Source organism: Rhinoderma darwinii, chromosome 11 (genome assembly GCF_050947455.1).
Source record: "Rhinoderma darwinii isolate aRhiDar2 chromosome 11, aRhiDar2.hap1, whole genome shotgun sequence".
Taxonomy (NCBI): Eukaryota; Metazoa; Chordata; class Amphibia; order Anura; family Rhinodermatidae; genus Rhinoderma; species Rhinoderma darwinii.
In genome coordinates, this window is record NC_134697.1 from 48,974,808 (window position 1) to 49,118,986 (window position 144,179).

The 144,179-nt window shown below is 42.6% G+C and overlaps 2 protein-coding genes across 5 annotated transcripts; one reads left to right on the top strand and one right to left on the bottom strand.

Moving 5' to 3' along the window:
- Positions 1 to 547: 547 nt before the first annotated feature.
- Positions 548 to 63,588, top strand: RPP30 (ribonuclease P/MRP subunit p30). Of its 4 annotated transcripts, none has more exons than XM_075841219.1 (12): positions 548 to 619; positions 41,398 to 41,480; positions 45,710 to 45,765; positions 45,877 to 45,933; positions 46,937 to 47,011; positions 49,928 to 49,999; positions 51,454 to 51,543; positions 56,480 to 56,596; positions 58,326 to 58,355; positions 58,728 to 58,765; positions 61,606 to 61,685; positions 62,916 to 63,588. In XM_075841219.1, the coding sequence occupies exons 2-12, from the start codon at positions 41,399 to 41,401 to the stop codon at positions 63,023 to 63,025; spliced, it is 807 nt and encodes a 268-aa protein (XP_075697334.1). In that variant the 5' UTR covers positions 548 to 619; position 41,398; the 3' UTR covers positions 63,026 to 63,588. The 4 variants fall into 4 exon arrangements, with proteins under 4 accessions (XP_075697334.1, XP_075697332.1, XP_075697331.1 ...); XM_075841217.1 differs by lacking the exon at positions 548 to 619 and adding an exon at positions 38,557 to 38,882 and having other exon boundaries at positions 62,916 to 63,586; XM_075841216.1 differs by lacking the exon at positions 548 to 619 and adding an exon at positions 38,905 to 39,598.
- Positions 63,589 to 65,049: 1,461 nt separating this feature from the next.
- ANKRD1 (ankyrin repeat domain 1) lies at positions 65,050 to 79,401 on the bottom strand. Its single transcript, XM_075841215.1, has 9 exons — positions 79,321 to 79,401; positions 78,329 to 78,502; positions 77,645 to 77,782; positions 77,454 to 77,561; positions 74,072 to 74,170; positions 69,939 to 70,037; positions 67,371 to 67,469; positions 66,264 to 66,362; positions 65,050 to 65,417 (listed from the first exon to the last, which is right to left on the bottom strand). The coding sequence occupies exons 1-9, from the start codon at positions 79,342 to 79,344 to the stop codon at positions 65,307 to 65,309; spliced, it is 951 nt and encodes a 316-aa protein (XP_075697330.1). The 5' UTR covers positions 79,345 to 79,401; the 3' UTR covers positions 65,050 to 65,306.
- Positions 79,402 to 144,179: the final 64,778 nt, after the last annotated feature.

Genomic DNA, 144,179 nt, shown 5'->3' on the forward strand with positions numbered 1-144,179 from the left:
CCTACTCTTCCATAATATTCAATTGTATCTGTCTCCTGAAGATGCAAATACAATTGCATAAGGCAGGTGCCGGGACACGTCCGGGACAGTAATTTTCCGGGACTGTCTCTGTGAATTCGGGACAGTCCCAGTAAATTCTGGACTGTTGGTAACTATCCCAAAACCAGGTCAACCTGAGGTGGAGTGGTTTGTTCACAATATGTTTTTACCACCGAATAACTTCCAGAAGCTATAGACAGCGATAAATCATGCCATTCATGACATATTGGAAACACTCTGAAGGTTTAACGGGACCGAACCCAGTGCTGCCTCATACTTACAACTAATAAATTTACTAAGTATAAAGTAAATATTATTATATATCTCTAATATATGTTTTATACTTGAAAACTTTTTGTGATGAGGCATCAGGGGGATTACCAGAATAAATACAGTAAAGACCCTAAATAAATAAAGCCTCCAGATCTGACTTTGCATACTTTCTTTTCCTTGTACCTGCAGGTTGCAGTCCTTTTAATTCCTAGGCGACGGCACAGGCAAAATCCTAACACCGGACATCGATAGATATATCCTCTAGAACTGGACAAATCTTAGCCAGGTCTAGGAGTCAGTTCAAAAAGTAAGGATCCAGCAGAATCACATTGTAGGTCTGGGTCAACAAATCCAGTTTGAAGTGAGATTAATGGGCTCTTTGAAGAAAAAAAAATGTCCGGCTAATGCACGGTGACAACATGCAGTTGGTGCTGGGGAGAAATCACCTGGCTGCCAAAGCATCTAGTACAGGGAGCAAAAACATGGTCTTAATTCATGGTGAACCGGGATATGTCCAGCCATAATATGGGCTAATCAAGTGGTAAAATATCCTTTTTTTATGTCGGTGTTTATTTGAATTACAATTACTTTGATTTTCTTGTGTTTTCTAAAAATAAATCTAAAACTTTTACCAGCTTCATGTGAAAGTTAGTGTGATAGAAAAAAGTAAAACTTCCAGGATGGGCTGACAATTGATCAACATCAGCCTAATGTGTGCCAGAGGTATACTGTGCCACATATTTGCCCTCAGTGATATACTGTGCCTTAAAATATACCTGCAGAGATATACTCTTCATAATATATAAATTCAGAACTGATTCCAGACCCTTAAAAATATTCAGACCCCAGACTAGATGCCAAAATTAATGCAGATGCTAGACCAGACAACAAAATAAATTCAGAGCCCAGATGCCAGAGTTATTCCAGATCCCAGACCTTAAAAAAATCAACTCAGACCCCAGATCAGATCTCTCCATTAATTTAACACACTTTGCTCACAGAGAAAACTGGAATTCAATAGATAACGGCCGGTGCTGGGTCTCCTTGGGTCCTCTAAGCAGCCACTATGGCTGGTATAGTTGTAGTCAGGGCCGGTTTTAGACAAAGTGTGGCCCTGGGCAAAGAGGGGCCCCAAATGCTGAATTACTGTATCAATAATGCAGTCAATTGAGAAGGCGGTGTGCAGAGAACTGCATTGCTGATTTCTAGCGCATCCAGGAGTGTTACAATCCCCAAAACATATCACCCCCTCACTCACAAAAATTATCCATATGCACTACCGTTCAAAAGTTTGGGGTCACCCAGACAATTTTGTGTTTTCCATGAAAACTCACACTTATATTTATCAAATGAGTTGCAAAATGACTAGAAAATATAGTCAAGACATTGACAAGGTTAGAAATAATGATTTCTATTTCAAATAATAATTTTCTCCTTCAAACTTTGCTTTCGTCAAAGAATGCTCCATTTGCAGCAATTACAGCATTGCAGACCTTTGGCATTCTAGCTGTTAATTTGCTGAGGTAATCGGGAGAAATTTCACCCCATGCTTCCTGAAGCCCCTCCCACAATTTGGATTGGCTTCATGGTCACTTCTTGCGTACCATACGGTCAAGCTGCTCCCACAACAGCTCTATGGGCTTGAGATCTGGTTTAATCGAACCCACAAATGTAATGCTCCAGATTCTCAACTAGCTCAAAGGAAGGTCAGTTTCATAGCTCCTCTAAGGAGCAAAACGGTTTACAGCGGTGATAACATAATTGCACAAGGGTTTTCAAGTGTTTTCTAATCATCCATTAGCCTTCTAACACAGTTAGCAAACACAATGTACCATTAGAACACTGGAGTGATGGTTGCTGGAAATGGGCCTCTATACACCTATGTAGATATTGCATTAAAAACCAGACGTTTGCAGCTAGAATAGTCATTTAGCACATTAACAATGTATAGAGTGTATTTCTGATTATTTTAATGTTATCTTCATTGAAAAAAACTGTGCTTTTCTTTCAAAAATAAGGAAATTTCTAAGTGACCCTAAACTTTTGAATGGTAGTGTACATATAGTTATTAAATCATACCACTATACCAGATGAAATATTACCTGCATACTGTTACTGAACACAACTCACTATTGTAAGACAAATATAATCAATAATAACAACACAATAAAATAATACTGCCACTCCATAACCACTTAGTGAATGAATAATACTCCCTTACTGTTACTGAATAATACTGCCACACTATAACCACATTGTGAGTGAATAATACTCCCTAACTGTTACTGAATAATACCGTCACACCATAACCACATAGTGACTGAATAATACCCACACACTGTTACTGAATAATACGGCCATACCATAACCACATTGTGACTGAATAATACTCCCTTACTGTTACTGAATAATACTGCCACACTATAACCACCGTAGTAAATAGTGCCACACAGCCACCCTAGTAGATAGCGCCACACAGCCCCCAGTAGATAGCGCCATACAGCTGTAATGACGGGGGTGGGGAGACAGACAAGTGAGCCCTAATCTAACCGCCATTCAGTCCCTGCCTACTTGCAATGACCCGCCCTGGGCGACGGGGTACAACTGGGTGACGGTCCCTACGCTCAATAAGTGCACGCCAGACAAACAGACAAGGGTACACAGAGCTAGGGGGAGAAAGGGGCAGTTGCCCACGGCAACACCGTGAGCAACAAGAGAAGTGAACAAGCCGAGTCAAACCAGGAGAGTACGAGGTGCCAAACGCAGAGCAGAAGAGTAGTAAACAAGCCGAGTCAAACCAGGAGTGTACGAGGTACCAAACGCAGAGCAGGAGAGTAGTCAGCAAGCCGGGGTCAATATGAAGCAAGGACAATAGTACAAGAAGCTGCAGAAGGGCCAGGAAACCAAACGAGAAGAATCACAAGCAAAGGAGGAACAGGAAAGGCAGGTATAAATAGACAGAGGGCGGGAGCTAGCTCCGTCTGGCCAGGCTGTGATAGGTTCTCCCACTCCTAAGCCTGCCACCCTGAGTGGTGGAAGATGGAGTCAGTCTCACAGACCTAGAAGCAGGTGCAGACTGATTATCTATGGGCGTTAACCTCGAAGCTGTGCCTGGCAGATCCTTTACAACAGCCCCCCCCCCCCTAGTAAATAGCGCCACACAGTCCCCTTCCCCCCCTAGTAAATAGCGCTACACAGCCGCCCTAGTAGATAGCGCCACACAGCCCCCAGTAGATAGCACCATATAGCCCCCCAGTAAATAGTGCCACACAGCCCCCCTAGTAAATAGCGCCACACAGCCATCCCCCGCTTCTAGATAGTGCCACACAGCCCACCCTATGTATAGTACTACACAGTCCTCCCCCCTATATATTGCCACATAGCCCTCCCCCTGCAGATAGTCACACAGCCCCCCTGTATAGTGCCACATAGCCCCCTAGTAGATAGTTCCACAATGCCCCCTCCCTGTATACTGCCAGACAGCTCACCCACCACTAGTAGATAGCACCACACAGCCCCCCTAGTAGTTAACGGCACACAGCCTCCCCCCTTGTAGATAGCGCCACACAGGAAGGCACCCCACCCCCAAAAAATATAAATAAATAATTGTACTTAGCCAGGTCTGTTCCCGCGACGGACGGAGCGATCCACCGTCTCCAGACAGGAACTTCACGTAGGCCAGCGTGATGCAGTGAAGTCATCACGCTGGCCTGCGCAGGGACTCCGTCCCAACATCTTATAGGCTGCAGGCCTAACGTGACCTGCAGACTATATTATTTCATTGAATATGCATCCTGAGGACGATGGCAAATAATGGCCACAGCAGCCTATCTATTAAATAATTAACATAGAAAATATATACAACTTTTATTAGTATCAAAATAATACATAAGCATCAAATACAATACATGACAAATCTGTCTAGGTATTGCCTCCAGGTTCTTTTAGAACCTGTTCCCCTGCCCTGGGACTGCCCCAGTGGGAACAACACAGCCATCCACATACCACTATATTGAAAAGGGGTTCCGATACCTCCGATGGGCCCCAAACTACCTCAATAAGTGCCAACCCTGACCTCCTCTGCCGCGACTGGTGATCAGCCGGAAGAAAAAGCGAAACCCTTACACCAATTGTCTAAAATGACTTAAAGGGTGGGCGCTACATCACTGCTCTGGGATCGATGGCAGCAATAAGAAGCTCCACCCACCCTCCTACCAGGTACTGCTGTTAACCTCCCTGCTAGCCCTCTTCAGCCAATCCCAGCCCCACTTATAATTTTGCTCCCCACTTATAGCCCCCTCTTGCTCCTTCATTGGCCCGCTTGCCCCAATCCAAACCCAGTCATGTTGGAACTGTCCTGAGCTGCACCCATTTGCCCCCCTCTTGCTATATCCTGGTCAAACTGCTTTACAAAAAAACACTGCCTTTAGCGACTCTCTAATAGGAGAGGCACTTTCTACTATGACTTTGCAAAGGGAAGGACTCTTAGAAAGAAAAGAAGAAAAATGTAAAGATCAGCAAACTTTATTAACTGTTGCCAATGTGATTAGCAACTTTTGGATATGGATAGTGACACCTCAGAAGTGCTGTCCAAAGAAAACATCTGGATAGGGAAAGAAAGGTCAAGGAAGATGCAATCCTCACCGAGAAGAAGACAATGGAAGACCTCAAAGAGTCTAACTCTGCAAATCCTTCTGAACTACTGTAGAAAACCATTCTCAATACCAAAAAGAATATCGGAGAACAGGTCCCATCAAGATGGAGGATCAACAAAGACACACAGTGCAGAAAAACTAACAGTGTATAGTTAGAGCTAGAAGTTTTCACCAAGAAACACCAAATTACATAGTTTGATCGCCATACCTTCCAACCTACCCAGATTCAGTGGACAGTCCCACATTACAGGCGGTGTCCCGCTTTCCCGGGCGGCCAGGGGTATGTCCCGATGTCAACTGTATCTGCGTCCTCAGGATTTTGCTCCTAGAAGAAACCTCTGAGGTCACTGTCCACATATGGTCATTGACGTCAGAGGCTCCTCCTGGAGTGGAATCCCATGCCAGAGTTGGTAACGGGGATTCCGCTCAAGGAGTAGCCACCGACGTGACTGTCCATATATGGATAGTGGCATCAGGGCTTCCCTCTAGGAGCGGAATCCCCGGCTTATGCTCTGACTGGGGATTCCACTCCTAGAGGTAGTCTCTACAGGGGGGGTGGTGCTATCTTCAAGGGGGTGTGGCACTATCAACATGAACACTGTGGCACTATGTAGGGGAACTATATACATGGGCACTATCTACAAGGGCACTGGCACTTTATATGTGGGCACTGACACTAGGGGCAGCTTTGGGGGCATTATACTGTATGGTGGCAGCTATGGGTCTTTATGCTGTATGTGGACATTAAGCTGTATGGGGGAAGCTATTGGGCATTATACCGTATGGGGCAGCTATGGGGGCATTATACAGTATGGGGGCATCTGTTTGGGCATTATACTGTATGGGGCATTATGCTGTATGGGGCAGTTATGAGGGCATTATACTGCATGGGAGCAGATATGGGCATGTTGTATGGGGGAATTTGTTTGGCCATTATACTGCATGGGGGCATCTGTGTGGGGATTATACTGCATGGGGGCATCTGTGTTGGCTTTATACTGTATGGGTGCATCTATGGAGGCATTATACTGTATGGTGACAGCTATTTGGCATTATAATGTGTGGGAGGCACTTTGGGAACATGATACTGTGTGGGCTGAACCGCGTGTGTCTGAGTCGTGGATTAACTCCTTAACGCCGAAGGACGGATATATCCGTCCTCAGCAGCTGCTAGTTCGCGCAGGAGGACGGATATATCCGTCCTGTGATGGCGCGGGTACTGAGACTGTACCCACGCGATCAGCGGCAGGAGCACGGCTGTTATACACAGCCTGGCTCCTGCTGCAACTGCCGGAATCGAAGCGCGCGCCGATTCCGGCAGTTTAACCCATTAAATGCCGCTGTCAATAGTGACAGCGGCATTTAATGTGTTTGACAGAGGGGGGAGCTCCCTCTGTCACCCGATCGGCGCCCCCGCAAACAAATCGCGGGTCGCCGTCAGGTTTCCATTACAGCCGGGGGTCTAACAAAGACCCCCAGGTCTGCCTTCAGCATCTGCCTGTTAGGCGATGCCGGAGGCATGACCTAACAGATTGCCTGTCAGTTTTACACTGACAGGCAATAATGCTTTGGTATACGAAGTATACCAAAGCATTATATATGCGATCGGCACATCGCATAGTGAAGTCCCCTGGTGGGACTAAAAAAAAAAAATGTAAAACAGTTAAATAAAGTTTGTGAAAAAAATAAATAAATAATTACAGTCAAAGTCAAATAAAACGTGTCAAAACAAATCACACATACACATATATGGTATCCCCGCGATCGTAACAACTTGACCAATAAAATGAACATATTAATTAAACCGCCGGATGAACGGCGTCCAAAGAAAACGCAAAAAACAACGTCAAAATTCTCTCTTTTCTCCCATTCCCCCCATAAAAAATAAAATAAAAGTTAATCTATAAGTCCTATGTACCCCAAAATAGTACTAATGAAAACGACACATTGTCCCGCAAAAATCAAGCCCACATACGACCACATCGACGGAAAAATAAAAACGTTACGGCTCTTGGAATGCGGCGATGCAAAAACAAGTAATTTTTTTCTAAAAGGCTTTTTATTGTGCAAACGTAGGAAAACCTATAAAACCTTTACATATTTGGTATCCCCGTAATCGTGCCGACCCATAGAATAAAGTTAACATGTTATTTACGCTGCATAGTAAACGGCGTAAATTTACAACGTGAAAATTAATGCTGGAATAGCTGCTTATTTTCAATTCTCTCCTAAAATAAAGTTAATAAAAGTTAATCAATATATTATAAGCATCTAAAAATGGTGCAATTACAAAATACAACTCGTCCCGCAAAAAAACAAGCCCTTATACGGCTATGTAGACGGAATAAAAAAAGAGTTACGACTCTTGGAATGCGACCGTGAAAAAACAAAAAATAATCCTTGGTCATTAACGTGCAAAATGGCCCGGTCATTAAGGGGTTAAAAGAAAAAAAATTGCAGCTACGCGCGACACATCGGTTGTCCCTCTTTGTGATACTTGAAAGTTGGGCGGTATGGTGACCACTGCTGCAGCGGTCAATGGGATGAAACGTCATCCCAGCAGGCCGCCCTGGAGGAAGAACATGGACTTCTGGGTAAGTATATATATATATATATATATATATTTATTTTTATTTTTTTCTGAGTTGCATTTTTGCGATAAAAACAAAAACTGCTATTTGTTGTGGGTTTTACCTCCCATTGAGTTCAATAGGGAAAACCCGCAAAATATAAGCAGCATTTACGCAAATACAATTGACATGCTGCAGAATAAAACTCTGCACCGTAGGTCAATTTCTTAGCTATTCTTCTGCTTGCTATTTACGCAGCGTGTGGATGACATTTGTTTTATCTCATCCACTTTGTCGCTACTGTATTATGCTGTGGATTTTCCTAGATTAATTCTGTTGCTGAAAATCTGCGGTATTTACGCAATGTGTGAACTGACCCTAACCCGCTGCAACCGCACAATATATTTTGTATATATATATATATATATATATGTAAATATTATTAGTTATCCATCCGAATGTATGCCTATGTCAATAATACAATTTACTGTAAGGGTATGTTCACACGATGAGAGGCATTTACGTGTGAAAAGACAGACTGTTAACAGCTGCCTCGTTTCACACGTAAATGCTCCTCCTCGCATTATGCGAGGCGTCTGTGACGCTCGTAAATCTTGAGCTGTGCTTCATTGAGTTCAATGAAGAACAGCTCAAATTACGTGGCAAAGAAGTGCCCTGCACTTCTTTGCCGAGGCAGTCCATTTACGCGTCGTCGTTTGACAGCTGTCAAACGACGACGCGTAAATGACAGGTCGTCTGCACAATACGTTGGCAAACCCATTCAAATGAATGGGCAGATGTTTGCCGACGTATTGTAACCCTATTTTCAGGCGTAAAACGAGGCATAATACGCCTCGTTTACGCCTGAAAATAGGTCGTGTGAACCCAGCCTCACATAACTTTCAATGAATGAGGTAGGGAACATGGATGAATGTTTTTTTTTTTATATACTTAAAGTTGTAACATTTTCCAATATACATTTTATATTAATTCCTCATGGTTTTCAAGCTCTCTGCTTGTTGTTATTCCGGTGGATAAACTTGCCATCAGAAAAAAAAATAATAGCTGTATCATTTAGAAAAAAAACATACACATTTCTCCTCTAATACTTAAATCTAATTCATGAAGCTAGAACTGAATACATGAGACCTTCCCTTTAATATCAGATTATAGATACTAATGCTTAACCATGTTATTCATGCAATATACAGTACAATAAATTAGGTAAGGACTCTAAATATATAACATAAAGATAAGGCTGACTTAATAAATATGTTCTCTTTCCGTGTTTATAAAGGAGACCAGATAGCATGCACCTTTGAGTCGTAAATGTTTAGTTAGAGAAAACAATACTGCGCACATTCTGAGAAACAGGATCAGAGATCTTCTCTCACTATACTCATAGGCGGATCTTGCAGTCATTAAATGTGACTATTTTTTGGGGGGAAGGGTAAAAGAGAAGGGGTGAAAAAAAGAAATTGAAACCCAATAAGGGCCTTTTCACATCAACTTCCGTTGATGGGTTCCGTCAAACCTTTCTCTTCTGACATACAGATGTGTCCACCCTTGTTTGAATTTGTTTTTTTAATTTATCATATAACAAATTAAATACAATATCGCAACATGCTAGCAAAACCCTTGACAGGCTGCAACTCACATCACAACCATTTGGGTGGTAACACAGACACATAAATCATAGCCATTTTGTGACAGTTTGTTGCAAAATCATGGTTTGTTTTTTTTCAAAGCTGGTTATGTAGCTCCACACATCTCAGGATATGTTGAGATATAATGAAAGGTAAGGAAAGACACGTCTGTACATGCTTGTTTATTTTTATGGAGGGAGAAGGGTTGCCCACCAACACTACTGATCTTGGAAGGGAGCAAATCCTGTTTTCAACCTGAGAATGTTCTTCAAGATCTTAGTCAGTGCCAATAAATATTTCCATGAGGTTTTTGTAAGATTCTGCTATTTTTAAAAAAATGTTTTAATAATCTTATGCTTTAAGGCACCAGCAGAAAACTGGACAGATCCGATGAAATACATGATAAATAGTTAGCATTAGCAATATCTGAAATTTTTTTACACATGTGAATGAGGGTTTAAACACTTGCAGCTATAATTTAGTTCGTTTATAGGGAAGAATGTTTCACTTACTTTCTTGCAGAATTAGAAAAAGAGTTTGGTTAGAGCATATGCCTATGTGGATTTTGGATAGCACCAATTTCATTTGCAGAGGATTAAGATAACTTTTTTTTTTTTCATAAAAAATCTCCCCTAAATGCTTTTTTTTCTTAGTCTCTAATTTTCGGACCATCATAGATGCTGCAAGGTGCCACATACAAACTCTTAACATTGGAGCCTAGGACTACTATGTATCTTTTCTTAACCAGTCCAGGATCGGGCTATTTTGAGCCTTCAGGACCAGACACCGTTTAACCATTTTTAGCACGCGTTCGTTAAACTGCTATAACTTTTTTATTTGTTGGGCTAGCGACATGATTTTTGCGATGTTTTTTCGGTAGACAATGCAGGTTTCTTTTTTCTATCATTTTTATACACATCCTTTTTTGCTATATTAGAATTTTAAGGCTTAAAGGGGTTTTCCCACGAGAGACATTTATGACACATCCACAGGATATGTCATAAATGTCAGATAGATGCAGGTCTCAGCTCTTGTTTTTTACATTCTTCCACTGTAACTGCACAGCATTACTCTCACTCTCATAGTGACTATTGTCACGAATAGGGCTGTGCTGGGTTTAGTAAGACCCAGCAGCATGCTGCCACTAACGGCACCCGGCGATCATGTGACCAGTCACATGATCACTGGGACCAATAGAGGAAGTGGCACTGCCGCTGCCTCCATTCATATACACAGCGCTCATTGAGTGCTGCGTAGAAGAGATCAGAGAAGATAGAAGCAGCGAAAGCTATCTTCTCCTATCTTCTCCTCAGGGTCCCCGGGAGTCACTGACTGCCGGAGACCCGACATTCAGCTGCCCGATCGCTCGAGCAGCAAGCTAAAATCTGTGCGGTAAATAGTCTATGGCACGGGTTTTAAGGCCCCTGACTGCCGGCCGTAAATACACAGCCAGCGGTCGGGAACCGGTTAAAATGTGTTATGGGTAAAGCTAAGTGTCATCTTTTCTAAGCACCGTTTTGATCAAGCCAAATTGTGTCCATAAGCCCATTTAGAAGTCCCCCTTATCACCTTAATACAGAAGGTATTTTAAACCTCAAAGGGGTTTTCCCACGATGGACATTTATGACATATCCACAGGATATGTCATAAATGTCAGATAGATGTGGGTCCTACCTCTGGGACTCACACCTATCTCTAGAACGGGGCCCCTAAACCCCGTTCTACCTCTTTGTGTGTCGGCTGATTTCCGACCATGAAGTTGAAAACAGCGTAGCTCGCTGAGCTACGCTGTTTTTCTCGTAAGCCCCATAGAACTGAATGGTTGTTACGGAAACCGCGTAGCTTGCATGCTATGCTGCTTCCATAACTGCTATTCACTAGTATGGGAGTTACGGAAACAGCGTAGCTCAGTGGGCTACGCTGTTTTCGGAACTCCCGACCATAAAGTCGGAAAGTGGCCGGGAGTCGGTGATAGCAGACAAAGCTAGAACGGGGTTTAGGGGCCCCATTCTAGAGATAGGTGTGGGTCCCAGAGGTGGAACCCGCATCTATCTGACATTTATGACATATTCTGTGGATATGTCATAAATGGCCCTCGTGGGAAAACCCCTTTAATGACCAAGCAATTTTTTTACGTTTTTCCATCGTCGCATTCAAAGAGCTATAACTTTTTTATTTTTACGTCTACATAGCTATATAAGAATTTTTATTTTTTTTGCGTGACAAGTTGTATTTTTTAATAGCACCATTTTGCAATACATATATTTATTGATTAACTTTTATTAACTTTTTTGGTGGGGTAATGGGAAAAAAACGCAGAAATTGTCGCCATACTTTTTTGCGTTTTAAATTTACGCCGTTTACCATGTGAAATAAATAACAATAACTTTATTCAGCAGGTCGTTATGATTGCGGCGATACCAAATTTATATAGTTTTTTTATGTTCTACTACTTTTACACAGTAAAAATACTTTTTATTTCAAAATGATTTGTTTTTGTGTCGCCATATTTTAAGAGCCATAACTTTTTATTTTGTCTACTGATGCAGCTGTATGATGGCTTTTTTTGCAGGACGACTTGTAGTTTCTATCGGTACCATTTTGGAGTAACTGCGACTTTTTAATCACTTTCTATCAAATTTTTTGAAGGCAGGATGAACAGAAAACAGCAAATCTGGAATTGGTTTTTATTTTATTTTTTACGGCGTTCACCATGCTGGTTAAATAATGTAAACATTTATAGTTGGGGTCATTACGGACTCAACAATGCCTAATATGTGTAACTTCTTTACAATTTTTTTTTTCACAATAAAGTATTTTGTAAGGGGAAAAAGTGGGTTATTCATTTTTTTTTTTACTTGGAATTTTATTTATTTATTATAAACTTTATTTAACTTTTTTTTTAGTCCCACTGAGGGACTTCACACTATGCGGTCTGCTGATCGCTTTTATAATACACTGCAATACTTCTGCAGTGGCATCTGTGACAGACATTCAATAAAGGCAGACCTGGGGACCTTTGTTATGCCCCCAGCTGCTGTAAAAACTATCGGCACCCCGCAATCAAATCACAGGGTGCTGATGGGTTGGCTCTAAAACCACTCAGATGTGGTGGTTGCTATTGACCACCGCATCTGAGGGGATAAACACGACTGGAGACCGCTGCTATTGGTCTCCAATCGTTGGCCTGAAGCCCGAGGCTGTTAACAACAGCCTGGGCTTGAGGAGCAGAGCGCCCGATTCGGGTTTAACAACTTCTGAACGGCCGCCGTAAAAAGGTGGCGCTTCAGAAGAACTACCCTGAGCGGCCACCGTAAAAACACTATACGGCGGTTGTTAAGGGGTTAATTAACCAAAGAGGAAAGATTCTGAAAACATGTTCTATATGGTAGCCTGTAAGGGGGCTCTCACACGTGATGTACTCACATTGTATGACTATGGGTAAAATATTCTGCAATGCAGACAGATTTCTCCAGTTCTTGTGTTGCTGAATGTTTTTTCCATAGGCATACATTGTAAAGCTTTCCGCAGCCTAAATACAATGCAAGTACGTCACGTGTGAGCGCACCCTAATACTACAAATGTGGAAAGACCGGCACTTCCCCTGGAGTTAACAGTTAATCAATGGGGGACAAGCATTCAATTAATTATTTTTATGTTTGAAAATATTGGGCTAATTATGCAGTCTACATACTTGCCACACTTATAAAAATCATTTTAAAGTTGTTAACCTGTCTCTGTCTGAGGATAGGGGCCACTTGTATTCTCAAAATTGGAGCTCCAGTAAATACAAATTTGGGTAAATATGAAGCTATCATTTTGTCTATCAAAGTCAAATGCCAATGCTTTTATATTAGCTGTTCAGTATTATAAGGAAGAATTATCTTTAATTCTGGATCTTTCTAGATATGATGTTCATTTTCCAAAAAGAAAGATAATCAACTTGATACTTTAACCTTGGTCAATGAAGCTTAGTCAATAACGTATTGTTCACATGTATTTGGACAGTGACACAACTTTCATTATTACGCCATTGTACACCACCACACTGGGCAGATTTACTAATACAGGCCTGAATTCAGACAGCTTAGAATTAAACTAAATGTACCCAATTTGTCACAGTGGCTCATGATGGATGATAAATGTGATGCTTCTTTAGACACTCCTGTCTAATTTTCTACCACTACTTGGCTGGCTTACTTAAGACCACTTTTTACAAAACAAAATGTTGGCACAATTTTGGTGCATCTTATGTCACGCCCCCTTTTCCACTAAGCCATGAGCCATGAACAAACATCTGTTCTTTTTGACGCATTTCATTGATAAATTATTCTAAAATTATTTGTGCCAAAAAAAGGTGTAGCTTTTCCTAGAATTCTGGCGCAACACCAATAGTGAATCTGCCCCAATGAATTTAAAATAAAGCAATCAAGATGTGATTGAAATTGAGACTTGTTAGCTTTAATTCAAGGGGTTTAACAAAAATATTGCATTAACCATTTAGGAATTGCAGCCATTTTTTACATAGTGCCTCCATTTTCAGAGACTGAGTTTTGCAATGACTGAATCTGAGCAGAGAGTCTAGCTCTATACACTTCAGAATTCATTCTGCTACTTCTATCCACAGTCACATCATCAGAAAACCATGGGCATTGACTCAGTTAAATTAGCAGAAATACATGCTTATGCCATAATACACCCTCCACCATGTGTGACATATGATGCGGTATGCTTTGGACCATGAGCCCTTCCTTTTCTTCTCCATTCTGTTCTCTTCCCATCATTCTGGCTCAAGTTAATCTTAGTTTCATCTATCCAATGAATCTTGTTCCAGAACTGGTCCTTATCTGGCCTTTCTGTTTTTGAGTGCTACCAGTAGTTTGTATCTTGAGATAAACCCTCTGTATTTACCTTCATGAAGAAGTCTCTTAATTAAAGACTTTGACAATAATATGTCAACCTACTCAAAAGTATTCTTGACTTGGCTAGATGTTGTGAATGTACCAAGGAAAGAATTCTGCGATCATCCACTTTAGTTGTTTTTCGTGTTTTTCCAGGCCTTTTGGCGTTGCGGAGATCGCCAGTGCATTATAAAAATACACATCTTTTATCTCTTTAATCTGTCATGAAATAATGAGAGAACAGGCCTCACAGCCATGAAACTGCTTATTAGTCAATTGTCCAATTACTTTTGAGCCCGGTGAAAATAGCGGGATTATGTAAAAAATGGCTGTTATCTTTGCACAGTGTGACACGACCAGGGGAAAAGTAGTGGACGGAGTATACATCTCACCCAGGTTCCTGTCATATACATTTTAAAACAACCAGGGAATTGAGCTAGAAGGAAAATGTGTTTTCCTTGCTCAAGGCTTTTCTGGAAAACTGGTGTAAAAGGGCCTGGTTGTTGGAATAGGGAGAGTTGCACTAGCCACTTCAGGTATTGCATTGTGGCTAATTACCTGCACAGCTGAGGTGTGCTTTAAACAGAGGAAGAGTTCACATTCACTCTCTCGGCTCCTGGGAAAGCTGGATGTGAGTAAAGCAACTGTGGTTGTGTGTTTGGGAGTTTGAGCTCTAGGCTCAGCTCTTTGTAGTTAGGAACTGCATGTTTATTTAGTGGCCAGACGGCCTAGGATTTACTTTATGTATTCATCTGTTTTCTGCTACGGCTTTTCTACCTAATAAAACTGGCTGAGGCCAGTAGTACCACACTGTGACTGGACTGTAGTCTGTTCTTACTGTGCCAAAAGTGCCTGTCTACCCCAGGAGACAGCGATCCAGTGGGCTGCCCCCTTAGGCTGGGTTCACACAACCTATTTTCAGACTTAAACGAGGTATATTATGCCTCGTTTTACGTCTGAAAATAGGGCTACAATACATCGGCAAACATCTGCCCATTCATTTGAATGGGTTTGCCGACGTATTGTGCCGACGACCTGTAATTTACGCGTCGTCGTTTGACAGCTGTCAAACGACGATGCGTAAATTGACTGCCTCGGCAAAGAAGTGCAGGGCACTTCTTTGCAACGTAATTTGAGCCGTTCTTCATTGAACTCAATGAAGAGCAGCTCAAGATATACGAGCGTCACAGACGCCTCGTATATTACGAGGAGGAGCATTTACGGCTGAAACGACGCAGCTGTTTTCTTCTGAAAACAGGCTGTCATTTCAGCCGTAAAAGCCAGCTAAGCGTGTGAACATACCCTTACAACAGTTAATGCAATATTTCTGCAAAACCCCTTGAAATAAAGCTGAATGTCTACACTACAGTCACATCATTAATGTCATTTAATGAATGAGTTTTGTTTTCTTTGACCAGGAAATGTATTATAATGCACGTTTAGAATCCATCTTGGAAGATGGCTACTCTCAAACAATATATAATTTTTTTTAGATACAGATTTATGATAATTTTTGCACTTCAGCTTTTGTGGGATACTTAATATGGATATGTCCCGAAATCAATATTCCTCTGACTAAATGCTGTAGATATGTATATGTATTAGATGACTGTACAAAGCGATAAAGTTCAGATTCCGTGCCCTTTCAGACAAAATGAGGTCATGTATTTATCTTTACTATAACACCAGGTCCGCACCCAGTTTTGGATTGGTGTTTATACTCTTCTAAAAGACCATAAAAGATCAGTATCGCTGGGTGCGAACCTAGTGCCTGTTAGGGCATGGCCACACATGGCGGATTTCCTCCGCAACTGTCCGCATCAATGCCGCACCTAATCCGGGTTGCGGATTACGGCTGCGGATCTGCCCAAAATGTGCAGAAAATTGATGCGGACTAGCTGCTGCGGACTGCGGGAAAAGTGCTTCCCTTCTCCCTATCAGTGCAGGATAGAGAGAAGGGACAGCACTTTCCCTAGTGAAAGTAAACGAATTTCATACTTACCGGCCGTTGTCTTGGTGACGCGTCCCTCTTTCGGCATCCAGCCCGACCTCCCTGGATGACGCGCCAGTCCATGTGACCGCTGCAGCCTGTGCTTGGCCTGTGATTGGCTGCAGCCGTCACTTAGACTGAAACGTCAACCTGGGAGGCCGGACTGGAGACAGAAGCAGGGAGTTCTCGGTAAGTATGAACTTATATTTTTTTACAGGTTGCTGTATATTGGGATCGGTAGTCACTGTCCCGGGTGCAGAAACAGTTACTGCCGATCGCTTAACTCTTTCAGCACCCTGGACAGTGACTATTTACTGACGTCTCCTAGCAACGCTCCCGTCATTACGGGAGCCCCATTGACTTCCTCAGTCTGGCTGTAGACCTAGAAATACATAGGTCCAGCCAGAATGAAGAAATGTCAAGTTAAAAAAGCAAGACGCATCCGCAGCACACATAACATGTGCATGACAGCTGCGGACTTCATTGCGGAAATTAGAATCTCCATTGAAGTCAATGGAGAAATTCCGCCATGAGTCCGCCACTGCTCCGCAACAGACAGAGCATGCTGCGGACACCAAATTCCGCTCCGCAGCCTATGCTCCGCAGCGGAATTTTACGCCTCGTCTAAACTAACACTTCTAAATAGAAGTGGAAGGCAATGGAGAAACGGCTCCGCTGCGGATTAACGCTGCGGAGTGTCCGCAGCGGAATTTAAGTGAAATTCCGCCATGTGTGAACCCAGCCTTACAGTGCACTGTCAGAAGCAATCTTTGACTATTTAGGTCTGTTGACAAGTGTTCATATGGACCATTTCACACAATTGCATTTTGGCCAATATTTTTCTTCAGAATTTGTAAGCCAAAATCAGGAGTGGAACCTACACAGAGAAAAAGTAGAATGGAAAGATTTGCACCTCTTTCGTGTTTTGAAGTGTGTGCTCCCCCACCTCCTTCCCCCCGAAGACTGCTCGCATCCCTATCTACACTCTCTGATGTGTACAACTGCCTCCACTCCGTACTGGTAATGTGCTACTGTCACGGACACAGGGTTTGTGGACCCACTAGGCCGCTCCGCCGTAGCGGGGAGGCAGCTGACCAGGTCACAGTCTAAGCGGAAGTAAATGGCAGACAGTAATGCTTGGGTACCTGAAATAGTCCGGGCGGTTGCTGTGGCTTCAGCACGGATGGAGGCAGGTGCGGCAAGTGGCGCCAGACATGGCGGGCAGTATCCGATGAAGCGGTAGACACTTGACGTGGCAGATGACACTTGACGTGGCAGATGGCACTTGACGTGGCAGATGGCACTTGACGTGGCAGAAGACACTTGACGTGGCAGATGGCACTTGATGTGGCAGATGGCACTTGACGTGGCAGATGACACTTGGACGCTGGTAGGCACAGGAACAATACAGAATACAGGAACGGTAACAGGGCACGGGTAACAGCTGGAACGGGAGACACTAAGGGACCATTTGCGAGACAGACTGGGAAAGACTAACAACGCTCAGGCAAAGATTAGAAGGCCAGGTGCCTTCTTATAGACCAGGAAATCGTGGCAGTTGATGGTGATGACGATTTCCTAATTGCACGCGCTGGCCCTTTAAGGCCGGGCACGAGTGTGCGCGCGCACCCTACGGGACCCAGCCGAACGGAGCGGAAGTGAGCGCTGGCATCTCCTAGGAGGGAGACGGAGGCCAGCGCTCACAGATCCATGGCTACGGGCGTCGGGAGGTGAGTAAACCCGACGGCCCGCGGCCATGGACGCTAGAGTATCCCCCCTCTTACGCCCCCTCTTCTTGGGGCCAGAGTGAGAGAGGAACTTTTTAATAAGAGTAGGGGCGCTGAGGTTCTCTTCTGGCTCCCAGGACCTCTCCTCAGGACCAAACCCTTTCCAGTCCACCAAATAGAAAGTCCTTCCTCCTACCCTCTTGTGGTCCAGGATCTCCTTTACCTCGAATACATCAGAAGGACCGCTGGGAGCAACTGTGGAACTAGAAGTCTTGCTGTAGCGGTAAGTATCCGCCTTACTCTTCATGCGATCTACCGCCAGCAAAATAGAGGACCGGGTCTGTTGCCAGATTTGCAGGAAGTCCCCATATGCAGAGTCAGCAGCGGGTACCTGAGATTAAGTCGACACAGGAAGAGGGACTCTGGGATGTTGACTTACACGATGTGAAACGGACTGGAAGTGGTGGACTCACTTGTGTGGTTATTATATGAAAACTCAGCCCATGGAAGAAGCTGTACCCAGTTATCGTGCTGAGAAGAGATGAAGTGGCGGAGATAATTTTCCATGATCGGGTTGATCCTCTCAACTTGTCCATTGGACTGGGGGTGATAGGCAGAGGAAAAGTCCAAACTCACATCCAGGAGCTTACAGAGTGCTCTCCAGAACTTAGAGGTAAACTGAACCCCCCGGTCGGACACAATGTGAAGAGGCAAGCCATGCAAGCGAAATATGTGCTGAATGAAGAGACTCGCCAGTCGGGGAGCAGAGGGTAGGCCGGTCAGCGGAATAAAATGCGCCATCTTAGAGAACCGATCCACCACCACCCAGATGGTGTTGCATCCTGCTGAGGGAGGAAGGTCTGTGACTAAGTCCATTGCGATGTGCTGCCAGAGGGCACTGGGTACAGGCAGGGGTTGAAGCAGGCCGGCAGGCTTGGACTGAGTCACTTTATTAGAGGCACAGACCGTGCAAGCAGAGACAAAGTCCAGAACATCCTTAGGTAGCGTGGGCCACCAAAAGTGACGAGCAATCAGGTCTTGGGTTTTACGGACACCGGCGTGCCCAGCTAGTTTAGAACTGTGTCCCCAGCGGAGAATTCTTCTCCTGTCTGCCAACCGAACAAAAGCTCTCCCTGGAGGGATGTCTCTAATCTGCAGAGGATTGGCGGTGACAACGCAGGATGGGTCTATGATCGTCTGAAGGGACTCCACCGTGTCTTCCGTCTCAAATGATCTGGACAGGGCATCGGCCCTCACATTCTTGTCAGCAGGATGGTAGTGGAGCAGAAATTGGAAACGGGTGAAGAACAGTGACCACCTGGCTTGACGAGGATTCAGTCTTTGAGCGGACTGAAGGTAAGTGAGGTTCTTGTGGTCGGTGAAGATCAGGATGGGGTGGGCAGCACCCTCCAGAAGATGTCTCCACTCCTCCAGGGCCAATTTGATGGCCAGTAGCTCCCGATCTCCAATGGAGTAATTGCGCTCAGCTGAAGAAAACAGTCTTGAGTAGTAGCCACATACTACTGCCTTTCCTTTGGAGCTCCTCTGGAACAGAAGTGCGCCTGCACCAACAGAGGAAGCATCCACTTCTAGTGAGAACTGCCAAGATACGTCAGGGTGATGGAGGATCGAAGCTGAAGTGAAGGCTCTCTTGAGGCTAATGAATGCGGACTCTGCCTCTGGAGTCCACACCTTGGCGTTCACACCCTTCTTGGTAAGGGTAGAGATGGGGGCCGTCAGAGAAGAGAAGTTAGGAATAAACTGCGGGTAGAAATTGGCGAATCCCAGGAACCGCTGTATGGCCCTTAGGCCTTGAGGACGTGGCCATTCCAGGACAGACTTTAACTTCTCAGGGTCCATCTTAAGGCCTTGATCCGAGATGATGTAGCCCAGGAAGGGCAAAGACCTCTTTTCAAAGGTGCATTTTTCTAACTTGGCATACAAGCGATTCTCTCTTAGTCGCAGGAGAACTTGACGAACATGCCTCCGATGGGTCATCAGATCTGGGGAGAAAATTAGAATATCATCGAGATAAACTACAACACACATATAGAGGAGATCTCGGAAGATATCATTAACAAACTCCTGAAATACTGCGGGAGCGTTACACAGTCCGAAGGGCATCACTAGGTATTCGTAGTGCCCATCGCGGGTGTTAAATGCCGTCTTCCATTCGTCACCCCGGCGAATCCGGATTAGATTATAGGCCCCCCGCAGATCTAGCTTGGAAAAATTTTTGGCTCCTCGTATGCGATCAAACAGCTCGGAAATAAGTGGCAACGGGTATTTGTTCTTGACCGTGATCTGATTGAGACCACGGTAGTCAATGCAGGGTCGGAGAGATCCATCTCTCTTTTTAACGAAGAAGCCTGCCCCGGCTGGGGAGGAAGATTTTCGAATAAAACCCCTCTCCAAGTTCTCCTTGATATAGGCTGACATCGATAAAGTCTCTGGCAAGGAGAGAGGATATACTCGTCCACGGGGAAGAGAAACATTGGGAACCAGTTCAATGGGACAGTCATAATTCCGATGTGGAGGCAACGTCTCAGCCTCTCGTTTACAAAAGACATCCGCAAAACTGGCATACTGAGAAGGTAGATCAGAGAGTGACTGAGGCAGAGGGGGCACAACAGGACGGACTTGTGACAGGCAATGGCTATGGCATCTGGAACCCCATTGAAGAACTTCTCCAGAACTCCAGTCGAGTGTCGGGGCGTGTAGACGGAGCCATGGCAGACCCAGCAGGATAGGATTGATAGCCTTGGGTAGTACCAGGAAGGAGATCTGTTCTGAGTGAAGAGCTCCGACCTGTAGTGTCAACGGCTCAGTGATGAGCATGATCGGATCAGGCAACGGTAGACCATTCACAGAAGCAACTGCCAGGGGTCTCTCCAGACGGACTGTGGGTAGTTGAAACTGATCCACTAGATCCTGGTGGATAAAATTAGCAGCCGCTCCAGAGTCAAGATAGGCGGAGGAAGGATGAGATGTCTGTCCGGTGACGATGGCCACAGGTATCGATAATTTGGAAGAGGTTTTAACGTTTGGAGACGTTCCACCTAGAGTTGCCTCTCCAACCAACCCTAGGTACTGGAGTTTCCTGGTTTCTGTGGGCATTGGCGCACAAAATGACCCTTGAGGCCACAATACATACAAAGTCCAGAGGAGCGTCTGCGCTGCTTCTCCTGTTCAGATAACCGGACTCTGTCTACCTGCATGGGTTCCTCAGGTAGCGCACTAGGAGTGGACAATAGTGGTCTCTGGACTGATGGTGCTGGTCTGTGGACCCGGCTCTCCTGACGAACCTCTAGAGAGCGCTCCCGGATTCTCATATCAACCCGGGTGGCTAACAGGATGAGGGCATCCAAGGTAGAAGGAAGGTCGCGGGCTGCCAGTTCATCCTTGATGTGAGAGGACAGTCCCTGCCAGAAGGTCGCCACCAGTGCCTCATTGTTCCATGCCAGCTCGGCTGCTAGGGTATGGAAGGAGATAGAATACTCCCCTACTGTGGAGCCTTCTTGCTTGAGGGTCAACAGAGTGGCTGCGGCAGAGGATGTTCGACCCGGCTCCTCGAACACGGCACGAAAGGACTGCAGGAACAAGGCTAGGTCCGAGGATACAGGTCCTTGTTGCTCCAAGATTGGGTTCGCCCATGCGAGGGCCTTGCCAGCGAGGAGGGAGATAATAAACGCCACTTTGGCCTCCTCGGAGGGGAAGAGATGAGGCCGTAGCCTAAAATGCACTGTGCATTGATTGAGAAATCCTCTACATGCTCTGGGGTCACCGTCGTAGCGAGGAGGAAGAGGCAGAGGAACTGTGGATCCGGAACAAACAGGGGGAGCAACAGGCAGTGGCACAGCAACAGCTTCAAGGGGAAGAACCGGAGGTGGAACAGCGAGTAGATCCAGGCGGACCAGGATAGAATTCACCGCCTCAAGGAGTTGATCCTGACGTGTGCGTAGGTCCTGCATCTCTGTCTGAATCTTCTGGACTGGGGTCTTGGGCTGGCCAGCGGGTTCCATGGCCTGAGCGTACTGTCACAGACACAGGGTTTGTGGACCCACTAGGCCGCTCCGCCGTAGCGGGGAGGCAGCTGACCAGGTCACAGTCTAAGTAAATGGCAGACAGTAATGCTTGGGTACCTGAAATAGTCCGGGCGGTGGCTGTGGCTTCAGCACGGATGGAGGCAGGTGCGGCAAGTGGCGCCAGATGTGGCGAGCAGTATCCGATGAAGCGGTAGACACTTGACGTGGCAGATGACACTTGACGTGGCAGATGGCACTTGATGTGGCAGATGGCACTTACGTGGCAAAAGACACTTGACGTGGCAGATGACACTTGGACGCTGGTAGGCACAGGAATAATACGGAATACAGGAACGGTAACAGGGCACGGGTAACAGCTGGAACGGGAGACACTAAGGGACCATTTGCGAGACAGACTGGGAAAGACTAACAACGCTCAGGCAAGGATTAGAAGGCCAGGGGCCTTCTTATAGACCAGGAAATCGTGGCAGTTGATGGTGATGACGATTTCCTAATTGCGTGCGCTGGCCCTTTAAGGCCGGGCGCGAGCGTGCGCGCGCACCCTACGGGACCCAGCCGAACGGAGCGGAAGCGAACGCTGGCATCTCCTAGGAGGGAAACGGAGGCCAGTACTTACAGATCCATGGCTGCGGGCGTCGGGAGGTGAGTACACCCGACGGCCCGCGGCCATGGACGCTACAGCTACTCTGAGAGAAGGAAGGAATTTAACAGAGAGAGAAGGCTCTCTGTAAAGAGGATAGGTGACATCAGCCCTGAGCCGACAGGAGCCGGGAGCTGTGTGCTGTCAGCAACTATAGAAGTGTTCACCCTTACCATTGCTTGAATTTGGTTAAAGCGTAGTTAAACGTTCGACAAACTTCTGACATGTCATAGTGACATGTCAGAAGTTTGAATTGGTGGGGGTCCGAGCACGGAGACCCCCACCAATCCCTAGAACGAAGCAGCTGAAGTGCTTGTGTGAGCGGTCAGCTGCTTAGTGTCTATTTCGGCTTTTTCCGGAAATAAATGTATCAGTGTACGGACTCAATACAAAGTCTATGAGCCCGTACTCCGATACATCGGCTTTCCGGAAAAAGCCGAACAGAAACGAAGCAGCTGAGCGCTCACACGAGTGCTTTAGCTGCTTCATTCTAGCGATTGGTGGGGGTCTCCGTGCTCCCTGAAGGATACGGTCAGCGTCCTCTTTGGTATAGATAAATAGATAGATAGATTCTTTGAAGAGAATGCAGAGTAGTCAGTTTGTTCAAAGAAATTTGACGCGTGCTGAAAATTTGGCACTTAAAGAATTAATGGATAACAGTGATCTGACTATCAAACCGGCAGATAAGGCGGGTGCCATAGTTGTTATGGACACCTCCCTATATCTGCAGGAAATGGCCAATCAGCTTAATGATATCAATATATATGCGGTGTTATCGGGTGATCCCAAGTTTACATATTTACGTGAGCTGGATACCGATTACCAATGCATTGAAGAGGAATATTATTGATAGAAATCTTTGTCAATTTTTACAGGTAAAATTTCCTGTCCCCCTCCCTGTACTTTCTCTCCTGCCAAAAATCCACAAGGATCTCACCTGACCCCCTGGACGTCCTATTGTGTCAGGGAGTGATTCTTTATTTGTCCCTGCAGCTATGTTTATTGATAAAATTCTCAGGCAATTTGCCATTGGTGCGGACTCCTACATCAGGGACACCTCAGACTTCCTGGTCAGGATTCAGGATCTTACGATCCCTGACCAGTCGGTCCTGGTTACCCTTGATGTGGGTAGTCTTTATACCTCAATTGCCCATCAGGAGGGCATTGATGCCTCATTTTCCTATCTAGAAAGGTCAGGCTTCTCTGAGGACAAGATTGATTTTCTTAGATCACTACTGGAGTTTATCCTTACGAAAAATTATTTTTGGGTAGGAGACAAATTCTATTTGCAGAAGAGAGGGACGGCAATGGGGTCGAATATGTCCCCTACCTATGCAAACATCTTTATGTGATGAATGGAGGAGGACCTTGTTTATGTGTCCCACCACTTCAGTCAAGTACTGCCGTGGTGGCGATACATAGACGATGTCTACCTCATCTGGACTGGCTCAGTCAGTCAATTACAGGATTTTGTAAGATTTCTTAATGGTTTAAACTCAACAATTCTATTTACTATATCTTATTCCACTGTTGCCATTGACTTTTTGGACACTCGGATTTCAATTATTGGTAACAAGCTAATCTCTGATCTGTTTTCTAAAAAAATGGACATTATACCAGTGGACATCTGAGGACAATGTTGAAATCACTGCCCTATAGCCAATTGATCAGAGTAAAGAGGGTGGTAAGTCAGGAAGACAGGCTATCCTCACGAGTTGATCAAATGTGCAAAAAAAATTCTGATCGGGGCTACCCAAATCACATTTTGGAGTTAAATAGATGGAAGGTTGATCTATTGGACAGGCAGGATCTCCTAGGCGGGAAGCTAATTAAAGAAAATAAGGTTCGGTTACCTTTTATTTCCACTTTCTCCTCACTAAGCTCACAAATTGGTGAAATCCTGAGGAAAGACTGGGAGGTTTTGAGCAGAGCCTTTCCAAAGATAATTGAATTTCAGGAGAGACCTATGATGGCCTATAGAAGAGGTAAAACGATAAAAAATAGTGTTGTCAAAGCTGATATCGGGTCTAATCGAAAGAGTCAAATGTTTCTGGCACCCCCCAAAAATGGCTGTTACCCGTGCTTGGGATGTAATATCGGTGACAATATGATCAAGGGTGGCTCTTTCAACCATCCACAAACTGGTAGAGTAATAAACATCAAGGGCTTTTTTACATGTCAATAATCCTTTGTCATTTACCTTCTGAGCTGCCCTTGTGGTTTACATTACGTTGGTGAGACCACAACTATATTTTTTTGTGTGTGCATATATATCTATATATATATATATATATATATATATATATATATATGCACACACAAAAAAATATAGCCTAGTTTTGTGTTTTTGGTGTTTGTGGACCACCACATGTGCGCTCGAGGCCAAGCACATCTTGATGGAACCTATCCCTCAGTTATATATATACATATATATATATATATATATATGTGTGTGTGTGTGTATATATATATATATATATGTATATATATATATATATATATATATATATATACAGTAAACAAGAATATGGCAACAGCCCTATGCGAACACCGTTGGCATTGTGTGAGCCCACCCGCCACGACAAAGTGACCTCTATGAGGTGGGTCCCTACACTGCTCATACACCCAGAACTGGGACTAAGCCTACATATATATCTGGGGATGGTAGGAACCAGCATTAAACTAATTAAAATCACCCAGGGCAGAATGGGAGAAGTGCAAGATCAAAAAATGGAGGCATGTAGGAGGAACTACCGCGGTAGAAATGAAATGCACAAGACACACCTCCTGTTGGGAAACTTCTTTACTGTAACGAGCAAATAACAACAAATTCTTCTCTATGGAGCAGACAGGAATTCTGAGGTTGAGGACTTCGATCCCGCTGGAAGTCCCCCGGAGAGAGGTTGTGCCTGACCCCACGTTGCCGGCTTGGCTAAGGATACGCCGCTGTCAGTCACGGCGGGAGCTACCCACTACTGACAGCCTATCCTAGGGTAAGAGTCACACTCTCGGCCCACGGATCGCGTCGTGGGAATCAGCGACTAACGTACCTACTAGCACCGTCACGGGTCCTTGCGGAGCTATCCGCTACCTTTCATGACAACCCTCTCTCTCCTCAGTCGGTAGTCCAACGGTGGACCCCTGGGACGCAACTGAACTGGCGGGCTGACACTAAGGGTTTCACGAAGTCCAGCTAATAGTCCATCAAAGTCCCGTCAACCCGACCGTTCCTTCTGTCTGCTCCTATTCCACCAAGATTCATAAACAACAGTCCATGCAAGGATTACATGCGGTGCTTTATCTATAACAGTTCCATGCAAGGGTTACATGCAGTGCTTTATCTATAACAGTTCCATGCAAGGGTTACATGCGGTGCTTTATCTATAACAGTTCCATGCAAGGGTTACATGCGGTGCTTTATCTATAACAGTTCCATGCCAGGGTTGTTTGTCCCTTTTGAGACTATTCTCTTGGGAGTAAAGTGGCGGTAGTTAGTGAGGGACGTCACGGCGGAAACGGTCACGGACTAGGACACGGGCCCTTTGGTTATGGCGGGAATCTAGTTCTTGGTCAGGGGTCTTAAGGTCTGGGCACGGTACCTGTGGCTGTTGGCACACTCCTTGTGCTTGGCCGGTCCTCTATCCTCCTCCAGGATTTCCTCTGAAACCCCCGTGCTGTCCTTCTTCCTCCTATCCTCAGGCTGCAGCTGCTAGCCCACGTTTTGTCAGGCTCCTGCCTTCCTTATTCTGGTGCCTTTCCTGCACCTCTCACTTTCCACTTTCTTGTCTTCCCTCTTCCTCTCTGTCCTGCTCCTTCTTCACCCACTCTCTCTCTGCTCTCCTCCTCCCCCTTTCTTCGCGCCACTCTCAGCTCCGCCCCCCTTCCTTGCCGCACTTCCCCCTCCTCCTTCTAGTCTCGCCGCGCGAGCATTTTCCCGGCTCTTTGTTCGGCGCAGGCGTCATGGCTGTCGGCAGTGCGGCCGTTGCCATGACGCCCAAGACACTCCTTCGTCCGGAGCTGCAGCCTCTTCAGCCGCCCGACAGCCCGTGTTCCTGTACTGTCCTCCTGAGAGAGGTAAGCAGGGATGCACCCCTTACAGGCAGTCACTAACCCCACATATAAGCAACACATAAGAGACAAGAAACTTTGATCAGCACATTACAGCACATTACAGCAAAATGAACACCAATGGCACATAAACACTATAAATAAATAAATAAACATGCATTGCTGCTGAATCTACTTATAATAGTGAGGTTCTTAGCGCACATTTTGATCAAATTGCTCTTTAAAGAGGCTCTGTCACCAAATTATAAGTGCCCTATCTTGTATTTTAAGGAACGAAAGCATTTCCAGTATGTGCGTGATACTACAGATTTTAAAGAAGGTAGGGTATTTGAATTCGGTCCCAAGCACAATGGTTATCAGGAGATAGATACAGAGTTATCCTCCTCTGAGCCAGATATATCAGACTCTGATACTCAGAGGTATCCGTTGAGGACAGTTCGGAATAGCAGGGCTCAGGGTAAAACCTCTTCACGTACCACACAAAGAGGGAGAACCAGAGGAAGAGCCTCCAACAGAGATCTTTTTTTAGGCAGGAGCCATCCAATCTCGGATTATCTTCTCAAGGATCAAAGGGAGGTGTAACTTTTAGTACTTCCTGTCGCAATGACGAAATGCAGATTATTAATCTGTCCTCTAGAAATCTATCTGATCATGAGACTTTAGTCCTTAGAAAAGGTTTGTCCTTTGTCCCCACCAATAGGTTTGATCTCTTTTCTTGGGTCAAAGACCTGAATCTATTCATCAGAAAATTAAAATGGAAAAAGTTCTTCAGTACACATGACAAGAGACAATGTGCTGAACTGGGGATTCAGGAAGATCTTCCTCATGTCAGGGTACTTCAGGAATTATGGGATGAGGGGCAGAGAGGATTGGGTGAGGGCCCCTTCACTGATCTGAGGGCTCCCTCAACCACTAATCCACCCCTCAATGACAATACATTATTGGACGTCTTTTTGAAAGTTGTTACTAATCAACTGAAGAAATTGGAGGTTGATAAACATTTGCACTACAATTTGTCCCGGGAGGAATTGCTGGCGCTCAAGGCACTGGAGAATGACTCTGATATCATAATTAAACCCTCTGACAAGGGGGGGGAACGTGGTCATTATGGATCGCATACAATATGTCACCATGTGTATGAGCATTCTGAAGGATAAACTTTGTTATCGCTTTATGGCAGATAATCCCACACAAAATTATTTGACCGAGCTTAAAGGTATTTTGGTGGAAGCCAAGCGTGACAGGATTATTGATGCAAGAGAACTGGCATTTATTTTGGGAAACTGTCCACAGGTGGTAACTTTTTACAGTCTACCTAAAATCCACAAGGGACTTAGCCCATTGAAGAGCCAACCAATTGTTTCTGGGATTGGCAGTGTTTCACAGAATTCCAGTATCTATGTGGACTGGATCCTTAGACCATTCGTCACGGCGCTTCCATCCTATTTGAGAGATACGATGGTGTTGAGAAAGTTGGAAGGTATTCGAGTCGAATCCAATGTTCTCTTAGCGAGCCTTGATGTTGAGGCTCTCTACAGCTCCATTCCTCATTCCCTTGGGTGTGGAGCTGTGGAGTACTTTCTCAGGGGGAGAAGGACTCATTTTAGTGCACATAACCAGTTTGTACTAACATTGCTCCGATTTGTACTGGAGCATAATTTCTTTGTCTTCGATCACAAGTTCTTTCACCAGCTCAGGGGGATGGCCATGGGCAGCCCATGTGCCCCTACCTATGCCAGCCTCTACCTGGGCTGGTGGGAGAAAAAAATTGTGTTCTGTGAGAAAATGGAGAAGTACACTTCTTCCATTTTAATGTGGCTAAGATTCATTGATGATGTTTTCATCCTGTGGTCAGGCACATCAATTAAATTCAAGGAATTTGTATCTATTTTGAGCATCAATGATCTGGGTCTCTACTTTACTTCTGAAATCAAGGATAAAGTGATAACATTCCTTGACATTAAAATAGAAAAAACCGACCAGGGCCACATTCAGACAGAAATGTTTAGGAAGAACACTGCCACTAATAGCCTACTAAATTGGGATAGTTGGCCCCCTAAACCCCTGAAAATGGGCATACCGAAGGGCCAATACATCAGAGCCACGCGAAACTGCACTACCATGTCAGACTTCAAGACGTCATCCAGAGGTCTGACAGAGAGATTTGAACGTAGGGGATAACCAAGTGGTGTTTTAAAATCAGCATATCAGAACGATGTGCAGCCACATACACAAGTGTCCTGATAATGAATACACATGACCACCAGCCTGGACGTCATGTGTATTCAGAATCCTGACACTTCTCAATCTTTTCTGTGAGATTTCCAGCAAGGGAAACGAAATCTTGTTTACCTCGTAATATCACGACATTACGTGTGGCTTGCTGGAATCTCACAGAAAAGATTCAGAAGTGTCAGGATTCTGAATACACATGACGTCCAGGCTGGAGGTCATGTGTATTCATTATCAGGACACTTGTGTATGTGGCTGCACATCGTTCTAGTAAGAACACTATGTGCTGTGTAAATGAATGGAGAGGAGTGCATGATGCTGATTGGTCACTGATTCGTCAGCATCATACACTTCTATTCACAACACCCAGTTAAAAACACAATACACGCCCAGTTGGACATACGAAAAAAAAAACACGCCCAGTTGTCCATTTCAAAGCTCATTTGCATAAATATAAAATAGCTCATAACTTGGCCAAAAACGTTACTGTTATCTACACTACTGTTCAAAAGTTTGGGGTCACCCAGACAATTTTGTGTTTTCCATGAAAACTCACACTTATATTTATCAAATGAGTTGCAAAATGACTAGAAAATATAGTCAAGACATTGACAAGGTTAGAAATAATGATTTTTATTTGAAATAATAATTTTCTCCTTCAAACTTTGCTTTCGTCAAAGAATGCTCCATTTGCAGCAATTACAGAATTGCAGACCTTTGGCATTCTAGCTGTTAATTTGCTGAGGTAATCGGGAGAAATTTCACCCCATGCTTCCAGAAGCCCCTCCCACAAGTTGGATTGGCTTGATGGGCACTTCTTGCGTACCATACGGTCAAGCTGCTCCCACAACAGCTCTATGGGGTTGAGATCTGGTGACTGCGCTGGCCACTCCATTACAGATAGAATACCAGCTGCCTGCTTCTTCCCTAAATAGTTCTTGCATAATTTGGAGATGTGCTTTGAGTCATTGTCCTGTTGTAGGATGAAATTTGCTCCAATCAAGCGCTGTCCACAGGGTATGGCATGGCGTTGCAAGATGGAGTGATAGCCTTCCTTATTCAAAATCCCTTTTACCCTGTACAAATCTCCCACTTTACCAGCACCAAAGCAACCCCAGACCATCACATTACCTCCACCATGCTTGACAGATGGCGTCAGGCACTCTTCCAGCATCTTTTCAGTTGTTCTGCGTCTCACAAATGTTCTTCTGTGTGATCCAAACAGCTCAAACTTCGATTCGTCTGTCCATAACACTTTTTTCCAATCTTCCTCTGTCCAATGTCTGTGTGCTTTTGCCCATATTAATCTTTTCCTTTTATTAGCCAGTCTTAGATATGGATTTTTCTTTGCCACTGAAGGCACTGGCGTAGCTATAGGGGTCGCAACGGTCGCAATTGCGACCGGGCCCCGAAGCCAGGGGGCCCACGGCCCCCCGCACCACATCAATAAAAAGTTACTATAGTAACTCGGGCCACGGGCCCCCGTTACTATAATAACATACTTTACTTACCTTCCTGGTTCCGGATGGCAGCGGAGGTCCTGATGTCAAGCGCTGTGCGCAGCGCATGACGTCACAGCATCGAAACCACAGAACTCCCGCCGCGGCCGAAGAGGAAGGTAAGGTTAGCCCTGACTGGCGGGGTCCGACTCCCGGAAACCGCCAATCAGCTGTTTTGAAGGGGCCACAGTACTCGTACGAGCTGCTCCCCTTCATTCCTGTCACTTCATTCCGGTCACACTGTGAATCGGTGTCGGCGATTCACAGTGTGAGCAAGTAGTGAAATGAAGGGGAAGCAGCTCTCGTACGAGTGCTGTGGCCCCTTCAAAACAGCTGATTTGCGGGTCCCGGGCGACACATCAGCTATTGATGGCCTATCCTGTGGATAGGCCATCAATGTTTAGGGACTGCACAACCCCTAAGCCTACGATGTATCAGGCTTAGGGGGCCCATGAGACAGGATCACAGATTGTGTGATCCTGTCTGCTGGGCCCTGTATCTAAGCCAATCACATGGTAGGCTTAGATACATGGCCCATGTGTGATCCTGTCTGCTGGGCCCTGTATCTAAGCCTACCACACTGTAGGTTTAGATACAGGGCCCCAGCACACAGTAATCTTATACTGTATAAGATTACTGTCTGCTGGACCCTGTATCTAAGCCTACCTTGTGGTAGGCTTAGATACAGGGTCCCACAGACAGTATCACACATGGGCCCTGTATCTAAGCCTTAGAGTATGTGCACACACACTAATTAAGTCCGTAATTGAAGGACGTATTTCGGCCGCAAGTACCGGACCGAACACAGTGCAGGGAGCCGGGCTCCTAGCATCATAGTTATGTACGATGCTAGGAGTCCCTGCCTCGCTGCAGGACAACTGTCCCATACTGTAAACATGTTTTCAGTACGGGACAGTTGTCCTGCAGCGAGGCAGGGACTCCTAGCGTCGTATATAAGTGCGACGCTAGGAGCCCGGCTCCCTGCACTGTGTTCGGTCCGGTACTTGCGGCCGAAATACGTCCGTTAATTACGGACGTAATTAGTGTGTGTGCACATACCCTAACACATGTGTTACTAATCATTTTTTGTGTGTTTTCTTACAGGTTCGGTCGTTGGACTACGGCGGATTCCAGGACTACTTCGATGACAGCTTTTTTTTTATTATCAATAAAATGGTTAATGAGGGTTGTGTGGGGTTTTTTTTATTTCAATAAAATATTTTTTCAATGTCCTTGTGTTTTTTTTAAAAACTATATTACTACCGCCTTAGTAATGGCCGCCGGCTGATTGACAGCATCCATTGCTAAGGCGGGGCTTAGTGTTAGCCGATGCAGAGGCTAACACTAAGCCCCTTTATTACCCCGGTACCCACCGCCACCAGGGGTGCTGGGAAGAGCCGGGTACGATCCAGTACCCGACCATCTGTAGTGATGGTCGGCCACTGGGGTGGCCGCAGGCTGGTATTATCATGAGGGGAAAGACTAAAAACAGTGGCCCTTCCCTCCCTGGTGATGCTAGGCTGCTGCTGCTTTATTGTATCTGGCTGGTTATGAAAAATGGGGGGGACCCCACGTCATTTAAAAAAAAAAAAATATATAAATAATTGGAAAGAACGATGTCGGGTCCCCCCCAATTTTCATAACCAGCCAGATACAACACAACAGCAGCAGGCAGCATTACAAGGGTGGGAAGGGCCACTGTTTTTGGCCTTCCCCAGCCTAATACTACCAGCCTGCGGCCACCCCGATGCCTACCCGTCACTACAGATGGTCGGGTACTGGTTCGTACCCGGCTCTTCCCAGTACTCCTGGTGGCGGTGGGTACCGGGGTAATAATGGGGGTTAGTGTTGGCTTCTGCACCTGCTAACATTAAGCCCCGCCTTAGTAATGGAGGTTGTAAATCAGCCAACGGCCATTACTAAGGCGGTGATAATAAAGTTTAAAAAGATACAAGCACATAGAAAAATATTTTATTGAAATAAAAAAACACAACCCTCATTAACCATTTTATTGAGAATAAAAAAAACGCCGTCATTGAAGTCCTCGAATCCGAAGTCCAACAACCGAACCTGTAAAAAAACACAAACACACAAAAATAATCAGTAACATATAAAGAAGCAAAATTATTATTCTTACCTATCCTGGGTCCAGCGCTGGAGCCGCAATGTCAGCGAGCTGGGCCCTGTATCTAATCCTATCATGTGTGATATAGTCTGCTGAGCTGTGTATCTAATCCAATCATGTGTGATACTGTCTGCTGGGCCCTGTATCTAATCGTATCTTGTGTGATACTGTCTGCTGGGCCCTATATCTAATCCGATCATGTGTGATACCGTCTGCTGAGCCACTGTATCTAATGCTATCATGTGTGATACTGCCTTCTGAGCCACTGTATCTAATCCTATCATGTGTGGTACTGTCTGCTGAGCCACTGTATCTAATCCTATCATGTGTGGTACTGTCTGCTGAGCCACTGTATCTAATCCTATCATGTGTGATACTGCCTTCTGAGCCACTGTATCTAATCCTATCATGTGTGATACTGTCTGCTCAGCCACTTTATCTAATCCTATCCATAGTTTATAGGGTCATAGTGCTATAGATATGCTATGCTGTCTCATATACACACTTTTTTTTGGGGCGGACACATATGTATTGGGGCTATTTCCCGGACATTTTAAGCCCTGAGGGTATGTTCACACGGCAGCGTCTGTTACGGCTGAAATTACGGTGCTGTTTTCAGGAGAAAACAGACGTAATTTCAGCCGTAATGGCATGTGCAGGCGTCTTTCGCTGCGTCCATTACGGACGTAATTGGAGCTGTTTTTCCATGGAGTTCATGGAAAACGGCTCCATTTACGTCTGAAGAAGTGACAGGCACTTTTTTGACGCGGGCGTCTTTTTTACGCGCCGCCTTTTGACAGCGGCGCTTAAAAAAAAATGACCGTCGGCACAGAACATCATAAGACCCATTCTAATGAATGGGCAGATGTTTGCCGACGCTTTTGAGCCGCATTTTCGGACGTAATTCAATGCTAAAACGCCCGAATTACGTCCGTAAACAGTGTGTGTGAACCCAGCCTTAGTGACGTCCCCGGCTGCTAGTGCTGCATTGTTGGGTCACTTAGGAGACACAGCGATGCAGCTGAAAGCTGCGGACCGTCGGCCATGAGAAGTTTGCGGGGGGGGGGGGCCAGTAAGAATTTTTGCATCGGGGCCCAGGAGCCTCTAGCTACGCCCCTGCCTGAAGGCCAGCATCCCGGAGTCGCCTCTTCACTGTAAACGTTGACACTGGCGTTTTGCGGGTACTATTTAATGAAGCTGCCAGTTGAGGACTTGTGAGGCGTCTATTTCTCAAACTAGAGACTCTAATGTACTTGTCTTGTTGCTCAGTTGTGCAGCGGGGCCTCCCACTTCTCTTTCTACTCTGGTTAGAGCCTGTGTGTGCTGTCCTCTGAAGGGAGTAGTACACACCTTTGTAGGAAATCTTAAGTTTCTTGGCAATCTCTCGCATGGAATAGCCTTCATTTCTAAGAACAAGAATAGACTGTCGAGTTTCACATGAAAGCTCTCTTTTTCTAGCCATTTTGAGAGTTTAATCGAACCCACAAATGTAATGCTCCAGATTCTCAACTAGCTCAAAGGAAGGTCAGTTTTATAGCTCCTCTAAACAGCAAAACTGTTTACAGCAGTGCTAACATAATTGCACAAGGGTTTTCAAGTGTTTTCTAATCATCCATTAGCCTTCAAACACAGTTAGCAAACACAATGTACCATTAGAACACTGGAGTGATGGTTGCTGGAAATGGGCCTCTATACACCTATGTAGATATTGCATTAAAAACCAGACGTTTGGAGCTACAATAGTCATTTAGCACATTAACAACGTATAGAGTGCATTTCTGATTAATTTAATGTTATCTTCATTGAAAAAAACTGTGCTTTTCTTGCAAAAATAAGGAAATTTCTAAGTGACCCTAAACTTTTGAACGGTAGTGTACATTGCAGCGCCGATCACATGCAATAGGCGATAGGGATTTGAGAATCTGGTGACAGAGCCTCTTTAACCTGATGCAACAGGTAATATTCCATTATGTTTGAAAAGTGAGAAGCTGGAGACATCTGAGTTGCAAACTGCAGAAATGGGCTGCGGCCCCGGAGACGTCGTCATAGAGGTCTGGACCGGATGGAGAAGAAAAGAGAAAAGGAACAACTAGAATCTGACGTCACCTGTGAGTCATTTAATGTAAATGTTTATTTTGCCCCTAATCTGTACTGTAGTCACTGTATGATCTACAGCGATATGATGGGTGGTATGATTTTTAATTTTTTTTTGTGAAACAGCATCTCCCATCATATCCTTACCATTCATCGGGTCATGCTGGGAGCTGTACACAATTTAGTGCAAACCTATACGGTAGGGGTTGCACTAAATTGACCTGTATTTGTGCTGGTGTTGTATTTATGTACTGTGTTTGTATCTAGCACTGTATATATGTAGTGAGCTTGGTTCTGGTGCTGTATAGATGTAATGAGCTTTGTTCTGGTGTTGTATATATGTAACGAGCTTGGTTCTGGTGCTGTATATATTATAATCTCACTATACAGCTATATTACTGGTATTATAATCTCACTATACAGCTATATTACTGGTATTATAATCTCACTATACTGCTATATTACCGGTATTATAATGTCACTATACTGCTATATTACCGGTATTATAATCTCACTATGCTGCTATATTACCGGTATTATAATCTCACTATACAGCTATATTACTGGTATTATAATCTCACTATACAGCTATATTACTGGTATTATAATCTCACTATACAGCTATATTACTGGTATTATAATCTCACTATACTGCTATATTACCGATATTATAATCTCACTATACTGCTATATTACCGGTATTATAATCTCACTATGCTGCTATATTACCGGTATTATAATCTCACTATACAGCTATATTACTGGTATTATAATCTCACTATACAGCTATATTACTGGTATTATAATCTCACTATACAGCTATATTACTGGTATTATAATCTCACTATACAGCTATATTACTGGTATTATAATCTCACTATACAGCTATATTACTGGTATTATAATCTCACTATACTGCTATATTACCGATATTATAATCTCACTATACTGCTATATTACCGGTATTATAATCTCACTATGCTGCTATATTACCGGTATTATAATCTCACTATACAGCTATATTACTGGTATTATAATCTCACTATACAGCTATATTACTGGTATTATAATCTCACTATGCTGCTATATTACTGGTATTATAATCTCACTATGCTGCTATATTACCGGTATTATAATCTCACTATACAGCTATATTACTGGTATTATAATCTCACTATACAGCTTTTTTTTCACGCACAACATCAATTGTTCACTTATTTATTTATTTATTTATTTTTCGTTCACTATTTATATTATTTATGTATTCCAACAATATCACATCACATCTCATTATATTTATTATTTATTAATATATGCACATATGGTTTTTCCTTTCTTTTTGCAGTGTCTGTATTGATGCGCTTTTTTATAACATTATTATATTTTTAAATATATATATATATATGTAGATGCAATACACACTATATACTAGATATAGTCTTGGTCTTTGTTATACTTCTGTAGATCGATATTCCATTTGCAAATAAAATCTTTATATGCAATGTGCTGGTATCATCTCGGTTTTCTCCCCGTGCATCAGTCCAGTCGAGTGTTTTGTTTACATATACAAACTACCTTTGTAGTCTGTGGAGACTGCTCCTGTGCGCTTGTGTCAGGGGGAGGTGTTTCGCTTCCTTCTGTGGGCGCGTCTATATCGGAGTGGGCACGGCTCATCGGCGTCAGTCGCCGACGACCCGGCCCCCCTCTGATGACGCGTGGCCGGAAGTTCCTTAGCGACCATCTTCATGCCTGGCACATGACGCCGTCGTTACCGTCTCCTGTAACACACCTGTGTTACATACACACGATTGGACAGATGACGTCTTAAAAGGGTGACCCTGGCTGGAGAGACGCCACCCCCGCACGAAGGCATCCCGCCGAAACGCGCGTCGGGTCTGACGATCTCTCCTGCCTGAGACATCACCATGGGTATGTGACCAGCCACATTTATCTTTCTTTGCTGTTTTATTTATAGACCTGATCTGTACTGACACAGAGACTTCACCAATGTATTTATCTATTTTTTCACTTGTGTTTTACAATCTCTGTCCTGTCTGATTAACTCCTAATCAAACTTGTATGGTCTATTTATTTAACACAGCTGCTATTACCATATATATGTGTCCATTCACCCATGGTGCACTTGTATCTCTGGCATCAGACGAACGTTTTACTTTCATGCTGTGCATGACTCATCTTTTTAATCCTGTGACTTTTTCAATAAAGATTGTTATTCTCTTTTCTGCTACATTGTTGTGTTAATTGTACCCCACACCTATAGGCTTTATATCAGATGTTGAGGGTCAGTGCACCAAGATATACTTGGTTCTACAGAGGATCTCGTTCTTTACTCAATTCATGTATTTACATTTAATTTGACGAGATCGCTTCCTGTTTGTACCAATAGGTTTTTGTTGCTATATTACCGGTATTATAATCTCACTATACAGCTATATTACTGGTATTATAATCTCACTATACAGCTATATTACTGGTATTATAATCTCACTATACTGCTATATTACCGATATTATAATCTCACTATACTGCTATATTACCGGTATTATAATCTCACTATGCTGCTATATTACTGGTAGTATAATCTCACTATGCTGCTATATTACCGGTATTATAATCTCACTATGCTGCTATATTACTGGTATTATAATCTCACTATGCTGCTATATTACTGGTAGTATAATCTCACTATGCTGCTATATTACTGGTAGTATAATCTCACTATGCTGCTATATTACTGGTATTATAATCTCACTATGCTGCTATATTACTGGTATTATAATCTCACTATGCTTCTATATTACCGGTATTATAATCTCACTATGCTTCTATATTACCGGTATTATAATCTCACTATACAGCTATATTACTGGTATTATAATCTCACTATGCTTCTATATTATCGGTATTATAATCTCACTATGCTGCTATATTACTGGTATTATAATCTCACTATGCTGCTATATTACTGGTATTATAATCTCACTATGCTGCTATATTACTGGTAGTATAATCTCACTATGCTGCTATATTACCGGTATTATAATGTCACTATACTGCTATATTAATTGTATTATAATCTCACTATGCTGCTATATTACTGGTATTATATTCTCACTATACTGTTATAGTACTGATATAATCTCACTATACTGCTATAATACTTATATAATCTCACTATACTGCTATAATACCTACCTCTATAGCAGGGGTCTATTGATCTACTATAATAATACTACATTACGTATAATAATACATTACTATAATAATAATAATAATACTACTACATTACTATAATAATAGCGCTAGGTTTAAAATTTGAGATATTTCTCCACATGCTTATTTCAACAATCCAGTTTTCCAGTTTAAGTGTCGCTGAATGCAGTCCAGCGGCTCAGTTAGCAGCGTTTGGCATACACACATGTCAAGATTGGGCAGCCCCTTTTTAGATAGCGCCACAGTGCCCTCTGTGGATGCTGTGGCAGTGCCCTCTGTGGAAGCTGCCGCAGTGCCCCCTGTAGATGCTGCCACAGTGCCCTCTGTAGATGCTGCCACAGTGCCCTCTGTAGATGCTGCCACAGTCCCCTCTGTAGATGCTGCCACAGTCCCCTCTGTAGATGCTGCCACAGAGCACTCTGTAGATGCTGCCGCAGTGCCCTCTGTAGATAATGCCACAGTGTCCTCTGCACATGATGCCACAGTGCCCTCCGCAGATGCTGCCACAGTGATGTCAGGGGCTTGCTCAGAGCTGGAGTCGCTTCCAGCTTCCAGCTCTGCTCCTGACATCACTGTCCATATATGGACAGAGATGTCAGGGGCAACGCCAGAGCTGGAGTCCCGGGCAGAGCGCTAGTAGGCTCTTCCTGGGACTCCAGCTGTGCTCCTGACATCACTGGGACTCCTGCTCTGGGGAAGCCCCTGACATCATTGTCGATGTATGGACAGCGATGTCAGAGGGTTCGGCAGAGTCCCGGAGCAGAGCCGATACTAGCGCTCTGCCCGGGACTCCGGCTCTGGGGAAGCCCCAGACATCGCTGTTCATATGTGGACAGCGATGTCAGAGAATTCCAGAGTCTCGGGAGCAGAGCCGATACTAACGGCTCTGTGTCCCGCAGATGACAGCCCCAGGGGCCGCATGCGGTCTTGAGACCCCTGCTCTATAGTATGAGCAGCTGCCTCTTCCTGTATCTTAATTTCCCCCCATAGAGACGCATTAGGAGTAGGCCCCTCCCCTTCCTGCCCGATCACGTGACCTCCCCAGTCTAGGAATTACCCTGGGAACACATGGACGCTGCTGAGTTTCGTGCTGGGAGATAGTTGCTCATCATTCTCCGCATCATTATAATCATCATCGGAGAGGTAACGTGCAGTGTACGGAGGATTGCAGCCGGATTATCTGTGATTACCGGCAGGTCTGTTGTGTTATACAACGATTACGCTGATATCCTGTCATCCAGGTCCCTGACTTGTGTGTCTTGACAACTTATTAAACTTTTAGTTGATTCTGTTTCTAGGGAATCATGGTGACCACCAATATACACCATTTTAGCTCCTACGTGGATTGTTACCCAGCTTTCCCAGGATCCTGAATGGAAGATTTGTTGTAATGGTGCTGTAGTCGTGGTTATATTGGAAGTCATGCAACTTTCCCATAATCTCCCATTGCTAAGTGCCTAGACGGTGTACATCTTCGTATTATGGACGTGTATATACGCTGCATGCCGCTGGACGGTGCATGAAGCAGAGCTAGGAGAGGAAAACATCCTAATACTACATCCCTTAAGCCTTCAGCTGTCATAAGGATCCATAATGTGTTGAATAAAGGGCATTGTTACCTTTTTTTTTTGCCTTGAAGTGGTTGTCCCAAGGTCAACATTGACCACCCATGCACAGGATAGCTGATAAATGTCTGATCGCTGGGTGCCCCATGATTACTAGAATTGGGGTCCCGAATTTAAATGGAGTAGCGGTTGAGAATTTGCGCTTCCGCTCTATTCAAAGTCTATGGGACTAACGGAGAAAGCTGAAAGAACGATCTTTTGCCGTACATTTACCCCATAAGAACCTATGATAAGGTGACAGTAAATGTTTATATCTGTCCTTTACCTTTATTATACTTTTTTGACTGTAGAAAGGCTTCATGTAGCACTGGATTTACATCTATGGAGTTTGTAGATACAAAAAGTCCTCTCCCTCGTTTGACAATCTATTGTGTATGGGGATAATCTGACATTCCCTGGACATCTTCCATTGGAGGATGAGAAATATTGGCCATTTTGGATTTCATTGTCTCATTGACCTTTTGGAAAACCAGCTGTATCACAGACACTAAAGAAAATGTTCCTTCTCTTTTAGCATTCAGTTCTGTCTTAAATTGACACAAAGCCAATGACGATTGCTTGATCCCTCTACTACACCGTAGCCATCTGTACATAAAGGTAACATGTCAGCATGTTCATGCCGCCCTTACCATGGGCAGCATGATATAGCGACAGGTTCCCTGATCACAATAAACTATGGTTTACTCTAAGGTGCTTCAGCTGGGTCGGAAATATATTAGATATAATTTGTTTAGCAGATTTCTCTTCTAATTAGTAGCACAGAGCGGCTGCGGTTCATGCTGCTGGCCTGTGCAGAAGGGGACAGATCATCCAGCTCTTCTCCTAGGCTCCTGTCTGCAGTACGGCAGCCAGCGGGTGTAAGTTCACATGAGTTTATTCAGCACTGGCTCCTGTACTGGAGACGGGAGCCTAGAAGAAGATCTGTGTCCTACTATAAAAGTCCACGGCACTCAGTATCAATTCTTAATCGTGCAATGAAGTATACCGTTTATACAAGTCCCGGACATTTCTCTCCATCCCGGACCTTTTATCAACCATCAATGTGATCTTTATGACACCAAGAGAAACTACTCGGCTGTTCGGCAGGACAGTCGACCCGTTTCTCTTGCGCTTTTTGTGCCACACACGCGGACGAGATTCTCTTGGATTTACAAAAGATACCGTTAATGGTGGATAAAGGTCCGGGAGGCCAAAATCATCCAGTTCTTGTATGAACGGTTCACTTAAAGAGGACCTGTCACTAGGTGCTAATAAGTGAACCGTCAGTATCACCTTACTACTTCTGTCTCCTGGTGCTTTTGTTTTATTCCAGGCACCCCATGTTCCTGAGAGATATGTCCCCTGGTTGTTGAGGCGCCAAATATGCTAATGAATCGCTGGCAATCCTAGAGGATCATCGTGAGGCTGCTTTACACGCGCTGTCTTGGCGCAGCTTGATCTTGCGAGATCACGCTGAGCTAAGACTGTGTGCAGTAACGCACGATCAAGCATTGATTCTGAGTACCATGGACTTTTTTCAGTAGGACACACATCTATCGGCTCTTGTCTCTAGAATGTAACGTGAACCTGCACCCGCTGGTCACTCAGCAGGTAACGCATGATTGAGCATTGATACCGAGTGTCGTGGACTTTTTTCAGTAGGACACACATCATCCGGCTCCTGTCTAGAATGTAACGTGAAGCTGCACCCGCTGGTCACTCAGCAGGTAACGCATGATTGAGCATTGATACCGAGTGCCGTGGACTTTTTTTTTATTTTTTTTAGTGTTATTTGGACCTATGTCTGTCCTTTTCACTGGCACCTACTTCTTTTGACCGGAGTTCTCTAACACTGTTGGATCTGTCGCCTACTGCAGTAATAAGCAGCCTGTAGCGTGGGCCGTGGCCGCTCCGTGCTGCTATTTAGAAGCAGAACCTGCTAGATAAGTTTTGTAGAAAAACTATTATTTTGCTAAATAGCTTTTCTATATAATTGGAGGTAGACTTAAAATTCTGTCACTCTTTATCTTCATGTGCGCCTATTCTCATTTCAGAATGGCAGTATTTGTAGACTTGAATATTACAAACTGTACGGAAAAAAGGAAGTTGCAAAGCATTATAGAAATGGCGGCACATCGTAAGTAGAACGTGTTTGTGTATCTGGGTTGTCTGGGATATAGCTTTTTTATTTTTTTGAACAGTAGGAGGGTTTTGCAATTGAATGTTTGTTAAAAACTGACATCCTTTCTTTCAGCACCCACTGTACTGAGCGCCGCTGAATGTAAACATTGTAGGGCTGAGTTCACACGTGGCGGATATGCTGCGTAAAGTTACATTGCGTATCCGCCCTGGTGGCCGCAGGGAATTCCGGGTGAAAAACCGCACCAAACTGTGGTGCAGTTTTTTCCCGTAAGGTCCGCCTCGAAAACTGCAGCACTTAGCCGGCATGCTAGCATGATGACGTTTCATCCCAGGAGACCGCTGTAGCCTGTGATTGGCTGCAGTGGTCACATGGGATGAAACGTCACCCCAGGAGGCTGGTCTGGAGGAAGAAACGCAGACTTCTGGGTAAGTATAAGGCCTCATGCACACGACCGTGCTCGGTCCGTGATCTCAGGACCGCATGTCGGCCGCATTTCCCGAACCGAACACAGTTCAGGGAGCTGGGATCATAGTTATGTATGACGCTAGGTTTCCTGCGTCCCCGCGGGAGTACTGTCCCGTACTGAAACATGTTTGTAGTATGGGACCATAGACCCTCGGGGAGGCAGTTGCTCACCGAATCATACATAACTATGATGACGTTGCGTTTTTCCCGGTGGAATCGCTACTATTCCGCCACAAAAAAAACAACTGCTATTTGTTGCGTGTTTTACCTCCGCATTGAATTCAATGGAGAAAACCTGCAACAAGTAAGCAGGGTTTACGCAAATACAATTGACATGCTGCTGAATAACATTCCGCACCGCAGTTCAACTTCTGAGTGTTTTTTCCGCTCCGTGTTTTCGCAGCCTGTGGAGGAGACTTGTTCTATCTCATCCACTCTGCTATTGTATTATACTGCGGATTTTTCACAAAGAAAATCTGCAGTATTTGCGCAACGTTTCAATGGACCCTAGCAGTTCTCATGTCCGTACGTGGGCTCCCACATCACATACGGGTGATCCATACATTGCACAGAGATGCTTTGTGCTGCAGCCGAGTCTTTCCTTTCTGCAGCTGAGCCACATATAGGAGGCTCCCATGGCACGTATGTGACACTGCTGCTGGGGGGGGGGGAAGCTTCTCTGTACATGTACGGGCGTCCTTCAAATTGCACAGACTGAGAGGGCCTTCAGGAATTTTGAGGCAGATTTTGAACTATTTTCATTGTTTTCTCTTTTTTTTTTTTCTGCGTTATTTGCCTGCGGTTGTTGAAGCTGATGCAAGGACAAAAAAAAACGCTCAAACGGGGGCCGCAGGTTTTTTATGCCTCCCATTGATTTTAATGGGAGGTCTGAGGCGGAAACCGCGACATGAAAGAACATTCCACTTTATTTTCCCGCCAGCGACCGAAAGGCAGTTTTTTTGACACTGGTTCCGATGCAGTTTCAGCATCAAAATTGGCACCAAAAAAACTGTGTGAACGGACCCTAATGCCTTATGCAGACCGGAAATAACGTTCGTCTACTGTCCATTGAAATAACTTGCAGCACACGGACCCATGCAAATCATTGGGGCTATTCACACATGCGTGACTTTTCACGCAGCGTTTCTGCGTGGCGTGAAACTCACTGCATGTCCTATTTTGGTCCGTTTTTGCGGACCACAGTGCCCATTGACGTCAATGGGTGTGTGGAAAAACACAGATGACATCTGTGTTTTTCACGCACAAGTTGCTAAAGAAATTATTTTAAAAAAACAGGAACACTAATCGAAAATGCATGAAATACGGTCCGCAAAACTGACACGTTCGTCTGAATAATTCCTTAAAGGGGGTTTACACTGGGCAATTATCGGGGCAAACGATTGTTCATAGAACGTCTTGTCTAAATTCTCCTGTGTAAACAAGACTGTGAACAGCAGATGAACAAGCAAACGCCAGATCATCTGCTGGTCGTATCGATTTAAAAAAGTTAAATATTATCGTTGTCGGCAGCACCTCTCCCTGTGTAAACCGGGAGACGCGCTGCTGACATAATAATGTATGAGGACGAGCGATCGGAGTAACGACTGCTCGTCCCCATCCATAGCTCCTTGTGCAGGAGCAGGCGAGCGCCAATCAACGATGTCTTGTTGATACTGACTTTAGAAGCCAGTTAGAAAATGTAACTGGTTCCTGTGATCTATTAGTAGCCAGGCAAAAATAATTGTCAAAGTACTAAAAAGCTATCCAAAAAGTTAGGGTCTAGCTGCAAATTTCTAGGCACATTGTAGAGATGCAACTTTTTTTTTTTTTTTTTCATAAATGTGGGTTTTACACAGGACGATTATCGGGCAGACAATTGCCGATAATTGCCCTGTGTAAACAGGGCAGCGATCAGCAGATAAACAAGCAACGCTCATTCATCTGCTGGTCGTAATCGTTTTAAAAAAGTAAAATATTATTGTCGGCAGCACATCTCCCTGTGTAAACAGTGAGACGCGCTGCCGACATGATGATAATGTATGGGGACGAACGATCGGAGTAACGACCGCTCGTCTTCATTCATTGCTCCGTGTGACAGGAGCAAACGAGCACCGATCAGCGATGTCTCATTGATCGGCACTCGCTGCATCGGCCGCTTAACAGTGTAAAAGGCCCTTAATATCCTAAACGAGTCGTATGCGACACCCACTTTTGGATTTATTATTACACACGGACGTGCATGTTGCAGGTGGCACTCATTGCTGGTGCAAATGATTACTAAATATGTTGCACAGGACACCATTTTTTAGAGCCACTGCAGGGGAAATGCCCGGCTGGCTGCAGCACCCCTGTCAAAATCAGCTGCTGGCTGGGAGCCGACTTCTCTCTGAAAGGAGACGTCTCTGATGAAACACCTTTTAGTCAAGCTGCAACTTTGATCATCGTTGGCTTTGTAGTCAGCAATAGTAAATCTGGCATCTTTGGAACATATTTATTACCCTTTTTGCTGTTTTTACTTCACTTTGACTCTGTTTCATGTTGATAAAAAGGAACATGTTGTAAACTGTAAACAGTCATCACGCTACTATTTAGTCGACTATGCTATTGGTTCCGGCAAAACGACGGGTCCGGTGCACAATAGAGACAAACGGAAACCATGGGCACCGGATCCATCACCATTGAAATCAATGGTGATGGAAACAGAAACCTCTGGTTTCCGTCGGTGTCAGTGTGTGTCTATTCAGGGTCCCGTTCTGATGGAATGGTCCGACGGAACGTGCGAACGGGACCCCAACGCAGATGTGAACGAGGCCTTACAGATATGTACTTAATGTTTATTTAGAGCTGTGGATCTATAGTGGTGTCCTGCTGTGAATGGATTGCAGCCTGATTGGCTGATTAATCAGATAATTCAGATCTATTTGGTAATGAAAATCACAGGAAAAGGCCATACCCGCTGATACAAACACCAATTCCCTGCAGACAAGCCACACTATTACATAGACTTTGGTCGCACAGGTGCAAAATACTGCTGAACAGCCACTCTCATATTCATGAGGGGGTGGCTGCTTAGTATTATCAATGCACACAGATACGACTTTTATAAAAAGTGCCAGTCGCACGGTTACGTGTAGTGCACCATCCTGGCTAGCAGCCTATTAGTTACACCCAGTCTATTAGATCAGGCGGGCTGCCCAGCACCTTCTAAATGCACCACACGAAGTACTGACATCCTACAAAATATACATGAGGTATTAGTTGATATTTTGTCCAAAATACGCAAGCTCACAACCTGCGTCTAGGGTCCTCATTGCCTTGCGAGAATCGGCCATAAGCTTGAGAAAAAAAATGTAGATTTTCATTTTAGCCCAGATTTCCTGGCCCCAGGTAGAGCTTCAATTTGAATATTCGTCAAACGTGGAAAAACTAAAATCCAAACTGAAGTGCTCCACCCTAGCATCACCTTTTAGGCCTCTTTCCCATGGCAGTATTTTGCTTTAGTATTTGTAAGCCAAAACCAGGAGTGGAAAAAAACTGAAAGGTATAATGGAAATTTACCCAAAAAAATACAAATATTGACGTGTGAAAGTGGCCTTAGACTGGTTTTACAGAACATCGTATTTTACCATCTGTATTATGGCCGCAACATACAGACGCTATAGGGGTCTACGGTGATATAGGTTCAGTTCAGTAGAACTACGAGGGTCTGGACGTTGTGAAGACAGTCTTTTTCCTAACCGTTTTCTTTACCCTTTTAGTTGGCTATTCAGCTGTTGCCATCAACCATGTAGCAGAGTTTGAAAAAAAGAAAGCGGTAAGATTTAAGAAATGATTTCTGTTTTTATTTATGTGACCATTGCAAATATGAGCCCTTTTTCTGTATAACGCTATTATGTTTTCTATTTTGACACTCGTTTTCTTCTAGGAAATTGTGAAGCCTATTTCTACTACAGATCTGTTTCCATCTCCACCTACTGTACAGGTATTCCATTACAATGTTATTATATGCCACACGATTATCAGCCCTACCTAATGAAATATATGGATTTGCACTTTCAAAGCTTATTTTTTTTTCTTTGTTTAGTAGATGTATGCTATCTATCTCCACCACTAATAACTCCTCTAATCCAGTGTCCCCATGACAACACTTACTGCCTGTGCTCTGGCTTTGTTCAGTCTTGTCATAGAGACATTAAAGGGGTTGTCCAGTCCCAAAACATTAAAGGGCTATCCTTGGGATAGGCCATCAATATCTGATTGGTCGGGGTCCAACCCCCGGCACCCCCGCCGATCTGCTTTTTTTTTTTAAGGGGCTGCATCACTTCTACGAGCGCTGTTTCCTTTACTTCTCACGCTGCAAATCACTTATAGCAGCGGTTCACAGTCTTACAGACTTCCCCCATTTAGTATTACAGTCTTCTGTAATACTGTGAACCTTCGCTAGAAGTGTTCGGCGATTCACAGTGTGAGCAGTAAAGGAAATGAAGGGAAGCAGCGCTCGTACAGAACAGCTGATTGGCGGTGGTGCCGGGAGTCAGACCCCAACCAATCCGATGTTAACGGTGTATTCTGAGGATCGGCCATCAATTTTTTTTGGGGACTGGATAACCCCTTTAAGGTAAATACTTGCCACTACTCAAGCCAGATAGGATGTTGACATTGATTTGAGTTACAAATCGACTCTACATTTGCTAAAAAATAACTGAGAATGGCAACACCAATGGCTTTACCATGCACACACTAGATTAATGTCTTCTGATCACGCCAAGAATGGAATGTGTGTGAAGACCTCCTGGTTATCCCCCAACCGCGGATGTCAGGAGAAACTAGTATCAGGATTGTTGCATTTCATCATTCCCCATCCTACGTTCTGCCAGGAGATAATGCGCTGCCAGGGGTGTCGGGCAGGGGCTTGCCTTCCTCTCCCAATAGAAATGATCATTCACGCTCATCGTAATCCTAACTTGACTTTGTTTTACCTACAGGGTAAATCGACACCAATCAGAATTCTTACTCGGCTAACAATTATAGCAACAGATCCATCCCATTGCAACGTATTGGTATGTATTGTATCTTTTTTTCATTTTTTGTTTTTATCGCATGTTTAAAGCGTATCTTCTATTGAGAAAAAAGTAGCAGTCAGTGGATTTTCCTTGTGTTTGAATATATTGCAGCTAAAAATCTGATGATTGTAAAATCTTTTCAGAGCAGCACCCCCACTCCTAGACCCCCACATTCAGTGTGTGCTGCTTTGCTGTACAGATCCCATTAGAATGAATACATTACAGCAAACCAGCACATTTTGGGACAAATGAGGTTCTCCCATCTCAGACATTTATGGCATATCCATAAAATATGTCATAAATGTCTGAAAGGTGCGGGCCGCAGTTCTGGAACCCGCATCTATTTCAAGATCACTGCTGGCTGCCATACCCAGGCAGGTAATCGGTGGGGAGGTGGTTGGGGGTCCAGAAGCAGCCGAGTTCAATGAGCTCTGCTGTTACTCCCATAGAAGTGACTGAGCGTTACGGAAACAGCTCAGCTGTTTCTGATACCGCGACCTTCTTCGCCAGGATGTGGCATCCAACTCATCAGGGACCCTCAATCTCAAGATATATGCGGGTCTCAGAGCTGGGACACACCTCTATCAGACATTTAGGGCATATCCTATGGATATGCCCAAAATGTCTGAGATGGGAATTCGCCTTTTATGTGTTTTCCAGATAATCTCTGTAATATAAACGTCTCAAATAGTAACTTGTAGTAATTTCAAATGTTTAAAATCCCACCATAGAGCGTCTACCTCAGATCAGTCCAGCCTTGGTAAGCACCCACATGGTTATATATGCCATACACAGTGTGTACTGACTTGGTCTCTGAGCGCAGATTCTACAGAACCTCGCTAATGGTGTTCATTTGTTTACATGACTGGGTTACATTGGTGGAGATTTATCAAAATTGATGCAAAAGAAAAGAGTAGCTGTTACCACCTAGCAGCCAATTCGCTTCAAAAACTGTAATGTTTTGTAAAAATTGCATAAAATGTATGTCTGTGGCTAAAAGTCAGACCAAACATAGCCTGAGACAAAAAAAAAAACATTTATTGCCGCGACTCTCACAGCGTTTTTCGGCAGCGGCCATCGAGCACCATGGGTAAAAAACGCAGAGCAACGCTTTCTCTGCCTTCCATTTATTTCAATGGGAGGTCAAAAGCGGAATCGTGGCAAAAAAAGAGCATGCCAATTTATTTTTTACCGCGGGCGGCTAAAAGCCGCCTCGGAAAAAAACTCCTCCGCCTCCAATTGAAACCAATAAGAGTCTGTTTCGGACCTTTTTTTCTGTTGATTCCGATGCGGCTTAAGATGTGCAAAGTTAAAACATGGCACCTCTGCCTCTGTCTACAAACGCGTATCACAGAACTGAAGAGACCAAAAATCTCTGCAATCCAGATGCCGGTAAACATCCAAGACAGTCTACCAATGTTCTGATTAGGTGCAGGGGGGGATCATATGTGCATCTGCTCATCCCTGTAGTTAAAAAAAAAACAAAAAAAACATAAAGACCCCCCCCCCCCTATAACATGTAGAAAAGTTCCTGTATCAACCCCTTGAGGTCACAGGAGGGCTGTACAGTGGGAGCGATCACAGTATATGATTGCCTCTTTTCTAACTGCGGTCACTTGCAGTCCCCACCCCGATTTTTCATACTGCTCCTGACTTCAAACGTCTTGAATATTGCACCTAGAGCTTTGACAGTGGTCTCATTTGGAAGCTAAAATGGTCTTTAGCATAATACCCATCATGGAGATCTAGTCCTTATATTCTAGTTACGTCAAGTGTAATATTAAATACGTCATTGGCAGCGAAAGGGATCAATTAAAACTGCAACATGATTGGTTGCTTTGGGCAACTGCTCCATGTTTCTTTTTCACCAGTTTTTATAAACCTCCCCCCGCACAGTTCATTGTCCAATCGTTTAAACAAATAAATGCTATCCACAGCGGTCATCTTATTGAGATTTAATTCTTTAAGGGGGTTTTCCCACGAGGATCAATTATCACCTATCCACAGGATAGGTGATGTACGATCGCTGGGGCCCCACCACTGGAACCGCCGCGATCTCTAGAACGGGGCTCCCGACCCCTATTCCTCCTCACTGCACAATCACACAGAGGAGGCTTTTGAATGAAGTGGGGATTGCACATGTGCGCTGCCGATCCATTCAAAGTCTATGGGAATGACGTAAACAGACGAGATCTGTACTGGACTGTCCCCGTCAGCCCCATAGACGTTAAATGCAGAGGCAGCGCACACCGCTCCATTCATATTCCTCCTCACTGCGATCGTGCAATGAGGAGGAACAGGGGTTCAAGACCCCCGTTTTAGAGATCGGTAGGGGGGTCCCAGTGATGGGTTTCCCAGCGATCATACACTTATCGTTTGGGGATAGGTGATAATTGTCCTTTGTGGGAAAACCCCTTTATTTGTGAGTTTCTTTAAAGGTTTCCATATTTATTAAAGACTTTAATTGGTTATTAAAAAAAATAATAATGATTAACATTTTGAGATACATCTTCTATGTATCCTGAACACGCAGGATCCACCTATTATCGATCACATCTAAGTCATGAACTTAGATGTGAGGTTGATAACCGGTGGATCCTTCGTGTCAGAGACACACAGGACCCGCAGTCACCGGAGCCATCAGTCGCGCTGACCTGACTGATTCGAGTTTCAGCACAAGATACAGCTTCTATGTATCCGGGATACACAAATGCTGTAGCTCAAAAAGTAACAACATTTTTTTAAAGAAAAAAAATAAACTATTAAAAAGTTGCTTAAAAGATTTGTTTTATTAACAAAAAGTCTGCAAAGGTTTCCATATCCTTTAATCTGTAGAAACCTTAAAGTTTGCAAATCTGTAGGTTTGTATTATTCTATTAAACATTTATTCTCGTTGTGAACGTTCTTTGACAGAGATCCACCTCCCCTGTAACCAGACTGTATGATATTGTGGCCATCTATCCTAAAACAGAAAAATTGTTCCACGTAAGTACTTTAGCTGGAAGGTCTTCATACGCTGTTTTAACAGATCTGCAACTAAATCACAATCAAATGGTTTTAGATTGTATTTGTATTTACTGTATATTCAATTCCCTAATAAACAATTCCTTAAAGGGGTATATCCTCAGGACGTGCCACAAATGTCTGATCTCCATTCTGCGCATATTCAGGATTCACATCACATGGATCCCACATACTGCGTTAAACCATTTCAGTGGGGACATGTATACCGCTGTTTGGCAGTATATGTATGTTCATTTTTTTATGATGTCTACATAGGATGCGGTTTCTCCTGGATTCTCGCCTAAAAGAATTGAAAATGATACCCAATATAGAATGTTTTGCATAATTCAGTGCTCACTATTAAACTGGATCAAAATGCAGACGGTCTCTATACATGAGATCTAAGGAACACTTATTTTATTTACATGGGTGTTGATAATTTTGTTCCTAAATGACCTTTTATTTAAGGATTTCCTCTCAAAATATACAATAAGGGAAATTTTGAAATAGGTAAATATTTTTTAATTTCACTGTAGAATTATTAAGGGTAAACCTGTACTTTATAGGCACTCTTTATTATTACACTTTTTTAGATTACACATTTAGGGGGGACTCCGGCGTACAAAAGTAGCAAAAGGCCCAAGAAACTTGTGAATTATACGCCACCCTTGCCAGTTTTGAAAAGGGGGTTTTGGCTTAACAAGAGGCAGGCCACCTGCAGCCTGACAGACTTACTATAATTCACGCCAGAAAGTGGCATAAATTATAGACAAAAATATGTATGCCTCCTCCTAATATATATATTTCACTCTGTGGGGTGTAGTAAGGCAAAGGCCCATGTTGGGCCATTTCCTTTCCCCCTCCTCAGATCAGACTACTCCCCCCATCTGACTACCCTCCCTCATTCCCCATCTGACAATAAAATAAATATGTACTCACTGCTGCGCTTCTCCCTGGCCGGGCAGCGTCGGGACATTGTATGTGACACATCACTCAGAACGTTGAGTGCTGTGTCGCATGTAAGGCTGGCCGGCGTCAGTACATTGTATGGGCCACAGCCGGCAGTCAGAGACTGAGGGTAGAAGCGGTGAGGGGAGCTGTTGGGTTTTGTTTTATGTGGATTGGGCGCAGCCAAAAGATGCAACACATTTATTAACAGCCGTTCGCCTCTTATTACATGTGTCGTATTTTAAGACTGCAAACTGTTTATTAGGACGGTCGTATGAAATGCCAGTCTTAATAAATCTTCCCTGTAATGTTTGATTAAACTGTTTAGACTATTAAAAAGAATTGGTTGATTTACTTATTTACAAGAAAACCATGCAAGATATATATATATTGTTATTTATTGATGTATATTGGAGAGCAGCCGTATTCTGTATTTCACAAATGTGTTTTGTTTGCCAGCACTAAAGTCTTCTGTCTTCTTGTGTCAGGCCGCATGCACCAATATCGATGTGGATATGATTTGCATCAATGTAACAGAAAAGTATCCATTCTTCTTCCGGAGGCCACCTATAAATGCTGTAAGAATTGTGTTCCCTTGTATAAATCTGTTATCTCCCTCTGTTGGGTTACGAAGTCCATGCGGGTCCCACCTCTGGGACCAGCACCCATCTTCAGAACATGGGTCACCCAACCCCCATAATGTCTGGTGAGGTGGCTGCCGCATCCAGGCGGAAGATGAATGGAAATGTGGTAACGCAGGTTCACCGCTCTCTTCAGTCATTTCTATCGGAGTTGCGGAATAAGCTGAGCCAGCTTGCTCGCCTTTTTTCCGTAACTCCCATAGGAATGAATGGAGAGTTGGGTATATCCCTTTAACGTCTGTAAAGCTATATACATCCTCAAATTATGCTTGCCTAGAGTCCATAGAAGACGAGGTCTAAGTACTGTATGAGTGTACAGAAGTATGAACCAGACGGCTTTCTATATATTTAACCGAGCAATAACACTGCTGTAGGATTGTAGTTTACTTCATGTCAATATTTGGTACATTATCTTAAAGTGTCAGTCCTGGTATACTCTCCCGCCCGAACTAACATCAGGAGTGGAGAGACGCTCCTGCACACTGGGCGGTACTGTGACCATGGCAACCGTAGGACGCCTGCAGAGTATCGTGCACGGGTCCAATTAAATTGAGGTCAAATAACTCACAAGAGCTTTGTTTTTGTCCTGAATCAACCAAAAGAATAATAAGTTAAACATCGAAAACAATATGAAACAAATCACACCTACTATGTCTCTGCTCTATCGTTCCCACTTTTGTTCTCCTTCCACCCTTCTGCTTTTTCTCCCCTGACCTCCCTCTCTGCTCTCGATCACCCCTCTATAATTGCTCTTTTTTTGCTGTAATTTTTTTCCCCCCTTTTTCTAAATGGAAAATGCATGCCGCAGCGTGTGAACCCAGCCTAACTCTCTAGTTAATAATAGGATCTGAAGGGGTTTTCCAACAAAACACATGCATCCCCTTTCTACAGGACTCTCAGGACACCAAGCGATGAGGACCGAAAGTCCCCCGAAGTGATTTATGAGAATGCAGTTCTGGTGCGCGTGCTCGGCCAGCGCTCCATTCATTTCTATGGGACTTCTGGGACTGCTGTCGGACCCCCAGCGATCACACCTGTATTCCCTAGTCTGGGATACATGTGTTTGTTGGAAAACCCCTTTAATTCTATACCTGAATGTTATATATCTCATGATTGTAATAACTTTCATATTAACCGCTTCCCGACCGCCCACTGTATATTCACGTCGGCATTTGCTGGGCTCTGTGCAGTGCCGACGTGAATTCACGGTGGGTGTTAAAAGCGCGATCCGGGTGTCTCAGAGTAGCGCTGACACCCAGATCGCGCTGTTATCACCTGCCTCTGGTCCCGGAGATATGATCGGGACCTGATTAGTTCAGGTCCCGGTCATGTGATCGCAGGGAAAGTGTGTTGTAGCAACGAACTAGAAAGTTTGTTGCTACAACAAACTTTCCCGGGGACCGATTGCTGGTGCTGCAGTCGGTTACAAGGCAGAACCGGGGGCCATATAACGGCCCCCGGGTCTGCCATGCAAGGCAGCCTATGAGAACCAGCCGGAGGCCGGTCCTCATAAGCTTCCTGTCAGTGTGACTCTCAGCGTCACACTGACCGTTTATAATACGTTACACTACCTAGGTAGTGTAATGTATTATAGCAGCGATTAGTGCTGCCAGTCTTCAAGTAAAAAGTAAAAAATAAAGTAATAAAAATGTTTTATAAAAGTGTAAAAACAAGTTATAAAAGTTACAAAAAAAAAGAATGCTTTTTTTCCTATAATAAGTCTTTTATTATAGGAAAAAAATGAAAATGTTAAAAAAGTACACATATTTGGTATCACCGCGTTCGTAACGACCCAAACTATAAAACTATAATATTATTTTTCCTGCAAGGTGAACACCGCAAAAAAAATAATTAAAAAACAGTCAGAATCACTTTTTTTTTCGTCATCAACCCTCCCAAAATATAGAATAAAAAGTGATCAAAAAGTCGCATGTACCCCAAAATAGTACCAATAAAAACTACAACCCGTCCCGGAAAAAACAAGCCCTTACACTGCTTTTTTGACGGCAAAATAAAACGTTATGGCTCTCAGAATATGGGGACACAGAAAATAAATTATTTTATCAAAGTAATTTTATTGCGCAATCGCCACAAAACATAAAAAACCTATATACATATGGTATCGCCGTAATCGTACCGACCCACAGAATAAAGTAAAATGTCATTTATACCGCACGGTGAATACTATAAAAAAAAAAATACAAAAAACATTGTCAGAATTTATGTTTCTTTGTGACTTTGCTTCCAAAAAAAATCTAATAAAAAGTGATTAAAAAAAATCGCATGTACCAATGAAAAGTACAGATTGTCCCGCAACAAATAAGCCCTCACACAGCTCCGTTGGAGAAAAAATAAAAAAGTTCTGGCTCTCAGAATATGGCGATGCAAAATGTGCAGAGTGTCCAAAAGCGGATAAGATCGGGCGCCATTTATCAGTGCGACACTGGCCACATATCTGCGGATTATTATTTATTTACACCATTATTATACCCTCTTATTATGTCCTGATGTACCCCGCACAGCTCACATATGCCCCCACATTATAAACTGAAATACCAGCAAAACCCCAAACAGAACAGTTACCAAGCAAACTCTGCGCTCCAAAAGCCAAATGGCGTTCCCTTCCTTCTGAGCCCCACAGCGTGCCCAAGCACCAGCTTACGTCCACATATATGACATTTTATATCCGGGAGAACCCGCTCAACATTGTATGAGGTATTTGTCTTCAGTGGCACAAACTGGGCACAATATATTGTGCATTAAAATGGCACATCAGTGGAAAATTTTTATTTTCACTTTGCACCATCCGCTGCGCATTAACGCCTTGGCGCACCACGACTTAATAGCATGTCGTGGTGCTTGGGGTTATTTATGGAGCGGGCTCATGCGCTGTGCACGCTCCATATTCTGCAGGTGTCCGCTGTGTATTACAGCTGACACCCGGGACTAACGGACAGGAACAGCGATCGCGCTGTTACAGGAGCCTGTAAAATGACATTATACTGCAATACATTAGTATTGCAGTGTATTGTACCAGCAACCTAATGATCGCTCGTTCCAGTCCCCTAAAGGGACTTTTGGGAGGTTTCCACTGTTTTGGTACCTCAGGGGCTTTGCATATGCGACATGACACCCGAAAACCATTCCAGCTAAATTTGAGCTCCAAAAGCCAAATATTGTTCCTTCCCTCCTGAGTCCAAACAGCAGTTTATTACCACATATGGCGTATTGCTGTAATCAGGACAAATTGCTTTACAAATTTTGGGGTCATTTTTCTCCTTTATTCATTGTAAAAATTAAACATTTCTATGTTTTTTCAGAAAAAAGTAGATTTTCATTTTCACGGCCTAATTCCACTAAATTCAGCAAAAAAACTGTGGGGTCAAAATGCTAACTATACCCCTAGAACAATTCCTTGAGGGGTGTAGTCTTCAAAATGGGGTCAGTTTTGGGGGGATTCCACGGTTTTGCTTACTCCAGGGCGTTGCAAACGCGACATGGAACTGAAAACCAATCCAGCAAAATCTGCGCTTCAAAATCCAAATGGCGCTTCTTCACTTCTGAGCTCTGCCGTGGGTCCAAACAGCAGTTTAGTACCACATATGGGGTATTGGCGTAATCGGGAGAAGTAGCTTTACAAGTTCTGGTGTGCTTTTTAATCTTTATTCCTTGCAAATATATATTTTTTTTATATTTTTTCAGAAAAAAAGTAGATTTTCACTTTCACAGACAAACTCCAATAAATATAGCAAAATACCTGTGGGGTCAAGATGCTAACTATACCCCTAGATAAATTCCTTGAGGGGTGCAGTTTCCAAAACTGTCTCACTTTTGGGGGATTTCCACTGTTTTGGCACCACAAGACCTCTTCAAACCTGACATGGTGCCTAAAATATATTCTAAAAAAAGGAGGCCCCAAAATCCACTAGGTTCTCCTTTGCTTCTGAGGCCGGTATTTCAGTCCATTATCACACTAGAGCCACATGTGGGATATTTATAAATACTGCAGAATCTGGGCAATAAATATTGAGTTGCATTTCTCGGGTAAAACCTTCTGTGTTACAGAAAAAAATGTATTACAAATTAATTTCAGCAAAAAAAATAAAATTTGTAAATTTCACCTCTACATTGCTTTAATTCCTGTGAAGCGCCTAATGGGTTAAGAAACTTTCTGAATGCTATTTTGAATACTTTGAGGGGTGCAGTTTTTAATATGGGGTGATTTATGGGGTCTGTCTAGTACATAAGGCCCTCAAAGCCACTTCAGAACTGAACTGGTCCCTGTAAAAATGGCCTTTTGAAATTTTCTTGAAAATGTGAGAAATTGCTGCTAAAGTTCTAAACGTTGTAACGTCCTAGAAAAATAAAATAATGTTCAAAAAACTATGCAAATATAAAGTAGACATATGGAATATATAAAATAGTAACTATTTTGTGTGGTATTGCTATCTGTTTTACAAGCAGATACATTTAAAATGAGAAAAATCATAATTTTTGCAAATTTTCTCTACATTTTGGTGTTTTTCACAAATAAGCAATGAATTTATTGACCAAATTTTTCCACTAACATAAAGTACAATATGTCACGAGAAAACAATCTCAGAATCGCTTGGATAGGCAAAAGCATTCCGGAGTTATTACCACATAAAGAGACACATGTCAGATTTGAGAAAATGGGGCTGGTCATGAAGGTCAAAATGAGCTCGGTCTTGAAAGGGTTAAAAGTCTTGTAAGTCGTTCAGTGTACTGCAACCTGCTGCTTCTAAAATACTATTCTAGTTATTATATAAAAATTCAGAAATGTTTTATTATAGGAGAACCTTTATTCCCAAATTGATATATATATATTTATTTTGGTACCCCTGTATTCTAGGCAATCGAGAGGGGCATCTTTTTTGAGCTGATTTATACACCGGCAATCAAGGATTCCACTTTAAGACGATATACCATTTCTAATGCTCTCAGTTTAATGCAAATCTGCAAAGGGAAAGTAAGTATTGGTCTAGTGTTGCAGCCTACGTAGATCACTATGGTTTATAAAGCAACTGAAGTTTTTTTGTGCTTTTAGGTGCTAAAATGAGAATTGAAGTTACACAATAGATGCTTTAAATAATAATAATAATTAGCGGATGAAACGCTGTTAGATGCTATTAAAATGCATTTCAGTCTTAAGCACTTCTGCTCATGCAAGCGTGCTGATCTTTCCAGCAACAGGTGAAGCCACAGGCTTACAATAATAGAAGTAATAACGTTCAACTGCGGGATCCAATTAGAGGTTTAGAGACCCCCTGATGGACATTTTTGGTAACAACCTGTACACCTGCACTGCTGATTTTATCTGTTCATGCCAAAAAACCTTTCAGACGCATTTGTAGGTTTCTGCTTGTGGCGATTAAACTTTGGCACGACAGCCTTTATGTGCAGAACTTTGTAAAGGAATCGCATTCACCACCATTTAACCTAAGGGGTCTACAATCTGGATATCAAGCAGCATGTAAACCATACTGCCTATGAATGCCAGTTTAAGTGGGCATGTAATAATGACTGCATCACGGTCAAATATACTATACATGGATATATAGAATATCTTCACAGCCCATTTATGGTGGATTAAGCTGCCCATACACATGACCTGCAAAATGGCTCTCCTCCTGGAGGAAGAAAGCGATAGGTTGCACTAGAGAGACCGTTTTCTTCCTTCTAGAGGAGAGCACTTTTGCTTACTTTTTTACCCAGAGAGCATTGCCACCAGGTGCATTAGTACCTTCCAAGAGCTACGTACACATTACAATAATGTTGGTGGATTCCGCCAATAATCTAATATGTATCTGACTGTGCCTCCGACTGCAGGAGAAAATGAGATTGTGGCATGTCGGATTTCTTTTCTTCTGCAGGGGAGATAAGTCGCAGCCAGAATTGTCAGCTGAGCATGCATGTGTATAGGTAGGTCAGGATAATAGCTGCTTATCTGTATAGCTTTGGTGTGGACAGTGCTGTAAGTAACAGTGAGAATAAGACAGGTGAGAAGCCATGGGTAGATAGGGGAAGGAGCATAATACCCTGGCCAAACCTAGTAGCTGAGTATAATATTTGATCAAGGAAGAAAGTCTATAATGTTAAAGGGATATTCCGGTTAGAGATTGTATTTCCAGCGCCTCTCCCGATGTTTTGTGGGGTGTGTAATAAATTATACCTGATAGGTTTCACTTTCTCATTTGTCCCCTGTATTTTTTTAATATTTCGTTTATTTCCCGTTTGTTCCTGGTACGTGCAAACAGACGGGCGTGCCCTTCATCTGTCTTGTGACCTGTCTTACATCTCTTCAGACTCCAAATCCCACAATTCCCTGCTGCACTGTGCAGTTTGTGCATGTTTACAAGAAGCTCTGCTCACTGATTGGTGCACAGCAGAGCCTTGTAACGCGCACACCTCCAGGATCTCTGCTTGTCAACATGGTAAGATCATGTTGACAGCATTCTACACGCTATAATACATGCACTGAATGAGAATAGAGACCATTTGCGCATGCTCGACTTCTGAAAGCTAAGCGCCTACGGGTCGTAACCAAGGAAAAGTAATGAGAGGGATGGGAGAGTCTGACAATAGTGAAAATGTAATTCCTTTCAATTATTGCGTTTTTAAAAATTTACATTGAGACAAAATAAACACTTTCTGTGACCAGAATACCCCTTTAAGTATGAACTTGTTTTTTCTTTTAGAATATTATTCTATCGAGTGGCGCAGAAAAGGTGAGTTCAGTTTTTCTTCACTCATTTTATTTCACATACAGGACATGTGTGAAGTTCAAAAAGTAGCTTTTATGTGTCTTTAAAGAAACATTAAACTTACAAATGAATAAAAAGTAAATTACATTTAAAAAAAAAAATATTTTAACCATTGTAGTCACTTACTGATAACATGGTCGGAAGTTACAGAAACCGCGTAAATCGCTGAGCTACGCTGTTTCCGTAACTCCCATGGTAGTGAATGGCAGTCACGGAAGTAGCGTAAACTTTCAGCCATTTAGAAACGTTTTTGAAAAATAGCAGATGTTTACCTTCTATCAAAATCCTGTGAACGTAAAGTCATTTTTTTTAATTTTTTTTTTGCTTGACTTACAGCCGTTGGAACTGAGAGGTCCATATGATGTTGCCACATTGTATCCTTATAAAGCAATTCTACGTGAACGTTATTCTTTTTCAGCATACCTTTATGCATGTTAAAACAGTGTATGCCTAGGTATCAGGAACTCCCATGGGACTTGCTGTGACCTCTTGCAGAAATTTGTGCGTCTAAAAAAAAAAAGCATCTACCTCGTGTATCTGAATGGGGCTTGTCAAAATCCATTCCCTTGCTGGAGAAACAGCCCTAGTCAGATTAATGGAGCAGTTTTTACAGCATGTGTGAACATATCCTTATCGTGCATCTCACCAGTGTTCATCTCTGAAAACAGCCTCTATTTTTTTAGTAGGGATGGCCGCACCAAGGAGCGTGCAAAAAAATCAATAGCCCTCATAGCAAATGGGCCCCACCCCCACTGAGAGCTTCCGACAAATGTAGGTTAATGTGGCGTGGGCTATAAAGAAAGCCAGGTTGCACTTTCGAAAAATTAAGTGGCAGAGATTGTAAAGAAATTACTCTAAAACCCAACACGCTTTGCACAGGGGCTTCATAAGTATGGCTTTCTGCCCAAACGCCATTTGTTTCAGTGTGTTAATGCCAGAAATCTGGCATTGACATGCACAGTTTGTGTCAGGAAGCAGTTCAGCACTCGGCCCCATTCCACAAAAGGGCCCATAGTAGTCCGGTGGTATTCCTCCATGGAAGGCTACACCAGAGGTCCTTGCAGCTTTTTCTAACTACAGTTCATGCTGAATTAAAGGGGTTGTCCATGATTAGAAAAAGATTCCTTTTTTTTTCACTGACACATGCAAATCTATGTGATATTGCATCTCGTTCTCATTCAAATGAATGGAGCTGAGCTGCAATACCAGACACAGTATGATGGTTACCAACTTATGATGGTTTTTAAAGAGGCTCTGTCACCAGATTATAAGTGCCCTATCTCCTACATAATGTGATCGGCGCTGTAATGTAGATAACAGTGGTTTTTATATTGAAAAACTATCATTTTTTTAGGAAGTTATGAAAATTTTAGCTTTATGCTAATGAGTTTCTTAATGCCCAACTGGGCGTTTTTTAACTTTTGACCAAGTGGGTGTTGTAAAGAGAAGTGTATGACGCTGACCAATCAGCGTCATACACTTCTCTCCATTCATGGCCATTTGTATTCACAGCACAGCATGATCTCGCAAGATCACGCTGTGCTGCCACATTCACCCACATTAACTTTACTGAAGTGTCTTGAGAGCGACTAGCAATTGCCTCCAGTCAGGGCGCGATGTCTATTCACACTCCCGACACTTCGGTAAAGTTTCTGTGGGACTTACTCACACTGCACAGTGTGATCTCGCGTTTGGCAGACACACATGTCAAGACTGGGCAGCCCATTTTTAGATGCTGCCGCAGGGTCCCCTGTGGCTGCTGCCGCAGGGTCCCCTGTGGCTGCTGCTGCAGAGCTGGAGTCCCGGAGCGCTTCTGGCACTCTGCCTGGGATTCCATCTCTGCTCCTGACATCACTGTCCATATATGGACAGAGATGTCAGGGGCAACCCCAGAGCTAGAGTCCCGGGCAGAGCGCTAGTAGGCTCTTCCTGGGACTCCAGCTGTGCTCCTGACATCACTGGGACTCCTGCTCTGGGGAAGCCCCTGACATCATTGTCGATGTATGGACAGCGATGTCAGAGGCTTCCCCAGAGTCCCGGAGCTGTCCACACTGTCCTTATGTTGACAGCGATGTCAGGGAATTCCACAGAGTCCCGGAGCAGAGCCGATACTAGCGCTCTGCCCGGGACGCCGGCTCTGGGGAAGCCCCAGACATCGCTGTTCATATGTGGACAGCGATGTCAGGGAATTCCAGAGTCTTGGAGCAGAGCCGATACTAGCGGCTCTGTGTCCCACGGGCCGCAGATGACAGCCCCAGGGGCGGCCCGCGGGCTGCGTGCTTGAGACCCCTGATGTAGGAGATAGGGCACTTATAATCTGGTCTTAGAGCCTCTTTAACACATTCTCTTTGGAGTATTTAATTATGTCTAATACTCTTTCAGTGTGCCATGGCACAGTTTATCAGGAAATATAAAATGTGTGAATGAGTCTAAGAGGTCTTCAGCTAGCTTTGAATAAGTCTAGGCGGTAGAGCTTGAAGACTTATTCAGAGAGGGCTTTGACAGTGAATTTGAGGTTACACAACAGACTTTGCGACTATCCGCATGTGGATGATTATGCTAATTTATGGGGACTGTTCAATGGTTAAGTTCGTGAGCAGTCATTATTGCAGCACACAAATGAAATTCAGGAAAATTACAATTTAAGAAAGTTAAAGAAAATTACCTCCTAGTGCTTAATAAATTAGCATTCGACAGTTGAACAATTAATAATGCATTTTTAGTGACGTACTTTAATGAAAGATGCCCTTAAAGAATTAAAAGGGTGTACTCATGACTACCCTTTTTTGTTCTTTTATGACCAGTCAGTCTTCTGGGGTCTCCACAGTTTTTGAGAACGAGGGACCCCAAGTTCCTATTCCCGGCCTCAGGGATGGCCGCGCTTGCTTCCGCTTACATTTGGTCAGCTGGGCAGTGCAGTGTGATGGAGTGTACCTTTTTATATCTCCATGCTCTTGGCAAATCTTGATACATGTCAGCCCTCTGACATGACCACCTAGTTAGCCAAATCGGCATGTAGCCCTCTAAATAACTGAATAGGTGGCAGAAAAGTGGGTACTATCGGCCCTGATTAGTTTCACGGCATCTAGATGCACGTTAATGATACTGGAATATAAAGACAGAGTATCGTGACTTCATAGCTTATTCTTCTTTTGCTTCTTATTACTGGTTTCCTTTTTGAAGTATTCCGTAATTATTCTGAACCGAATATTAGAGGGTTGCTGTTTGGATTGTCTGAGAGATCTGCCAAGGCTGCGCTGTCTACCAACTGTCGAGCTGCCCTTCTACATGGTGGTAAGTTGGTTGCATGCATTGTGCTGTTTCCGCGATTGTGCATGGAAAAGAAGGTTATCAGAGAAGTCCACCTGTTTCTATAACCTAGCCAAAGAACAGGACATTGGTGACCGCCACTTATTTCCAGAGCGAAACCGGCTTATAGAGCACTCGGCCCCTTTGGCACTACCCTGAGATTTCTGCTACTATAAATTATATATACTTCATTTTGCGAAAGGAACTGATGGAAAATGTCAAATGAATAATAGAAAAAAAATAGAAATACAAATGTTTTACAATAAATAAACTTTAATACATTATACACCTATTTGAAAATGTGACAACCGTAACAATCTGCACAGTATCTATAGCATCATTTATGATGATTATGTATTCTGTAAGAAAAAAAACGGCCTTTTTTTATGCATGTTTGGCAAAATAAAAATCAATATAAAATAAACACTAATGTGTGTATACCAAAAAATGGCACCTACATAAAGTACAACTCGTCCCACAAAAAACAAAGCTTTATACAGCTATGTGCAACGGAATATAAAAAAAATCTTATTCAAAGGAGTGTAGTGAGCTCTGATTGGTGGGGTTCCTGGAGGACAGACTACAATCATTAAAACCATCAATGTTTTTTTTTTCTGAGAATATAAATGAAAAAAGAAAGCTATACTATAGAAATAGCATGTCATTGACATTTCTAACTTTATTAGTAAATCAGCTGAATACCTTCTAATCCTAAAATAATTTATGATGGATGACAGATTTCACGTTTGGGAGAAGCTTTCTTCTGGTTTTACTGTTGCCCTCTAATAAATGAAGCATTTTGTATACGCGTGTCGGAAGAAAACTGACTCCTGCATTGACCACGTTTGAGTTCTTGTTCAAGCCCATTCAAGTATTGCCTGAAAGCTATCTTTAATACTCTTGAATCGAATATGGAAGCTAGATATGTAAGAAATAGTTCTGGTCTACCTGGCTTTACTTATTTATGTTTATAGCTGGGGCCAGCAGGGGGCGACATGGTCACGCATTACAGCTGCTGCACTAATAACGCCATATCTCCAGACTGCTCTTTCCTATGCTCTGTGCACATTTAATCATTTTGATATCCTTAGGCTGCGGTATATTTTCCTTTTGTGCTTTTACCTTTACCCTAATCCTGCTATGAAAAATTTCCATGAAGATGGTCCAAGTTGGTAGGCAGAAGGCAAAGCCTATTTAATGTATTTTCAACTTCAGAAACAAGAAAGACTGCATTTGGCATCGCTTATACCGTGAAGAAACCGCAAGCTAAAGAAGATGAAGGGGAAGCAGCGGAACCGGCCTTCAAGAAAGCTAAGAAGGCGTAAAGTTAGTCTATATCCTTCAGCGTGTAAATTGAATCCTCCCGAATGTAATGAGAGAAGACAGAATCCATGAGATGTGATCTACGCGCCAATAACATTGCATTATTTGGCAAAAATAAATTCAAAAACTTTCCAAATCAAGCCATTATACTTTGTGGACTGGCAGAAGAGATGAATCCGTTTTCTCATCTGTGTCTGTAATGTGTGCTGTGCTGGACAGAAAAAGACTCCCACCCAGAAAAGTTTAACACGTTTATTGCTAAACAGAATTTTTTTAATTTTTTTGACCAAACCATAAAACATAAATGGAATTGTTGAGATTTTTTTATTCCAGATTAAATACTTTGCTCAAGATCCCATTTGTGTAGTGGTTTAGTTCTGTGCCTTCACGCTGTCAAGACACTTCATTAAGGATAGAGAATCCAGCAGTTCTTCCACATCTCCGTGTTTGCACTTTTATTACAAATGCACAAAGAACTTAGACCTTTGCTGCTTTCTTGTGAATATTCGCTGCCGTAGCTGGCAGGCACCAAGTGCACTTAGCTCTATGATAGCTTTGCACAAGTTTAATATCGTTTTTAAGCACGTAGTTCAATAGTCTTGTATAGTACAGGAGAGCAATGTATTTCAAAGTAGTCACCACTAGGTGGCGCACATTAATCACCCTTGATCATACTGCTCATCCACCATACTAGTATACACAATATAGTTTTGGTCGAAATGATCTCTACTATTCAGGATCATTCCAAGATCACAGGATTACTGAGTGCAATGCAAATCACGCACGTGTCAAGCACCAGAGGCTCGCCGTGATACCTGTAGATCCTTTCTAGTTTGATTCATTATAAGACCAAGTAAAGTCATTTATATAAGTTATTCTGCATTCGAAAGGATCATTACTTGTCAATATTTGGCACACTAGGCCAAGTCCTTAGTCATCCATTATCTCGTAAATACAAGAAAATACAAAATGTACAGAAAATACAATACAAATATACAAAAGAACCTTCAAAAGTACAAACTTTTTCATTTATTTCTAGTCTCATAAAGTGTCTCAACCAACAATACTGTGACCTTCATTACTTATGGCTTATAACCCTGACGTCACTAAGGACTTTCTGGGGTTATAGACTAGTTCATTGCCACAATAGCTTGCAGAACATTCTACATGTGTTCACTATAGTTATCGGTGTCCCTTATACTTTGTATACCTTCTATCATTGTGTGATATTCTCTTCCCATGATTCAATTTTAGACGGAAATGTAGACGAAGGCGAGTACTGTTAAAGGAACACTCTAGGCAAAACGTATACACTTTTATTCATTGTCCCAGGGGCTGAGGGGCGGTGCATGACACAGGCATTCAAAGAAAACCAAAGAGAGAATCCCTGTGTTATGCTTTGCCCCCTCCGGTCCTGCACTAGACCTAACAGTGTATTGCTAGAGTTCTCCTTTAAAGAATGTATACATAACTTATTAAGGCTACACTGGTGGGGTCTATCCAATGTGCTTCTTGGAAACTGGAGAAAAAGTATTGTGTATGTTTTTTGCTACACTGTCTCCAAAATGAGAAAGCACAATAATAACTACTCCAGTGACACAAATTCCTTCCTTGCAAGCTACATATAGGGGTTTTAAGGCAACAAAATATCTCTTGTTTTGTCTTATTCCAGCTCGGTGTTCCCCTGGACACATCTGGTGCTCATGTTCAAACTCTAAAATATATTGGGTCCGAAGCCACGCAAATATGTTGTCCATTTCTTAATCACCGGCTTAATAGATAAAACCCCTCTGCTTACTGACGTTTCATTTGTCTCCGTTATAGGTTAAGTAACTTCGCTGGGTAGGATGACAAATAAATTGGGCCTAACCCATTCCAGAAGCTTCAGATTTCCAAACATGCACCCAGGAGTACTTCCTGGCGTTACCCACTGTAAGTCATATCTTTATAGTCCAACATAATGGTAAAATTCCATAGTGTGGAGCATTTGCTCATACACCTGACATATAAATATGTGCGTCCTCTATATAGGTTAATAGAACTGTATCAATCAGGCAAAAAATCTTTGGGTTTGTTATTGCTAATTTTTTGCCTTCATGGATTTAGTATAAAGCACAATAGTTATACCAGGCCTACAAGATAAATACATTGAAAAATACAATAAAACATTAAAAAGTGCAAGAAGTTTCAAATAAATATGGAATAGTCCTATCTTAAAGCATGTAGCAAAAAGTTGAGTGCCTGGCCAATGCCTTCTCCGAGGGATACTGTCTGGCAGCTCTGTCAGAAATTCTGTATGGGAGAGCCCTTGTATGACTTGTCCTGAAGGCTGTTGAATATCTCTTTTGCTCCATTCTGCCAATTTAGGACAAGTTCCATTGGCGTCTTTCCCGCCTGTTGGAGCAATATAAAAGTATTGCAGTTAGATGTAAAAATGGAAAAGTCCTTGTAGTGTTTCAAATCATGTATAATAGGGCATATGGAAAGTGGTTTTTGATATGAGCAACCCCTTTTAACTTCCCACTTCGCGCCGTGCATGAGCTGTGCCATGGATTATGGAAGCAAACAAACAATCGCATGTTTAAGTCCTGTAGTGAGACTTTAAATTTGTTTTACAAAATAGTTTACATGAAATAAAAAATCCAATGTGAAAAAAAAACTTTTTTTTTCCATTAGAAAATGTTTCATTATAGGATTTATCCTGCATTGGGAAGGCTGTGAAAATAAATACATCTAAAAAGCAATGCCAGAATTGCTGTTTTTTGTTCATCTGCTTTCCCAAAAACAGCAATAAAAGTTGATCAATTAATTAGAGGTATGTACCCCAAAATAGTACCAATAAAAACTACAGCTCATCCCACTAATAAGCCCACATAAAGCTTTGCCAATGGAAAAATGAAAAAAGTTGCGGCTCTTGGAATGTGACAACAAAAAAAATGTGTTTTCATTGTGCAAAAGTAGTAAAAAGAAACCTACAGTATATAAATTTGGTACCGCCGTAACAACCCATAGAATAAAGGTAACATGCCATTTATACCGTACGATGAACGCCGGGGGGAAAAAACACCAGAAAACAATGGTGGAATTGCTGTTTTTTTCCATAGCCCCTTCAAAAATAAGTTATTCAGTACATTATATGTACCCCAAAATGGTGCCATTAAATTTCGTATGGACATACCCCAGGTCTATGTAAGGGAAAATAATAATGATGTACAAAAAACATTTATAAGTAGAACTTACACAGTTTTTAACAGATAAGTTGACTCCATACAGGATCAAGAGTCTCATCATTTTGTAGCGATTTAATCTCACGCCGTCGTGCATCGGTGTGTCTCCTTCCTGCAGAATCCATAATAAAGGTGTTACACGAGGTTTCAAAATATGTCATCATTTGTTGCCAATATCTTGTGTTTTAAAGGGTCACACTGAACAAAACTGATGCACTGTGTAATGCCTTGTGCAAAGTTAGAGGGAGCGGTTCATGATAAACAAAAAACCCAGAGAGAATCCCTTTGTCATGCACCGCCCCCTCAGATCCTGCAGTATACAGAACACCGTGTATAGCTTTTGCCTGTAGTGACCTTTCAGTTCATTCAGCTGCACAGAGTGAAACGATCTCATTATATATCGAGGTACACTAAATATCATAGATGTGTGAACTGAGAGGGAGGCAGCAGAATGAATACAAAGAGAGCTGGACACCATGGTGGAATGGGAATTGTGTCATTATTGTTACTCTGAAGTGGAAGATGGTTCTTGCCTTCAAACATGGTGCAGTAAATAATTTAAAGGGATTCTCCAGTTTCACTATTTTCTGACATTTTAAACTTTTGAGAAAATGTCATTGGTTTGTGAGCTATAAACCTCACGCATCCGCTAAAAAAGTGTAAACAAGTGATCAGTGGAGAACCAAACCTATTGGGCTCTGATTCGTAGATTCCCATATCTCCTATAGAAATCTAAAGTTAAAGGGATGGTATGAGATTAGAAAAGAAAAAAGTTACTATTGCCTATGGTTGAGCCTTGATCAAGTGAATGGGCTGAACTGCAATACCAGACACAGACCATGGACAAGAGTGGCGCTGTTTTTGGAAAAAACGATGATGAGCCCAAAATGGGTCTAGCCATTTACCCCATTATTCAGGGTATCTAAATGTGACATTAGATAGGGGAAAGCTTCTTTATGTGGAGAGGCAGAGTTATACAGAGCAATAGAGTAAAGCATTCCGCTCAGTGTCTAACATACTGTTACAATGTAATAGTTTTATATGAGTCACTGCAGGTAAGTTTTTCGTGAATAAACTCCCAGTCTACAATCATGAGATTAGAAAATGAGAATCTTCTCACCCGGTCTTTGGCATTTATGTCTGCTTCACATGCAATGAGATGTTCTGCGCACTCATACTGTCCTGTTCTGACTGCGACGTGTAGGGGAGAACTTAACAACTGCAGAGACGGAAAGAGCAGAAAGTCGCATGACCAAATTGTACCTGGGTCGTTGGACCGTTAGATGCTGTGACATATCCATAGCACATGAGTTTGCACATGTATAAATAACTAGGTATGAAAACCCATGAGCATTTATTTTCAGAGTTCTACGTTTTGAACTGTAACACCATCTGGCTGAGTAAGGGAAAGCATTATAGAAGTATAAAACCGTATTCTATAGCACTATCCCAAATGGCCTGGAGTCGTATCAGAGGCACATATGTAGTAATGGACAAGATCAAGTTATGAAATATTACAATTCAAAGAGGAACTGTCAACAATCCTGACATGTCTGTTGTAGTAAATACTCGTATTCCCCATGAAATAACAAGGCCGGAGCATCTTTTCTTAGAACTCTCCCCCGTAACGTTCATCTGTTATTCCTCCTAGAAATGTATGACTAAATTGACAACTGGGTGTTACCATTCCTGTTGTTAAAGGGGCGTCTCCCTACACAGTGTGAGAGTGAGCACTGATTGGACAGACTGTAAGGACACACCCCCAACTGATAACACCCAGTTGTCAATTTATTCATACATTTCAAGGAAGAATCGCAGTGGAACGGCAAAATGCTGAGTTCTTAGAAAAGATGTTCCGGAATCATAATATATGGGGAATACAAGTCTTTACTAAATCAGACCTGTCCGGAGAGGTGACAGGTAATCTTTAAGGGTATGTTCACACGATAGCAGGCATTTACGTCTGAAATGACAGACTGTTTTCAGGAGAAAACAGCTGCCTCGTTTCAGCCGCAAATACTCCTCCTTGTAATATATGAGGCGTCTGTGACGCTCATAAATCTTGAGCTGCTCTTCATTGAGTTCAATGAAGAACGGCTCAAATTACGTTGCAAAGAAGTGCCCTGCACTTCTTTGCCGAGGCAGTCATTTTATGTGTCAGCGTTCGACAGCTATCAAACGACGACGCGTAAATGACAGGTCGTCTGCACAGTACGTCTGCAAACCCATTCAAATGAATGGGCAGATGTTTGCCGACGTATTGCAGCCCTATTTTCAGGCGTAAAACGAGGCATAATACGCCTCGTTTACGCCTGAAAATAGGTTGTGTGAACCCAGCCTAAAAGATATATCCACCGAAATACAGTGTCTGATGCATTGAAGAAACCAGAAGATGTCAGAAGCTTGGAAGACGTACATTTCCAAACCTGGGGCCATAGCATTTGCAAATTACCTGAGCCCCTAGTTGTTCTACCACACAACTGATCCTCACTTTCACTAATGTAATTTTCAAGATCAAAAGTCAGGATTGGAAAAAAAGAGAACAATTTTGGTTCCCATCATCCTGGTTTGGAAATATGGAACTTCTGTAAAGAAGCAAAATGTTACCAGGAAAGGCCCCTTAGTCCCTGTTCACACTGAGTTTTTTGACATGGCAAAAAATGGGCAAAATCGCTTCCCATTCATTTCAATGGGAGGCGGAAGTGTTTTTTTTCCCCGCGGGTGGAAAAAACGCTTTCAGGATAAGGAAGAGACATTCCCTTTCTTCTGGCGTTTCCGTCTCTGACCTCCCATTGACATCAATGGGAGGCAGAGAAAGCTTTTTTTGCAGTGTTTTTTTTGCCTGCGACCGAAAAACCCCGCCAAAAACACGGCAAAGGGCGTGCAGGTAGGTAAAAATCTGCCTCAAAATTCCAGACGGAATTTTGAGGCAGATTTTCTGCCTGCAAAATACTCAGTGTGAACAGGGCCTTAGGCTGGGTTCACACGAGCATGTTACGTCCGTAATGGACGGAACGTATTTCGGCCGCAAGTCCCGGACCGAACACACTGCAGGGAGCCGGGCTACTAGCATCATAGTTATGTACAACGCTAGGAGTCCCTGCCTCTCCTTGGAACTACTGTCCCGTACTGAAAACATGATTACAGTACGGGACAGTTGTCCTGCAGCGATGCAGGGGACTCCTAGCGTCGTACATAACTATGATGCTAGGAGCCCGGCTCCCTGCAGTGTGTTCGGTCCGGGACTTGCGGCCGAAATACGTTCCGTCCATTACGGACGTAACATGCTCGTGTGAACCCAGCCTTAGGATACGTTCACACGGTTATCAAAATACGGCTGAAAATATGGAGCTGTTTTCAAGGGAAACCTGCTCCTGATTTTTAGCCGTTTTTTAATCAAACTAGCGTTTTTCACGGCCGTTTTTGGAGATGTTTTTTCATTGCCTCTGAGAGCCCTCAAAGCTGCCAAAGTAGGGTATCATGGCATACATCCCTGCAACTATCACAGTGGGTTCCTATGATGGTCTTAGTCCGGTTCAGGAGAATCGCGGGAGGTCCAGGTATTGTGGCCATAATATGGATGCTAAAATGCACCCGCGTTCCGGCCCTGTGACAGCAGCTTAGTGTGCAGCCAATGAATGTTTATACGCCTGGCATATATGGGTTTTCATGCCACTCTGTTGCCTACCTTGTCTTTTGCATTGATTTTTGCTCCTTTGTTAAGTAGTAATTTTAAAACATCAACACTTCCACCACGACAGGTCCAATGGATTGCGGTGGATTCAAGCTGAGAAGAAACGAGATTATATTAAATGAGATGCTTAAATTTATATCTACCCATGTGATTCATAGATCGAAACAAAAAGCTGGGATGTCGCTTTATCTTGTGTGTGTATTATATCGCCCTTAGGGCTTATACAGACGAACGTTAAATACGTCCGTGCAACGCGCATGATTTTCACACGCCTCACACAGACCTAGATGTGTCTATGGGGCCGTGCAGACAGTCCGTGATTTTTACGCAGCCTGAGTCCGCTGCGTAAAACTCACGACATGTCCGTTCTTTGGGCGTATTTCACGCATCATGCACCCATTGAAGTCAATGGGTGCGTGAAAACCACGCATGGCACACGGAAGCACTTCTGTGGGACGCGCGTGATTCGCGCAACAGCAGTGAAAAGGATGAATTAAAACAGAAAAGCACCACGTGCTTTTCTGTTTGCAAACATCCAAACGGAGTGTTATAATAATGGCGGCTGCGCGAAAAGCACGCAGCTGCGCATCATATGATCATGACACACGGAGCTGCTAAGTGCCTTTTGCGCACGCAAAACGCACACGCTCGTGTGAATCCGGCCTTAGGACGCAGTCAATGTGCACCTTCAAGATGCAGGAATTTTTTTCTTTTTGCCTCACTTTTTATTTTCTATTTCCATACATGTTTTTTGGAACATGAGTTGTATTTATCAATAGCACCATTTTTGGGTACATATATTTATATTACCATTTAACTTTTATGCATTTTGAGGGGGTAATCCAAAAGAAAAGCAACTCCGTCATTCAGTTTTTTTATCTTTTATTACTTTTTGTTCAATAAATGCTATTTTTATTGAAAAACCGTGTTCATTCTTAATTTTGTAAATTTTTTTTAACAATTTTATCAATTTTTTTTTCCCACTAGCGGAATTTTACTTTTAGCAAATAATGCATTGGAATACCAATTCCAATTCATTAGTGCCTTGTCAGTGAAAAACCAACAGGTAACTATTAGGGTATGTTCACACGGCCTATTTACGGACGTAATTCGGGCGTTTTTGCCCCGAATTACGTCTGAAAATAGCGCCTCAATAGCGCTGACAAACATCTGCCCATTGAAAGCAATGGGCAGACGTTTGTCTGTTCACACGAGGCGTATATTTACGCGCCGCTGTCAAATGACGGCGCGTAAATAGACGCCCGCGTAGAAGAAGTGACCTGTCACTTCTTTGGCCGTAATTGGAGCCGCTATTCATTGACTCCAATGAATAGCAGCGCTAATTACGGCCGTAATTGACGCGGCGTTCAAGCGCCTGCACATGCCGGTACGGCTGAAATTACGGGGATGTTTTCAGGCTGAAACATCCCCGTAATTTCAGCCGTTACGGACCCCCGCCGTGTGAACATACCCTTAGGGTATGTTCACACGGCCTATTTATGGACGTAAATCGGGCGTTTTTGCCCCGAATTACGCCCGAAAATAGCGCCTCAATAGCGCTGACAAACATCTGCCCATTGAAAGCAATGGGCAGACGTTTGTCTGTTCACACGAGGCGTATATTTACGCGCCGCTGTCAAATGACGGCGCGTAAATAGACGCCCGCGTCAAAGAAGTGACCTGTCACTTCTTTGGCCGTAATTGGAGCCGTTATTCATTGACTCCAATGAATAGCAGCGCCAATTACGGCCTTAATTGACGCGGCGTTCAAGCGCCTGCACATGCCGTTACGGCTGAAATTACGGGGATGTTTTCAGGCTGAAACATCCCCGTAATTTCAGCCGTAACGGACGCCCTCGTGTGAACATACCCTTAGGGTATGTGCACACACAAAATAAAAAACGTCTGAAAACACAGAACTGTTTTCAAGGGAAAATTGCTCCTGATTTTCAGGCATTTTTTAATCAAATTCGCGTTTTTGACGGCCATTTTTGGAGCTGTTTTTCTATAGAGTCAATGAAAAATAGCTCCAAAAACGGCTGAAGAAGCAACATGCACTTCTTTTCCACGGCCGTAGAAAATGCCCCGTCGGAACAGAACGCCATTTTTCCAATTGAAATCAATGGGCAGATGTTTGGAGGCACTCTGCTTCCTATTTATCAACCATTTTTTGGGACGTTTACGGCTCGAAAAACGGCTGAAAACACTCTGTGTGAACATACCCTTAGGGTATGTGCACACACAAAATCAAAAACATCTGAAAATACGGAGCTGTTTTCAAGGGAAAACAGCTCCTGATTTTCAGCTGTTTTTTAAACCGCTCGCGTTTTTCACTCCAAAAACTCGGCTCCAGAAACAGCTCAAGAAGTGACATGCACACTTTTACACAGGAATTTTTTTTTTACGCGTTTATCAAAACGGCTGCATAAAAAAACACCCTTTCGGAAACACAACGCCATTTTTCCAATTGAAATCAATGTACAGATGTTTGGAGGCGTTCTGCTTCTGATTTTTTGGCCATTTATTCCCTTAGGGTATGTGCACACGGGCTATTTTCAGCCGTTTTTTGTGCCGTAAACGTCCCAAAAAACGGCGGAAAAATCGGAAGCAGAACGCCTACAAACATCTGACCACTGATTTCAATGGGAAATACGCCATTCTGTTCCGACGGGGCGTTTTTTTATGCATCAATGTCCAAAAACGGCATGTAAAATGACGCCCGCGAAAAAGAAGTGCATGTCACTTCTTGGGACGTTTTTGGAGCCGTTTTTCATTGACTCTATAGAAAAACAGCTCCAAGAACGGCCGTGAAAAACACTAGTTTGATTAAAAAACGGCTGAAAATCAGGAGCTGTTTTCCCTTGAAAACAGCTCTGTATTTTCAGACGTTTTTTGGTTAAGCGCGTGAACGTACCCTTAGGCCATGCCTAAAAGACATCTACACATGGCAGTCAGTCATGGGGACCTCTATTGGCTACCTGGCTGCCATATTTAACCGTCGGCCCCCGCAATAGGCAATATTACCACTGACCACGCGTCCTTTATGCTCTATATATCAATAAACAGGAAAGGTAAATAAAATGATCTATCAGATATTGGAAGGATTATGTAAAACGATCAATGGATATCGATTTTACCCTCGTTTCTGTATGATCAGGTCTCTATTATTATTTATGGGAAATATATTGCTGTTTGCCCCGTTATAAAATCCCCTGTACATTTCCTGCAAACTTCCTGTATGTACATATTAAATTTAGAGCGCAAGAGATAAGTCACATGTTTTACTTCATGCGTGTGTAAAAAATAACCGTAATAATGAAAGTGATAGAGTCTCCTTGTGGTTTGCATTTCTTATTCTATTGCTCACTGGTTGAACATAAAAAAAAAACTGATTTTACCCTGATTGGATGTGAACTCAGTGCTGATTACTAAGCCAATATCGCTGATACATTTGACACAGATTTCACCATAGGGCAAGTACAACATTATTAAAGGGAATGTCTGGGATTGGAAAAAAAAAAAAGTGATTCTTTTTTCCCCCCCAGAAACAGCACCACTCTTGCCCATGGGCTGTGTCTAGTATTGCAGCTCAGCCAACTTAAATGGGTACGAACTGCAATAATAGGCATAGCCTTTCGACAAGAGTGGCACTGTTTTTGAGGGAAAAGCAGACCCTTTTTTCAAATCGCAAATCTTTAGGTGGCGCTGTTGCTGTTTTTGTATTTTCTTTTTTGACAGCTACATTCTTAGAATTACCTAAAACATTAGGCATTGTTCTCCAGTATTAGAAACGAATTGCTACCCAGGTTATATTTCCCTTGATGAAAAAGCATTAAATGCATTTCTAATTTGATCTTTTTGTGACTAAATGGTGTCAGAATTTAGTTCTTTCTGTATATAATTGCAGGGGAAAGGAAGTGGCATTCAGTGCACTTTACTAGCAGGAGGTCACTGAAGAGCTTGTCCATTATCTGTTATTTTCTCATTTCAGAGCATTGTAAAATTCAGCTTTGTTTCAATAGATTATTGTTTGTAATCTAGCGACATTTTCCAGTGAAATCTCCATCTTTACTCTAGCCGCTCTGTTGTGGCGGTTTTCATTGTGTGTGTTGGAAAAATTCACATACCATGTCGCGGAATTCAAGAACAGCTCCAGCTTCAATTAACCTCTCGACAATGGCAAGGTGTCCTTCTGAGCATGCTCTGTGCAGCGCGGTACGTCTGTACTGTTGAGATGATGATAAAAACATTACAACGATGGACATAGGCACATAAATTAGATGAATTTTGTCATACAGTATTAACCAGTTCAGGACCGGGCTATTTTGCGCCTTCAGGACCAGACACCGTTTAGCCATTTTTAGCACGTGTTAGTTAAATGGCTATAACTTTTTTATTTGTCGGGCTAACGACGTGATTTTTGCGACGTTTTTTCAGTAGACAATGCAGGTTTCTTTTTTTATCGTTTTTATACACACCTTTTTTGTTATTTTAGAATTTTTATTCATAAAGTTTGAAAATAATAGTAAAAAAATAAGCTTTTTTACGTTTCAGCTATTTTTTTTGGTAATAACACAGTTTTACCCTAAAATAGACCTTTTATTTGTGATCGTCATTGTCTACCATAAATTTTAATATATTACATGTCTATATTAGAGTAATTGGGTCAGCGTAAGCGTTACAAAAATGATTGGCGGGGGGGAACGTTTTTTTTTTTTTGGGGGGTGGGTATTTTATGTGTATTTATTATTAAAAACATTTTTCCACTTTACGTTACTATTTTTTTATTACTATGGTCTGTCCCTCAAAGGTCAAAAAAGACCTTTGGGGAACTTTATATATTTTTTTTCTTTCTTTTACACCATGTTTTTCCACTGTAACTGGAGCTGCACAGCAGCCCCAGTTACAGGGGAAATCAGCCCTCTCATAGTGACGATTGTCACTAATAGGGCTGTGCTGGGTCTTGTAAGACCCAGCAGCAGTCTGTCACTAACGGCACCCGGCGATCATGTGACCTGTCACATGATCACCTGGAGGAATAGAGACAGAGGCGCAGCCACTATTCCTATACACAGCGTTCATTGAGCGCTGTGTACAAGTGATCAGAGAAGACAGAAGCAGCGAAAGCTGCTCCTATCTTCTCCTCAGGGTCCCCGGCAGTCACTGACAGCCGGAGATCCAACATTCAGCTGCCCAATCGCGCGGGCAGCAAGTTAAAACCCGAGTCTATGGCTCGGGTTTTAAGGACCCTGACCGCTGGCCGTAAAAATACAGCCAGCGGTCGGGAACCAGTTAATATGTCAATTCCATATTTGAGAAACAATTGCCATTTAGCACCTCTTTATATTTGTAATATTATAATACAATGGTACTTGTAAAATTCTGTATAGTAAAGGGCCTTTTACACCGGCCGATATTTGGCCGGTGCAGCGAGCGCCGATCAACAAGACATTGTTGATCGGCGCTCATTTGCTCCTGTCACACGGAGCTATGGATGGGGACGAGCGGTCGTTACTCCGATCGCTAATCCCCATATATTATTATTAGTTTATTCAGGGAAATGTGCTGCCGACAACGATAATATTTGACTTTTTTAAAACTATACAATCAGCAGATGATCGAGCGTTTGCTCATCCATCTGCTTATCGTTCCCCTGTTTACACAGGGCAATTATTGGCAACGAGCGTTCTATGAACAGCTCTGTGCAATGTCTGAGTTGTACTATGGCACCTATAGGGTCAATATAGCTATACTATACCTCCGTATGCCTCAAATTTCATACGGTTTCAGGCTTAGTTTTGTCTGTCCATTTCATATTGGAATCAACAGAAATAAAATGAAGGTAGCATACAATGGCATGGGACCACAGCTCGGAAGTATAGAGCCGTAGGGACTCCCATGTGCTGCCATGCAGGCTCTGCCATGTACATGAGGCCTTAAAGAAACATTGTGATCACTATGACCGGTCTGGCTACAGCCAACTGTAGGTCGGTAGTTGGAGTTCAATATCTATTTGTAAAATATGCTAGAACATTGATCTGTCAAGGTGGGTTTTTCCGCTGGCAGTCGTATGAAACTTTAAGCCAAAAAGAGTCTGACTGCATGTTCAACAGAGGAGTATTTCCTCTCCATATCCGTCCATTATCGGTAGCTTGTCAGCACATGTTAGAACATATTCTGATTACATTTGCATGATAGTTAATTTAGCTTAAAATTCTCTAATGTGATCTCTAGAGTTTATGTTGCCAACGTTGTTCATACCTTTTTAAAAAGGACCAATAGGCATGGATAATCCAATATTTAGTCAATGTCAAAAAGTTTGCCCGAAAACTTTATGCCAAAAATGGCTCTTAGCAATCCAATCTTTGCAAAATATATAATTTTTGCATTGTCCCATATGGGAAATACTTTGTATTATGACTATAGAGACGATAGCTATTGAACTAGAATACATTTCAAGCACATCCTATACATTTTTGGATCGTTGAACAGGTTTCCATTGGGCTAAAACATCATATTCTTACCATAAATCGAAGTTTATACGGAGTCATAGCTAGTCTTTTTTTTTGGAGAGCAAATATTCCGATTTCTGCACTAGCCCATTATCTAAATAGCCATAGAAAAGTGGCTTGCTGGCAAACCACCTGGCATATGCCCCACCATAGCTAGTTACGCCTCTGATTTATCACTCCATTAAACAGCAATTGCGTCTGTACAAGTATTTGCAGGTCTATTGCAACAAATTGATGATAACTTTTCTTCTTATATCTGATTACAAAAATCACAAATACATAGCATACAACTGTTTATATATGATAGCAGTCCCAAGCTTGAGTACACTCTTTGGTCAAATACTCTGAGTAAAGTGGAAACTTATCCCTCGACGGCTGCGGCCATGGACTTGTGAGTGCTGGCCGACATCTCCTTCCTAGGAGACTCCAGCACTCACTTCCGCTCCGCTCTGCTGTGTCCCGTAGGCACATGTAAAAAGTTACCAATTAGCCCATGATCACCATGGACTATAAAAAGGGCTCTTAGTCTTAGGAAATGGTCCCTTAGTGTTATCCTGTTCCCATTGTTTCCGTGCCCCCTCTACCTGTATCCTGTGCTGTATTTGATCCTGTGCCTTAGAGTCCTCTTGTACTAGGACTTTGTATAAACTGTTGTTTGGCCTCCGGCTAGTCCACCACGGCGGTGCGGCCTAGTGGGTCCACATACCCACGAATTGTGACAGTATGTACACACTCAGAATTTCCCATATAAAGTTATGAATTATGTAGGTCCTGTATGTGTGATTCGTCTTCATGCTGTTGTCATGACTGGTACAATTCTTAGCCGTCATCTGTACCTCAGCTGTTGCTGAACTGCAACTTCCATGAAGCTGGACTGATCACTGGCATGCCAGGCATGATGCAAATTGTAGCTCGGTGCCAATTGGGATGCTGTGACTTGCCAGCTTCTATTTTAAAACTGTGTTTAGTTTAACAAAAGAGAAAACAAGCACAATACCTCATCACAGGCATTTGGATCACCACCATCAGCCAAGTATTTTTCGACTATTGGCAGCTTGTTTTCCAGGGCAGCTTTTAAGAATGTCCCTTCATCCACATGTTCAATCTAAACGAGAGATGTCATTTTATATTACTTTTCTAGTGTGAAGTTTACATGATTTGTATAGGATTCCACACTCAAACACTTACCACTGGCTCAGGTTCTGGTTCCTTCACCACCAGTACTTTTACTTTTTTACATCTTTTTCGTTTTTTCAGCTTTATTATAGTTTGCAGATCTTCCAAGTTGTCAAGTTTTGGCCGTTCATCTAGTTTCTTCTTAAGGATCTAAATGCAAAATACAAATCAGTAGATCAGGTTTATATGATGTGAACAGAAGAATAAATTTTTTGGAAGTGGGCATTGTATGTCCTACATTATTTTGTATTGATATCTGACACAGGCATTGGTTTGGTCCATTCAAGCACTAATATTGGGCTTTTTTGTAAACATCAAACAAGCTTCATATAAGCACTTTGTTAGTCAAATCTGGATCCACTTAGAAGTAAAAACGTCAACTTTGGGTGCGTAAGTAGCGGTAGTTCCACCTGAGGGCCATATCTCAGTAGTAATAAAAAGAGGACTATTATAATATCCTGTTGTTATTCTAAGAGAAATTACCCAAGCAGGATCAATAGTAGTTGAATAGAAAAATTCCATAGTTGGCCGTTTACTTTGGACCTTGAATACACTTGCAGTAGAATAATAATTCATTCAATGAATGATGTTAGAAGGTGACATTGATATATTGAGTGCCTAGGAATAGAGATACTAAGAATGAGAATACATTAGAAGGTCATACTTTGACATCAGAGATCAGAGTAATGTCATTACCTCTGCCTTGAGCTGTTTCTGTCTTGCTTGTTTCTCTTCCTCTTGACCAACCAATGATTTTGAAGTTGTCCTCAAGTCATCTTGTTTTTCTAGGGTTACGGCCGTTTCATATACTCCATGTTCTCCAGACACAAAATCTCCGCTGTCTTTGTTTTGTCTTTTCTTTCCAGTCACCTATTAATAAAGGTGTTATTACACTTGAAATATTAAGATGGCTTGACCATGCCTTGTAATGTTCTACACAACTCAAAACCAGGGCACTTTGTAAAGTGAAGAGTAGATATGCAATATCAAGTGTCAATATATCAAATACTAAGATGTTAAAAGAAGACCTTCATGAAAGCTTATTGGAACCTAGACATCTAAAACTCTACAACAAAATCAAGTTGGGGTATTGAATAAATCTTTTAATATCTACGAGTATTTAGTAAAGTTTCCTTTCAGTAGTCTATGTATTTCATAGTATCTATGCATGTCTATAAAAGTCACAAGTCCTCATTATTTCACCTGTTATTATCAGTATACATGTTTTAATGTTGAGTAAAGTGCAAAGACCCAAACTCGAAACCGTTTAGAAATCAGTAGGTGTTATTTTTTTTAAAGAAGCTCAGTTGCACTAAATTTCTGAAATAACCAAAAAATGTATATCAACAGCTGATACACCATAGGTTAGGAACTGATATTTATCACCCAAAAAATGCATCTACCGCCATGAATGACAGTTCGAACATCTACTGTAAACGACATATTTAGAATAAATACATTTTAACAATTAAAATCCCTAAATCATAGTGTTAATAGATATATTATATAGAGAATATGGTAAATAACTTCTTTATATGAATAATAAATATGTTAACTATGGGCTACAATGTTTTTGTCTCACCAGATTTTATGATATTGTATTTTTATCAGATATATTTATATTATTGATTTATGATTAAATGCCAATAAATCAAATGTGATCGCTAATATAATGAAAATAAACATACCAATTCTTCTACTTTCAGCAACATTTTGCCTGTGAAGTCTTCAAATATCCTTTCCTGATGTTAACCTTAATGAAGACAAGTTAGCTCCTTCTTCTCCAAGTTCAGTACAGTCTTGCTTTATATACTCTGTCTCTAGCAAGGTTGGATGAGGTAATGTTCCAACCTGGGAACCAACATCTATGGACCTAGCTCAGACACGGAGATAGGTACTCGCTCATTCCAGACATGCTAACTAGCCAGATCTGTGTCATGTGAGACTCTGCCAGGGGAGGGCAAGCGTAGCAATGGGGCCTTATGATAAAAAAATCCCATACACTAACCACATTGCATATCCCCCTTGGTATGAAATGTGAGATGATCATTTCACTGGCAATGACTAAAGGGCTGAGCAATGTAGTCATTCTATCTGTACCAGTATGACAGCTGTCTGTTAGTCTTGCACTAGATTTATCTTCTGACAACCCAATGACTATAAGATGCTGGAAAGGAGCTAGTGTGAGAAGTCTTATTTGATAAAAGGGGTAACTGGCAATCCTAATTTCGCAGAACGTTTTATTTGATTTCATAGCTCAATAATAAAGTTGGGGGGGGGGGTGGAAGAAAAAAATCCAACCACATTCTATATTTGTTCTTCTGAAGTCCATTGAGGATTATAGCGTAAGACCCGTGTCTCCTAAACTAAAAATGACATTGATATATTTGTAAACACCCTGCTTTGTGAATAGCTCACAATTTTAGGTAGTAAACAAGTCTGAAATATAAATATACTTACGTTGATAAGGCAAGAACAGGAGAAGTTATTCTGTTTCAAAAGGGAAAGGAAATAATACGTTTAAATGCATGCAAAAAATAAAATTAAAAATCTGCTTTAGGCCCCATGCACACGACTGTAAAAAAACCTCCGTTTTTGCGGACCGATATTGCGGTCCGCAAAAACTGAGCCATTCACTTTCATTGAACACTGACACCTTTCCGTAGCACTACGGAAGGGTGTCAGTGCCGTGGAAATGTTCCGGGAATTATGGAACATGTCCGTTCTTTCGCATTTTGCGGCCCGTGCTCCCATGCACGGCCCGAAAATGCGGCTGTCAGTCAGCGGCCGGCCGTGCCCGCAATCGCGGGCCGTGATTGCGGGCACGGTCGTGTGCATGGGGCCTTACTAGATTTTTATTGAACGTTTTCAAATTTATCAATTAAATCGGGAAACAATATTGGAGATGGGTCCTCGATTTGGCTGAGGTAACTAAGGTAAAGTTCTGTCACTTATGATTTTATAATAAAAATAATAAGAATAAATATAATAATATTATTAATACATATAATAATAAATCAAGTTTCGGGTTATAAAGGAATGAGTGGTGGATGGAAATTATTTTCAGGTTCCCTGCACCAAGATTCTTGCTCATTTGGGGTCTGGCCTATTGTCTCCAGATCATGATATTCTCCTCTCCTGTACAGTATGATGTCATGATCTGTCCTGTGTTCTGTAGAAATAATATGGATTCTAAGATGCAGAAATATTTATTTTATACATCATGTATCATGACAGCACAGAATTATTTGTTGTTTTTTTTTTTGGGCAAAAGTTACACAATAATGATTGACATTTTTAAGATATTTATCAATTAAAAATATTGTTAATTAAAGAAATCGTTTTATAAAAAGATGTAATAAAGAAAACATTCTGTAATAAGACCAAATAGTTACAATTTATAGTTTTCCATATCCATATTGTTTGTTTTTTGACTTTGCATTAGTTCTAAGATTCACTTAGTTTTGGCTATGGATCCCCATCTGAGAGTATTGATAAATTGTATACACCAAGAAATGACACAACATATTAGCCCCAAAAATATATATCAACTTACCTCATTACCAACTCCACCCCCATCGCTACAATTATTTGCTACCTAACCCTGGCCTTATATGCTAGTTTGCTACTATGTCTATATTAACATTATTTCAATTGGGTCTTTGGAAATGCAGAATACAATCAAAGGATGAGGGACCATGCTTAACCTCTTGATGACCAGTGTATTTTCTGGTGTTAGAGCATCCATCTGAGATTTGCATCATCACATTCAAATTTCGCAGTTAAAGCTCAGAATATAGCTCCAGCTCTCAGAAATGTGAATGTCAAGCATCAAATGTGCTGGTTTAACAGACAGAATTTTTTGGGTGAATAAAAAGGCCTTATTTTTGTATGGTTTTTATACAAATTGTCCTTTTTGATACCCAGTAATAATATAACAGTGAAAAAGTCAAAGTGGTCATACTGACCGTGCAACTGCACTGAGGATCACCCGGCAATCAGGCCGCTGCATGGAAACACAGGCAGTATATCAATTGTAGGACGGGTCATGCTGATAACTTTGATAAAGTCAGCAGAGAATGCCTGCAGATTGTGAGAATATAATTTCCAGTGGACCAAGTGATGTGTAAAGCAGCAGGTAGGAGCCACATTCAGGATAGCAGGGTACGAGATGGAGGAAATCCCAGTAGAGGGAAGAATATCAAAAGGGGTAGAGCCATCTCTTTGCTGAAACATGTCTGCATTATCCCTAATACGGTAACATTACCATTCATAGTGGTGTCACAATACAGCATCCCTGTATTGTGCCACCATTATTTGTATAGTTTTTGCTGTACATTGACATCATTGTGTGCATTATTGCTGTACTGTAATTTTGCTGTGTTTATTATCACTGTACTGTGACATCACTGTGTGCCTTATTGCTGTACTGTGTCATCACTATATGCCTTATTGCTGTACTGTGTCATCACTATATGCCTTATTACTGTACTGTCATCACTATATGCCTTGTTACTGTACTGTGTCATCACTATATGCCTTATTACTGTACTGTGTCATCACTATATGCCTTATTACTGTACTGTGTCATCACTATATGCCTTATTACTGTACTGTGTCATCACTATATGCCTTGTTACTGTACTGTCATCACTATATGCCTTGTTACTGTACTGTGTCATCACTATATGCCTTATTACTGTACTGTGTCATCACTATATGCCTTATTACTGTACTGTGTCATCACTATATGCCTTATTACTGTACTGTGTCATCACTATATGCCTTATTACTGTACTGTGTCATCACTATATGCCTTGTTACTGTACTGTGTCATCACTATATGCCTTATTACTGTACTGTGTCATCACTATATGCCTTATTACTGTACTATGTCATCACTATATGCCTTATTACTGTACTGTGTCATCACTATGTGCCTTGTTACTGTACTGTGTCATCACTATATGCCTTATTACTGTACTGTGTCATCACTATATGCCTTGTTACTGTACTGTGTCATCACTATATGCCTTATTACTGTACTGTGTCATCACTATATGCCTTGTTACTGTACTGTGTCATCACTATATGCCTTGTTACTGTACTGTGTCATCACTATATGCCTTATTCCTGTACTGTGTCATCACTATATGCCTTATTACTGTACTGTGTCATCACTATATGCCTTATTACTGTACTGTGTCATCACTATATGCCTTATTACTGTACTGTGTCATCACTATATGCCTTATTACTGTACTGTGTCATCACTATATGCCTTATTACTGTACTGTGTCATCACTATGTGCCTTGTTACTGTACTGTGTCATCACTATATGCCTTATTACTGTACTATGTCATCACTATATGCCTTATTACTGTACTGTGTCATCACTATATGCCTTATTACTGTACTATGTCATCACTATATGCCTTATTACTGTACTATGTCATCACTATATGCCTTATTACTGTACTGTGTCATCACTATATGCCTTGTTACTGTACTGTGTCATCACTATATGCCTTGTTACTGTACTGTGTCATCACTATGTGCCTTATTACTGTACTGTGTCATCACTATATGCCTTGTTACTGTACTGTGTCATCACTATGTGCCTTGTTACTGTACTGTGTCATCACTATATGCCTTATTACTGTACTGTGTCATCACTATATGCCTTGTTACTGTACTGTGTCATCACTATATGCCTTGTTACTGTACTGTGTCATCACTATATGCCTTATTACTGTACTGTGTCATCACTATGTGCCTTGTTACTGTACTGTGTCATCACTATATGCCTTATTACTGTACTGTCATCACTATATGCCTTATTACTGTACTGTGTCATCACTATATGCCTTATTACTGTACTGTGTCATCACTATGTGCCTTGTTACTGTACTGTGTCATCACTATATGCCTTATTACTGTACTGTGTCATCACTATATGCCTTGTTACTGTACTGTGTCATCACTATATGCCTTATTACTGTACTGTGTCATCACTATATGCCTTGTTACTGTACTGTGTCATCACTATATGCCTTATTACTGTACTGTGTCATCACTATATGCCTTATTACTGTACTGTGTCATCACTATATGCCTTATTACTGTACTGTGTCATCACTATATGCCTTGTTACTGTACTGTGTCATCACTATATGCCTTGTTACTGTACTGTGTCATCACTATATGCCTTATTACTGTACTGTGTCATCACTATATGCCTTATTACTGTACTGTGTCATCACTATATGCCTTATTACTGTACTGTCATCACTATATGCCTTATTACTGTACTGTCATCACTATATGCCTTATTACTGTACTGTGTCATCACTATATGCCTTGTTACTGTACTGTGTCATCACTATATGCCTTATTACTGTACTGTCATCACTATATGCCTTGTTACTGTACTGTCATCACTATATGCCTTGTTACTGTACTGTGTCATCACTATATGCCTTGTTACTGTACTGTGTCATCACTATATGCCTTATTACTGTACTGTGTCATCACTATATGCCTTGTTACTGTACTGTCATCACTATATGCCTTGTTACTGTACTGTGTCATCACTATATGCCTTATTACTGTACTGTGTCATCACTATATGCCTTATTACTGTACTGTGTCATCACTATGTGCCTTGTTACTGTACTGTGTCATCACTATGTGCCTTGTTACTGTACTGTGTCATCACTATATGCCTTATTACTGTACTGTGTCATCACTATATGCCTTGTTACTGTACTGTGTCATCACTATATGCCTTATTACTGTACTGTGTCATCACTATATGCCTTGTTACTGTACTGTGTCATCACTATATGCCTTATTACTGTACTGTGTCATCACTATATGCCTTATTACTGTACTGTGTCATCACTATATGCCTTATTACTGTACTGTGTCATCACTATATGCCTTGTTACTGTACTGTGTCATCACTATATGCCTTGTTACTGTACTGTGTCATCACTATATGCCTTGTTACTGTACTGTGTCATCACTATATGCCTTATTACTGTACTGTGTCATCACTATATGCCTTGTTACTGTACTGTCATCACTATATGCCTTGTTACTGTACTGTGTCATCACTATATGCCTTATTACTGTACTGTGTCATCACTATATGCCTTATTACTGTACTGTGTCATCACTATGTGCCTTGTTACTGTACTGTGTCATCACTATATGCCTTGTTACTGTACTGTGTCATCACTATATGCCTTGTTACTGTACTGTGTCATCACTATATGCCTTATTACTGTACTGTGTCATCACTATATGCCTTGTTACTGTACTGTGTCATCACTATATGCCTTGTTACTGTACTGTGTCATCACTATGTGCCTTATTACTGTACTGTGTCATCACTATATGCCTTGTTACTGTACTGTGTCATCACTATATGCCTTGTTACTGTACTGTGTCATCACTATATGCCTTATTACTGTACTGTGTCATCACTATGTGCCTTATTACTGTACTGTGTCATCACTATATGCCTTGTTACTGTACTGTGTCATCACTATATGCCTTATTACTGTACTGTGTCATCACTATATGCCTTATTACTGTACTGTGTCATCACTATATGCCTTATTGCTGTACTGTGTCATCACTATGTGCCTTGTTACTGTACTGTGTCATCACTATATGCCTTATTACTGTACTGTGTCATCACTATATGCCTTGTTACTGTACTGTGTCATCACTATATGCCTTATTACTGTACTGTGTCATCACTATGTGCCTTGTTACTGTACTGTGTCATCACTATGTGCCTTATTACTGTACTGTGTCATCACTATGTGCTTTATTACTGTACTGTGTCATCACTATATGCCTTGTTACTGTACTGTGTCATCACTATATGCCTTATTACTGTACTGTGTCATCACTATATGCCTTGTTACTGTACTGTGTCATCACTATATGCCTTATTACTGTACTGTGTCATCACTATGTGCATTATCGCTGTACTAACACATAGCTGTGTTTATTATCCCTTGACTGACATCACGGTATTCAGTATCCCTGTACTGTGACATCACTGAGTGCTTTATCTTATAACTGTGACACAATTGTCTTTATTTTTCTGTACGGTGACATCACTGTGGGCATTATTTATGTTCTTTAACATCACTGTGTACAATATCCTGCTACAGTGACATCATTATCTTTATTAACCCTGTACTGTGACATCCTCACGGGCATTTTTCATGTCCTGTGACATTTTGTGTACTGCGTTATTCATCTTTTAGCTGTGACATCACTGTCTTTATTTTCCCTGTACTGTGACAACACTACTATGTATAAAACAAGATGCATTACAGCAGTTAAAAAAGGGTAACATATTAAAACCTGCTAATATCATCCACACAGATGTATGCAAATGTTTCCGGAAGTTTTCGAGAGCAGAAATATGTGATATTTCATTGAGGAACACTAGAAACAGCCTCGTCACAACCTACAGTGGCTGCTAAGAGGGAACATTATACAGATTTCGGTTATAAAGTGTAAATAAATACTTTTATACCCGCTAAATAAATACTACATTATCTTTCAACTTTCAGATCCATGCAATGCCATGTTCCAGCTCTGATTGGCATGGTGCTCACAATCCCCTTATGAAGGATCAGTCAGTGTATTTGCGTTTGGCAGAACTGGACATTTTTATCCTGTTGCATCATATCTGGGATGTTGAGCATTAGTTATTCTGAGTCTAGTAGGTCACTAGTATGAGAAATATCTTTATCTTATATGCCCTACCTGCTGGGATCCGAGTAACATGAGTGTACCACAATGCTTCCCATTACAGGTGTCATGTTTTTATTGATTTCTAAAACTACACAGTTTAATATGGACTGTATGGCTACAGCTGCTGGTTTTGGGATTGTGCCAATATTTGGGCCAGCAGGGTCATCTTATTGGAATGTAAAGAAATACCTACTGTATCATCACATGCTACATGCCCTGTAAATGTTACTGAATAGTGTGTAATTTCTCAGAGTACTGTGGTGTAGGGTAACAGAACAAGTTCATAGACTGTGCTACAGTCCCATTTCCAAAAAAAAGAAAATACTAGATTGCCCTTAAACATATGTTTTTTGTATGATGTGTAAAGCATGACGGGTAATTACTAATACATCATATACAAAATAAATATATATTCAACTGTGAGTCATGTTGTATACTCTGCAACTTATAGTAGTAAACCTTCTCTATCAACCATCTGTATGTACTGGTTGAGTGACCCCATTGTGTACCCAACATTAAAGGTGTGGACACACTATATGCTTCGATATTGGGGACATTTCTACTAAACGTAGGGAAGGAACAGGATGGTTAATCAGTAATGTCGGGAGTCAACACTCAATGTTTGGTCCAATTTTTATTTGGAAAATAGAGAAGATTTATTAAGCAAAATGGTGAAGAGTTAATTAGTGTATGCACACCAGTTTTCTGACAATAATACACTGAAACCAATTGCATTTCGCCACACAACATATGTATGAAGCCTCTGCACCACTTTTTCCAACATGTGTGTCTATGTCGGAAAAAGTGAGCAGGGCTTTCATAGTTGTGAAGCTCGTTTTAGGAAGATGCGCAAACAATTTTTAGAGGTTCGCGCCTCGAATCTTCGGCTGCCTGTGCGCCACAATCTGAAAGCTACTATGAGCTTGAATAGATTTCCGCTATAATTTAAGCCAGTTTCTGGTGTAAATTATAGTAAATCTCTTGGGACACAATATTTTCAATTGTGGTGAGAGCATTGAAAAATAGAAGTTGCTCATCTTTGCGTCAAACAGGTGCGCGCCAAAATTTTCCACTTATTTCCGCCAGAAAATTGGTGTAAATCACTTTATACGCTTGCATCGAAAGTTTTGAACCGTCTCTAGGATAAGATGCGTGGCTAAATAGAATTATAAAATGCAACAAATTTAATTAAAATGTGCACCATTTGTAAATATTGCCAGACATGAGATAGCATGAGGAAGAGAAACGTGTATAACATGCCTAGCATGTTGCCCCAAGCTTATTGTGCCATTTTGAAAAATTATTTACACAATTTGCGCCATTTTCATGGACTCGTTAATTCATGCAGCTTAAAACACTATCGAGAAATCTCCTTTATGTGTTTATATGAACACTAATTATTCAAACAACTTATGCTAATCTAAAATTATACCTGTTTGTAATTTATTTACTCTTAACATTTACTTGTTTTATCCATGCAATTTCTGTGTGAAGTTACTGCCACTAGGTGTCTCCGTTCCTGTAATCTGCTGTCCACCCACTGTTGTCAAGCAAAATCCTTCACTATTTACAGAGCAGAAGAAATGGACTGCAGGAAGTGGGTGGTCTCTTAACTGCCTGCCTATACAAGTCTATAGAGAGGGGAAGCAATAGGAGGGAGCAGAGTGAGAGAGACAAACACATGCTGCCCATAGAAGTCTATGAAGAGGGAGGGGAAGCAGGAAGAGGGAGCCGAATCAGAGAGGAGATACACACATGCTGCCCATAGAAGTCTATGGGGAGAGGGGAGCAGGAGGAGGGAGCAGAGTAAAAGAAAAAGAGAGATGCTGCTGCCCATAGAAGTCTATGTAGAGAGAAGGGAAGAGCTGGAGAAGGGAGCAGCGTGAGACAGAAAGACACATACATGCTGCCTCTAGAAATCCATGGAGATGGTAGGGGACATTGAAGTTGCAACACCATGAAGAGCAAGCCGTAAGGTTATGCAAATCGAAGGAAGTAGCAGGTGTCGCTAAGATCTGAAAATTTTCAAGCACCTAGCTCCAATCAGTGGCATGTGGGAGAGGGAATAAAAGCCAGATTGAAAGCAACGTTTTTTACCGGCATAACAAATTGGATCAAGTGGTGTGGGATGATTGTGCGATGCCTCCTGGTGTTCCATTGACCACACACCACCGCTCTCAAAGGATATTGTGGTTCTCAGCAAAACAGCAATGGAGGCTGGAATGTAGGTCTATTCTCTTCAGCAATGAGTACCACTTTTGTCTCGGATGCATTGATAACCGGATATTGGTCTAGAGACCACGTGGGCAATGCCATGAAGAGGCTTTCACAAAGGAATGTCACACCGGTCCTACTTCCGGGATTATGGTGTGGGATGGCATAATGTACTGTAACCGGACCCCTCTAGTCTTCATCCCAGGTACACTAACAGCTTGGCGTTACATTGATTTGGTCATTCATGGAACCAGTGGTATGGCCATTTCTCTAAAGTGTCCCACAAGCCGTTTTTCAACAGGAAAATTGCAGGCTGCATGTTGCTCGTGCTACTGTGAGCAGTCTGCGTGGTATAAACATTCTACCATGGCCTGCAGTGTCCCCAGACTTCTCTCCCATCAAGCACATGTGGGATGTCATTGGTCGGCAATTGCAGAAGGAGCTGCCAGCAACCAATCTTGATGATTTGTATGCCCAAGTGCATTCAACGTGGCATAACATTCCTCAGACAACCATTAATAACCTCATTGATAGCATGCAAAGGCGTGTAAGTTTGTGTATTTCTGTGTGTGGCGCTCACACTTGATACTGAATAAATAAAGTGGTGTATTTTTTTTTTAAAAAGAATTTAGAAAATTGAGATAACATACAGAGAAACCCATGCATTCAAACATCAATCATTGCAGCAATAGAGGAATGAACCGAGGACACCGATCCATTAGTCAAGGGCGAAGAAATCCATAGATCCCAAACTTTATCAAATTTCCATGAACATTGTCTATTGGTATATACCGCTTTCTCAAAAGGTAGAACATTATTAACTAGGGATTTCCATTGAGATATTGACGGATTTCCTATCCGCCATTCAGCGAAGAGCAATAGCTTTTCTCGCCGGGAATAAAGTTTCCTGAAGGAGAATTCTTAAATAATGAGGCCACTGATCCTCGGGCAACAGCCCAACAAACATATCTCAGGTGTAAGTGGTACCTCCCAAGAGACAATTTGAGACAAAATAGCTGTAACTACTCCCCAAAAGGAACTAAAAAACCGGACAAGCCTATATAATGTCAAAAAAATTGGCATCAGGTGAGAGGCATCTATGACAATTTGTGTGGGACAGACGACCCATCCTATGAAGCTTAATATGAGTGAGATAACATTGATAAGTTATATATAATTGAGTCAGCCTATTGTTTACTGAGGGAGAAACATACATATTTGATTCTAGGGCTTCTGCCATTTCGTCTTTTGAAAAGGATGTGATAACCGCCTGCCAAGCCTCCACTGCTGGTATGGACTGAGATTCCACCTTAGAATTAAGGAGATGGGTATATAATTTGGAAATAATACCTTTAGGGCCCTGCGTTCTTAAGATCCCAATCAGAGGAAAATTGGATATAAGTTGGCACCTCCCTGGAACTGCGAAGCAAGTGCGTGTCTGAGCTGTAGGTAGCGAAAAAAATGTGGTCTAATTTGGTAAGGTCCAGGAGTTGCATAAACGACATGAGTATCCCGTCTTTATAATTATCACTAAGGGTCAATGGAGAGTGAAATTTCCAGAATGTCCCCCCTTCCAGTAGTTGTAGATGAGGAAACCTCTGATTGTCCTAAAGTGGGCTTTCCTCTGGCATATCCCCAAATCCCACCAGTTCTATGGCTGCCCTCCACACCTGATGAGCCAGTTTATGTAATAATAACAATTTCCCCTGAAACAACGTATGTTGCTCCAAAATAGACCAAAGGGCTACCAAGTTAACTGTCTGTCCCAGGCTGTATTCAGAAAATGGTAAAGTCTGATTCACAGTCAACCATATTGTCAAGAAACGCAACTGGCCACTCAGAAAATAAAAATAAAAAACCCGGAAGTGCCAGATCCCCCATGTAATTTGGGACACTGTAAAGTGTCCAAGGCCAGTTTCCTCCTAGAGCTACCCCATATAAAGGAAGACATCAAAGAATACAGTTTTTTAAAGAACTCTTTGGGAATAGGTCCATTGGCGTGTTCTAATAAAGATAAACCTTTAGGTAAGAGGATCATTTTTATTAAGTTAACTCTACCTGCCACCGACAGGGGGATAGTTCGCCAGGATTTAAGCTTTTGTATAAAGTGCTCTTCCAGGGGATAAACATTCTTAGAGTGGGAATCCTTTGGTAATATAAATAAGATATTTAAACGTGTCGACCACCGGTAGATTAAAATAAATTTCGGGCCATGTTACTCTCCACAGAGGCATTAAGGCCAATTTGGACCAATTCATTAAAAGACCTGAATATATGTCATATTGTGTTACCAATTCAATTGCCCTGTGATCGTCGTATCTACATTTGACATGAAGAGGATCATATCGTCAGCATACAGGCCCAGCATACATTCTCTCTGCTCCACACTTACTCCTTGATTCCTATAATCCTGGCGAATCCTCAGGGCCAACGGCTCAATAGCTATTGCAAACGAGAGCGGGGACAGAGGGCAGCCTTGCCTGGTTCCCCTACGCAGGTCAAAGAAGGAAGACCCCATCCCATTCACTAGAACGTTCGCCCTCGGGCTACGATATAAGACAGAAACCCATTTGGAGAACCCAGGACCAAATCCGAATCTATACAGGACTTCATGCAAAAATAACCGATCTACGGAATCAAATGCCTTGTCCGTGTCAAGCGAAGCCAAGGGCCATATCTCCTCTCCATTAACCCACAGTTGGGAAATCGGACTCTGCGGATATTTTCAGAAATGGACCTACCCGGTATGAATGCCGTTTGGTCTTCATGAATCAGGGAAGTAATAACATTGTTGAGCGTCTTTGCTAAAAATTTGGCTGCAAGCCACGCCCCCCAGAATTGGTGTATTTTACACCCAGAAAACCTTTTGCTTTCTGTTTAGGTTCCAGTGGTATTCAGGTATTAGGTATTTCAGTTTCATTCCCTCCGACATATGGAATAAACTACACGATCAGTTGGTATTGTTTGTGTATGTGATGTGTATATTTTTTCTGTATATTATTTCAGACTATAGATGTAAATGAGAAGAGACAATAAGAATGGCAACAAAAATGCTGTCTATAGAAAGGCCTTACACAATTACACAGCTGAGTATTGCAACAATGTAACATTAGATGAAATAAAAACAATGTAATAGATCTCACCCACAGTGGTCCTCCCATAGTTCAGGGTTACAGCCAAACAATGTGATAAATGTCTCAACAGTCTTTGGAAGGAATAAGGAGTATTCACCTACTTTAGTGACCGCTGGAGATTAAATGGTATTGACCCTACAATAACACTGGATGTGTTACTCATTCAAAGAGAACCTGTAAGCCGTTTTGAGGCCTTAAAATTGTTCACATTGGGATATGGGGAAGGGTATGTTTTTTTGTTTTTTTTTATATAATATAATTTTTATTATTGTTGAATTACATCACAATATTCCATAATACATAACAAAAAAAGCTAAGAAAATGTTCCAAGTTAACATTATGTTAAACAAAGTATTTTGTAGTACTGACACTATCCCAAAAGGGGTTCAAATAGATAATACTGAAAAATCAACAATCACCCACTAAAACCCTGGAAAATATCATGTGGGGTGGGGAGGGGAGAGAGAGAGAAAGAGGAAGAAAAACAAAAACATTACTCAAACAACTACTAACACATATTAAACCAGCTCTAAGTTCTTTTTCTGTTCGGAGGATAGTTCCACTATCCATTTGTCCCAGATCTTATAAGAAAAAAAATAATTCCCCTTCCTCTTTACTTGGCGTCTAGTAATATGATCTTTCTAAAAGCATCACTCTATTCACCTGGAAATCTTTTGAAATCCATTTATAAATGATAACCAATCTTGCCAGAAACAAAATCTTTCTAATTAATTTACTACAACCACAATCTTTCAAAAGACCGGAGATGCCAAAAATAAATAGCACCGGTTCGATTGGAACCTCTTTCCGAATTAATTTAGAAATAGATGCTGCTACTCCACTCCAGTATCTATGTAGCTTGGGACAACGCCACAAGAAGTGGATGAGCTCCACTTGATGTGTACCACATTTCTGACAGTTATCGTTATTCCTTAACTCCATAACCTTTAAGAGCTTCAATGTATAATAAAGTCTATGATCGATCATAAAACAAATAAATCGGTGATCGTGATTCAATGACGCTTCTCCAATATGTTTTTTAACCCCCAATCAATCCCAAGATCCTTATCCTATTTTCCTTGTGATATTGCTTCCGGCAAAATGACGGGTCCGGTGCACAACAGACACAAACTGAAACCTTGGGCATCGGATCCGTCACCATTGAAATCAATGGTGATGAAAAAACGGAAACCTCAGGTTTCCGTCGGTGTCAGTCTGTGTCTGCTCAGGGTCCCGTTCTGACGGAAACCTCCAACGGAACGTCAGAACGGGACCTCAACGCAGATGTGAACAGAGCCTAACATATGGCTAGCTTTTTATCAGAATGTGCTGTATTAAAAATATCTGCACTCTTATTCAAAACAAACTTACGTATCAATATTTCTTCTTTTCCTTACAAACTGATTGATAATTTTGACTAGAGAGGACAGAATTTACTGTTTCCTAGTCTCTGTAATAAATGTATTCTAATTTTCTTTATCTCAGGCTACTGAACGTACAGTACCTCATTGTCAGACTGGATGACTCTACTAAGCATTCTACATGCATTGCTAAACCACTAAGTATTTTATTAATGTGCACCTGTGAATTCTGTCTGGTGATTCAGGACCTGCAAGTCTACATGCCAGTCACTTGTCAGAACAGCATGTAGCTCTCTCATCGGGAAGCAGCCTGACCACAGCCAGACACACGACTTTCAACTGTTTATTGACAGAAATGTACAAATGACTAGAGAGTCATACTGATATCTCATAGTGAGATGGTTCATGCACTTAACTGGTAGTGAGAGGAGAAATCCCTAGGGAATGTATATGTTCCATGGGAACTTGCTAGCTAGCAGAAGAAGTTTGTTTTTTTAAATTATTGCAAAGTGGCCCATAAACTGTTCAAAGATCCACAGTTTAAAGTATCTGAAACGACTTAAAACATGGGCTATCCCCACAATTATATTGGTCACATAAGTGGAGGTTTAGGAGCTGTCCCCCATTGATCACCTAACTGAGCGGGTTCTGGTGCTCACTAGCATTTGAAGATAGACTGCAACTGACGTTGAATACAATGGAATAATGGCTATGTACACGCATCTAACTCTTCACTGAAAACGATCATCAGGGTTAATTCTCCCAGGACACCGATGAGCATCTCAACCTCCCACCAATGTAAACTTTTATAAGGTATAATGATTTCTGGATTCATCCGACCAGAAGATGTTTTTCCACTTCTCAGTGGTCCAATTTGTGTACTCTTTTGCCCACTAAAGTCTTGCCTTTCTGTTTCCACTAGACAACAATGGCACTTGAACCGGTGGTCTGCTGTTATAGCTCGTCCATGCTAAGCAACGATGAGGAGTGGGTTCAGACACATTAGTTGAAGCACCAGCATTGTATTATGCAATTTTCTAGACTGTGCACTGCTTGTTTGTCAGAACGATTCTTGACACCCTCCTCTATCCCCATACTTTGACGAGTTGTTCATGTCCACAGGTTGCCCTTTCGCTTATGTTTCGCTTGAGAAAACTACACAAGGTTGGAAGTTTTTGAGAAACTGGCCCCGGGTAGTCTAGCTCCGATGACCATGCCTTGTTCAGAGTCTCTCAAATCACTCGATTTTTTCCATTCTAATGTGGATTCACGCTGAAACTGAGCCACGAAAAACGCGCTCTCTTGATTTTATGTTACAGTACGGCTTTACGTACTTTTCTATACTGTGAAGCTTCAATCATAAAACGGTAGGTGTCTCTAAAAAAGTCGCCATTCAGTGTAGAAATTACTAGGCCATCTCCACCCAAAACTTTAGTTTACTCACAAGTCTAAAGATATAAATAGATGTCAGAACATCCAAAAATATTTATATGTCACCTGGTGCTGATCTAAGAGCCGTGACTTGATTTTTCTCTATTCTAATGAAAGATCTGTTGCAGGACCCCCAACTATCATTATGGTACTGATATCCTCATATAGGTCCTAGTTTGAACCACAACCTCTGCAAGACCTATAGTTACGCCCTGGCTGAATTTTAAAATAAAAGTAACAAAATATTATGTCCATTTCCCCAGTTCCCTACCTCAGTGGATACATTTTCAAGGAATCTGAGCTGGGCTATGTTCACGCAAAATAAATCTGTCAATGGGGATAAACTACATGTGTCTACCTGACGCTATTTTAACGGTAGAAAAAAGTGCGTAAACCGTGTAAAAAAGGGACACAAGGCAGTTTGCATATCAGCACACTGAAAATTCTGCCTCATATAATTTATGGGGCGGTTTCCTATTGAACACAATGGGAGGCTTTTTACAAGTGGAATTCATGCTAATTCTGATGCAGAAAACTTGTTGGAATCAGCGATAATTTTCCACTGTGTGAACAAGGCCCAACAATACTATGGGACAAAATGTTATTATACATACACTACAGTACATAGCCCATAGTATGTGAACATCATCAATCACATGGACTCATTGAACATCTCATGTCATTAAGATAACATTTGTCCTCCACTTTGCTGCCTTAATAGCCTTTACTCTTCTGAGAAGGAATAAATAGCTACTGCATTCTTCTAATGTCACCGGGAAGAACAGCCCAATAGCAAATTGTTAGGGCTTGTAGTAGAGAACAAATATAGATAGGAATGGATAGAGTTTAAATGGCTTGTCTAGGATTAGAAAAATTGGTTCTTTTTTTTTTCTTTTTTTCAGAAACAGCGCCACTCTTGTCTATGGGCCATGTCAGATAGTACAGCTCGGCCCTATTAATTTAAAAGGGGCTGAGCCACAATAAATGAAACAGCCCATAGACAAAAGTGCCGCTGTTTACGGGAAGAAAAAGCAGAGCCTTTTCTTCTAATCCTAGACAAACCATTTAGGCTTAATTTTCTTTTAAAGGAAGGATTTACATCTCAGGAGCCTATAAGCACAAAATGTTTAGCACCTTCTATTAATAAAGCAACAACCCTTATTGCAATCAACACAATGTGTAAGGGGTTTTCCCAGAATCAAAAATTATCACCTATCCACAGGGGGCCCCACTGCTGGGACCTCCACCCATCACAAGAACCGGGGTCCCAAACCCCAAGATTCTCCTTACTGCACCCCTCAATGCAGTCATACAGTAAGGAAAAACAGGGTTTCGGGATTCCCAGTACATCTCGGCCCTATCGGTGAGGGTCCCAGCGGTGGGCCACCAGTGAGGAGAAAATGATAGGTGATAATTTTTGGCTCTGGTAAAAGTCCTTTAAGGTAAAATCAAGTCAAAATGTTTATCTGATGTGTCATAAATACAGTAGATATAAAAAGTCTGCACACCCCTGTTAAAATGCCAGGTTTTTGTTTATGTTACAAAATCAGTCCAAGATTAATCATTCCAGAACTTTGTTTTACCTTTAATGTCACTTATAATCTGTACAATTATATTGAAAAACAAACTGAACTCATTTAGAGGGGGAAAAATAAAAATAGCAAAACTACAATAATGTGGTTGCATAAGTGTGAACACCCTCTTATAACTGGGGATGTGGTTGTGTTCAGAATTAGCCAACATTTAAACTCATGTTAAATAGTAGTCAGTACACCGCTGCCATTATTTACAGTGATTCTGAGTAACCCCATATAAAGTTCAGCTGTTCTATTAGACTTTCCTGACATTTTCTTTGTTGCATGTGACAGCAAAAGCCATGGTAATGAACTTACTACGCATCAAACGGATCTGATTGTTGAAAGGCATCAGTCAGGAGAAGGGTACCAAAGAATTTCCAAGGCATTAGATACCATGGAACACAGTGAAGACGGTCATCAAGAAGTGGATTACATTTGGCACAACAGTGACATTAATCAAAAACTGACATGAAGGGAGAAAAATTGCGGACCATAGTACAGCGCTGCTAACATCAATTTCAAGTCCAGACAAAGAGGTGATAAATGGGATTTGCTTTGGGGTGGTTTTTCTGCAGCTGGAACTGGGGCTTTAGTGAATCCCAGACCTGAATACCATTGAAAATCTGTGGGGTGACCTGAAGAGGACTGTACACAGGAGATGCCCTTGCAATCTGACAGAGTTGGAGTGCTTTTGCAGGGAAGAATGGGCAACAATTGCCAAGTCAAGATGTGCCGTGCTGATAGACTTCTACCCAAAAAGACTGAATGCTGTCATAAAGTCAAAGGGTAATTCAACAAAATATTAGTTTAAGGGTGTACATATTTATGCAACCAAATTATTTTTGTTCTTTAGTTTTATTTTTCCACCCTAAAAGACTTCAGTTTGTTTTTCAATCTAATTGTACAGATTATAGGTGACATTAAAGGTAGAAAAAGTTCTGAAATGCTTCATCTTGGACTGATTTTGTAATCTGTGAAAGGGCTCTATACAGTGGAACGCTTATTCAAGTCATAATCTGTTCTTTTTTTACTGTATGCTTTTGTATAGTAGTTGCAGCAGACTACGCTTTCCTATACAGTAAGCATCTGTTGGGTAAATGGGTCCTATGAATATTACTTTGTGACAAACTGAATGATGCATTTAGGTTGTGTCATGAACTAGCAGAAAATGTCAATATTGTTCTGGAAGCCTGTGTTCAGATCCAACGTGAAGTACTCCAGTACACCACTAGAAGGATACAGGCTATTCATGTAGTACACGTGAGTCACATAATGGACAAGGGGCAGAACATTTTATTATTAATAATGAAAACATGATGACGGCTGAACTGAGTAAAACTAAGCTGAAAATACTGTATCTAACAATAAATTTGCTATAAATTTGATTTTAACCCCTTCCCGACATACGCCGTATATATACGGCGCTGTCGGGAGGTGGTTCCCGCAAAGCGCCGTATATATACGGCGCAGTGATGGTGCGGGCTCAGAAGCAGAGCCGGCACTATCACTGCGGGGGGACAGCTGTATTATACAACTGGCACCCTCCTGTAACTGCCAGGACCGGAGCTATTCTCCGATCCGGCAGATTAACCCCTCAGATGCTGCGCTCAATAGAGCGCAGCATCTGATAGGTTTTCACCCGATCGGCAACCCAGTGATGCAATCGCTGGGTTGCTGTGGCAATCGGACGCCAGAAAATGGCGTCCGAGTCTGCCTTGTACGGGAGCCGATGAGGACCCGCTTGCGGCGAGTCCTCATAGGCTTGCTGTCAGTGAATAACTGACAGCGCTAATACACTGCACTACGTATGTAGTGCAGTGTATTAGAGTAGCGATCGGGGCATCAGGCCCTCATGTCCCCTAGTGGGACAAGTAAAAAAAGTAAAAAAAAGTAAATAAAAATGTGGTAAAACAATAAAAACACACACATTTCAAATAAAAATAAAGCTAAACTGACTTTTTTCCCATAGTAAGTATTTTATTATGGGAAAAACCGTAAAAATAAAAAAAACTATACATAATTGGTATCGCCGCGTCCGTAACGACCCAAACTACAAAACTATTATGTAATTTATCCCGCACGGTGAACGCCGTAAAAAAAAAACATGAAAAACAACGCCAGAATCTTTGTTTTTAGGTCACATCTCCTTCCAAAAAATGCTATAAAAAGTGATCAAAAAGTCACATTTACTCCAAAATAGTACTAATAAAAAACGCCAATCCGTGCCGCAAAAAATAATCCCTGACACCGCTTTGTGCACGCAAAAATAATAAAGTTATGGGTCTTAGAATGGCGACACAGAAAACAAATGATTTTATAAAAAAAGTGATTTTATTGTGCAAAAGCCGCAATACATAAAAAAAACTATATAAATTTGGTATCGCCGTAATCGTATCGACCCGCAGAATAAAGCTAACATGTAATCTAGGGCGCACTGTGGATGCAGAGAAAAAAAACCAATAAAAAACTATTCCAGAATTGCTTGTTTTTGGTAATTTCCTTTACAAAAAAATGAAATAAAAAGTGATCAAAAAGTCGTATGTGTTCTAAAATGGTACCAATAAAATCTACAGCCCGTCTCGCAAAAAACAAGCCCGCGCACCGCTCAATCAACTGAAAAATAAAAAAGTTACGGCACTAGTAATGCGGTGATGAAAAAACATCTCAATGCGCAGGCCGGAGGGGAACATTCCTTCAGTTTCAGGGCCCTAGTATTTAGGAACTAGGAAAGGGCAGGGACATCCGCTGGAAGCGAGGGTGCCCGTATTATACCAGCGCAAAACTTTCCCAGTAATATTTCCCAAACTACGAAGGAGAAAAAGTCCCCAAAAGGTGCAGAGCGTTACAAAAGGGGGATAAGAAAGAAAACCGTTTATCAGTGTGACACCGGCCTGTGCATAACGGATCGCTTCACAGCGTAACACACATCTATGGATAATTGTATTATTTACCCCATGATTATACCCTCCTATTATTCCCTGATGTACTCCGCACAGATTACATATGCCACCACATTATAAGCTGAAATACCAGCAAAACCCCAAACAGAACTATTACCAAGCAAAATCCATGCTCAAAATGGCGGTCTTTCCCTTCTTAGCCCTACAGTGTGCCCAAACAGCAATTTATGGCCACAAGTAAGGCATTACCATGCCCGGGAGAACCCGCTTAACAATTTATGGGGTAAGATTCTCTAGGGGCACAACATCTTGTGCGGTGAATGGGCAGATCAGTGGAGAAATTGCAATTTTCACTTTGCACCATCCACTGCGTATTCATTTCTGAAAAACACCTGTGGAGTCTAAATTGTCACTACATCCCTTGATAAATGCCTTTAGGGGTGTCGTTTCTAAAACGGGGTCACTTTTGTTTGGTACATCAGGGGTTTTGCAAATGCAACATGGCATCCGCAACCCATTCCAGCAAAATCTACGCTCCAAAAGATAAATACCGCTCCTTTTCTTCTGAATGCTCCCATATATGTAAACAGTCGATTATAACCACATATGGGGTGTTACCGTACTCGGGAGAAATTACTTTACAAATGTTGGGGTGCTTTTTCTTCTCTATTCCTTGTAAAAATGAAAAATGTGTATCTAAAACTACATCTTGTTGGAAAAAAAAAATATTTTTCATTTTCATGGCTTAATTCTAATTAATTCAGCAAAAAACCTTTGGGATCAAAATTTTCACTATACCCCTAGATGATTCCTCAGGGGGTGCAGTTTCCCAAATGGTGTCACTTTTGGGGTGTTTCCACTGTACTAGTACTACAGGGGCTCAGCAAATATGACATGACACCCAGAAACCATTCCAAAATCCAAATGGTGCTCCTTCCATTCTGAGCCCTACCGTGTGTCCAAACAGATGTTTGTGACCACATGTGGGGTATTATTTTACTCGGGAGAAGTTGCTTTACAAATGTTGTGGTGCTTTTTCTCCTTCAGTCCTTGAGGAAATGAAAAAAAAATACCTAAACCTACATTTTCTTTGAAAAAATGTAGATTTTCATTTTTACGGCCTAGTTACAATAAGTTCTGTAAAAAACCTGTGGGGTAAAACTGCTCACTCTACCCCTAGATAATTCCCTCATGGGGTGTAGTTTCCAAAATGGGGTCACTTGTTGGGGGTTTCCACTGTTTTGTCCCCTCAGGAGCTTTGCAAATGTGACATGGCCTCCGCAAACCATTCCTGCTAAATTTGAGTTCCAAAAGCCAAATGGCGCACTTTCCCTTCTCAGCCTCGCTGTGTGTCCAAACAGCCGTTTATTACCACATGAGGGGTATTGTTTTACTCGGGAGAAATTTCTTTACAAATTTTATGGTGCTTTTTCTCCTTTAGTCCTTGTGGAAATGAAAAAAAATTAGCTAAACCTACATTTTATTTGAAAAAATGTAGATTTTCATTTTCACAGCCTACTTGCAAAAATTTCTGCAAAAAACCTGTGGGGTCAAAATGCTCACTATACCCTAGATAATTTCCTCAAAGGGTATAGTTTCCAAAATGGGGTCACTTGTTGGGGGTTTCCACTGTTTTGTCACCTCTGGGGCTTTGCAAATGCGACATGGCCTCCGCAAACCATTCCTGCTAAATTTGAGCTCCAAGAGCCAAATGGCGCTCTTTCCCTTCTAAGCCCTGCCGTGTGTCCAAACAACTGTTTATTACCACATGTGGGGTATTGTTTTACTCGGGAGAAATTGCTCTACAAATGTTGTGGTGCTTTTTCTACTTTAGTTCTCTTGGAAATGAAAAAAAATTAGCTAAACCTACATTTTATTTGAAAAAATGTAGATTATCATTTTCATGACCTAGTTCCAAAAATTTTTGCAAAAAAACTGGCCGGTCAAAATGCTTGCTACACCCCTAGATAAATTCTTCGAGGGGTGTAGTTTCCCAAATGGGGTCACTTTTGGGGGGTTTCCACTGTTTTAGTTCCACTAGACCTGTTCAAAGCTGACATGGTGCCTAAAATATATTCTAATAAAAAGGAGGCCCAAAATCCACTAGGTGCTCCTTTGCTTCTGAGGCCGGTGCTTCAGTCCATTACCACACTAGGGCCACATGTGGGATATTTCCTAAAACTGCAGAACCTGGGCAATAAATATTGAGTTGCATTTCTTGGGTAAAACCTTCTGTGGTACAAAAAAAATGGATTCAAAATGAATTTCTGGAAAAAAATAATGAACTTTGTAAATTTCACCTCTACTTTGCCTTAATTCCTGCGCAATGTCTAAAGGGTTAAGAAACTTTCTAAATGCTGTTTTGAATACTTTGAGGGGTGCAGTTTTTAAAATGGGGTGACTTATTGGCGGTTTCTAATATCTAAGGACCTCAAAGCCACTTCACAACTGAACTGGCCCCTGTAAAAATAGCATTTTGAAATTTTCTTGAAAATGTGAGAAATTGCTGCTAAAGTTCTAAGCCTTGTAACGTCCTAGAAAAATAAAAGGATGTTCAAAAAACGATGCCAATCTAAAGTAGACATATGGGGGATGTTAGTTAGCAACATTTTTGTGTGGTATAACTGCCTGTCTTACAAGCAGATGCATTTAAATTGAGAAAAATGCTAATTTTTGCAATTTTTCACTAAATTTTGGTGTTTTTCACAATAAATACTGAATGTATCGGGCAAATTTTGCCAGTAACATAAAGTCCAATGTGTCACGAGAAAACAATCTCAGAATCGCTTGGATAGGTAAAAGCATTCCGGAGTTATTACCACATAAATTGAAACATGTCAGATTTGAAAAATGAGGCTCTGTCAGGAAGGTCAAAAGTGGCCAAAGAGGGAAGGGGTTAAGTGTCTCTCTAATGTACCAGATACCATAGGGAATTGTTAATACACCAACTATTTAACAACATATTATTAAAGGGGTTGTCTGGCTACAGCAAATTAATGTTATTTTTTTGTATAATTAAAAGTTACACAGTGTTTCAATATGCTTTCTGTATTAATTCCTTAAGGTTTTCAAGATCTCTGCTTGCTGTCATTCAGTAGGAACACACAGGTGCATGGCTCGTTACAGTTGCAGTATGTGTATCAGAGCTCTGTCTTCTAATGATTCCAGCGATGTCTATAAATGTCCATCACGACCATGGCCAGAATTTTATCCACTGGAAGTAAACAATGTTCCTACTGAATAATGACAAGCAGAGATCTTGAAAACTATGAGGAATTAATACAGAAAGTATATTGGAAAATTGTATAACTTAATTATACAAAAAAATAACATTAATTTGCTGAAATCGGACGACCCATTTAACATAGAACACGAAACCAAAATTGAATATGAATTGCTCATCAGCCTCGCTGTATTTCTGAGTAGCTTTATGAGGGATTTGCTCTTTGAGGCTATGTTCACACGCCTTATGTTTGAGGCAGAAAAATACAAGGCTGATTTCAAGAGAAAACAGCCTCGGGATCCAGGTGGTTTTGGAGCTGATTTTTAAAGCGTTTCTGGTATTTGCAAGCACATTGTGAAGCGTATTTTTTACAAAGTAACATTTTATTGAATTTTTACAGAAAGGAAAAAATGCAGAAGACATTGCGCATAGGCGCCACATTACATCAAGTAACTTGAGTAAATGTAAAAATACACAATAATCAGGCTCAGATGTACTTTTCAATATAACAAAAAGAAACACAACATATCAGTCGTACTGTACCAGAAATAGGAATGGGCATACAAGCGTATGTTTACGCTATTTGCACTAACAATAAGGAGGAGGGGGTATAAAGGACAGAAAGGGGGTAGAAAGGAAGGAGAGAAAAGGACCCAGCTGTCTGGCCCCACGACTTTCAGCTCCAAATTGAAAGGGTAAGAACTAGTTCTCTGTCCTAGTTACCATCTTCTTAGTCTGTACCCCATAGGTGTTGAAGGGAGCTATTGCTACAGAATTCAAACCAGGGAGCCCATGTCCTCTGGAACTTGACGTGGGAGTGGAGCTCAAGGTGCGATAACTCCTCCAATCTCGCCAACTGGGCGCCTTTCCTAAGCCAATGATTTATAGGTGGCATAGTCTCAGTCTTCCAGTATAACGGGATTATGGCTTTGGCCGCTGCGAAGAGATGTAGCCATAGTTCTCTATGTGCCCCCTGGGAAAAGTTGGCCACAAATTAAGAAATACTGCTCGAGGGGAGATGGCAATAGAGGACTGAGTTATGGTGTTGAGGACATTCTCTATCTCTGACCAGAAGGGAGAGATTTTCTCGCATTCCCACCACAAATGTAAATATGTACCTGGGGCTTTATGACACCTCCAACAATCCGGGGAAATCTCGTTACACATTTTATGCAGTGCCCCGGGGGTCTTGTACCACCTAGAGGTCAGTTTGTATGAGGACTCTTGCAGTTTAATACATCTCGAGGTCCCAAGGGAGTTCCGAAAAACTGCTCTGGTATCCTCCTCAGACAAGGTAGTGTTAAGTTCCAACTCCCAAGCTTTAAGGAAAGAAGGTTGTACAGATGAGTTCATCTTAAGGAGATTATTATAATATAGCGTAATCAATTTTTTAGGAGTTCGCCGGAGGAGGAGGGTTGTTTCCAGCCAGGATATAGGGCGTTCAATCGGACCCTGTCTAAGCGCTCTCAGGTAACTCCTTTTGAGGTGCATAAACGTGAGGAAATTAACAGAGGAGAAACCCGGTTGAGACCTCAATTCGTTGAGAGTAGGAACCGCCCCATCAATCAATATGGAGTCATATGTGCTGCTGGAAGCTCTCCCAGGAAATGAAGAACAGTCCCAAAATCTCTCTGACTGCGATCGCACAATGTCACGAACCGTCATCAAAGGCGACGGTATTTGGTGTAGAGATTTCATCTTCTCACTTTTCATCCATGTCTGATATGCTGCAGTGGTAAGGGAGTTGCGGGACAGATACAAAGCTGCATTTCGTTTATCCAACCACACAAGGGAGGTGAGGGACAAACCTATGGAGGCCTCCTCCACGGGAACCCCGAGCCTAATAGATGTACTGTCAAACCATTCAGTTATCCTGGCTAATTGTATGGCGTGGTAGTAGGATTCAATATCTGGGAGTCCTAACGTTTGGGGCGAATAAGGGTGTGAAAAGCTATTCTGGGTTTAGTGTTATTCCAAATGTATTTAGAGAACACCTGCTTAATGGAAACAAAAAAGGCTCTAGGTAGGGGGATCGGGAGAGTCTGAAAAAGATAGAGGAGTTTAGGGAGAATAATCATTTTTAGCAAATTGGTTCTACCTATCCAGGATATGTACGGGATACGCCATGACAGGATAGTGGCCTTAATCTCAGAAAGCAGTGGTGTGTAATTGCAGTTATACCAGTGGTCCGGTGAGGGAGTTAGATTAATACCCAGATATTTTATACTATCCGTTCGCAGTGTGAAGGGGGAGCTAAGCTTTAGAGACTTTAATAGAGTCGGCGCACAGGAAACACATAATCCTTCTGATTTGCTAGCATTAATTTTAAAATTGGATAGGTCCCCAAATCGGGTAAACAACTCCTGAAGTCTGGGTAGGGCTGTGGAGGGATTTGTGATAAAAACCAACAAATCATCCGCGAACGCGGCTGTGCAGTGTACTCTGTCTCCAATCGAGACCCCCGACAGGAGCGGTTCCTGACGCAGACTCTGAATCAAAGTCTCAATAGTGAGGATGAAAAGGAGGGGGGAGAGAGGACACCCCTGTCTCGTACCATTCTTGATCTGGATAGGGTTGGAGAGATGACCATTTATTCTAACTTTAGCCTGTGGGGAAGCATATAAAGCTAATATTTTGTGGATAAAAGTTTGTGGGAATCCGAAACGGGAGAGCGCCTTTACCATAAAGATCCAGTCCACCCGGTCAAAGGCTTTCTCCGCATCCGTTGATAGCAGGACCAAAGGGATATTTCTTGCCCTGGTGTACTGGATCAAATGGAGAACTCGCGTAGTGTTATGTTTACCCTCCCGTCCCTTAACAAACCCTGTCTGCTCTGGGTCAATCAGGAACGGGAGTAAAGATTGCATCCTATTGGCTATGAGTTTGGCATATAATTTAATGTCCACATTTAGGAGTGATATAGGGCGATAAGTACCACACACTGAGGGGTCTTTACCCTCTTTTGGTATCACCGAAATATGCGCTTCAAGTGCTGAGGGAGAGAGATGCTGAGAAGCGTTGAGTGAATTACATACCCTGAGAAAGAATGGCAGCAAGACCCCTCCAAATTGTTTATAGTAGGAGGCCGGGAAACCATCAGGGCCAGGGGACTTACTAGATGGCATGCTGGAGAGTGCCTCTTGGAGTTTCCTTAAGTGTAAAGGGAGCTTCTAATCGGTTTTTTTGCGGCGTAGTTAAGGATCGAAGAGAGAGGGAATCCAGGAAAGAGTCAATTAGCTTACTTCTGTCTGCAAGTTCCCCGGGAGTCTCCCCCGAGCGTAGGTCATACAGTGCTTGATAGAAGGAGCAAAACTCAGCTGCAATATCATTGGTGTCCTCAAGTACAGTTCCCGATGGGGTCCTGATTTTGGGTATATAATTCTGTTGTCTTCTCTTTTTAGCTAAAAAGGCCATGAGTTTGCTCCCCTTATCTCCATGCATGTAGTGTTTGTGCAAAGCATAAGTATATGCCTTGGCTGTGCGCAGATTCAAACATTGCTTGAGTTTTTCTCTGGATAAAATAAGCGAGGGGAGAACTCCCTGAGCCGCGGACCGCTTATGCTGGCTTTCAAGATCAGATATTTGGGAGAGAAGGTTGTCAATCTCCCTGTTTCTCTCTCTCTTCACGAAGGAACCCATGCTAATGAGTATTCCCCTGATCACTGGCTTATGTGCTTCCCAGATAGTGCTAGCAGAGACATCTTGCGTATCATTTTCCACAAAGTAAGACTTCAGGGCCATCTCGACCCTCTGCTTATTGTGTGGCGAATAGAGGAGAGTTTCGTTAAGTCTCCAATTGTATTGCCTAGGTTTAAGAGTGTGTATGTTGACGAACATGGACATAGGGGCATGATCTGACAGGAGAATGTTACCTATAGAGGGTGAATCCACTAACGGGAGCTGACTGTCAGAGATAAACAGGTAATCTAGTCTTTGGTAGGAGTGGTGAGGGTGGGAGTAGAAAGTATAGTCTCTAGCTGTGGGGTGAAAGGATCTCCACACATCCAGCAATCTTAAAGATGTGAGGAGTCTGCGGATTTTCCGCAAAGCTGGGTAGCTATGGACTGAGGCTCCCGTGGAAGAATCCAACAAGGGTTCAAGTGCAATGTTGAAATCCCCTCCCAGAAGCGTCAGACCCTCAGAGAACTGAGAAAACTTGTCTAGGGTCTCAGACAGCCACGCTATCTGGCCCAAGTTCGGAGCGTATATGTTACCAATAGTCATCATAGTGTTCGCCACTTTGCCTTTTAAAAAGAGAAAGCGGCCCGTGTCATCTGCAATCTGGGAGACAAATTCAAAGGGGATGTCAGACCTCATTGCTATACTAACCCCATTACGTTTGCCACTATCATTGCATGAATGAAACCAAGTAGTGTAGGGTGATTTTGGGAGATTCGGGACTTTACCTTTCAAAAAGTGGGTTTCCTGAAGCAGCAGAACAGACGAGTCCATTTTCTTAAGGGAGTGTAGGACCTGAGAGCGCTTAGAGGGGGAGTTGAATCCCTTGACGTTCCATGTCGTAATCTGTATACGCGACATGAAGGTACCAGTACGGAGAAAGAGAAAGAGATGTTAGGGGAAAAATAAATAAAAAAAATACAGAAAAGAGAACACTAAGAAATGAACTGTTATCAACTTTTGCAGTTAAGGTGTGTGCACTGATCAACAGTGCGGTAGTAGTCAGCAAAACACTGACTAGTAGAGAGGCGTGGCGGCGATAAGAGGAGCGAACGAGTGGGTGAAAGAGTGCACCCGTGAACCCCTGTCACCCCGGCCCCAAATAATTAACGTTTAGGCAAGCATAAACTAGGCAAATTTAAAGCACGGCTATTAATCCACCTAAGGAGATAAAGTTAAGACAACTAACCCGTACTCGAGCATATCATTAGACAGATGTAAAAAATATGCACATGAGAGAGAAAAAAAGGACATATTCCTAAGCAGGCCCGCCATGTTATTACGGAGGGTTATTTGCTGGTCTCTTCTTAGACGGACGAGGTCTGGGATTCTGCCAGACCTCTGGCCTAGGCAAAGATGGGAGAGAAGCAACATCTGTATAAGGCTGCCAGAAGGGGATGGTGGCATGGTCCAGGTCCAATGGAGAGCAAGCATTTTCTAGATCTTCCACCGAACGGACAATAAACAATCGTCCTTGGTAGTGATAGGAGAGTCCAAACGGGAAAAGCCACTTATATGGTATTTTTAGGGATCGAAGACGGTCTGTGACCACCCCCAGAGACCTACGTTTGGATAGGGTAGTCGGGGAAATATCTTGATAGAAAGACAATTTATGTCCCTCAAACCGAAGGTCAGGCAAGTCGCGTGTTTTGCGTAGCACCGCTTCTTTAATAGGAAAGGACAATAGCTTGCACACAATATCCCTCGGTGGTTCCCCTTCTTTGGGTTTCGGGCGTAGAGCCCTGTGAGCTCTCTCAATTTGTATGTCAGGAGGGGAATCTGGGCTGAGTACAAATTCCAGAATTTTCTTGGTTATAGACATGGTCTCATGTGGGGGGAAGTTTTCCGGCATCCCCCTAATCCGAAGGTTATTGCGTCGTCCCCTATTGTCCTGATCTTCCAGGTAAGTGTGGAGAGAGTTCAGGTGATTTTGACAAGCCTGCAGTGCTGAGGAGGTCGCATCTCCATGCGTGAGTAAGGCATTTTGGGCTTCTTCAAGTCGCTCAACTCTACCTCCAATGTGGTGGACCTCCTGTTTAATATCGGCAAGTTCACGCATTATCGGCTGTAGGGCCTTTTCTATAATCTTTTGCAGGCCTTTAGTGGAGATGGAGACCATGGATGACGGGTCAGGTGACACTTCATCCCCTTGGAGACTGTCCGCGTCTGAAACATCTCGGTGGTCATTAGACGATAACGACCTTTTAGCAGAAGATATAGGCCTCTGGGGGGAGCGTCTTTTCAGGAACTTATCCATTTCCGGTTGGGTTTTTTTTTGCTTGGGAGTAGTAGGAGGGTCTCCTTGTTTAGCTGGACCAATTTTCACCATCTTGCGTTATCTAAATATCCAAGAGGGCCGGGTATGAGGAGGTAGCAGGTCGCTCACATCAGACAACACAGATTCAGTAGATATGTAGCGGTAAGATCTTTTCGGTCAAATCACCGCAGTCAACGGTGTAGGCAATAGGAGGAATCCCCAGTAGCTAGGAGATAATGCAGTCCAGCAGCGTATGTGGGACCGTGAGAGGGTGCAAGCTGGCGCGCTGACGGGCGGAGATAGGAAATGGCCGGAATTCGCCCCTGGTGTATTATAGGGGGTAGTTGCTTGGGACCCCTGGTGTGTCGGGCCGGGACTGTAGGGCTGAGTAGGCCAAGGTGGTGTCTCAGCAGCTTGGGCCTCAGAGACCGGAGGGGCCTCTCATCCAATTCAGGGGACCAGAGCAGTCGGCCAGTGTAGTGGGGCCGCCGAAATCTAGTCCGGGGATCTGTTGCTCTAACTAGGCCGCCGGTCTTGTGCAGCACAAATGGGCTCGGGGGGACAACGGCTGGTGTGGAGGCTGGGTTCCGTGAAGGGGCCTTCCCTCCTACCTGGTTTCTGGCAGAGGTTGGGCGCGTCTCCTCGTGTGCCGCCGGGACCTGCCGCTCCAAAATCTAGGCCGAGGGTAGAGGCCTTAGTCCAGTGAGCACTGCTCCGCCCTTCTCTCGGATTCCCGGATGATTGTAGCCGCCGGGAGAGAGGTGATGGGGAGTGGGGCCCGGGTCTGCCACTCACCAGGTGGTCCTGCGCTGCAGCTGTGAACGGCGGTTCGCCGTTCCAAACTCAAGGGCGGGGATGGCGCCTCCGGCTAGGCCGTCTTGCTCCCACTGTCCAAAGTCGTCCACCCGAGGTGTCAGTCTGTTCCTCTCGGTGTAAGGAGCTCGGCTGGACAAGAACTATCGCCGTCAGGTGTGTTGGGAGAGCGGATGGCGGCTGATGATATCAAGCTTTCCGGAGCTCCTGCACGGCACGTCCGCTCTCTCCAACGTCTAAACCACGCCCCCCGTGAAGCGTATTTTTTAAGCGTTTTTTGTAGTGTCATTGGAAAATCTGCTCTGAAAACACCTCAAGAAGTGACATGTCCCTTCTTTTTAACAGGGCTTATTTTAAGTCATTTTTTGAATTCAGCAGCGTAAAAATAACCCTTATGTGAACTACACAGTGTATTTCCCATTGAAATCAACGGGAAGCGGTTTGCAGGCGTATTTCAAGTTATTTTGGAGCGTAAATACGATTATTTTACACTCAAAATATGGCGTGTAAACATGCCCTTAACAATCACATAATATACTTTACGTAATAGGGTGGGTTGTTTTACCATATATGCAATTTAGGCTAAAGTCAGGTTCTCATTATAGTTTAGTCTAAAGTCTTGCAGCACTGGGGTCCTAGGTTTGAATTCGACCTAGAGCAACATCTACATGAAGTTTTTATGTTCTCTCCATATTTGTGTGGGTTTCCTCCAGTTTCTTTAGTTAGGCTTCGTTCAAATATCCATCAGGGCTCTATTCTGACGTTCCATCGGAGCTTCCCGTCAGAATGGAGCCCTGACAGAAACAAACGGAAACCATAGGTTTCCGTTTGCAGCACCATTGATTTCAATGGTGACGGATCCGGTGCCAGTGGTTTCCGTTTGTCTCAGTTGTGCAGGGGTTCCGTCGTTTTGACGGAATCAATAGCATAGTCGACTACGGACCCCTTGCACAACTGAGACAAATGGAAACCATTGGCACCGAATCCGTCACTATTGAAATCAAAAGTGATGCAAACGGAAACCTATGGTTTCCATTTGTCTCATTCAGGGTCCTGTTCTGACTGGAAGCTCCGACGGAACGTCAGAACGGGACCCTGACGCAGGTGTGAAGGAAGCCTAACCTACCACGTTCCAAAAACATACTTAACTAATGTGCGTGAGATAGGGAAATTAGATTGTAAGCCCTAATGAGGACAGGAACAAATGTAAGTGACCACAATATTTCTGTACAGTGCTGTGGAATATGTTGCAACTATATAAGCAACAGGAACAACATAATAAATTAACTTGCAACACAACGCCTGGCTGCGAATTCCTTGGAAAGTTGAGACTTGGACATTTTGAATTTTTTTTTTTACTTTTATTCCCTACTTGGCACCATCTGGTTTCATCTTTTTCCAAATCCGAAGAAGCACCTTTTAGGCATACAGTCCGATAATGACGTGAAAAATGAAGTCCCATAGAAATGATCTGTCAATGATATTAAGAACTACATATATACAGTTTTTTAGATCCATGGTCAGACAACTTTTTGTTATGTCTTTTATATCTGGGACTGACCTTTTTGTTTTTTTTGTTAAAATAGAGGGTTAATATTAGCAATTTTTACCTAAAACAGGGATGTGGAGTTAAAATACTATTTAGTCTCAGTCGTGCTTGTCTTGTGTAAATCTGTAATGTTAATGATCCTGGCCAGTAGGGAGTGTGCTCATAAGTTTGGAAATGTTCTCCATCTGACACAGAGAAGAATTATAAGCAGCTTCTGAACATGTTATTATGTCAAGTGTAAATATTTCTTGCAGCTGCTGAGCACATTTTGCAGTTTGGGTAGTGGCTGCCTCTGTAGCTTGTCCTGATATGGATATCTATAAAAGTGATAGATTGTAGACGTCTTCTCTACTGACCAGTAGGAGAGGATATTGAGTGGGTGTGAAAGCTGCTGGTTCTATTTGGGCAAACAGAAAAAATGTAAGTTTCTGATCAAACTGTATATGTAACACAAAAAACAAATATTTGCTACACGAATAGGTATGACTAAATGTAACGATGCGAATACATCCTAAAAATTGTGGATTTCAGTTAATTTGCAAGAGCAAAAATACACAGCATAAAATGTACAGTTATATAGAAACTAGCCTATGTTATTACGGCAATAAAAAAGAGGCTGATCACATTTTAAAGAGGACCTGTCACCTCTCCTGTCATGTCTATTTTACACAGCTGGGTGTTACCAGTTGGGGGTATGTCCCTACCTTGTCCAATCAGTGCTCACAGTCTCAGAATTTGTAGGGACACGCCTCCTTGACAAGGCGAATGTTAACACCCAGTTCTTAAATTTATTCATAAAATTCTAGGAGGAATAGCAGAGGAACAGCACAACACAGAGTTCTAAGCAAAGATGCTCCAGAATTGTTATTTCATGGGAAATACAAGTTTTTACTAAAATAGACATGTCAGGAGATGTGACAGGTAACCATATAAGAGCAGCGTAACACTGAAAATTCAGTCAACTGTCAGAGCAATAAACCATAATACTATCATAGGAATTTGTAACAATACAACAACTTTTTCCATGCAGTAGTACCTACATAGTAGAATTTACACCATCGCCCACCAAGAAGATTGTCTACTGTGCACAATAGTACATTACATGCTAGTGCCAAATAGCACTGACCACACACTGGTGCCCATGCAGTATTACCACATAAAATGTTGACCTCAAAATAGAGGTATGCAGTAATGAAACGTGTAATTGCATGTGTAATAGTGCTACATGAAATATTTTCCCAACATTATTACCCACATAACAGTGCCCATACTGTAGTGTCCCACAGCAAGATGCCTCCATAATTTCCACTACATTCCTACAGGAGTCATATACACTTATCCATTAAACCACCAACCCACAAAGCATAGGTGATTTAATAAGGGTAATTCACCTTTATAAAGAACAGTCCTTGTTTAATATAACAGAGTGTACCATACGCACATTTTACAATGCCTACCGTACCCACTACACGTTCCCGCTGGCTCTTGTGTACATCAACATCACATTGACTTTCCATCTAGACATCACGTGACTTTCACTAACCTATAGATTTCATGGAATTGTATAATATTGCCATGGGCCAATACTGCTTATCTTTTAATGATGTTTTCCCCACATGAAGTTCTACTTGTGATTGCATATGTAAGGAAATATGATCATTTCTGACATTTTTTGCTTTCAGCTGTTATGAAACATATATTAGGAAAACATTTTAGATGTCTTCATAAATTTGTGTAAAGTGCGAGATCAATTAATGGATTACATTTATTTTCTGAAAGTGTAAAGTGCTAATTTAATAAACCAGACAAAGTGTAACCTTTACAAATAATGAGAATAAATATCTATTTAGTTCATAATTTGCTTTATTAAACACAAATACATACAAACGTATAATATTATTTCAAAAATGTTCATCCATAACTGAGGAAACAGTCATCTTTGTTCCTGAAAATGTTCAATAAACGTTACTGAAACACATGCAAGGCCAAGCGCTAGATAGAAGGTCCAATGTCTCATTTTGGCCATCAGAAGACCACACAGACTGAGAGTATACCTCCTTTTGTAATAAACCAGAATGTAACCATGCTCTATCTCCAACCCATCCAAACCATGTACCAATCTACCCATTGTTTGAGAGGACCATGACTTTTTCAGGAATATTCCCCTTTCACACCAATACAATACCAACAAAACTATTGTGTTACCAAACCAAAGGTCCTATCAAAACAATTTCTGCCCTCACATTGATTGTGTCCCTCGTAAATCATGATGGTCAAGAAACCTGTTATAGCAGCAATCTTATGGTCATACATTATGAAGTGTATTTTATGGTAGAGAAGTCTTTTAATGTGAAGGCCTTCCAAGTAATTCTGTTGAGTTCTTTGGATTGTGCAGGGCTTCTCTTCTCAATATCAATACAGCTCCCAAGTTACTGTCAAATAAGGTACAGACTCTCCAAACAGGTTTCTAATGCAATACCATGGAAGATTATGGTTATATACACAGTGGAACAAATAAATAACACATACTGTATATATTTTTACCAACAAATCAGACAATTCAGACTTGACTACAGTTGGTCCAGTAATAAAGTGGTGACCATTCAATTTCTTCCATTGGCTAACAAAATAATGGTTCTGTAAGCTATTAGACTCAAAAACCAGTATGTTGCTAGTGAGAGGACAACATTTATGGATGACCATGCCGTTACTTCTGTGTCAGTTCCAAAAAAAAAAAAAAAAACTTCAGAATTGTTACTTCATGGGGAATACAATTATTTACAAAAACAGAGATGTCAGGAGAGGTGACGGGTCGTCTGTAATAATAGGTCAGTATGCAGTAAACTTCTCAGCTGCTCCTAGTAACAGCTGCAGGCAGCCAAAATTGTATTATTTAACTATATGTCTATGCAGGGGATATGACCACGGTATCAGGAAAAACAGAGCTCCGAACAATATAAAGATATATTATGAAATTAATCTGCACAGAATGTCAGACCTAAAAACGTCATAGTATTTAAAGGTGGGTGTTTACGTTAAGGGGAAGGGGGGATCCAATAAACTTCTCGAGGTGAGTGGAGGAGCATTTTCTGAACTTTTTCAAAATCTTATCATTTGGACAACTCAAAATTATAGACTAAGCCTTAGCCACCAAAAGGAACCAGGGTAATTAAAAAATATCTGAGACAATATATTAGCCTCTTCCCGACATTTTATGAACATGTACGTCATAGTTGGGAGGGGGAGGGGATTATGGAGCATGTTCATGGGCTGAGCGCGCTCCATAGGCCACGGGTGCCAACTGTATAGTACAGCTGAAACCTCATTTTAATGGCCGGGATCAGCGAAAACTCTGATCCCGGCTGTTTCACCGCTTACATGTTGCATTTAATAGTGACACTGTCACGGACACTGGGTTTGTGGACCCACTAGGCCGCTCCGCCGTAGCGGGGAGGCAGCTGACCAGGTCACAGTCTATGTGAAAGTTAGATGGCAGACAGTAATGCTTAGGTACCTGAAATAGTCCGGGCGGTGGCTGTGGCTTCAGCACGGATGGAGGCAGGTGCAGCAAGTGGCGCCAGACGTGGTGGGCAGTATCCGATGAGCGGTAGACACTTGACGTGGCAGAAGACACTTGACGTGGCAGATGGCACTTGACGTGGCAGATGACACTTGACGTGGCAGATGACACTTGACGTGGCAGATAGCACTTGACGTGGCAGATGGCACTTGAACGCGGGTAGGCACATGAACAATGCGGAATACAGGAACGGTAACAGGGCACGGGTAACAGCTGGAACGGGAGACACTAAGGGACCATTTGCGAGACAGACTGGGAAAGACTAACAACGCTCAGGCAAGGATCAGAAGGGCTGGGGCATTCTTATAGAGCAGGAAATCATGTGCGTTAATGATTATTGTTTTCATGTGCGCGCGCTGGCCCTTTAAGAGCGGGCGCGAGTGTGCGCGCGCACCCTACGGGACCCAGCCAGACGGAGCAGAAGTGAGCGCTGGCATCTCCTAGGAGGGAGATGGAGGCCAGCACTCACAGATCCATGGCTGCGGGCGTCGGGAGGTGAGTGAACCCGACGGCCCGCGGCCATGTGCACTACAGTATCCCCCCTCTTACGCCCCCTCTTCTTGGGACCAGAGTGAGAGAGGAACTTTTTAATAAGAGTAGGGGCGCTGAGGTTCTCTTCTGGCTCCCAGGACCTCTCCTCAGGACCAAACCCTCTCGAGTCCACCAGATAGAAAGTCCTTCCTCCTACCCTCTTGCGGTCCAGGATCTCCTTTACCTCGGATACATCAGAAGGGCCGCTGGAAGCAACTGTGGAACTAGAGGTCTTGCTGTAGCGGTTCAGGACCACTGGTTTCAGGAGGGACACATGGAAGGAGTTAGGGATTCTGAGGGTAGGGGGCAGCCGCAGCTTATAGGAAACAGGGTTAATTTGTTGCAGGATCTCGAAAGGACCAAGGAACCTGGGAGCAAACTTGTATGAAGGCACCCTCAAGCGAATGTTTCGAGAGGACAGCCAGACTTTAGTCCCAGGAAGATACTGAGGCGGCTCTCTTCTTTTGGTATCTGCCTTACGCTTCATGCGATCTACCGCCAGCAAAATAGAGGACCGGGTCTGTTGCCAGATTTGCAGGAAGTCCCCATATGCAGAGTCAGCAGCGGGTACCTGAGATGAAGTCGACACAGGAAGAGGGACTCTGGGATGTTGACTGTACACGATGTGAAACGGAGTGGAAGTGGTGGACTCGCTTGTGTGGTTATTATATGAAAACTCAGCCCATGGAAGAAGCTGTACCCAGTTATCGTGCTGTGAAGAGATGAAGTGGCGGAGATAATTTTCCATGATCTGGTTGATCCTCTCAACTTGCCCATTGGACTGGGGGTGATAGGCAGAGGAAAAGTCCAAACTCACATCCAGGAGTTTACAGAGGGCTCTCCAGAACTTGGAGGTAAACTGAACCCCCCTGTCGGACACAATGTGAAGAGGCAAGCCATGCAAGCGGAAGATGTGCTGAATGAAGAAACTTGCCAGTCGAGGAGCAGAGGGTAGGCCGGTCAGCGGGATAAAATGTGCCATCTTAGAAAATCAGTCCACAGATGGTGTTGCATCCTGCAGAGAGAGGAAGGTCCATAACGAAGTCCATAGCGATGTGCTGCCAGGGGGCACTGGGTACAGGCAGGGGTTGAAGCAGGCCGGCAGGCTTGCTCTGAGTCACTTTGTTAGAGGCACACACCGTGCAAGCAGAGACAAAGTCCAGAACATCCTTAGGTAGCGTGGGCCACCAGAAGTGACGAGCGATCAGGTCTTGGGTCTTACGGACACGGGCGTGCCCAGCTAGTTTAGAACTGTGTCCCCAGCGGAGAATTCTTTTCCTGTCTGCCAACCGAACAAAAGTTCTCCCCGGAGGGATATTTCTAAGCTGCAGAGGATTGGCGGTGACAACACAGGATGGGTCTATGATCGTCTGAAGGGACTCCACCGTGTCTTCCGTTTCAAATGATCTGGATAGGGCATCGGCCCTCACGTTCTTGTCAGCGGGACGGTAGTGGAGCAGAAATTGGAAACAGGTGAAGAACAGTGACCACCTGGCTTGACGAGGATTCAGTCTTTGAGCGGACTGAAGGTAAGTGAGATTCTTGTGGTCGGTGAAGATCAGGATGGGGTGAGCAGCGCCCTCCAGAAGATGTCTCCACTCCTCCAGGGCCAATTTGATAGCCAGTAGCTCCCGATCTCTAATTGATTAATTGCGCTCAGCAGAGGAAAACAGTCTTGAGTAGTAGCCACATACTACTGCCTTTCCTTTGGAGCTCCTCTGGAACAGAAGTGCGCCTGCACAACAGAGGAAGCGTCCACTTCCAGTGAGAACGGCCGAGATACGTCAGGGTGATGGGGGATCGAAGCTGAAGTGAAGGCTTTCTTGAGGCTAATGAATGCGGACTCTGCCTCTGGAGTCCACACCTTGGCGTTCACACCCTTCTTGGTAAGGGTAGAGATGGGTGTCGTCAGAGAAGAAAAGTTCGGAATAAAGTGCCGGTAGAAATTGGCGAAACCCAGGAACCGCTGTATGGCCCTTAGGCCTTGAGGACGTGGCCATTCCAGGAAAGACTTTAACTTCTCAGGGTTCATCTTAAGGCCTTGATCCGAGACTACATAGCCCAGGAAGGGCAGAGACCTCTTTTCAAAGGTGCATTTCTCTAACTTGGCATACAAGCGATTCTCTTTTAGTCGCAGAAGAACTTGACGAACATGCCTCCGATGGGTCATCAGATCTGGGGAGAAGATTAGAATATCATCGAGATAAACTACAACACACGTATAGAGGAGATCTCGGAAGATGTCATTAACGAACTCCTGAAATACTGCGGGAGCGTTACACAGTCCGAAGGGCATCACTAGGTATTCGTAGTGCCCATCGCGGGTGTTAAATGCCGTCTTCCATTCGTCACCCCGGCGAATCCGGATTAGATTATAGGCCCCCCGCAGATCTAGCTTGGAAAAAATGTTGGCTCCTCGTATGCGATCACACAGCTCGGAAATGAGTGGCAACGGGTATTTGTTCTTGGCCGTGATCTGATTGAGACCACGGTAGTCAATGCAGGGTCGGAGAGATCCATCTCTCTTTTTAACGAAGAAGAATCCTTCCCCGGCCGGGGAGGAAGATTTTCGAATAAAACCCCTCTCCAAGTTCTCCTTGATATAGGCTGACATCTATAAAGTCTCTGGCAAGGAGAGAGGATATACTCATCCACGGGGAAGAGAAGCATTGGGAACCAGTTCAATGGGACAGTCATAATTCCGATGTGGAGGCAACGTCTCAGCCTCTCGTTTGCAGAAGACATCAGCAAAACTGGCATACTGAGAAGGTAGATCGGAGAGTGACTGAGGCAGAGGGGGCGCAACAGGACGGACTTGTGACAGGCAATGGCTATGGCATCTGGAACCCCATTGAAGAACTTCTCCAGAACTCCAGTCGAGTGTCGGGGCGTTTAGACGGAGCCATGGCAGACCCAGCAGGATAGGATTGATAGCCTTGGGTAGTACCAGGAAGGAGATCTGTTCTGAGTGAAGAGCTCCGACCCGTAATGTCACCGGCTCAGTGATGAACATGATTGGATCAGGCAACGGTAGACCATTCACAGGCAACTGCCAGGGGTCTCTCCAGACGGACTGTGGGTAGTTGAAACCGATCCACTAGATCTTGGTGGATAAAATTAGCAGCCGCTCCAGAGTCAAGATAGGCGAAGGAAGGATGTGATGTCTGTCCGGTGACGATGGCCACAGGTATCGACAATTTGGAAGAGGTTTTAACGTTTGGAGAAGTTCCACCTAGAGTTGCCTCTCCAACCAACCCTAGGTACTGGAGTTTCCCGGTTTCTGTGGGCATTGGTGCACAAAATGACCCTTGAGGCCGCAATACATGCAAAGTCCAGAGGAGCGTCTGTGCTGCTTCTCCTGTTCAGATAACCGGACTCTGTCTACCTGCATGGGTTCCTCAGGTAGCGCACTAGGAGTGGACAATAGTGGTCTCTGGGCAGGGGGTGCTGGTCTGTGGGCCCGGCTCTCCTGACGAACCTCTTGAGAGCGCTCCCGGATTCTCATATCAACCCGGGTGGCTAACAGGATGAGGGCATCCAAGGTAGAAGGAAGGTCGCGGGCTGCCAGTTCGTCCTTGATGTGAGAGGACAGTCCCTGCCAGAAGGTCGCCACCAGTGCCTCATTGTTCCATGCCAGCTCGGCTGCTAGGGTACGGAAGGATGTTCGACCCGGCTCCTCGAACACGGCACGAAAGGACTGCAGGAACAAGGCTAGGTCCGAGGATACAGGTCCCTGTTGCTCCAAGATTGGGTTCGCCCATGCGAGGGCCTTGCCAGCGAGGAGGGAGATAATGAACGCTACTTTGGCCTCCTCGGAGGGGAAGAGATGAGGCCGTAGCCTAAAATGCACCGTGCATTGATTAAGAAATCCTCTGCATGCTCTGGGGTCACCGTCGTAGCGAGGAGGAAGAGGCAGAGGAACTGAGGAACCGGAACAAACAGGGGGAGCAACAGGCAGTGGCACGGCAACAGCCTCTGGAGGAAGAACCGGGGGTGGAACAGCGAGTAGATCCAGGCGGACCAGAATAGAATTCACCGCCTCAAGGAGTTGATCCTGACGTGTGCGTAGGTCATGCATCTCTGTCTGAATTTTCTGTACTGGGGTCTTGGGCTGGCCAGCGGGTTCCATGGCCTGAGCGTACTGTCACGGACACTGGGTTTGTGGACCCACTAGGCCGCTCCGCCGTAGCGGGAAGGCAGCTGACCAGGTCACAGTCTATGTGAAAGTTAGATGGCAGACAGTAATGCTTAGGTACCTGAAATAGTCCGGGCGGTGGCTGTGGCTTCATCACGGATGGAGGCAGGTACGGCAAGTGGCGCCAGACGTGGCGGGCAGTATCCGATGAGCGGTAGACACTTGACGTGGCAGATGGCACTTGACGTGGCAGATGGCACTTGACGTGGCAGATGGCACTTACGTGGCAGATGGCACTTGATGTGGCAGATGGCACTTGACGTGGCAGATGGCACTTGAACGCGGGTAGGCACAGGAACAATGCGGAATACAGGAACGGTAACAGGGCACGGGTAACAGCTGGAACGGGAGACACTAAGGGACCATTTGCGAGACAGACTGGGAAAGACTAACAACGCTCAGGCAAGGATCAGAAGGGCTGGGGCATTCTTATAGAGCAGGAAATCATGTGGGTTAATGATTATTGTTTTCATGTGCGCGCGCTGGCCCTTCAAGAGCGGGCGCGAGCGTGCGCGCGCACCCTACGGGACCCAGGCGGACGGAGCGGAAGTGAGCGCTGGCATCTCCTAGGAGGGAGATGGAGGCCAGCGCTCACAGAATCATGGCTGCGGGCGTCGGGAGGTGAGTGAACCTGACGGCCCGCGGCCATGGGCGCTACAGACCACAACATCTAAGCCTTTAGACAGAGTCCTTGTCACTCTATTACCCACGACATGAATCCGGGGTGCCCATGTTTATCAAGGCAGTGTAGGGGCCTAATAAAGGCCTAGGTCTTCCATCTTGGTGCTCCTATTAAGCCCCGCTAGAAGCAGGGCTTAATAGGAGGGAGCTAAAAGCACAATACACTGCAATACTTTGCAAGCAATCTAGAAAATCCCCTAGTGGGAGTTAAATGTACATACGTTGTCTAATGTTATTAGGAAAAAATATATTAACCCCTTCCTGACATTTGACGTATCCATACGTCATAGCTGGGTAGGGGAAGTATGAAACGGGCTCACGGAGTGAACCCGCACCATAGGATGCGGGTGTTGGCTGTATGTATGAGATCCCGCTCATTTAACCTGTAAATGCCACAGTCAGTAGCAACCGTGGCATTTAAATCGTTACAAAGAGGGGGCGACCCCCTCTAGCAGCTCATCGTGCCCCCTGCATGCAATCGGGGGGTGTGGCGATGGTTGCTATGGCAGCCTTGGGGCCTAATGAAGGCCCCCAGGTCTGCCATCTTTGTGCTCCTATTAAGCCCTGCCTCTGGCAGGGCTTAATAGAAGCCAGTCAGAAAGACTATATACTGCAATACATTAGTACTAATATACATAATTACTAATAAAAAAAGTTACAATTTGTAAAATAAAATTTTTTTTTTATGTAAAAAATAAAATATTAAGAGTTAAAAAAAAAACCTTTTCCCATTTTCCCCCTAGAGCATTGCAAAAAGAATAAAAATAAACATAATTGGTATCGCTGCATCTGTAAAAGTCTGAACTATTACAATATATCATTATTTAACCCGCACGGTGAACGCCGTAAAAAAAATAAATTGTAAACTCCAGAATCGCTATTTTTTGGTCACCTCATCTCCCACAAAAAATGGAATAAAAAGTGATCAAAACGTCGCATACACCCCAAAATGGTAGCATTAAAACCTACAGCTTATCCCGCAAAAAATAAGTCCTCATACCACTTAATCGACAGAAAAATAAAAAAATGATGGCTCTCAGAATTTGGCGACACAAAAGAAATAAAAATTTTTACACTTAGGTTTTTACTTGTAAAAGTAGTAAAATATAGAAAAAAATTATATATACATATTTGGTATCGCCGCAATCGTATTGACCCACCGAATAAAGTTAACATGTTGTTTTAATTGCACAGTGAATTCTGTAAAAACGAAGCGCAAAAAACTTTGGAGGAATCGCTGTTTTTTTCATTTTCTACCCCACAATAATTTTTTCCCTGTTTCCTAGTACATTATATGGCACAATAAATGGCGCTACAAAAAACTACAACTCGTCCCGCCAAAATAAAGCCCTCATAGGACTATATCCACGGAAAAATTAAAACGTTATGACTTTTAGAAGGTGGGGAGGAAAAAACGAAAATGAAAATCTGAAAGTTGTTTATGACGTAAACATGTAAGATATAAAAAATAAATAAACATAATAAATAAAGTAATAAAAAATAAACATAATTGGTATCTCTACGTCTGTAAAAGTCCAAACTTTTACAATATAACATTATGTAACCCGCAAGGTGAACACCGTAGAAAAAAAAAAGCCAGAATTAATGATTTTTGTTCACCTCATCTCCCCAAAAAAAGTAGTAGAAAGTAATCAAAAAGTCGTAATAGTACCAATAAAAACTACAGCACACCCCACATGAAACAAGTCCTCACACAGCTCCATCATCAAAACGATAAAAAAGTCATAGGTCTCAAGTATGGCGACACAAAACAAATTGTTTTTATTTTGTAAAAGTAGCAAAAGATTAAAAAAAACTATAGAAATGTGGTATCGCCGGAATCGCACTGACCTGCAAAATAGAGGTAACATGCAATTTTTACCACTCGGTGAACGCCGTAAAAATGAAACCCAAAAAAAACATTGAGGAATTGCTGTTTTTTTTCCATTCCACCCCACAAAATGACTTGTAAAAGTTTCCCAGTACATTATATGCTACATTAAGTAATACCATTAAAAACAGCAACTCGTCCGGCAAAAAAAAAACAAAACCCTCATTCGGCCATGTCAACGGAAAAATAAAAAGTTATTGCTTTTGGAAGGTGGGAAGAAAAAAATTAAAATGAAAAAAAATGAAAAATGTCTGCGGCGGGAAGGGGTTAATATCTGCCAAGAAAATTAAATAGATCATATTCATTGGAGGAGCCTAATAAGAAATACATTGAATGTACCTTTCAACTCTCAGCATTAATTTGTTCGTTTTAGCCACACCGAATACATTATTTCATACATGATGAAGACCAGATGCATAAAACAGTGAATTACGAGCCAAAAATTTATATTTATTCAAATCTGCTGTTGTATCCTTTCACATTTTTTTTATTGGACTTCCGCGGATTGAAAGCTTCTATACATTCAGTTTCCGTTATGTAATGTAAGATGCCTTTTTAGTATCATAAATATGTCATAAAGCTTTGTGTTGCTTCAGCGGGTCTGGAAGTGTAAGTTTTGCCAGTTCCTTTAAGTACTATATATTTTTTGTACCAGTAAAGTGGTTCTTAAATCTTGAATTCAGTTTTTTACTTCAGGCCACCAAGAAGTTGAAAGTTATACTTCGTCATCTGGTATAAGTTTTCAGTTCTCGACTCTCCCTTCTAAAAAGTCATGCTTGTGATGAGTTCTAATTCTCTTTCCAGACAAAATTTCCGAGGGCCTCACTTTTTGGAAGCTTCAAATAAGTCTCTGTTTTGCACGAAATTATTTTTTGCAGACCAAATAACTGGAACAGGAAAACAAACTAATCCAAACTATAAGGTTTCACTTGATTGTGGTTCTGGCAAGTATTTGACTATACCAATGTTTGTCTAACTGTCATGATATAGCTAAGAGGACACTCTTTCCGAAAAATGATGTCATGATGTACTTTATAGAAGTTACTGAATGGAAAACATGTGTTCTTTTAAAGTAGTTCAAACATTCAGACACAAGTTTATTTCATTTCCGTTGTAGTGATTAAAACCTGATTTATTTTTGGATCTTTGCTGGACGTTTAGACACGAAAAAACTTCTATTGTTCAAAGGCTTAACGTTTAAAGAGCTTTTAACACTTAAAAAAATCCCCAGTAAATATTAGCACTTGAGTTGTGCTCTGTCGTTTCTTATCTATATCTTTTTCTGGGAAAGCTATATGACAACTTATTTAGCCCCTGTTAGTAGTAGAACACCTATCGATAATGGGCTTATTATGAAAGATAATAATGTCCGGTGTAACAGATGGCCAAAAAACACCAAGAAGAGCAGATATACGGGACAAAAATTGTACGAAACAATCCTGCAACTTTACTAAAGTTACGATAATAATAAAAGGTACATAAAAAACATGTATGGATGGGAATACCCTAACACAAAGTGGTGCTCCCTGGCCTGTGCACAAAATTAGTCAAATCTGCTTAGGGGATGTATACGGCATGATAAAACCTATGAACAGGGGCGTAACTAGGAAAGACTGGGCACCATAGCAAACTTTTGACTGGGCCCCCCTGCTCTGGGTGCCACACACAACCCACGATATAGATCGTGACCTCCTGTAGATAGTGCCCCCCTGTAGATTGTGCCATACAGCCCAACTGTAGATTCTGCCACACAGCCCCCCTGTAGACAGTGCTCCCTCTGTCCCCCCATCGGCGCCCCCGCAAAGAAATCGCGGGTCGCCGTCGGGTTTCCATGGCAGCGGGGGTCTAACAAAGACCCCCAGGTCTGCCTTCAGCATCTGCCTGTTAGGCGATGCCGGAGGCATGACCTAACAGATTGCCTGTCAGTTTTACACTGACAGGCAATAATGCTTCCGTATACTAAGTATACAAAAGCATTGTATATGCGATCAGTAGATCACATAGTGAAGTCCCCTGGTGGGACTAAAAAAAAATGTCAATCAGTTAAATAAAGTTGGTTAAAAAAAAAAAAAAAAATTACAGTGAAAATCAAATAAAACAAATTTTTGCCCAAAAAGTGGTTTTCTTTAGTAAAAGTGTCAAAACAAATCACACATACACATATATGGTATCCCCGCGATCGTAACAACTTGAACAATTAAATTAACACATTAATTAAACCGCCGGATGAACGGCGTCCAAAAAAACCGCAAAAAAACAACGGCAAAATTCGCTCTTTTCTCCCATTCTCCCCATAAAAAATTAATCTATAAGTCCTATGTACCCCAAAATAGTACTAATGAAAACTACACAAAACTACCGCAAAAATCAAGCCCACATACGGTCACATCGACGGAAAAATAAAAACGTTACGGCTCTTGGAATGCGGCGATGCAAAAACAAGTAATTTTTTTCTAAAAGGCTTTTTATTGTGCAAACGTAGAAAAACATATAAAACCTTTACATATTTGGTATCCCCGTAATCGTGCCGACCCATAGAATAAAGTTAACATGTTATTTACGCTGCATAGTAAACGGCGTAAATTTATAACGTGAAAATCAATGCTGGAATAGCTGCTTATTTTCAATACTCTCCTAAAATAAAGTTAATAAAAGTTAATCAATAGATTATAAGCTTCTAAAAATCGTACAATTACAAAATACATCTCGTCCCGCAAAAAACAAGCCCTTATACGGCTATGTCGACGGAATAAAAAAAAAGTTACGACTCTTGGAATGCGACCGTGAAAAAACTAAAAATAATCCTTCGTCATTAACGTGCAAAATGGCCCGGTCATTAAGGGGTTAAACGGTTTGAAGAGGTCTTCTGGTACCAAAACATTGGAAACCCCCCAAAAGACCCCTTGAGGAATTCATTGTAGTTTTCTTGGGGTGCATGCGGCTTTTTGATCAGTTTTTATTCTATTTTTAAGTGGCGTGGTGACTAAAAAACAGCAATTCTACTATTGTTTTTTTATTCTATTTTTGTTACAGCGTGCACTGTGCGCTATAAATGACATATTCACTTTATTCTATGGGGCGATACGATTAGGGCTCATTTACACGAGCGTGTTATACGTCCGTGCAACGCGCGTCGCAGGGACCTATGTTAGTCTATGGGGCCGTGCAGACAGGTGCGTGATTTTCACGCAGCGTATGTCCGCTCCGTGAAACGCACGACGTCCTATATTTGTGCGCTGTTCGCACATCACGCACCCATTGAAGTCAATGGGTGTGTGAAAACCACGCATGTCGCACGGAAGCAATTCCGTGGGACGCGCGTGATTCGCGCAACAGCACTGTAAAGGATGAATGAAAACAGAAAAGCACCACGTTCTTTTCTGTTTACAAACATCCAAACGGAGTGTCATAATGATGGCGGCTGCGCGAAAACCACGCAGCCGCGCATCATAAAGGGCTGACACACGGAGCTGTTAAGTGCCTTTTGCGCACGCAAAACGCAGCGCTTTTTGCTTGCACAAAACGCACACGCTCGTGTAAACCCGGCCTTACGGCGACACCAGATGTTTATAGTTCTTTTATGTCTTATGGCGTTTGCACAATAAAATACGTTTTGTAAAAAATCATTCACTTTTTGTGTTACCTTATTCTAAGAGGCAGAACTTTATAATTTTTCCATCAATAAAGCCGTGCGAGGACTTATTTTTTGCGTAACGAACTGTAGTTTCAATTATTACCATTTTTTGGTACATGCGACTTTTTGATCTATTTTTAATAAATTTTTGGGGAGGTGAAGTGACCAAACAATTGTGATTCTGGTACGGTTTATTATTATTTTCTTTTACGGCGTTCACCGCGCGGGATAAATAACGAAATAATTTTGTAGTTCAGGCCGTTACGGACGCGGCGATACCAATTATGTATAGTTTATTTATTTATATATTTTTATTAATAATAAAGGACTGATAAGGGAAAAAAAGGGGATTTTTTTAACTTTTATTTTCTTATTTTTACACATCTTTTTTAACTTTTTTTTTTACTTTATTACTTTGTACCACTAGGGGACTTGAGGGCAGGAGGCCCTGATCGCTATTCTAATACACTGCACTACATGCGTAGTGCAGTGTATTAGAACTGTCAGCTATTCACTGACAGCAAGCATAGTGGGTCCTGACTTTGTCAGGACCCACTAGGCTTCTGTCGATGGCATAGCCGGACGCCATTGTTTGGTGTCCGGTTGCCATAGTAACCATCGCCGGCGGCTATCGTGTAGCAGGCCGGCGATGGTAACTTAACCCCTAAAAAGCCGCGATCTCTATTGAACACGGCTTTTAAGGGGTTAGACAGCGGGGACACAGCGACCGGTCCCCGCTGTAGGAGCTACGGCAGCTGCTGTACGAGACAGGCCGTTATTTCCGCAACTTCATATTCCATCGCTAATTTATAAGGGGTTGTAATCTAAATCAAGACCTAAAATCTGATGCTAAAACTTTAGACTGACCTCACTGAGGATGAATAAATATTTATTCCACTAGGACACTAACGCTACACACCTTCAACCTTGCACATGCGCAGTGTAATATACACGGCCGCTGAAGACGCAGCCACATAATTTCACAGAGCATGCACGGTGGAGTGTGTTAACCACGCATGCTCTAATCAGATAAAGAAGCACGTGGTACGGTTACGTCATTTGTGACGTAACCGTACAGTGTGAAAGCCGGAAACCGGAAGCAAGGTAGCAGACCAAATGGACGGGTCTGCACAGGAAGTGCAGATTTTGCATTACTAAGGGGGCGGTGACGGAAGAGGATATACGACGCTACAGCCATCTGATGAAACGTAAGTACATTGTAAAGTTGTATATTTTTCATTGTTTTATTTAAATAAATGTAATTTTTTAGTTCCGGAAAACCCCTTTAATCATCACAGGTACCCTCTGAGGCCTCCGCTCATATTCTTAGACTTTATCTAACTCCTCTTATGCTTTAATTGAGGCACCACCATCATGAGTACCATTCTGCCCCAGTGTTGAAAATGTACAAAGGGTAGAGGCAGGCTGGACAGAAGCAGCAGTGTCTAAATTGGTGTTGTACAGGAAAATGGGCTTAAAAGTTAAAGGAATTTTCTGGTTTTATGCTACTAAATGCGTAATCATTGTATAATGACACTTGATGCTACTTTCTAATATACCATGCCCTTGAAGACAGTGATAAGACAGTCAAACAAGAATGGACAAGGAGGCAGCACTTCCAAATATATAACAGCCTTTAATCACTCATGCAACGTTTCAGTCCACCAGGACCTTTCTCAAAAGCTTTTAAGAAAGATCCTGGTGGACTGAAATGTTGCATGGGTGATTAAAGGCTGCTATATATTTGGAAGTGCTGCCTCCTTGTCCATTCTTGTTTGCCTGATATTGAGGACCGTGGACCAGGTTCTGTGGAGGCGTGCACCCTTCTGGTGGTCCAGTGGCACTTTAAATTCAGGATAGGTTTTGTGGATGCTAAACGCTGCTTTTGCAGTCCCTGTACAATGGACATACAAACTAGTACAAACAGCACAGCTGATTGGAGGAGAGCCACTGACAGAAGGGCTCTCCTTCCCAGGCACTGCCCGCATGTCCTCTTTACAGGGACTGCAAAAGTCGTGAGGGAATTGCTAATAGACATTACCTATGACCAAGCCCCAATGTTTGATTTAGGTATACATACACACATCACTGGGGGTTACATTTATGGTTATTACTGTTGAGTTGTACATATTATTTATTCATTGCACATGTATACATAGTGATCGTGGTACTGGTATGTAATATGTACAGTGAAGGAAATAAGTATTTGATCCCTTGCTGATTTTGTAAGTTTGCCCACTGTCAAAGACATGAACAGTCTAGAATTTTTAGGCTAGGTTAATTTTACCAGTGAGAGATAGATTATATAAAAAAAACAAAAAAAAAACTGAAAATCACATTGTCACAATTATATATATTTATTTGCATTGTGCACAGAGAAATAAGTATTTGATCCCTTTGGCAAACAAGACTTAATACTTGGTGGCAAAACCCTTGTTGGCAAGCACAGCAGTCAGACGTTTTTTGTAGTTGATGATGAGGTTTGCACACATGTTAGATGGAATTTTGGCCCACTCCTCTTTGCAGATCATCTGTAAATCATTAAGATTTTGAGGCTGTAGCTTGGCAACTCGGATCTTCAGCTCCCTCCATAAGTTTTCGATGGGATTAAGGTCGGGAGACTGGCTAGGCCACTCCATGACCTTAATGTGCTTCTTTTTGAGCCACTCCTTTGTTGCCTTGGCTGTATGTTTCGGGTCATTGTCGTGCTGGAAGACCCAGCCACGAGCCATTTTTAATGTCCTGGTGGAGGGAAGGAGGTTGTCACTCAGGATTTGACGGTACATGGCTCCATCCATTCTCCCATTGATGCGGTGAAGTAGTCCTGTGCCCTTAGCAGAGAAATACCCCCAAAACATAATGTTTCCACCTCCATGCTTGACAGTGGGGACGGTGTTCTTTGGGTCATAGGCAGCATTTCTCTTCCTCCAAACACGGCGAGTTGAGTTAATGCCAAAGAGCTCAATTTTAGTCTCATCTGACCACGGCACCTTCCCCCAATCACTCTCAGGATCATCCAGATGTTCATTTGCAAACTTCAGACGGGCCTGTACATGTGCCTTCTTGAGCAGAGGGACCTTGCGGGCACTGCAGGATTTTAATCCATTACAGCGTAATGTGTTACCAATGGTTTTCTTGGTGACTGTGGTCCCAGCTGCCTTGAGATCATTAACAAGTTCCCCCCGTGTAGTTTTCGGCTGAGCTCTCACCTTCCTCAGGATGAAGGATACCCCACGAGGTGAGATTTTGCATGGAGCCCCAGATCGATGTCGATTGACAGTCATTTTGTATGTCTTCCATTTTCTTACTATTGCACCAACAGTTGTCTCCTTCTCACCCAGCGTCTTACTTATGGTTTTGTAGCCCATTCCAGACTTGTGCAGGTCTATGATCTTGTCCCTGACATCCTTAGAAAGCTCTTTGGTCTTGCCCATGTTGTAGAGGTTATGTAATGACGGGGTAGGGAGACAGACAGGTGAGCCCTAATCTACCCGCCACTCAGTCCCTGCCTACTTGCAACGACCCATCCTAGGTGACGGGGCACAACTGGGCGACGGTCCCTACGCTCAGTAAGTGCACGACAGACAAACAGACAAGGGTACACAGAAGCTAGGGAAACGGAGCAGCTGCCCACGGAAACACCGTGAGCAACGAGAGTAGTGAACGAGCCGAGTCAAACCAGGAGTGCACGAGGTACAAAACGCTGAGCAGGAGAGTGGTCAGTAAGCCAAGGTCAATAACAAGCAGAGGATCAGTAGTTCAAGCAGCAGCAGCAGCAGAGCCAGGAAACAAGCAGAGCAGAATCACAGGCAAAGGAGGAACAGGAAAGGCAGGTATAAATAGACAGTGGGCGGGAGCTAGCTCCGTCTGGCCAGGCTGTGATATGCTCTCCCACTTATAAGCCTGCCATCCTGAGTGGGGGAAGATGGAGTCAGTCTCACAGACATAGGAGCAGGTGCAGACTGATTACCCACGGGCGTCGACACAGAAGCTGTGTCTGGCAGATCCTTTACAGGTTAGAGTCAGACTGATTAACTGAGTCTGTGGACAGGAGTCTTTTATACAGGTGACCCTTTAAGACAGCTGTCTTTAATGCAGGCACCAAGTTGATTTGGAGCGTGTAACTGGTCTGGAGGAGGCTGAACTCTTAATGGTTGGTAGGGGATCAAATACTTATTTCTCTGTGCACAATGCAAATAAATATATATAATTTTGACTATGTGATTTTTTTTTGATTTTTTTTTATATAATCTATCTCTCACTGGTAAAATTAACCTAGCCTAAAAATTCTAGACTGTTCATGTCTTTGACAGTGGGCAAACTTACAAAATCAGCAAGGGATCAAATACTTATTTCCTTCACTGTATATCATGATCACACCTAGTGTTGTTAATTGTTCAGCGTTATATTTATCGACTGCTTATATTTATGATAATTAGTTCGGGCTTATTTCATGAACACTTTTTTAGGGGTCATCTTTTAGGCATATAATATCTTAATGTTGGTTGCTCCCTCTTGTGGTTTTATTTGTAACTACTAGCAATGGCATAATATATGGTTATCTAGTTGCCTTTCCTCTCACTATTGTATACCGCTGTTAGACAATGTAAATGATAATCTAAAGTGAGTTAGCAGTACATGAAATAAGTGTCTGTCCTCCAGTATATATAACTGTATATATCTAGCCAATGATGATTGATCTTGCTTGTGCAGTTTTGGATTATGCATTTTTACTAGTTGTTGTCTATTCCAGGGTGTCATTCAAGGTCTCGACCCCCTATTTAGAATCTATGCAGACCAGCCTTTGTTCTTTTTCATCTGGCCGATGTACCTTATACAGAAACAGATAAATATTGCACTTTGTGTAACACCGGTTGAGGGTGCCGCTCCTGCTGGCGGTCCCCATCGCCAGGTTGCTCACCCCTGCCTCCGGTGTCCTGCTTCTTCACAGACGCCGATGAAACTGCGCTCCCCAGTGCCACACTCCTCCCGGCAAAGCTTGTTGAATGCCGCTTCTATGTTTCATAGGTCGCGCGCGCTGCCCATGCTAATTATTTAAGGGCCAGCGCATGTGCTCTCAATTCATCCCCAATCAATCCCAGATGTCCAGGACATACTTAAAGCAGACTCCCTAGTCACCTGATGCCTGAGCAACTTTGGTTCAACGTTAGTTTGTTCCTGCAAAGGTTCCACTTTTGTGTTCAAGCACATCCGGGGATTTATTACAGCCTGTTTCAACCTTTTCCCTGGATACGTCCCTGCATGGACTCCGCTTGCCCTGACTTCGGTTGGACCCTTTTTGCCCTATTGCCTGACCTTTTGGTGTACTGCTATTCACACCGGCACCACCTCAGGAGGTAGCGACCTGGTAGTCTACCTACGGCGAAGTCCAGATCCCCGTACAGGGGTTGATGGGTGAATACCGGGGAGGCTTCTTGGACAACGCCCTTAATGGTGGCCCAAAGTGAATGCCGCTTGGTATTACACTTTTTATGTGTTTGTCTTCTTTACACCCATACTACCCCAGTAAGTTAGCTGGCTTTGTATAAAATTGGTCCCAGGCCGATTTAACATGGCTGCATTATAATGGCTGCATTATGGCCACAAAACGTAGAACCTTTGTGGTTCTACCGAACGAAACTTAGATAAACATAAAACCCTATAGTAATCTAGATTTCGTTCTGTAGAACTGTGGGACGGTGGGGTGTGTGAAACAGGCCTGAGCATGTACCGTATATGTGTTGCTTTTTATGCCACAGCTGTTGTCATTTATGAATTCCAATTTACCTGTTTCATTAGGTGAAGGTGCGTCTTGCGTCAGTTTCTTACTATGATGTATGTTTTAAACAATAGCAGACACTAGCCCAGTCTTTGTTAACATTTCTAACAAGCATCCTCCAGTCACAATAACATTTCAGCAAAGTAAACCTTGGACTATTGCCGCATTCCAAGAGCCATCATTTTTTTGTTTTTTCATAAATGTAACTATATGAGGGCTTGTCTTATTGCTGGACGGGTTAAATTCTTAATGGTAAGAATTTGAAGTACTTCTTTATGCACAATAAAATAATTTTTAATGGGAAAAAAATATTTTTTCTTGTCATCGCAGTCCAAGAGACATAACTTATTTATTCATCCATCAATGTATTGGTATCAGGTTTTCTTCATTTGTGTGATGAGACACCCTTTTGGGGTACATAGGATTTATTTTTTTAAACATTAAAACATTAAAAGCAATTCTGTTGTTATTTTTTGCACGGTTGCTTTTCCGTCATTCTCCATGCGGTTTAAATATTGTGTTAACTTTATTAAACAGGTCACGATGTTTGTGGTGATACTAAATATGTATAGAATATTTGTTAACACTTCTGCACAATACAACCACTTTTTATGAAGAAAAAAAAATGTTTTTTTTCGCGAAACACTTTTAGCAATTTTTTTAAAAACATTTGTTTTCCCACTAGGAAACAAACACCCCCACTGCCATGGCAAACCATAGACTCCCTGGTGTTGAAGGGGGTTGAAGGGGGTTGATAGGGTGACAGAGTCAGCCCCCTCCCTCTGTAGCCACAGATGCCACAGTCACTATTGAACGTGGCATCTAAAGGGTTCAACAGCCCCGCGTAACTTCTGATCCCGGCCATGCAGTGCGATATCGGCTGTATATTTCAGTAGGTCCTGTGCTTGTGCCATTCACTGGATGTACTATTAGGTCCTATTGCGGTAAGTACACCAAAGTTAGGACATAATAGTATGTTCAGCTACAACTAACGTTGTTGCTTTGATTTATACATGTTTTGAGAAAGTGAAAGTTAGTCCTCCTACAGACGGCAGAGTCGTATGCAAGAAGCTGTATGGCGGCATACTGGTGGTTGCCATATGTAAGGAGCTATTTTCCCCAAGGAGCAATTCTTCCAGTTAAAAATAGCACCGCAAGACAGCATGCATGACACTGTAGGCTCCATACAAAAAGGAGCTATAATATGGTCATGTGCATGTGGCCTTAAGGTTAGTGCCCTCATACATAATAGCAAAGCATAACAAAATTGTACAAATGTTTTAGGTGTCACAGCGCCCCCATAACAGAGCCAGCCTGCAACAATGTCCCATAACTCAGCCAGCTTGCAACAGTAAAAGATAGAAAAATTGATGAAAGAGCATGGCCTGGGACATTAGGTGTAGACTAGACCGGTGACGAATAGAGCCTTTGATATATTTGCCACTGGTTGTGAAATTCTACTCCAGCTGAAGCTTTTTTTGTGGTGTTTTTTTCTGCTCAATTCAAATAATTTATGTTTTTTTTTACTTACTATATTTTAATTATGGAATGATTATTAATTTACATAAATCTATTCACTTACATTAATATATATTCCCACATCGGGGCTCAAAGTCTAGTTTACTTACCAAATCAAATACCAGTGAGTAAATCTTAGAAAACCCACACACATATATATTATATTATATGCACCATGTAAGTAATGTCTACACTTCCCCTTTAATCCTACATTTTGCAATTTTATTTTCTGTATATTTCATATATATATTGACATCAATACAGTACAATGAAAAAGATAGTGGAAGAAATGGTACTGAGAGACGCTTGTGCGCTCAGCCAGTTGTTAATGTCTTCTGAATGGGGAATTTTAAATACTTTGATCTCCATGTGTTGTGCTCAGCAGTTGTTACAAATTGACTTAATCCGGTGTGTTCTACATTTCTCCTTCATCTGCATTCTGCAGATATCATCATAATTACAAAACATTTGTTTAGTGGGTTAGAACTACTTGGAATAATATATTTTGTGGGTTTTTTCATTTATTTGTAATTTATGCTTTATTTTGTTATTTATAATAATTTATTTGTAGTGGATATATTATGTGTTTTTTATGTATTAGTACTTTTTGTTATATTTTGATATTTCTAATAATTTGTTTTGTTCACTGTATACATAGTGAATGTTAATTTAGAATGAACAAATAGGGAGCCTGTATTAAAATTCAATTCTCAAAATGTTATCTCTTCCTTTCCTCCACAGTTCATAAATTCACTTTTGGGACCACATCAATTTTAGATTCTAAGGCTTTAGCATCACATTATGCTTGTTCTTTTAGCTTATCTAGTGCAATAAACACATTTCTAAATGTAGATCATGTGCCTTTGGAAGCAATGTGTATTGATCCTGAGTAGACAACTTCTATGAATCTGGATGCATACATGTATGATTTATATTTCTATGTCTATAATATAATGCTCCTGGGCCCCAATGCAGAATCTGTACCAGCCCCCTTTCCCTTTTTTCTTCCCAGTCATAAGACGCCATTTATCATAGTGCTGTCCTGTGGCAAAGCTACCCCTATGCAACCCTACAGTTACTTCATACATGCTATACAATATACTACTCTTCACAATACTGTTTATTATTTTGCAATAGTTGCAGTAGTTATTAGACTTGTCATTGTTAAAGACTAGCAGTATACCTGTAGGCCAGTTACATTTTCCATTACAGTGTGCTGGAATTACTCATAAAATGACACTAATCCAGTGTGATGACGTTTTTCTAAAATTTACATAAAACTGACCAGCCTTTTGCAGCTGAATTTCTTTACCTTGGACTATTTAAATGGTTACATATTGAACTTTTTATTTTTATGATATCAGATGTAATTATAAAAAAAAAATAGTAACAGGACTCAATTAGTGCAGTATTTTCATCAAATATTTGAAAATTCAAATTATCTACTAAAATGAGAAACTAAGAGGTGATAATGAGAGAATTCATTGCTGGTATGACCTGGATCACTATCTATCTATCTATCTATCTATCTATCTATCTATCTATCTATCTATCTATCTGTAATGACGGGGGTAGGAAAACAGACGAGTGAGCCCTAATCTACCCGCCACTCAGTCCCTGCCTACTTGCAACGACCCGCCCTAGGCGACGGGCTACAACTGGGCGACGGTCCCTACGCTCAATAAGTGCACGACAGACAAATAGACAAGGGTACACAGAAGCTAAGGGAAATGGGGCAGTTGCCCACGGCAACACCGTGAGCAACAAGAGTGGTGAACGAGCCGAGTCAAACCAGGAGTGTACGAGGTACCAAACGCAGAGCAGGAGAGTAGTGAACAAGCCGAGTCAAACCAGGAGTGTACGAAGTACTAAACGCAGAGCAGGAGAGTAGTCAGAAAACCAGGGTCAATATGAAGCAGGGTCAAATAGTTCAAGAAGCTGCAGCAGGGCCAGGAAACCAAACAAGAAGAATCACAAGCAAGGAGGAACAGGAAAGGCAGGTATAAATAGACAGAGGGCGGGAGCTAGCTCCGTCTGGCCAGGCTGTGATAGGCTCTCCCACTCCTAAGCCTGCCATCCTGAGTGGTGGAAGATGGAGTCAGTCTCACAGACATAGAAGCAGGTGCAGACTGATTACCTATGGGCGTGGATACAGAAGCTGTGTCTGGCAGATCCTTTACACTATCTATCTATCTATCTATCTATCTAAATATAAAGAGAAGAGCAGCTCACAGATAAAACAAAGTATGATAATGTGTGTGAAAGCCTCAGGACCTCGACCTCCAGTCCCACACTGAAATGTCCAAGAGATTGGCAGCACTCCACATTATGTTGTCAAGTGAAAAGAGTTTTTTTTAACCCATATAAATGCGACGTTTCAGCCGCCATCACGGGCCTTTCTCAAGCTATTTCAACAATGTGCACAACATGATTTAAATACCATATGAAATGCAATAAAATAATTACATTAATTAAATACAAAATAGTGATAAATGTACAGTACATTTGTTTTAAGTGTCTCATGTTTTTAATACATCCTGTAATGACGGGGGTAGGGAAACGGACAAGTGAGCCCTAATCTACCCGCCACTCTGTCCCTGCCTACTTGCAACGACCCGCCCTAGGCGACGGGGTACAACTGGGCGGCGGTCCCTATGCTCAGTAAGTGCACGAGACAAACAGACAAGGGAACACAAAGCAAAGGGAAAGGGGCAGTTGCCCACGGCAACACCGTGAGCAACAAGAGTGGTGAACGAGCCGAGTCAAACCAGGAGTGCACGAGGTACCAAACGCAGAGCAGGAGAGTAGTCAGAAAGCCAGGGTCAGTATGGAGCAGGATCAAATAGATAGAAGCTGTAGCTGGGCCAGGAAACCACACGAGAAGAGTCACAAGCAAAGGAGGAACAGGAAAGGCAGGTATAAATAGACAGAGGGCGGGAGCTAGCTCCGTCTGGCCAGGCTGCGATAGGCTCTCCCACTCCTAAGCCTGATATCCTGAGTGGTGGAAGATGGAGTCAGTCTCAGAGAAATAGACTCAGGTGCAGACTGATTACCTATGGGAGTATACACAGAAGTTGTGCCTGGCAGATCCTTTACACATCCCCTACTAGATTTCAAAGTGCCAAGTGCAAAATAATTAACATACATTAACCCTTGACGCACCATGATGTAACGGCAGTTTTACGAGCGCAATGTGATGCAGGTGTCGGCTGTGTTTTACAGCCGAGACCTGGGAGTAATGGCCAGAAACAGCAATCGCGCTGTTCCTGGCCGTTTAACCCCTCAAATGTTGCAGTTAATCGAGACCGCAGCATCTGAGGCAATATAGAGAGGGGACGTCCCGCTCCGACAGCTTATCGGCAGCCCCATAGCGCGATCGAGGGTCACCAATGGTTGTCATGGCAGCCCAGGGACCTAATGAAGGCCACCGGACTGCCTTCACTCTGCCTCTGGCTTAACATGACTATACACTGCGATACATTAGGGGGACTAATGAAATGTGTAAAACAAAATTAAATAAAGTTTTTAGTAGTGAAAAAAAATTTGCAAATAAATTAAAAGTTAAAAAAAAAACCTTTTCCCATTTTTCCTCTAAAGTAATGTAAAAAATAAAAAAATAAACAAAATTGGTATTGCTGGGTCCGTAAAAGTCCAAACTCTAAAAATATAGCATTATTTAATTCGCACGGTGAATGCCGCAAAAAGAAAAACATATAAAACACCAGAATAGCTTTTTTTTGTCAACTTAGCGATAAAAAAAATGTAATAAAAAGTGATCAAAATGTTGTATGTGCCCGATAATTGTATCAATAAAAACCACAGCTTGTGCTGCAAAAAAAAATAAACACTGCTCAATCGACGAAGATATAAAAAAGTTATGGCTTACAGAATGTGGTGACATAAATAATTTTTTTTTTCTAACAAATGTTTTTTTCTTTGTAAAAGGAGTAAACCATTAAGAAAACGATATAAATTTGGTATCACCGTAATAGTATTGACCGGTAGAATAAAGATAAATTATTGTTTTTGACGCACGATGAAAGATGTAAAAACTAAACCCAAAAGAAAATGGAGAAATCACAGTTTCTAACAATTCCACCCAACAAAGAATTTTTTTTCTGTTCCCAGTACACTATATGGTACATTAAACAGTACCAGTAGAAACTACAACTCCTCCTGCAAAAAATAAGCCCTCACACCGCTCCATTGATGGAAAAATAAAAAAGTTATGGCTCATAGAAGGCGGGGAGTGAAAAACGAAAATCAAAAATAAATAAATGGCTTGGACTTCAAGGGGTTAAAAACATATACAATGTTTAATGTATTCAACTGTATTCATTCTTATACAGTTAATTAGTTAATTACAAACTTATATTCTAACATGTGTGTCCAGTATGAACTTACTCATCAAAGGTCCATGTGAACCACGCTGCTCTATATGGAATTGCAATATTCTGGCTTCTGATAACTACAACTGCGCTTGTCTATACATGTGTTAGGGCCTGTTCACATCACCGTTCATTTCCGTTCCGGGGTTCCGTCCGAGGTTTCCGTCGGGTGAACCCTGCAACGGAAAGTGAAAGTGAAAGCACAGCTTCCGTTTCAGTCACCATTGATCTCAATGGTAAAGGAAACCTCGCTAATGCTTTCCGTTCGTCACCATTCTGGCTGGTTTCCGGTTTTCGGACAGATTCAATAGCGTAGTCGACTCCGCTATTGATTCCGTCGGAAAACCGGAAACCAGCCGGAATGGTGACGAACGGAAAGCATTAGCGAGGTTTCCGTCACCATTGAGATCAATGGTGACTGAAACAGAAGCTGTGCTGTCAGTTTCACTTTCCGTTGTGGGGTTCACCCGATGGAAACCTCGGACGGAACCCCGGAACGGAAATGAACAGTGATGTGAACAGGCCCTTACAACTCAGAAATCAAACCTAAATACATAGTAACTTTGACGTGTAAACATCAAAGCATACTCAATGGATGTCCGCACTGCACTGCGCGTGTCCATCCAACAACGCGCATGCGTATAGCGGAGTCCATTGCGGACATGACCATATTGAAAAAGGGAAAATATCTACTTTATTCCACATATAGTGGTAAGTGTATGGAGCATTATAACTCCACGCATGTTATTATTAAACAATTCCTCTAGCAACTATATAATAACTATATAATATTTAATCTTTCATTATTTGTTAGAATAAAGAAATAAAGTGAAAATATAGGCAATATGTATTTGCTGGATGTTCATAGACATTACATAAATTGCCAGCAACCGGCCAATTTACAAATTCATAAAAAGATCAAAACAGGGCAGCGATGATCATATGGAACATTGTGCAGTAAGTTTTCCATCAAGATCACATCAATACTTGCAATATGTATTTCTAACTTCATGCCTATAAAGAGTAAAAATATCAGTGAATTACATATATATCAATTTAAATGGACTTTTGATCAATCCAAAATGTTTACTAGAACTAACACGGAATATAACATGGACCGAACCAGGGGCGTAACTAGGAAAAACTGGGCCCCATAGCAAACTTTTGACGGGCCCCCCCTCCCCTGGGTGTCACACAACCCCCCCCCCCCCCCTTGTAGATAATGCCTTTTTTACAGCCCCCCTGTAGATAACGCCATACAGCCCCCCTGTAGATAACGCCATACAGACCCCCCTGTAGATAGCGCCATACAGCCCCCCTGTAGATAGCGCCATACAGCCCCCCCTGTAGATAGCGCCATACAGCCCCCCTGTAGGTAACACCATACAGCCCCCCCTGTAGGTAACGCCATACAGCCTCCCCTGTAGGTAACGCCATACAGCCCCCCTATAGGTAAAGCTATACAGCCCCCTGTAGGTAACGCTATGCAGCCCCCCTGTAGATAGCGCCATACAGCCCCCTCTGTAGATAACGCCATACAGCCCCCCTGTAGATAACACCATACAGCCCCCCTGTAGATAGCGCCATACAGCCCCCCCTGTAGATAGCGCCATACATCCCCCCTGTAGATAACGCCATACAGCCCCCCTGTAGATAGCGCCATACAGCCCCCTCTGTAGATAGTGCCATACAGCCCCCTTTGTAGATAACGCCATACAGCCCCCTCTGTAGATAACGCCATATAGCCCCCTCTGTAGATAGTGCCATACAGCCCCCTCTGTAGATAACGCCATACAGCCCCCCCTGTAGGGAACGCCATACAGCCCCCCTGTAGGTAACGCCATACAGCCCCCCCTATAGGGAATGCCATACAGCCCCCCCTGTAGGGAACGCCATACTGCCCCCCCTGTAGGTAGCGCCATACAGCCCCCCCCCTGTAGGGAACGCCATACTGCCCCCCCCTGTAGGGAATGCCATACAGCCCCGCCCCCTGTAGGGAACCCCATACAGCCCACCCCTGTAGGGAACGCCATACAGCCCCCCGTAGGGAACGCCATACAGCGTCCCCAACCCTCCAAAAAAATGCGACCTACAGTGTGTCCTACAAAATACATGTATCCTCTATCCACAGGATAGGGGATACATGTGTGATTGCTGGCAGTGATAGGGAGAACGGGGGACCGAAAGTCCCCCCAAGTTCTCCATGACTAACCTCTGACTTCCGGCGTCTGCGCAAGCGCGACCGGCGCTCCATTCATTTCCACGGAGCTACCGACACAGACCCCGGAAGTCCGAGGTTTGTGATGGAGAACTTCAGGGGACTTTCGGTCCTCCGTTCTCCCTATCAATGCCAGCGATCACACATGTATCCCCTATCCTGTGGATAGGGGATACATGTCTTTTGTTTAATGGCAGAGCGGGGAGATACCTCCCTGCTCTGCCGTAGTGTTAAGTGGCGTCGCGCTGTAGCAGTCATAGCGGCTGCTAGCGGAGCCTCCGGCCATGGTGGGGGCCCGTGCCGGCGGGCGACACGGGCCCCCTCATGCCGCGGGGCCCGTAGCAGGCGCTACGGCTGCTACGGCGGTAGTTACGCCACTGCACACAACCCCCCCATTGTAGATAGTGCCTCCCTATAGATTCTGCCACACAGCGCCCCCTACAGATAGCACCATACAGCCGCCTTGTAGATAGCGCCATACACAGCCCCCTGTAAATAACGCTTTACAGCCCCCTATAGCTAACACCATACAGCCCTCCCCTGTAGATAATGCCAGACAGCCCTCCCCTGTAGATAACGCCATACAGCCCCCTGTAGATAATGTCATACAGCCCCCTGTAGATAACGCCATACAGCCCCCTGTAGATAACGCCTTACAGCCCTCCCCTGTAGATAACGCCATACAGCCCCCCTGTAGATAACGCTATACAGCCCCCTGTAGATAACAACATACAGCCCTCCACCTGTAGATAACGCCATACAGCCCCCTGTAGATAACGCCATACAGCCCTCCCCTGTAGATAAGGCCATACAGCCCTCCTCCTGTAGATAACGCCATACAGCCCCCCTGTAGATAACGCCAGACAGACCCCCTGTAGATAACGCCATACAGCCCCCATGTAGATAATGCCATACAGCCCCAAACCCCCCTGTAGATAACGCCATACAGCCCTAAAACCCCCTGTAGGTAACGCCATACAGCCCCCCCTGTAGATAACGCCATACAGCCCCCCTGTAGATAACGCCATACAGCCCCAATGTATATAATGCCATACAGCCCCAAACCCCCCTGTAGATAACGCCATACAGATCTAAAACCCCCTGTAGGTAACCATTACAGCCCCCTGTAGATAACGCCATACAGCCCTAAATCCCCCTGTAGATAAAGCCATACAGCCCCCAACCCCCCCAAAAAAACGGCCTATAGTTTGTCCTAAAAAAGAGATGTATCCCCTATCCACAGGACAGTGGATACATGTGTCATCGCTGGCAGCGATAAGGAGAAGCCTCTGGGGTCTGCGCAGTTCAATAAAAAATGAAAGGAGCGCTAGTCACGCATGTGCACAAGCGGGACTGGTGCACAATTCATTTCTATGAAGCTGCCGACAGACCCCGGAAGTCCGAGGTTTGTCATGGAGAACTGCGGGGGACTTTCGGTCCCCCGTTCTCCTTATCGCTGGGCGTCCCATTGATCCAACATGTATCCCCTATCCTGTGGATAGGGGATGCATGTCTTTTGTAGGAACAACCCCTTCAGTGGCGTCGCGCTTTAGCAGCCATAGTGGCTGCTAGCATAGCCCCCGGCCATGAGGGGGGGCCGTGCCGGAGGGTGGCATGGGCCCCCTCATGCTGCGGGCCCCGTAGCAGCTGCTATGGCTGCTACACCGGTAGTTACGCCACTGGATTCAACCCCTAATAGAGACCTGCGGGCAAGCCAACAAGCTCAGACAACACCACCTAATTTATAATCTCCATTTAAGCCATTAGGCTTGAGTGTTTTCAATCAATAGATCCATTAAACTCCTTCTTTTTAAGTAAATGTGTCCTCTCCCCTTCCCATCTTAGAGGGGAGACCATATAAATTACACGGAATCGCAGCTGTTTTTGGACTCTGAGAAATGTTTGGAAACCGGTAAATCTAATTGTTGTGTAACGATGCTGGTTAATTCCTGTTTTTAAATCTAATGTGGTTTCCCCCACATACCACAGGTTACAGGGACACTGTAGCAAATATATGACAAAATCTACATTACGGGTCAAATTATGGTTGATCCAATAGACCTTTTGGATGTAAAAAAGTATTCCCCTTAATTATAAGCGGGTAATTTAGGCATGGGTAGCATCCCTTTTTAGCAGGAGCAATGTATGTCTGAGATATTCCCCTACCGAAGCTCAAATCTTATCTAACAAGATCAACGATATAAAAATAAAGGTGGACGCCTCAATACTGGTACATTTTGTAAACATCCCCCCAACATGGGCCAATGTCTCTGTATAATAGAATAAATAGGCTGGCTGAGTTCACTATACTTGAACACAAAAGGTATCCTTTTAACCTTATTAGTTCCCCTCAACGGGCCCTGTAAGAGATCTTCTCATTCTAGATTCTCCACTTTCTTACGGTGTTCCTGTATCACTGAAACAGGGTATACCCTGTCTCTAAATCTCTGTGAAAGAATATTACATTTGTCATCCAATAGTTCATCCTTATTAATAATTTTTTTAACTCAGAGAAATTGGCTATAAGGGAGGGATCTAACCTTTGAGCGTGGATGATTACTTTAAAATTTTAGAAGACTATTCCTGTCTGTAGGTTTTGTAAATAAATTAGTAACAAGGGTTTGATTAACAAACCTGACTTCCACATCCAAGAAATGTATCACTTTCCCAGGGTGTACCACTGTAATTCTGAGATCAGGGTTAATATTATTCGAAAAGCTATGGAAATCCTGCAACTCCCTCAAATCTCTCTTCCATATCTCAAATATATCATTTATGTATCTCCACACACTTCAGAACTTGTCTGAACTGGCGGCATACATAGACGTACTCCTCCAGTGCACTCCTGAATATATTTGCATAATTGGGCGCGATATTTGCACCCATAGCAGTTCCTCGCATTTGGAAAAAGAAATAAGAAATAGTTGCAAAAGAGTACAATCTGTAACAAATTCATAAAAAATTCATGACTTTCTAAAGAGAAGGTTGAGGTCTGGAGTTTTTGGAGACTGACAATAGTCCTCTATTATGGTCTATAGATGTGTACAGGCTTACTACATTGAAGGATACAAGGTATACATCAGCTTCGTCCTTCAAATCCACACCCTGTAGTTTAAGCAGGAAATCGTCCGTATCACGTATGTATGATGGTGTTTATTGCAAAAGATCCCAATGCTCTATCTAGGAAGATAGCTATGTGACTTAAAATCGAGTCACATCCGGACACTATCGGATGTCTGGGGAATTATTTAATGATTTATGCACTTTAGGGAGAATATAAATCACCGGTGATTTGACAGCGCCCTGAACTGTTTAATAACAACATGTGTGGAGTTATAATGCTCCATACAAATACCGCAATATGTGCGATAAAGTAGAAATTTTTTCAATATGGCCATGTCCGCAATGGAGTCTGCTATGCGCATGCTTGATGGACACGTGCAGTGCAGTGCGGACATACATTGGGTATGCTTTGACATTTACACATCAGCGTTACAATGTATCTAGATTTGATTGCTGAGTTGCAACACATGTATAGACATATGCAGTTGTAGTTACCAGACTCCGGAATATAGTGCTTACATCGTGATTCACATGGACCTTTGATGAGTAAGTTAATACTGGACACATAAGTTAGAATAAGTTTGTAATGAACTAATTAACTTTATAAGAATGAATTACATCAAACATTGTATGGTTTTAACGTATGTCAATTATTTTGCACTTGGCACTTTATTTTGTATTTAATTAATGTAATTATTTGACTGCATTTCATTTGGTATTTAAATCATGTTGTGCACATTGTTGAAATAGCTTGAGAAAGGCCCGTGATGGCGACTGAAACGTCGCTTTATATGGGTTAAAAAAAACTCTTATTACTTGACAACATTATGTGGAGTGCTGCCAATCTTTTGGATATCTAGCTATCCATCTATCTATCTAATACACAAGAAAGCTGGTCAGCACATTCCAGCAAAATGAAAAAAACATGTACATGTGCAAGTATGCCTGTGACTGCAAACAATATACATGAAAATGGCGACAGTGCTCTGCAAACACCATGTTACCTAAAACACTATATTAATAGTGAGGTTCTTAGCGCACATTTTGATCAAATTGTGTGAGCCCATCTGCCACGACAAGGCGACCTCACTTATAAGGTGGGTCCGTACACTGAATATGCACCTCTGTTCTGGATCTTAGCCTGCAGAATATACTTGGGGAAGTTAGGAACCAGCTTTAAACTAATTAACATTCATTGGCTGAAACCGTATTTTATCTAGTCTTACTTTCCTACATCTTCAATTTTTCGTAAAACAAAGATATTTTGATGCAATTCTGCGACAAAAAAAGACACAAAACCTGCTTGTGTGACTACACCCTAGTCACAGTCATATAGTCGGCAGTATAGTCACAATCGCATAGTCGGCAGTATAGTCACAGTCGCGTAGTCGGCAGTATAGTCACAGTAGCGTAGTCGGCAGTATAGTCACAGTCGCATAGTCTGCAGTATAGTCACAGTCACATAGTCGGCAGTATAGTCACAGTCACATAGTCGGCAGTGTAGTCACAGTCAAATTTTCGGCAGTGTAGTCACAGTCACATTGTCGGCAGTATAGTCACAGTCGCATAGTCGGCAGTATAGTCACAGTCGCATAGTTGGCAGTATAGTCACAGTCGCATAGTCGACAGTATAGTCACAGTCGCATAGTCGGCAGTATAGTCACAGTCGCATAATCGGCAGTATAGTCACAGTCGCATAGTCGGCAGTATAGTCACAGTCGCACAGTCGGCAGTATAGTCAAAGTCGCATAATCGCCAGTATAGTCACAGTCGCATAGTCGGCAGTATAGTCACAGTCATATAGTCGGCAGTATAGTCACAGTCGCATAGTCGGCAGTATAGTCACAGTCGCATAGTCGGCAGTATAGCCACAGTCACATAGTCAGCAGTATAGTCACAGTCTCATAGTCGGCAGTATAGTCACAGTCATATAGTCGGCAGTATAGTCACAGTCTCATAGTCGGAAGTATAGTCACAGTTTCATAGTCGGCAGTATAGTCACAGTGGTATAGTCGGTAGTATAGTCACAGTCACATTGTCGGCAGTGTAGTCACAGTCACATAGTCGGCAGTATAGTCACAGTCGCATAGTCGGCAGTATAGTCACAGTCGCATAGTCGGCAGTATAGTCACAGTCGCATAGTCTGC

Coding starts and splice junctions, on each gene's coding strand:
- RPP30 (XM_075841216.1), top strand. Junction 41,481..45,709: donor TATAGAAATGGCGGCACATC/GTAAGTAGAACG, acceptor TTACCCTTTTAG/TTGGCTATTCAGCTGTTGCC. Junction 47,012..49,927: donor CATCCCATTGCAACGTATTG/GTATGTATTGTA, acceptor GTTCTTTGACAG/AGATCCACCTCCCCTGTAAC.
- ANKRD1 (XM_075841215.1), bottom strand. CDS start 79,344: ATGTTGCTGAAAGTAGAAGAATTG. Junction 78,503..79,320: donor TGCTGAAAGTAGAAGAATTG/GTATGTTTATTT, acceptor CTTTATTAATAG/GTGACTGGAAAGAAAAGACA. Junction 65,418..66,263: donor ACTTATCTGTTAAAAACTGT/GTAAGTTCTACT, acceptor TTGCTCCAACAG/GCGGGAAAGACGCCAATGGA.